This window comes from Rhizophagus irregularis, chromosome 9 (genome assembly GCF_026210795.1).
Source record: "Rhizophagus irregularis chromosome 9, complete sequence".
NCBI classification, from domain to species: domain Eukaryota; kingdom Fungi; phylum Glomeromycota; class Glomeromycetes; order Glomerales; family Glomeraceae; genus Rhizophagus; species Rhizophagus irregularis.
The window spans coordinates 5,088,602-5,232,780 of record NC_089437.1 but is presented as its reverse complement, the minus strand read 5'-3'; the positions used below and the strand labels follow the sequence as shown (position 1 = coordinate 5,232,780).

General features: G+C 30.3%; 20 protein-coding genes across 20 annotated transcripts; 14 read left to right on the top strand and 6 right to left on the bottom strand.

Annotated features, from left to right (window-relative positions):
* Positions 1–5,680: 5,680 nt before the first annotated feature.
* On the top strand, positions 5,681–6,988 carry OCT59_030183 (uncharacterized protein; the record flags this gene model as incomplete). The annotated part of the gene is made up of 2 exons (XM_025312012.1): positions 5,681–5,728; positions 5,942–6,988. 2 exons carry the CDS (start codon positions 5,681–5,683, stop codon positions 6,986–6,988), a joined length of 1,095 nt encoding a protein of 364 aa, XP_025166137.1.
* A 1,299-nt stretch (positions 6,989–8,287) lies between these two features.
* Positions 8,288–9,087, top strand: OCT59_030182 (uncharacterized protein; the record flags this gene model as incomplete). Its single annotated transcript, XM_025312011.2, has 3 exons — positions 8,288–8,488; positions 8,563–8,703; positions 8,767–9,087. The coding sequence occupies 3 exons, from the start codon at positions 8,288–8,290 to the stop codon at positions 9,085–9,087; spliced, it is 663 nt and encodes a 220-aa protein (XP_025166136.2).
* A 4,828-nt stretch (positions 9,088–13,915) lies between these two features.
* On the top strand, positions 13,916–14,263 carry OCT59_030181 (uncharacterized protein; the record flags this gene model as incomplete). The annotated part of the gene is made up of 1 exon (XM_066146497.1): positions 13,916–14,263. One exon carries the CDS (start codon positions 13,916–13,918, stop codon positions 14,261–14,263), a length of 348 nt encoding a protein of 115 aa, XP_065995135.1.
* A 10,296-nt stretch (positions 14,264–24,559) lies between these two features.
* Positions 24,560–25,246, bottom strand: OCT59_030180 (uncharacterized protein; the record flags this gene model as incomplete). The annotated part of the gene is made up of 1 exon (XM_066146496.1): positions 24,560–25,246. One exon carries the CDS (start codon positions 25,244–25,246, stop codon positions 24,560–24,562), a length of 687 nt encoding a protein of 228 aa, XP_065995134.1.
* Positions 25,247–25,798: 552 nt separating this feature from the next.
* Positions 25,799–26,398, bottom strand: OCT59_030179 (uncharacterized protein; the record flags this gene model as incomplete). Its single annotated transcript, XM_066146495.1, has 3 exons — positions 25,799–25,894; positions 26,024–26,259; positions 26,338–26,398. The coding sequence occupies 3 exons, from the start codon at positions 26,396–26,398 to the stop codon at positions 25,799–25,801; spliced, it is 393 nt and encodes a 130-aa protein (XP_065995133.1).
* Positions 26,399–50,940: 24,542 nt separating this feature from the next.
* OCT59_030178 (uncharacterized protein) lies at positions 50,941–52,722 on the top strand (the record flags this gene model as incomplete). The annotated part of the gene is made up of 3 exons (XM_066146493.1): positions 50,941–51,250; positions 51,326–51,528; positions 51,628–52,722. 3 exons carry the CDS (start codon positions 50,941–50,943, stop codon positions 52,720–52,722), a joined length of 1,608 nt encoding a protein of 535 aa, XP_065995132.1.
* A 5,699-nt stretch (positions 52,723–58,421) lies between these two features.
* OCT59_030177 (uncharacterized protein) lies at positions 58,422–58,814 on the bottom strand (the record flags this gene model as incomplete). Its single annotated transcript, XM_066146492.1, has 2 exons — positions 58,422–58,428; positions 58,510–58,814. 2 exons carry the CDS (start codon positions 58,812–58,814, stop codon positions 58,422–58,424), a joined length of 312 nt encoding a protein of 103 aa, XP_065995131.1.
* A 6,129-nt stretch (positions 58,815–64,943) lies between these two features.
* Positions 64,944–69,725, bottom strand: OCT59_030176 (uncharacterized protein; the record flags this gene model as incomplete). Its single annotated transcript, XM_025322748.2, has 14 exons — positions 64,944–65,386; positions 65,458–66,346; positions 66,415–66,605; positions 66,681–67,620; positions 67,692–67,778; positions 67,849–67,990; positions 68,049–68,272; positions 68,356–68,517; positions 68,594–68,661; positions 68,730–68,806; positions 68,872–68,949; positions 69,035–69,164; positions 69,248–69,371; positions 69,548–69,725. The coding sequence occupies 14 exons, from the start codon at positions 69,723–69,725 to the stop codon at positions 65,005–65,007; spliced, it is 3,672 nt and encodes a 1,223-aa protein (XP_025165541.2). The 3' UTR covers positions 64,944–65,004.
* A 406-nt stretch (positions 69,726–70,131) lies between these two features.
* Positions 70,132–73,933, top strand: OCT59_030175 (uncharacterized protein). The gene is made up of 5 exons (XM_025328675.2): positions 70,132–70,306; positions 70,466–70,798; positions 70,880–72,801; positions 72,878–73,411; positions 73,495–73,933. The coding sequence occupies exons 1-5, from the start codon at positions 70,138–70,140 to the stop codon at positions 73,813–73,815; spliced, it is 3,279 nt and encodes a 1,092-aa protein (XP_025165542.1). The 5' UTR covers positions 70,132–70,137; the 3' UTR covers positions 73,816–73,933.
* OCT59_030174 (uncharacterized protein) lies at positions 73,835–74,804 on the bottom strand. The gene has a single exon (XM_025332905.2). The coding sequence runs from the start codon at positions 74,740–74,742 to the stop codon at positions 73,981–73,983; it is 762 nt and encodes a 253-aa protein (XP_025165543.1). The 5' UTR covers positions 74,743–74,804; the 3' UTR covers positions 73,835–73,980.
* A 2,561-nt stretch (positions 74,805–77,365) lies between these two features.
* OCT59_030173 (uncharacterized protein) lies at positions 77,366–78,493 on the top strand (the record flags this gene model as incomplete). Its single annotated transcript, XM_025322749.2, has 1 exon — positions 77,366–78,493. One exon carries the CDS (start codon positions 77,366–77,368, stop codon positions 78,491–78,493), a length of 1,128 nt encoding a protein of 375 aa, XP_025165544.1.
* Positions 78,494–78,991: 498 nt separating this feature from the next.
* On the top strand, positions 78,992–81,179 carry OCT59_030172 (Cyclin-dependent kinase 11B). Its single transcript, XM_025322750.2, has 7 exons — positions 78,992–79,702; positions 79,772–80,050; positions 80,119–80,254; positions 80,332–80,423; positions 80,492–80,620; positions 80,692–80,757; positions 80,828–81,179. The coding sequence occupies exons 1-7, from the start codon at positions 79,032–79,034 to the stop codon at positions 80,964–80,966; spliced, it is 1,512 nt and encodes a 503-aa protein (XP_025165545.1). The 5' UTR covers positions 78,992–79,031; the 3' UTR covers positions 80,967–81,179.
* An 11-nt stretch (positions 81,180–81,190) lies between these two features.
* OCT59_030171 (uncharacterized protein) lies at positions 81,191–82,045 on the top strand. The gene is made up of 2 exons (XM_025322751.2): positions 81,191–81,549; positions 81,616–82,045. Exons 1-2 carry the CDS (start codon positions 81,265–81,267, stop codon positions 81,898–81,900), a joined length of 570 nt encoding a protein of 189 aa, XP_025165546.1. The 5' UTR covers positions 81,191–81,264; the 3' UTR covers positions 81,901–82,045.
* Positions 82,046–82,653: 608 nt separating this feature from the next.
* OCT59_030170 (uncharacterized protein) lies at positions 82,654–88,162 on the top strand. The gene is made up of 16 exons (XM_025322752.2): positions 82,654–82,828; positions 82,908–83,309; positions 83,383–83,447; positions 83,516–83,606; positions 83,673–83,868; positions 83,943–84,007; positions 84,076–85,145; positions 85,274–85,464; positions 85,537–85,584; positions 85,672–86,006; positions 86,081–86,398; positions 86,472–86,620; positions 86,688–86,831; positions 86,899–87,002; positions 87,073–87,477; positions 87,545–88,162. The coding sequence occupies exons 1-16, from the start codon at positions 82,667–82,669 to the stop codon at positions 88,003–88,005; spliced, it is 4,206 nt and encodes a 1,401-aa protein (XP_025165547.1). The 5' UTR covers positions 82,654–82,666; the 3' UTR covers positions 88,006–88,162.
* Positions 88,163–101,700: 13,538 nt separating this feature from the next.
* On the top strand, positions 101,701–104,362 carry OCT59_030169 (uncharacterized protein; the record flags this gene model as incomplete). Its single annotated transcript, XM_066146491.1, has 4 exons — positions 101,701–102,057; positions 102,928–103,284; positions 103,388–103,562; positions 103,689–104,362. The coding sequence occupies 4 exons, from the start codon at positions 101,701–101,703 to the stop codon at positions 104,360–104,362; spliced, it is 1,563 nt and encodes a 520-aa protein (XP_065995130.1).
* Positions 104,363–110,642: 6,280 nt separating this feature from the next.
* Positions 110,643–111,204, bottom strand: OCT59_030168 (uncharacterized protein; the record flags this gene model as incomplete). The annotated part of the gene is made up of 2 exons (XM_066146489.1): positions 110,643–110,648; positions 110,722–111,204. 2 exons carry the CDS (start codon positions 111,202–111,204, stop codon positions 110,643–110,645), a joined length of 489 nt encoding a protein of 162 aa, XP_065995129.1.
* Positions 111,205–118,603: 7,399 nt separating this feature from the next.
* OCT59_030167 (uncharacterized protein) lies at positions 118,604–119,986 on the top strand (the record flags this gene model as incomplete). Its single annotated transcript, XM_066146488.1, has 6 exons — positions 118,604–118,811; positions 118,883–119,013; positions 119,089–119,259; positions 119,334–119,696; positions 119,771–119,893; positions 119,978–119,986. The coding sequence occupies 6 exons, from the start codon at positions 118,604–118,606 to the stop codon at positions 119,984–119,986; spliced, it is 1,005 nt and encodes a 334-aa protein (XP_065995128.1).
* A 1,527-nt stretch (positions 119,987–121,513) lies between these two features.
* On the top strand, positions 121,514–122,786 carry OCT59_030166 (uncharacterized protein; the record flags this gene model as incomplete). Its single annotated transcript, XM_066146487.1, has 5 exons — positions 121,514–121,721; positions 121,789–121,919; positions 121,995–122,165; positions 122,239–122,601; positions 122,676–122,786. The coding sequence occupies 5 exons, from the start codon at positions 121,514–121,516 to the stop codon at positions 122,784–122,786; spliced, it is 984 nt and encodes a 327-aa protein (XP_065995127.1).
* Positions 122,787–124,543: 1,757 nt separating this feature from the next.
* OCT59_030165 (uncharacterized protein) lies at positions 124,544–125,453 on the top strand (the record flags this gene model as incomplete). The annotated part of the gene is made up of 4 exons (XM_066146486.1): positions 124,544–124,834; positions 124,908–125,178; positions 125,277–125,283; positions 125,360–125,453. The coding sequence occupies 4 exons, from the start codon at positions 124,544–124,546 to the stop codon at positions 125,451–125,453; spliced, it is 663 nt and encodes a 220-aa protein (XP_065995126.1).
* Positions 125,454–137,791: 12,338 nt separating this feature from the next.
* Positions 137,792–138,247, top strand: OCT59_030164 (uncharacterized protein; the record flags this gene model as incomplete). The annotated part of the gene is made up of 1 exon (XM_025318541.2): positions 137,792–138,247. One exon carries the CDS (start codon positions 137,792–137,794, stop codon positions 138,245–138,247), a length of 456 nt encoding a protein of 151 aa, XP_025175910.1.
* Between the last annotated feature and the right edge of the window lie 5,932 nt (positions 138,248–144,179).

The following is a 144,179-nucleotide window of genomic DNA, read 5'->3' as shown; positions in this document are numbered from 1 at the left end:
TTTGAATTATTATTAATTATTATTTTAAATTAATTTTATTTAGGCAATTCATTCAATTCATTAATATTTTTATTGGATTTTAGATCTATTTAGACGAGAGTATTGATGCAGCATGCTGTGTATGATCGACATCGATATGAATATAGATTGCAAAGGGAAAGAAGAAAGTCGTGATCTAGGTTTCGATCAAGAAGTAGAGATAGAAGTAGAGATAGAAAACAAGACAGAAGTAGAGATAGAATAAAAGATAGAAGATGGGATAGAAGTAGAGATAGAAGAAGAGGTAGAAGCAAGTCCCCATATAGAAGATAAAGATATTAAATTTTAATTTTTATTATATTTTTAATCGTATATTTTATTAGTTTAATATTAAATATTATAAAATAAATATTTACATACAAAAAATCATATTGTCTTTATTCTTATAAATTGTTTAAATGCCGAAACTCTAATTAAATCATATAGAAAGTATTACTGAAACGCCAAAACAGTTTTGGCAAGTTACAGCAATTTTGCGATTTTGATAGGTTTTGCAGTTTCAGCATTTTTGATGATTTCGCAAAACTAGTTTTGGCAGTTTCACATACACCATTCTGCTAAAACCCTCTAGTTTTGGCAAGTAACCTTACAATCAGGTAGCTGATTAGTGACTGATTGGCATTTTCGCCAAATATCATCACCAATCAGGCAGTTTACTAACTTTTGATCCAGTGATCAGAAATGGATGAAATATAGCTCATTGGAATTGTCTCAACAAGATGAATCTAATGGTAATAAAATCGCATTTCTAGGATTAATATTTGATGAGAAATTAAGTAAAATATAAAAATAAAAATGTATCATTTATATTTTATTTAATTTTTTATTAACTATTAATCCTTAAAATGCAATTTTACTACCATTAGATTCATCTTATTAAGACAATTCCAATAAGCTATATTTCATCCTTTTCTGATCACTTGATTAAAAGTTAGCAAACTGCCTGATTGGTAACAGTATTTAGTGAAAATGCCAATCAGTCACCAATCAGTCACCAATCAGTCACCAATCAGCTACCTGATTGGTAACCGATTGGTGACTGATTGATGCCTGATTTTTCACTTTTTGACTTGTGCTATACAGTATACGCGTTTTTAATATCAATATATGCGTTTTTATACATTATATATATGTTATTAAACTAGTATTGTTTTACTGTATATTGTTTTACACATAAAACACTGTTGTACTACACATTTTTTAATGTTTTTAAGTGGCGTTGATTGATAATAAAGAGTTCGTATCTCTACACTTTTTGGTATTGAGCAACACATGGCATTTTTCAACACTTTATACACTTGTTTAAAACTTCCTGATGTTTAGTAACTTCTCTCTAAATTCAAAAATCTTAGTATTCTTTTTCCTAAGTTTTGCAATCTCAGCTAAGAGCTTGAAATAGGACCCCGCTTACTACTAAAATATGTTACCGGTAGAAATTTCACTTTCATATAAAACCTTACCTTAGAATTTGCTTAAATTCTATTGGTTAATTGACTAAAAAGAAAAAAAATCATAACAATGTAACATAAAATTTCCTTTTATAGTAGTATCTTCAAAGAGTTTTATATGTAAACCTTACCTTAGGCCACAGGGTAATCTATCTTAATAGTAGACAGGGTCCTTTTGGAATTTAATTCTCTTAATGAATCAATCATAGATTGCATGTTTGATAATAATTTTTTATATGAAATGGAATAATTTAAAAGTTCATTAGCATTAATAAAAAAACTGTGACAAAATGTTATGATTAGAATTACTGATTTATTCAGTTGATGTAAAAAAAATACATATTATTTTATAAAATGAAATAGAATCTCTATACTAATACCTGCCAGTATTTCATTCGTCTTAGCTAAGCTATATATATACTAATAAATATTCTGAAATTTGCAAATGCACAGCTACAACAGAAATATATTCATCAATTATCATCTATCTTATATCTTCTATATATTTAAAAATACTGCAATCACATGGCGTTATATTTAGACTAGTACTGTTACCAAAATTTTTGCTTAAGATAGAATCAATCAAAGATTATTATTAAGGTTGCCCATGAAAATAGTTGAAGATTGAACAAGTCACATAATGTAGTATGCAGAAATCCTATGATTATGGCTGAGTTATTACAATATGAAACATTTCTTATAATATATTCAGTTTTAGTTTTATTAGTTATTTACATTAATTAACCACTTTTAGTATTGTTATTACTTTTGACTCATAAGTATTCAATTATAAGTATCAGTTTAATTATTTTGGCCGTAGAAAATTGCTTTATTAGTTTAGCTAGAGAAGTTTCTTGAACTTTACATAGTTGATAAATCATATAGATACATAAAACTTATACGAAATGGTAATGGAAAGGTTTTTGCAGATAATTGCAATGGAAAAAAGACAATTGATTGATTAATCATATTAGTATAATAGGATAATATTGATAAGTTCAAACTGTCATGTGTGAAAATGTAAACATATATAGAGCAATATTTTCAAGGTTGTTAACACCTGAGTAATCTAACAGTGAGTTTAGATTGTGTTATCTGAAGTATTGTGTTTTTGTATGATTTGTTTGTTAGTTTTTCTTTGTAGTAAACTTTTTGTGTGTTTTATTTGTTTTACCTTTATGTTTGTTATTATTTGTTTGATAGATTTCTATCTTTAAGAAACTCTTACATTGTTTACCATCATTATTAATTTTCTACTGAGAATTATTAGTGATACTCTTATATTTCATTATAATATTATTAAAACACTTATCATTTTATTACTTGGCCTTTTTGTCACGACTGTTCAATTTAATATCTCTAACGTTAGTTATCACTCCAAACCAAATTGGTGATAACACTACCCACATAAATAACTATTTACAAATTGTATAACTGCAATACATAACATATATGATGCAATAGCATCGATCTGATAGTAGAGATGTTAACAGTTTATGATTGGATGGTTCAAACTGCAGTTTGATCATAGGACTAGTTTCAGTTCAGTTTAAACGTCAAACTAAACTGAGATTGAACTGATAGAAACTGGTTTAGTGAACTGATTTTAGATCAGTTCAATTAATGGTTATATATATCTGCACATAACTTTTTACAATAAAAGAATAACAAATTTTACATTCTTACATTTTTTTTATATCACCTTGCATTATTATAACTATGTCAGAAAATGATGATAATAATTTATCAGATGATTACTTAACATCTGATGATGAAAGAATTATAAATAAAAAATTGTCAGCAGATGTTTGGGAGTTTTTTCAAAAAATTCAAAATGAGGAAAGTTGGTTAATTACAAACTATAAATGTATTTTGTGTGCAAAACTTTATTCATCTGGTAATTCAACATCTACACTTCAACGTCATTTAACTAAAAAATATCTATCATATTATAAAAAATCTAAAACCTGCTAAACTACTTTACGTTTTAAACCTTATTCTCCATCAAAATCTAAACCTATTACAGATTTTTTGGTTGATTTTGTTGCAATTGATTTGCAACCTTTTACTATTATTGAAATCCTGAATTCAAATTATTAATTAATAAATTGAATTCCCACTATATTTTACCTTGCAGACAAACCTTAAAGGAAAAATTCATAGAAAATTATAAAATGAGAAAAAATGTGTTAATTATTGAAGTCTCACAAATTAACTTAAAAATATCTCTTACTACTGATATTTGGACTTCAGAAGTCTCAAAAAATTGTTATCTTGAAGTAATAATGCATTATATTAATAACAATTGGAAATTAAAAAATCTTTTACTTGATTTAATTCCTATAAATGGTTCTCATATAGCTGGGTTAATTACTAGCAAGCTTTTACAAATTCTTGAAAAGTTTAGTATCAGTAATAATATTCTTGCATTAACTACAGATAATGGAAGCAATATGATAGCATGTGATAATCAACCAGCAACTGAATTAGATCAGGAGTTTAATAATATGACTTTTACTCATTACACAGGAATGAATCATGTTGGAAATAAAATCAAAAAACTTTGTCAATTTGTTATTAAAATCAAGAATTCATCATTATTTTTAGATAAATTATCAGAAATTTGTACCCTTAAAAAGGTTAAATTTCTTAAACCAATTTTAGATATAGACATTCACTGGAATTCCACATATTTTATGATTAATAGACAAATTTTAATGCAGGGTGTTTCAGAATTACTTGCAACAACAAATGTTGAAGAACTTGGAGATTTATTTCCAACAATATCTGAATGGCAACATATTAAAGTATTTTTTATTTTATAAATTATTATTTATTTTATTTTATAATTATATATTTATTAATTATTATTTTTTATTTTTACAGGAATTAGTAAAGGTATTAAAACCTATGTATGAAGCAACCAATTTACTATCATCATCAAAAAATCCTACACAAGGTAATAATATAAGATTGGTTTTTAATGGAATGTTTAAAAAATTGGATCATTATCAAAGAGGAAATCATTATACACAAAGGGCAATAGCATCAGCAATTTATAATAAATTGAAAGCTTATTGGAACAAATATTTGAATCAATCTTCCATTACTTCTTCAATATTAGATCCATACTACAAAACCACATTATTTAGTCATAATGATATAACTGAAATTATTAGTAAATTACAAGAATTATATTTGTCATATTTACCCTTAAATAATCAAACCATACCATCAGCACCGGTACAATCATCTCGTGATTATTTTCTTAATTTACTTAATCTAAATAATATTCGTCAAAGATCGATACTTAAATTTTCCAGTAGATAGTAATACAAGTTCTTTAATTTGGTAGAAAACTTATAAAAAGGATTACCAGTACTATCTCAAATAACTAAGGATTATTTAACAATTCAAGCAAATTTAGTTCGATCAGAAAGGCATTTTCAATTTCAGGATTAACTATTTCAAAAACTAGAAATAGGTTAGATCCTAAAACGTATGGCAAGGGCAATTATATGCATGAAAAATTGGATATTAGAAAAAGAAAGAATGGAAATTGAATCAATACTTGCAATATGTCTTTTTTTTTCCTTTTTTTTTACATTATGTGAAATATTTTTTTTTTATAATAAAAAATTTTTTGACAATATACGATATGTTTAAATTTATGATCTGCATTACACATAATTTTGTATAAAATACTATAAATATCTGGTCTAAACTTCAGTCCAAATTTTGGTTCAAACTCTGGTTTTAAACCTATAGAAGTTCAGTTTTGTACTCAAACTGACCGAAAACTGGATAAACTGAACCGTTAACATTCCTAAGCACATCTGAAATCTGTGCCAAATTACGCTGAGTTCAGTGATAAATAACAGGTGACAAATAAGTTTTGAACCACAAAAAAACTGCCTCTCAGATAAATAGTGTTTTTGGAACTCAGACTTGCACATGATCATGTGAAGCTAAATGACGCTAAACATCACTCCTTACTCTAAAGCTAATATATTTGGCATAACCTGGCACAGATTTCAGACCAACAAATATACGGAATTGTAATAATGACTAAAAATTGTATAACTGTTTATTACTAATTTGGAAAAGTACTGGATCGAATGATGTAATAGCTACTATATATTCCTTATTGTACACATTGCATTGCACAAATATTTCATTCCTTTTTAAAAAAAATGCAACAGCCACACATACAATTGGAAACATTTAATTCATCAGATGAGGTAAAGTTTTTTTTCAGTTGAAATACTATTGAAATCCTGTTACAAAGCTAAATTGATTATTTTCTAGCTATGGAATTACATAAAAATCTTGTTGAAGAGGAGCAATGTATCAAGGTTTTTGTACAAAAATTTTCTAAAGCCATACCAGTATTTACAGTATACTGTATTTTTTTTTTCTACAAATGTTAGCTAAAATTTTGCATAATATTCCAGAAAGGAAAAACAGCTATATCTAAAACATCTGAACAAGGAACCGCAATGGATAATTATGAGAGTAAATGGTGTGGAGATTTCAGTCAACACGGTGTCAGACGCCCTAGTTATTTTTTATTCAATAAACTTTGGTCCAGTTCTGAGAACCTTAATGACTCTCGAACGACAAATAAATTATCTATTCAAACATTTAAGCCAACTGGCAAATTGGATAGTACTCCAAGAGGGAGAAGATCGTCATTTTCAGGATCTTTTTACAGCTTTAACAATTTCTTTCAAATCGGTACATCAGAAACACTGCCAAAGAGTGAAGAAAGTCTCATTTGGGGCATCATTGATTGGTACCCCAGAAATCAAAGCAGAGTTATTGCAGATACAACAGGAGTTCGACAAAAAGAACCTGCACATTTTGCCATGAGACGCGAATGGAAATTTATTGGAGAAGATGGCACCATGGGGTTATGGCAACTGCACCAAAGTGAACGCGTGGCTGAGAACTCGAACAATATCAACAAAAAAACAAGAAGTAAAGGAACCATGCCTGAATTGTCAGGAGACAATGAAACACAATACAACAAGAATCTGCTCTCGCTTCGTAACTTATTGAAAAATAAGTATCCATTTCATAAAGAAACAAACAAAGAAAATTTATACGATGATGAAATTAATATGTTTGTTAAAATTTATAATGTTATTGATGCTCGCCCTATACTTGCATATGATGAAGCAATCTTCTGGTTAAAAGATCTCAACGATGTTATTTATGTATGGTTTCGTAATGATGAAATTATGATATGTGCAGGATGTAATTTGAAAGAAGCTATGAACAATTTTATCTTTCGTCAGGAAAAACTTTACTATGTCGAAGAAGATACTCATCATTTGATTTCAGTGAAAGAAGTTGAAGATAAAGCTATTAATTGTTACAAGGAGGGTAAAAAAACTGCAATTGTTGTTTCTGAAGAGTCACTAGAACCATTAAAAAAAGTAAAGGAAGCATTAAAAAAAGGTGGTGAAAAAAGAAAAAAAAAGAAAAAGAATAAATAAACATTAATGCGGATGTATTTTATATAGTCATTTATAATGTTTGCTTTAATTATCTTATTTCTCTTATCCCTTAAACGGTTTTGCCGGCAAATTTGCCTGCAATTTTTCAAAATAAATTTATATCCAAATATAAAGTTTGTCAATATGATTTGGATTATCCTATAATTCCGCAGCTATATTGATCTACATTTTTAGCATCAATTGTATGGTTTTGATATGTGGTTAATGACTGCTAATCACCAAAATTAGTCACAAATTAACCTCAAAAAAATAACATCGGAATTTTTATATAATAAATTAATTTTCTTTACCATAATATTCTGCTTCATTACAAAGCATTTTAATATATTTTTTTATTTTTATTATGAAACTTCACACTCTAATGAACAAAATAGAGATGATAAAATTTAACTTTATGCATTTTTTACAAGTTCACAAAAATAATTCTTTTTTTAGGGTTCTATGTAAAGTCAAAATGCCACTTCTAAACATTAAAAATCATCATAACAAAAGTTGTTCATCATAGAAATTTCTACATATTCAATTAAGCTTTAATATAGCTGCAATCAAATCCCAATGAGATCGTCAAAGTTAAATGCAAAATTTTTCGAAATTTTTTGTCATTTAAAAAATATAACTTTTGACCAATGGTCAATCTTCAATCTTATAATATGTAATTAATAAATAATGATTATTGTCACATAAATTATGATTTAAGCTCTTTGCGAAAAAAAATTTTATTAGAATAACTTCATTTTTCATAAAATTAGATGAGAACTGAATTTTCGGTAAAATTGCAGGCAAATTTGCCTGCAATGTTTTACCGTTTAAGGGATAATTAATGTAATAAAAAGATATATGCAAATTTAATTTTACATTACGCACCAAAGTAAAAATTCTATGTAATATAACATATTAGCAGTGATTTTTTTGCAATTATCGCCATTTTCAGAAAAATGTGATCAGCATCACGGGACTTGTATTACCAAAAAAGCTGATTTTTGTGATATTTTATTTTCATGTCAAAAACAACTATTGTAATTTACTATTCAACACTGCGATTTTATTTTCTATTTCAAATAAATATACTTGAAATTTACTTGCATAGAAGTTTCAAAGGTATTGTAAGCATATTTGTCAGAAAACTTAGCGATTTTACAATCTAAAAAAAGTGTTTTTTCGTGATCTTTACTTTTTTCTTAGATTTTTACATAATAAAGGTTTCAAAATAGTCTTTTATAAAATTTATTATTATAAAATTTATATCTAATTATATATTTTACAATATATTACAGTAAAATGTTGAGTGAAGATTTAAAATGGCGTATTATCTATTATTATGAAGAAAGTTATAAATCAAAAGAAATTGCTAAGAGGTTATATGTCAGTAAAATAACGATTACTAATATTTGTAAAATTTTTGATAAATGGGAATGTGTTAATGATTCATTCACCAGAAAGTTAGGAAAAAGGAAAATATTTACATCAGAGGATATGCAGGTAAATCAACTACTATTAACAAATACAAATACTGTACTTCGTATTAAAAATTTTAATTTAAAATTATTTTATAGATACTGCAAGATATTGTTCAGAAAAAAGTTGATTATTATTTAGATGAATTAATTTATGAAATGGAAATAAAAACTGGAAAGTTGGTTTCAATACCAATATTATGCCGCTCTTTTCAACATTGTGGTATTATTAGAAAGAAAGTATGTATTACGAAATTAAGTTTTATATTATTATTTATTAATTTATAATTTATTTATATTAAGTTGCAAAAAGTAGCACATGAACAGAATGAAACATTACGTGGTTTTTTTATGTATCAAATAGGGATAGAATATAATGCAGAACAACTTATTTTTATTGATGAGACGTCTAAGGATGAAAGAAGCATTTCACGTTTATATGGTTATTCTTATAAAAATTGTAGAGCAAAAAAAAAGGTAATATTTATAAGGGGCAAGCACTACACAATATTACCTGCATTGACAGTTGATGGATTTATTGCGGCTGATATAATGGAAGGTAGTTGTGATAAAGATAGATTTCGAACCTTCATAATAACACAAGTGGTAATTATTTATTTATAAAAATATTTATTGTATCTTTGTTAACATAAAAAAAAAATTATTTATTTATTTATTTTTGAGTTACCACAGATGAATCCATATTCCAGTAAAAATAGTGTACTTATTATAGATAATGCTCGTATTCATTATGATGAAGATTTGGTAAAATCAGTTGAAGAATTTGGGTGTAGGATACTTTATTTACCACCATATTCACCCAATTTAAATCCAATAGAAACTTCATTTTCAGCATTAAAAAGTTGGCTAAAAAGACAAATATAGAGATATTGTTAATAATTGTGATGACCCTATTTATATACTTTTCGTGGTATTATCTCAAACTACTCCCAATATGGCGAAACAATATTTTCAACAATCAATTTATATGTAATAGTTTTTTTATACAATGCATGATAAACGTACAAAGAAATTGATAATCACATGCAGAAAATTTATTTTATCAAAATTTCAAATGATTATTTATTAAATTTATAACAATTACAAAGTAATATAGTGTAAATCTATTCAAATTTCTTTGACTCATCACGTAATGTTTGTCTAATACCAATTTTTGATATACCTATTAAATTATACTCTGCATCAGATAATCTAAATAATTGGTTAACCCGAATTTCCTCCTCCTCAAATTTTTGCAAATAACATGTAAATTTATTTGCACCATATTTTCTATCCAACTCTTTCAAAAATTTCTTCATAAAAGGAACTTCTATTATAAAGTTTTGAATTACATTAGGGATTATTAAAGAATTTTTGTTATTAGAGTTAAAGGTGCGCTCCAGATGAATCTGGTCAATCCGTCATCCAGATGATCACGTGACAGATCAATCCGGATTAAAAAAATCGGATTATCGGATTATCCGCGGATTGACCAGATTGATTATAATTCCAGCCGGAATTAAGTAATCGGCATGGAATTATCCTTTTTATGGTATGAGTAACGTTACACAAATCCAAAAAAGGAAATTTTATTTCCCAGCAAAAATGAAATTTTGGATTTCACAAGAATCCTAAAAAGGAAATTTTTAGCCGATCATTTAATTTCAGCTGGAATTTATGATTAGGTATTTAATTGTTATCACGTAACGCACGGGTATATCGATCATTTCCATTTATGGTGATACCCGTTTTACAAAAAACCAGTTTTTCTAAATTTAGTTTCCGGTCGTATAACATAAAATTTCCTAAAAAGGAGGTCGTCTAAAGCGGGCAAATCACGTGACATGATCGCGATTAACTGGAAGTGTCACGTGATTTTTCGTTAGAATACCAAACGATAATTGGCTAAAAAAAAGTGTTCCAGCGAAGCAAAATTTCTTAAAAATATCAATATATCAATAAATCATTAATAAAAAAATTAAAAATTTTTAAAAGAATTAATTAAAATAAAAAAGTTCCACCCTATTTATTGATTTTATTGTTTTATTTGAATTTAAAATGTAATTTTTCTTATAAAAAATTTGTAAAAATTTCTAATAAAAATTCGTAAAAAAAAATTCATAGTTTTATCTACATAAAAAAAAATTCGTAAAATTTTTCTACATAAAAAAAAAATTCGTAATAATTTAAGAAATCAAGCCCGCACAATAATCGGAACCCAATACAACTTTGTACATTTATTAGTATCAAAATACTAATAAATAATTCTAAGTTTTTCTGCTTGAATTATTATCAAATTGCAAAATAATCAGATTCACAGAGACTTCTAACATAGAAATAAAAGATTGCGTCTTCTTAACATCACCCATCTCTTCAACACGCTAATACCTATCGCGCATTCTTTCGGTTAATTCTCCCACAGCAATTCTTCAATTCTCGGCGTTTTTCTGTTACTCTGTCTAAACATATTCTATAAATGATTCTCGACTTTCATATACTTTAAACCCACTTTCTTCAAAAATTTTGCAAAACATTTGCCATACGTTGGTAGTCAACAATTTATTGCCGTACATGTGTTCATGAAAAATATGCTTGTAGGGCAATAAATATCGATGGCAAAACAAGCAGAAACAATCGAGAGAAGTAAGACCTGGCGTACTTTTTTCTTTTTCAAGTCTATTCATCACAGCACAGGCTTCTCTAATGATTAATTGTTGAAATGGAAATGGGAACTTTTGGATTTCTTCAAGAATATCAACATCAACACCATACGCGGATATTTTCTTGATACGAAAATCAAAAGATGCACTTTCAACATTGACAACTTTGTGAGCGGCACCTAAAATATAAAAGTTTTGAGTTGGACATGCGGGCAAAATAGCCAAATAAAAATCAGCATGTACCGATCAATCCATGTGATGAAGATGTTGTTTTCTTTAATTCACTATGAAAAAATTCTAGCGAATTCGTTGAAGTGACTTGTAAAAGTAGAGGAAAATGTTGCCGAGCCCATAAGCCTCATTTTTCAGTATTTTTTGTATAGTTTCTTTTAATATAACTTTGTATAGAAGGAACGGGACAAGAATTAATAGTATCTTGAACAAGACTTTCGCATCCAATCTTTGTTCTTTTATGCATCGCCACGATCATGATATCTCGGGTTTTTTTTTCATGAATTTTTTGCATCCACGTTCTCATAACATGAACAACGCAAAGGAGGACTTAGCACTCTTGTTCACCAGCGGCCATGCCAGGAAATGTCTTTTTAATGCTCTTGGCTTCGATATTACTATGATCTGAAAGTATGTAACGGGGGGGGGACCAATGACAATACTTATTGCGGATTATTATTAAAGCTTCTGCAACTGTATCTGCATCCTCACTGCTTACGAAAAAATGGGCGTCTACGTTCCAACATCCATAAGTAATACGGACGTAAAGAATAAATAGACGCCAATCGTACCGGTTTGTTTTATGTGTTGAATCTATAAGCGTCAACCATCCATGACGCTCAAGCTTCTTTAATTACTCTGGATGCGCAAACACAATACCTCTGATAGACCGTTGAGAGATGCAGTACTTTTCGATATGATATCCCTGCTCCGTTAAATAAGAAATAGAATCCGAAATATCCAATTTTAAGTTTGGATTTCCAATAAGATAAGTTTCTGCAGGCCCGCGAACTTTATATTTGATGTTCGCTACTTCTTTGCGCTTCAGCTCGCGCGCAGGTTCACTAAGACCTAACTCCAACGTTGCGTATTCCTTAACGGCAGATGTGATTGTTGGAGCTGAATAATTTTTAACCGCTTCTATTTCAACTAAGCTTCTAATAGCTTTTGGCCGTTTTAATCTATCGATTTCTGATAAAGAATGAGTGTGGTTGGGGGAATTTTTATGTCTTTCTACTTGAACTACATTTGAAGAAGCTATCCAAAAAACTTTAATCATCGCAGAACATATGTTAGATGGCCGTATTCTAGTTATTCAGCGTTTTTCATTTGGGACATTTTCTTTTTGTCGGGTACTTGACTCGTGGTGCTTTATAAAATGACAGGCGAAGGTTTTCCGAATATTACTATTTACATATTTATACGAGTCTCATTTCGTCCAAATATTCAAAACTAACGGCCACCACTCTTCGTTAAAACCTCCATTGGAATTTCTAAAGCACGGTCTACATCAAAAAGAAGATTCTGCTTTTCGTCTGATGTAAGGTTTGATGCTGACGTTATTATTAGAGGAGAAGAAGCTGGAAGGACAGTTGATTGTGAAGAAGGGACGGACATGGCTAGTGAAAAAATTTGAAAAAATGTTTTTTTAAAAAAAAAATAAATAAATACATGATGTTGTAATGGTAACACAAATTAAACCGACATTCCTGACTAATCCCAAAATCGTATCACGTGATTTGCCCCCGCTTTAGACGACCTCTTAAAAAGGAAATTTTTTTGTCAATCCCATATAGGATTGATCGGATATCCGGTCATTCATCTGGTCTATTTGACGGATTCATCTGATCAATCCGAATCCACTTATTAGACGGATTGATCCTAGGATTAAGGTTGCTTGTCGAAACCTAAGAGTTTAGGCAAGATGGCATTTCGCCGAAAAGCGAAATTCTGCTGAAATTATATTAAAGTTATATTAAAAAACTGGCGAAATTTTGGAAAAAGGCGAAACTGCCAAAACTTATTATAAATGCTGAAACTGCCGAAACTCTGCCGAAACTATAATAAATCTATAGTAAAATTTTGACGAAACTAATCGTAGGATTTTGAAGAGGTTTAGACAAGCAACCTTACCTAGGATGACCGGATTGACCAGATTCGGAGCCTACCTCTAATTAGAGTTATAAGAAGTAGGTTTAACAGAATGTAACATGCTAAAAATTGCATGATTAGGAGGTGTTTTGAAATCTGTATTATTTTTGAACTATAAAAAAATTCTATTAGTTATAATAAATAATATAATATGGTAATTATTTGATAAATACTTACAATATCTTGAGCCCACATCGAAAATGATACATTAGTAGTATGAAAACCCCAATTCTGGCTCACCTACTTATCTCATAATCTAAACCGTTTATTAATATTTTCACCTACTTATATGCTACATATTTTATAACCTAAATTACCTTTTTTATATTTTTACCTACTTATTTCATAATCTAAACCGTTTATTAATATTTTCACCTACTTATATCCTACTTATTTCATAATCTAAATCATTTATTAATATTTTCACCTACTTACCCCCAACCGAACAAGAAATAGGATTTCAAAGCCAACGGAGCCAAAAAAGGTAAGGAATATTAACCCATCCAGGAAACCAGCCATGGAGTCAATAGAGCAGAATAGCAAGGCAAGCAATTTCCCTTATACCGAGAAAAAATGTAATTGAATAAAAGGTAGGTACCAAGTAACTATACAGATAAATAGTACATAACATGGTATATACTGCAGTATCAGCAATCCCCGAACTTGTAGGCCATATCCTGGAATACATTTCAAGTAGCAATTTCGGACCACATCTTCTAGAAGTCAACCCAATCTGGAGAGCCGAAGCTGAACGAGTACTCTGGAAGCGGCATAAAAAAGCCGAGGAGGCATACGACAAAGCAGTAGAAAAGAAGGAAAAAGCAAATAATGCTCTTGGCCAATCATTGGAGGAGGAGGGTATCCTCCGTGAACTTGAATGGGAGGCATATCAAAAGGCTTGTAAAGAGAGAACAAATGCCGCAGTAGAGCATTTTATAGTAAAAGAAGCTATTCGCCGTTGTAGCTTACAACTATAAGTTACTTAAGGATAGAGAGTACATTGGGACGAGGATGTGCTCAGTGACTCGGATGACAATCCCGATGACTTAGATGACGAGGAATAGATTATATCCAGATAAATTTTAGAAGGCGATATTAACCCGCCTTCATCTTTTTATCTTTTTTTTACCTTCATAGGGTAGGCGAACAATTAATTTTATTTTCAGAAAAAATGTAATTGAATAAAAGAGGAGTATAAAAAGTTTACAAGATGTCAACACATCAAGCAAGAAGTGCCCAACACAGACAAGTCACCCGATCAGTTATAGCTGAACTCAAGCAGGTACCTGTCAAGTCCATCCCATATCCCCGCTCAAATGCAAAATTGCAGGAATATGAGGATGAGATCTGCCAAATCCGTGAAGCACAAGCGGCGGTAACCAATGAAGAGATAACCCGCATGATGCAAATTGACCTAGACCCACATTATGAGGTAGTCTTTGAACGTCGTGATCAGGTACGTATAGGAAAGGAGTTAACAGACTCAAACTTTACGGCTGATATTGCTATAGGAACACCTGCACTGGTAAAAAAATGGTCTATCCTACACATATCCTACACATATCTTACATATATCGGGTACTCAAAATGTAGAAAATCATACACAAATAATACACATATCATACACATATCGGGTACTTATATATATAGTATACCTATCAGGTACCAGATATATGTATGATATATATATTAGTACCCGATATGTGTATGATATGTGTATTATTTGTGTATGATTTTCTACATTTTAAGTACCCAATATGTGTAAGATATGTGTAGGATAAATCATTTTTTTACCAGTGCTGGAGAGCATGACTATGCTTCATTTCTTACAGCACACAGTCAAACAATCCAGAATATTCTTCGGGATGAAAGAAATCGATTGGGATCAATAAAAGTAAGAATTGGAATATTTGCCACAATAAGACGTTTAGATTCTTACCTTGAGGGATTATTCGGAGATGGTAACTTTAGTGAAGATGATGGAGTAGAGTATATCTACAGATATAACATACCATTTAAAACTCGCAATATGCCAATCCTACCATCAACAGATATTAATGGTACATTTAACTTTGCATTAGCAAGAATCATGCAGAAAGTAGAAGACTATGTAAATTACGGATCAGGTTGGGAATTCTATCGTGTAGAAAAAATATTTATAGAAATCTCGCAATTCCAACCACCCACAGGAGCAGGACATATACCACTCCCAAAAGATCTTGCCACGAAAAAGGGAGTAGTAAATCCAGCTAATGATGATGACAAATGCTTCCAGTGGGCAATCCTAGCAGCATTACATCCAGTAGAAAAGAATGCAGAAAGAATTTCCAAGTATAAGGAGTATGTAAATGAGTTAAACTTTGAAGGTATCGAATTTCCAGTACAAGCTAATGAGGTAATTCTAAGAAGATTTGAGCGACAGAACCCAACTATTGCCCTCTGCATCTGTGAATGGCGTGACCACCGCCTATGTCCAATATATGTTACCGATAGGGATGATGCAGAGGGCCGTAAAATAATAGATTTAGTACTTATCAGTAACGGGGAAAAGCAGCACTATTGCTGGATTAAGAATATGAGCCGTTTAGTAAATAAACGTACAAAAGATGGACATGCAACATTTGTCTGCCGATGGTGTATCTCCCACTTCACACATCAACAAGAAATCCATGACAAACATGTAGCAATATGTCGAGGATTAAAGAAAACCCCACAAGCAGACCGAATGCCATCAGTAAAGAAAGGAAATGATATATATGAATTCAAAAACTGGAAACGCCGCATGCAAGTCCCATATTACTTTGTTGCAGACTTTGAAGCCCTAGTAATGGACATACCACCCACAGATGAAGACAAAGATAAGAAAACCAAGAAAGTACAAGAGCAAATCCCCTGCTCATACTCATATATTAAGGTAAGATATGATGGTGTAAGTGAATCACAGAAGATATTTACAGGAGAAAATGCAGCACAAAAATTTGTAATCGAAATGCTAAATGAGGCTGAAGCAATCCGTAATGAATTCAGAAACCCAATGGAAATGATGCCGTTAACAACCCAAGAGCAAGCAAGTTATGATAATGCAATAAACTGCTGGATATGTCGTAACCCCTTAGATGGAAATAAAGTAAGAGACCACTGCCATATTACAGGAAGGTATCGAGGTGCAGCACATAGAGGATGTAATCTTGACTTATCCATAAAACCTCGTGAAATGCATATCCCAGTAATCTTTCACAATTTATCAGGATATGATGGACATATAATTATGCAAGGAATTGGTGCAATGGAATGTGAGGATGATATTGATCCTATCCCTTATAACATGGAAAAGTATATGGCATTCAAGTTAGGTTCCCTCCGATTTATAGACAGCTTACAATTCATGAAATCAAGTCTCGACAAATTAGCATCCAACCTAGGCGCAGAAAAATGTAGAGCACAAGAATGTAGTAATCCACAACACTTATGGCGAATTGATGCAGGTAGATGCTTTGCACATCCCGAAAACTTTAAGATAACACGAAGTCAAATACCACCTGAATTACTCGAGATTTATCTTAAGAAAGGTGTCTACCCGTATGAATATATGGATGACTGGAAAAAGTTCGAGAAAACTAGTTTACCACCTAAAGGAGCATTCTATAGCAAACTTAATGAAACCCACATTAGTGATAAAGAATACGAATATGCACAGTATGTATGGGAAAAAGCAGGATGTAAAACAATGCAAGATTATCATGACATTTATCTCAAAACTGACGTCCTCCTACTAGCCGATATATTTCAGAATTTCCGAGAAATGGCCTTGAAAAAATATGGGTTAGATCCTCTCTGGTACTATTCAACACCAGGCTTCGCATGGGATGCACTATTCTTAATGACAGGGCAAAGATTGGATCTTATAACTGACCAGGACATGTACATGATGGTAGAACAAGGATTATGTGGTGGAATCTCTATGGTAAGTAAACGATATGCTCGTGCAAATAATCCAGGTATGGGAGAAGGTAAATGGACCACAGATAAGCCCAAGTCATCTATTCTATACTTAGACGCAAATAACCTATATGGATGGGCCATGTTGCAATACTTACCTACAGGTAACTTCCACTGGATAAAGGAGGAAAACGAGTTATCTAACATTCAAAGGCAAATAGAAAGTAATGAAATACCAGATGATTCTTCTGAGGGATATATCCTTAAAGTCAAACTGGAGTACCCTCAAGCCTTCCATTCACAACACACAGATTACCCCCTTGCACCAGAACGAATGAAGGTTAAGAAGGAATGGCTTAGTAAAAAGCAGCAGGAAATAATAGCACGTTCAGGACAACGATATACACCCACGGATAAACTCATCCCTAACTTATTTGATAAGGATGAATATGTAGTTCATTATAGAAATCTCCAGTATTATGTTAGCCAGGGCTTAGTAATCAAGAAGGTCTATGAAGCTATAAAATTCGAGCAGGCTTCATGGATGAAACCATACATAGAATTTAACACCGCCGAACGTGCTAAGGCTAAAAATGATTTTGAGAAGGACTTCTATAAACTCATGAATAATAGTGTATTTGGTAAAACTATGGAAAATCTCAGGAAACGTGTACGTGTCTCAGTAGTACAACCCCAAACCCATCCCAAGAAATATAAAAAGCTTACCTCAGATCCTGCATTCAAAGGTCGTAAAATATTCTCAGAAAATTTTGTTGCAATCCACCGACGAAAAGTGGAGGTAATGCTTAACCGTCCAACATATGTGGGTATGAGTGTACTCGACCTCTCAAAGCTCTGCATATATCAATTCTACTATGATACTCTTAAGGTACGTTATGGTGAAAAAATCCAGTTATGTTATACAGACACAGACTCACTCCTCGTACAAATCCAAACTGAGGATATCAATGCAGACCTCATAGATATGGCAGACCAATTTGACTTCAGTGATTATCCTAAAGATCATCCTGTACGAAAAGCATTAGGTGATAAGACTGACATAAATATGAAAATCCCAGGGAAATTTAAGGATGAATGTAATGGAGCAGTTATAGCAGAATTTATTGGCCTCCGTCCCAAAATGTACTCCATTCTCAAGGTAGGGGATGAGACCACCAATCCAAAACATGGTATCCGTAAAGCTAAAGGTGTCCCCTCAAAGGTAGTTAAAAAAGAGTTCCACCATGAGCGGTATAATAAGGCACTCTTTGATCCTAAACATAATGATACAGTCACCTTTAGAGCAATCCGATCTGATAGACATGCTATAAATGTTATAGAAATGTCGAAGGTGGGGTTATCCTCTATGGATGATAAAAAATGGATTGCACAAGATAATATCACAATGTATGCATATGGAGATTATAGGATACCACAACTTGAAAATTAATATAATATATGAGTAGGAGGCAGCATAGTATCAGATGGCACAACTAATAATTCTTCTCGAGTAAATATTTTTTTAGGTCCATCAGATAACCTATATATAACCGGCTGCCCATCAACAACTGTGGAAGATTCAATTGTATAAACTTTAGTAGACCATATTGGATCAGTTGCACGTCTCCTACCTTGGTAATCTGAGTTATCAAGTAAGTATCTCACAAGAGAACCAGCTGGTAAACGTATTTCTTCTGCACCTACAGGTCTATCCTTCCGAATTTTTGAAGGTAGTGCATACACTTGATCTTTCTGGATTGCCTCAACTGGAGACATACCTAGCAGACGAGTATTAGAATTATTTAGCTCATTCACAATATCAGAAAGGTTCTTAACCCAGGCAGTATTCATACCTTCTGTAAGGAGTTCCTTTGCATCCTGTATTTTGAAAAGTCTCTTTGCTAAAGTTCGATTATACCGTTCAACAATAGCCTGACTCTTATGAGTAGTATCCACCCGAATACGCACACCTTTTTCATCCATTAATCGGATAACTTCATCCTTAAATTCTGATCCCCCATCCACTTGTAAAACTCTTGGCCAAATAAGCGGGCAGTCTGCTTTACTATAAATCTTTTTAAATGCCTTAGCAACACGTGCAGAGCTGCGATCTTCTAGAGGTACTGAAGCTTTATATCGGCTAGCAATATCTACAATATTTAGACAGTATTTATACAGCTTTCTATCTACAGTATCATAGGGCATATATAAGATATCTGCTTGATGATACATATTTGGTCGAGTAATCTTATTAAAAGAAACCTGTGGAACATACTTGGGTATAGGTGAGTGTATTTGCCATATAGCCTGTTTATGCAACCACTCTGTAATATCAGATATGTTAAAATCATGGCCCTCAGCTTGCACTTTAGCCCAAAGTTTTTCAGGAGTACGATAATATCCACATGGATGGTAATAGATTTGTTGAAGGATATAATTTTGTTCGATTTGTTTATTAAAATTGGGGTCTATAAAAATCTGTGGAACTGGCAATGGAAGATACATCGTTAAAGACACAGATTACAAAGCTTGCACATACATTGCAATCACAAGAGCAATATATAAAATACCTGCGGTGTAATCGAGGGTCATTAATCTGAGATAAAGAACTTAGGCAAAAAAATGCTGAGTTGCGTGCAAAGCTTAAGAAAGCATTAGAAACGGCATCACTAAAGGAGGAAGGGCTTCAAGCATTAGAACGTCAGCTGATTGAAGTTGATACTCTAAATATTCAACTTAAAGATCGAATAAAAGAACTTGCTAATAGACAACGGAAAAACATGGCAGCAATTCCTCCTGACCCTATTACAGAAATCTTAAATAATCGGACAACTATAGCAAATAGTGTAGCTGGTATTCGTATTCACCTTGATCGTACAACTATTGCAGCAAACCCTCATATAAATCATTTATTTAACACTGCAAATGATAGTCTTGATGCCATTATCCGATATGCTAATGAGTTGCGAAATATTATAGAAGATCAAGATAATATGGAGGATAGACTTGAAGGTTTGTTAGATGATGCACGTAACCGTGAAGAATATCTTAGACAAGAACTTAATAATACACGTGCTACTATACTGAGAACAAGACGTACTTATGAGGATGCATATGCAAATGAAGTGCGTCATCGCCAACATTGGGAAGCCCTTACACAAAATACTCAGATCCAATTGGCTAACATCCAGGCTCAATTTGCTAACAGTCAAATCCAACTAGCTAATGTCCAGAGAGAACGCATGAGAGTAGAAGAAATGCTCATAGATTATTACAGCGCTATAATACTGAAACAGAGCGAAGTAGAAGGCGGGCTAATGGTATCATTCAGCAAGCTCGAGCATGGAGAGGGCAATTTTTAAACTGTCGCAATCATGGCCAAAATTTGCAAAATCAGGTCAATAATTTGAATCAACAGATTCTAGCATTACAAAATAACCCTCCGGTAATACAACAACCTATAATGGCAGGATATGCACCTAAAAAATTTAGAGGAGCATCTGGTGAAGATCCAGAACTTTGGCTTCAAGAATTCAGGCAATGGTGTGAGTCTGCTGGACTTGATCCTGCTGCTAATGCTAGGGCTCGTGTTAGGATTCGTGGGATCTTTGAAACTTTATTTGAAGATGATGCTAGAGATTGGTATGAAACGCATATCGAAAGGAAAAAATTGGGAATGTGTAAATCTTCTGGATAATACTGGTGTGGCCAATCTTGCTGCTTTTAATGCTTTGAATAATGGCGCTATACAGGCTGTAGCGGCAAATCAATTTCGTGGAGGGGCTAATGTATTACATGGACAAGCAGCTGCAGTTAATACTATTACTGGTGCTAATTTTATACCTGATCATACTGTATGGGATGAAGATTGGTCAATAGTCGAGGGTCGTCCTACTGATATAGCTGTTAATAATCCTAATGCTAATAATGGAGGTACAAAAGTTGCTCCTTTTAATACGTATTGGACAATTAATATATCGTTTTAAGCATTACTTCCCTACTATAACATCTGAAAAGTCTAAGCTTGCATTTAATGCTATTGTTCAGGGTAGTGATACTGTAAGCCGATTCTATTCTAAATTACGAAGAATGGTTAGACTTGCATATCCAACTCTTCCAGAGGTAAATCAGAATGAATTAGTACGGCAACAGTTCTTAAATGGTCTTTCCAGTGAAAATAAGTTGGATGCGCGACGTATTGGTTTAGAAAATTCAGTTGCATCTATTCTGAATAAATTGGAAGAAGTTGAGAAATACAGGACAGATATGCCACCTACTCCTATAGTTACATACCAGGGTCCAACTTTAGCGGATATTGAGAATCTTATAAATTCTAAAATTCCTATGACTACGGCTAGATCATCTGCAGTACCAGTACCATCTTCTAGTCCATTTTCAAGTCCTCAAAATGATACATCATTTCAGAGATTACTTGCTTTAGCATATAAATTAGGTCTTCCAAGAGATATCGATATAAGTAAAGTAACCCTTAGTGATCTTGAAATATTTATTGATACAGAACTTAATAAAAATTTACCATCTGACCATATTTACCGTGGTAATCAGGTATTTGGTATAAGTTCAGGTACACGCAAACCAAAGAAATCAAAGAAATGCTCAAGTTGTGGAAAATCTGGTCATACTAAGAGTTCCTGTCCAAAATCTAAGAAGGGAAAGAGGAAAACAAATTATGCACATGACTCCTCTGATTCCTCTAACTCTTCTGACGCCTCTGACTCCTCTGACTCCTCTGATAGTGATTCAGACTCTGGACATGCCTGCTATGGATTAAAAAAAAAGCCTACAGAAAGGAAACGTGTAGATAAAAAGCCTACTGATAAGAAAAAATCACAACTTGAAAGGCAGCGTATTATCTTTGAGGTTTTTATACAACTCTTAAAGCTTCTGGTTCAATCCTTCGTTAATGCTGTACCAAAAGAGACTGTTATATCTGCTTACAATGCTCTGAATGCTGAATTCATTAATTATAAAGAACCAGTACTCAGTCAGCTTAAAGGAGAACCCTCGATAAAAACACGTGAAAAAGTTTGGGATAATGTTAAGGACCTTTTCACATCTATCCTTCATCCTATGATTTCGGTTGTAACTAATAGTATGGCTGCAAATTTAATCCGTAAAAATGATGATGTTATATGTAATAATGACTTATGGTCTTCTATAGCAGGTATTGGAATTGTTAACCGCAAGTCTGCTAGTGATGTAGTCACTATTAAGACCAAAGTAGTCGCACCTGAGAGTGAAAAATCTTTAGTTATTCCTACGACAATTTTTGATACTGGTTCTGATAGTTCTCTGATATCTAACAATATTGTAAAGCGCCTAAATCTTGATGTTGATAGAAGTAATGCTCCTGACCTTAGTGGTGTTGCAACAAAATCTGATACTATTGGGACAGTATATGGTCTTGGTATTCTTGTATATGATGGGGAGAACTCTAAAAAAATCGAAGATGACTTTATGGTTGTTAAGAGTGATAAGGACTTTTTATTGCTAGGTGTACCTTGGATTGATCGTGCTAATGTCATTCTAGATTTCCAAAATCGGCAACTGACCATCCCTCTATCATCACGTAAAAAAATTACCATTCCAATTTCTCTACATAAACGGAAAACTAACGTGACTTCCTTGCAGATGGATACTATCGACTTAAAAAAAATTCACACTCTCGAGGAAGATTAACCTGTCATCTATGTGGAGCAAGTTTTGACTTTCCCTCTAAGTTAAAGCGTCATCTTGCTAGGAAAAATCCATGTGTTTCCCAAACTTCTGCGGCAATGATGGGTAGTGGCGGGCAGTGACAGGGCAGTGCCCAAATTTTTTCGGCAGTGACGGGCAGTAACAGGGCAGTGCCCAAATGTTTTGGCAGTGATTAGCCTTTACAAATATTACATTTGCCATGTTACTCTGATTTCTAGGTCTTTACGGGTTTCTATGAGTTTTTCAATGGCATTTCTATTTTTAAAATATCGACTATATCTGATATCTAGCTTTTGAAGGTTTGGTAATATATGCAGGATTTCACTTAGCAAATCTCTAACGTCACCTTTTCCACCATAGTATTGATAATCTATTATGCTAAGTTCCTGGATATTGGGGCAAGCTTGTAGCATTTTTACAATACAGATAGGCCATAATAATACTCCATCCATATTAAGCTTTCTGATATATTTTCCACATACTGTCCCTGGTTTTGTGAGATGTTTGTACATTTGGAACTCCTTAATATTATAGAGGTTATAAAGGTCTGTTTCACCCCATAGGAGAGAGTTTGCTACTACAGCCCATTTTCGACACACTAATGCATAATTGCAAAGATAATGCCAACGGGAGTAAGTACCTTCATATGAAGTTTTGAATATCTTTTCTAAAAGTTCGAAAGGTAAGCTATTGTTTGTCATGGTATCTCATATGAGATATTGATGAAGAAGTTTTATTTAATTAGATTTTTTCTTAGGATAAAATAATTTGAACATTTCTTTTCTATCAATAGAAAAAACCAGACATGCTTACTTTTAGTGAACTTACTCCATCTCTTACTGTTACTGAATTTAAGATCAATGTTGAAGGGCTTGATTACACCGTGCTTGGTCATAAGCTTGAACCTACTAAGGATGTTATTGCCATTAATAGCAACTTTATTCATAAAGCTTTTGAGGGTTATGAACAGTACTTGTCTAAACCAAAAGGTGAGAGGCGATGCAGACGAAGTACACCTGACAATCCATTAAATAGACGGCGACGTACAGGGGATGGTAGCACTTTTAATGCATGCATTGAGTTTGTTATCATCTTAGCTGATACTGTACATACTATTCGTTATTTTCCTAAATCTGGTAGTATACAAGTTTTCAGGTCTTTTGATCCTGTTGCTATCTTCTTACGTTACCTTTCTGAATGTTCCCTACCTGAGTTTTCTTCTGTAGAACTTGTGGGTGAAAATAAGGCTCTCCTGCGCAATTATAAATTTGTGATTAATATTAGGGGTAATAAGTTTATTAATCTTTCTACCTTAGCATATGCTTTAGAGTCTATAGATGGTATTCGTGAGATTCTCCCCTTTCCAATAAAGTATATTAAGAATGATGTGGGTGATATTTATTCTAAAATTGCTATAGTCTTCACTTCAAAGATTCGGGTACATATTTGGCCTAAATCTGATAAGGTTAATATATTTGGCACTAAGACTGAATTGGATGCTGATATGATTTATAAGTTCTTACAGAAGTTGTTCTCTAATCCATATGATTTTGGGGATTTTATTTGTGATGCACCTATTCCAGATTGTGAGAGGTAAAAAATAGTTTTACTGAAAACTAGAAACCCTCTATTTGTAAAATCCAGCAATCACATTCCTGACTTCTTGTTGGCATAAGACATTTGTCACATAGAGTTATAGCCAACTCATTTTTTAGTCTATCCAGCTGACTCTCGGTGGTCGGTGCAAGATTCTGATAGTATTCATTGAATTCATTCTGCTCTACTTCATCTATGTCTTCATCTGTGTCTTCATCTGTGTCTTCATCCATATCTTCATCTCCTTTAATATGGTAGATGCTGAATTCATTTCTATATTCATCATTAGGATTCGTGAATATTCTTTGTATATTGTAATCTATAATGTTGAATGTTGTAGGTTTCTTTTTTGATAATATTTCTACTAAGTCTAATAATGCATATGCTAATTCTTTATCCTCTGAGAAGTTCTTAATGATATCTGAAAATCTTTCATATATTGCCATCTCATCTGGTAGAATAGAATATCTTATTCGTGATAAAAGTGATGGATGTATCCATATATCATCACCTTCTAACATCTCATCAAATATTTCTACTAGCTCTTCTAATCCAGATACTAACATACTTTCTTTGCTAAATTCGGAATCTAAAGCTTTTAAATATGCTATATCTAAATACCACATTATTTCCTTTACCCATTCTTCTATGTTGAGTTCAAACTGACCTAGTATACGTCTTATTAGTGATGGTCTGTATTGTGACATCTTGTAAACCTTTTATATATGAATCTTTTATTCAATTACATTTTTTCTCGGTATAAGGGAAATTGCTTGCCTTGCTATTCCGCTCTATTGACTCCATGGCTGTTTCCTGGATGGGTTAATATTCCTTACCTTTTTTGACTCCGTTGGCTTTGAAATCCTATTTCTTGTTCGGTTGGGGGTAAGTAGGTGAAAATATTAATAAATGATTTAGATTATGAAATAAGTAGGATATAAGTAGGTGAAAATATTAATAAACGGTTTAGATTATGAGATAAGTAGGTAAAAATATAAAAAAGGTGATTTAGGTTATAAAATATGTAGCATATAAGTAGGTGAAAATATTAATAAACGGTTTAGATTATGAGATAAGTAGGTGAGCCAGAATTGGGGTTTTCATACTACTTACATTTGATAAAAATAAATGATGACCATCTTTTACAAAACAATGTTTGTGATTATAATGGTTACAAATATATTTATCTTTTAATTGCATCATAATTTCACTGATCATTTTCTCCTTTTCATCAAGTTTATTTTCTTTCGGGACTCTATTCATTGCTGTACCTTTTTTTTAGTTTTAACTGATTTAGATTTTGGTACTTCTTCTTCTGTTTCTTTGCTTGTCACTTCTAATTCCAAATTATCATTCTATTTATTATAATATAATAAGTATTATAAATTAATACAACACATAATTAATTAAGAATTCAGATTGAACCCAAAATTTACTTTATATTCTCATTTTTTCTTATCTTTTTTCTTATCCTTTATAGTTACAATTATCATCACTTTTTTATTATTAGAGATGTAACGTTTATAATCTTTTAGAAATTCTTCAAAAGTAATTTCATTATCTAAAAGTATTCCTGCCCCAACTTCTGAACTACTCTTATATGCCAAAAAATATTCATTACTAAAGGTTAATCCTATATGTTCAGAAACAAGTTGTTCAATTTTTGTTAAAAGACCATTTTTAATTGATATACGAAGCTGTAATTCTGTTACTTGATTCACTTCAGATTTTATGATATCTTTTTCTTTTTTTATTTCCTTTCCAAATTTGTTATTTTCTCAGCTTATTTTACTATTACAAGTTGTACAAAGAGTTGCCAGGTTGACTTCATAATCAAACTTAAGATTACTTTTCTTCATAATAAATTCTTTTAAAAATGGTTGAGCGTTACTTGCGTCATAGCACAAACTTCTATAACCACGTATTTTGGCTATTCAGTTATTTTTAGTTGGTTTTTCATACTTATTACAATGACAATTTTCAAATGTAAGGTCTTTTTCACAGTATAAACACTTTTGACAGGTAAAACACATCCCTATTTGATATTTTCTTGTATATACTTGTATTTCATATACTTCATTTTCATTAAGTGACATTTTAACGCGTCAGCAATATAAAAAATGTGTAGTATTAGACACAATAATGAGCGTAAATTTCTATATACAGTATAAACTACAAAATCAGAGAAAAATTGAAAAAACATGATTGTTTAAAAAATAATATTACACAAAGATCGAAATTTTTTTTGGTGAAACTATATTGATTAGCTAATTACATTTTATTAAAAACGGCAATAAATGAAATATGTATATAACATGCTTTCAAGGGAAGGGAGTACGCGTATCCTAAATCATTTTAATGCAAGTTTCTGCGTCATACTAATTCATTGTTTTCTTACATTTTGGAAAAATTTCTTTTTTATTGTTAATATTGCTAATTACGATAATCTTATACATCAAATTTCTGACCTCATCTATTACCCAATTTTTACTTGTATCTAATATTTGTAGTATAAATTCCGGAGTTATTAAGATAAAAAATAAAATAGTTTTATAGAGATCACTCTTGATATTATACTAGAGGTAGGCTCTGAATCCGGTCAATCCAGATATCTAGTGATCCATCCAAAATTTGACCAGATTCGGATTGATCTGGATGATTCATCAGATTAACCGGATGGATCATCAGATATCTGGTGATTTTTTTTTATATATTTTTTTTAACAGTTTAACGGCTTTTTTTTATATATATTTTAGGTTCAGAGAATGGAGGACAGGCCACAGAAAAGGGTAAGTTTTTTTTTAACCTTTGAGCTTTTTTTATCTTTATTTGATTAGTTTCTTTTATTATAGGATACAACGGCACTACTACGAACTACAGATCTTAACAATGAAAGTTAGGGTAAGTTTTTTTATTACTGTTCTTTTGTCTTTAGAACGTTACTAATGTTTCTTTTTCTTTCTTTTCTTTAGGGAATGTCGATCTAGAGCTAGATTTACAAAGGTATGTTGGAATGAGTATCATTTTGGCCATTAGAAACGTCATTAATGCTTCTTTTTTTTAGGGGCATCTTTCTGGACTTAAGTTTCAGCTTGGGCTATAAATGTGAGTATAAACTTCTTTGTTTTTCATCTTGGAAATGTCACTAACGTTTCTTTTACTTCATTTCTTTAGGGGACGCTTGTTTGAACTTGGATTTCAATAAATGTGAGTATAAATTTCATTGTTTTTCATTTTAGAAATGTTACTAACGTTCCTTTTACTCCATTTCTTTAAGAGACGCGTATTTGGACTTAGATTTTGACTTGGCTATAAAGGTTTCCCACATGTTCTTATATGATAATTGTTGTTATTTGTATCATTATTAGATGTGGACGTTTGTTAAACTGATTGAGGTTGATGTGTGTTTGGAACTTTGGATCAATAACTACAACAATATCGCACAACAATACCCAAATTAAAGACAGAAACAATCTAGGTCTCAGAGAATAAGATCAAACAAATGGAGGCAATGTATAATGCATTAACTACGAGTGTAAATGTCTTTGTTTTCTGTCTTGGAAATGTCACTAACGTTCCTTTTACTCCATTTTGCTTATTAGGCTATGAAAGTAAGTTATGGGTGGAGGTTTTTTTTTTTGTTTTTGTTTTTGGAACGTCACTAATGTTCCTTTTACTCCATTTCTTTAGGAGATGCCTACCTGGACCTGGATTTTGGCTTGGGCTATGAAGGTAAGTTATGGGTAAAGGGTTTTTTTATTTTTTTTTGTCTTTGGAACGTCACTAATATTCCTTTTACTCCATTTCTTTAGGGATACCTAAGGTTGCTTGTCTAAACCTCTTCAAAATCCTACGATTAGTTTCGTTAAAATTTTACTATAGATTTATTATAGTTTCGGCAGAGTTTCGGCAGTTTCGGCATTTATAATAAGTTTCGGCAGTTTCACCTTTCTCCAAAGTTTCGCCAGTTTTTTAATATAACTTTAATATAGTTTCAGCAGAATTTCACTTTTCGGCAAAACGCCATCTTGTCTAAACCCCTAGGTTTCGGCAAGCAACCTTAGGGATACCTGTCTGATTTTCAGCTTGGGCTATAAAGGTAAGTTATGAGTGGGTTTTTTTGTTTTTTTTTGTCTTTGGAATGTCATTAACGTTCCTTTTGTTTTTTTTTCTTTAGGGAACACTTTCCTGAACCCAAATTTCAGCTTGGATTATGAAAGGTATGTTTGGAATAAGTAAATGTCACTTTTTTTTGTTTTGGAAATTAATAATATTCATTTTACTTTTTTTTTAGGGATGTCTCTTTGAACTTTGTTTTTTGCTTTGACTTTGAATTATAAGTTGAAAAAGAGGAACTTTATTTTTTGTTTGAGAATATTATTAAAGTTCTTTTTAAATGGTAAGTTGGGATGGAGTGAATTTCATTTTTATTTAGAAACATTACTATAAATATTTCTTCTGATTTTTTTTTTATAGCCACCTTAAATTTTACAAGGTTAATTAGAAAAAGGAAAAGATCAGTTTTGTAAAACAATCTTAAATAAAGATAATCTATTTAAGTTTTTATTTTATCTAACTTTATTTGTTATTGATAATCAAAAAGTATTTGTAATTCAAATTACATGTAAAATTTTTTTATTTTTTTCTCACACTTTCTTCTTTTTCTTGTAAAAGAATTTTAATTTTTTACAATAATTTTTTAATAAAAATTTATATATTTTCTTATAAATATGAGTTCAAGTTCTGTTGAAAATGATCAGAATAATCAAAATGATCAAGATTCCACTAAAAAAAAAAGAGGTAAATCTCAAAAAAGAAGTTGAGTATGGGAGTGGTTTGTATCTAATGATGGAATTACTGCTATATGTCAAGTAAAAGTTATCTCAGGTGAAATATATGGTAAAAAATATCAGCATAAAGGTTCAACAGGCATTTTGATAGATCATTTAAATGGTAAACATCAAATAACAAAAGAAACAACAAAGCAAAATTATGTGGTAAAAAATAATTGTAATTTAATTTATTTAAATTTAATAATTTACTAATTAATAATTTAATAATCTTAGCCTCCAGAATTTCATGGGTTAGAAATTACACCACATGAGAAGTCTTGTCAAATTGAACTTCGTAATCTATTAATTAGTTGGATAATTTTTGATACCCAACCTTTAAATATTACACATTCAAAATCTTTTCAAAGATTTATAAAAGAACTTGACCCAGCATTTAACATTCCAAATGTTAAATTAATTAAACAAACTATCCAAAGTGCCTATAATTATACACTTCCTTTAATTCAAAAATTTGTTGAAAATAATGCAGTTTCAATTAATTTGACAACTTATATGTGGACTGGTAGAAACAGACAGGGATTTTTGGGTGTAACTTGTTCTTTTTTAGATAAAAATTTTACTATCCATAAAGTTATCCTTACAATTGAATATATTAGATATCCTCATACCGCACAAAATATATCTGATGCATTATTTGTTATTCTAGATGAATGGGGTTTAAGAGATAAAACAAATGTAATAGTAACTGACAATGGTGCGAATATGAAAAAAGCCATAAAAGAAATGAATAATATTACATCTAATATAAAATGGCAGCCATGTACTGCACATACTTTACAATTAGTAATGGGAAAAAGGTTAAATTCAGTTAAATTATTAGTATTAAGGGCAAAAAAACTAATTGATTTTTTTTTAAGACCAAAACAAAGTCAAAGATTAGAGGAAATTCAAAAAAAAATCACAAAATCAAATTGATGTGGTAAGGATTTTAATTTTATAATTTATGTTTATTAATTATTTAAATTATTTTTATTTATATAATAATTTTTATAATAATTAGAATGCTGGTAAAACTAGTGAATATTTCCTTTAAGTAGTTGCAGATATTTCCACTAGGTGGAATTCAACAGGACCCCGGACATCACATATATAACTCACATTTGAGTTTTAGCAAATTCAATCAAAATTAGGTTAAACTCATAATTTTAGAAATAGCAAATTGATTGAAAATTAATTAATAGTCATAATTATGAGTTTTAGCAAATTGTATTGATTTTACAAAGTCATATTTTATATTTGAGCAAATTGGTATTTTTTTTTAAATTTAACTTATCCTTTGTTTTTAACTTTATAAATAATATTTTTAAAAATATTAGTTTCGGGGTCAGGTCATATTTTGGCCAAAATTAAGTATAATTCCGGCCAAAATTAAGCATAATGCGGGCCAAAAACCGTCCGTTTAGTTTCGCAACATTTTATTTTTTAATAATTATTTATTTAATTTATTATTTTTATTAATTATTATTTTATCTATAATCTATATATTTTAATTATAAAAATTGGCAGTTTAATTTATATTAATCATTTATTTTTTTATTGATAATAAAAAAAAAGATTATTAACTCATATTTTAAGTTTTAGCAAATTAGTATAGATTTAAAATGTGATAATTTGATTTTTAGCAAATTAGGTCTATTTTAGCAGGAGCAAAAAGTACTTAAATTCATGCAGATCAGTTATGAGTTATATATGTGATGTCCGGGGTCCTAATTCAATATACTATGCTTGGGATAGGTTAATTAAAATCAAAGGTTATATTCAAATGCTAATTGTAGAATTAGTAAATAATGAAAGTGATATTGATGCAAAAAAAAATGGAAAACAACTTGAAAAAATTATGTTAAGTTCTGATGAATGGGAACTTTTACAACAATTAGTTATAACTCTTAGACCATTTGAAGAGGTAACTAATTATCTTGGTGAAGAAAAATATGTTACACATAGCATTATGAATCTAGTAATTGAACAAATTAAAACTTTATTCCTTTTACCATTATCTAATTCACCTAGTTCATTTACACCTACGTCACCTACATTATCTACATTACCTGTAACAGCCTTTAATACATTAGAAATATATCAGGAAATTGAAAATGCAGCTGACATTTTTGTTTTAATAGAAGAAGTGGAAATTTTAGAAAATAATGTTGAAAATAATAATAATCAAGTAAAAGAAGACAAAATTAATTTGGATAAACCATTAGAAACTAAAGATTTTCTAGATCAAGTAAAAAAAGATCTTTATAATGCAATGTGTTTTTATTGGAATATTCTATCTGAAAATTATATAGTATCAACAATACTTGATCCCAGAATTAAGTCTATAAATAATAAAGTAGAAGGAGAGGAAATTTTACGTAAAAAATATGAAGAATATAAAGAAAATTATTTACCAACTCCTAATGAATCTCGTGCTTCATCTCCAACTCCATCTGAATCATCAGTGATTTTAAATCCAATTTATAAACCTAGACTTTTTTCAATATTTGAAAAAAATCAACCAAGAGCATCTAATGAAGTTGAAGAATATCTAAAAGAAGATAAGATTTCTTTTAATCAATGTCCATTTAAGGTTAAATAAAAAAAATAAGTATCCAATTTTTGCTAAAATGGCAAGAATTCATTTAGCTATTCTTGCAACATCCACTCCTTCAAAAAGGTTATTTTCTGATGCAGGAAATCTACTTACAGTAAAGCAATCCAGGATGAATTCAGAACTTTTTAAGCGTGTAATGTTTTTAAAAAGAAATGCAATTAAAGTTAATAATAATATTTATAATATTTATGGATAATTATTTATAGTTTAAATTAATCAGTTATATAATTTATTATAATAAATATACTATTATTTTATTAAAATTATAAAACTTATTGTAGAATCCTAAAACTAATAATTTTAAAGATTCCCATTCCTTAAAAAAGAAGCAAGAGTTCCTAAATAAAGAAAAATAAAATAAAATTCTTCTTTTTCATTTTACAATTTAAAATCAAAACTAAAATCCAGGTCCAGGAAAGCATCTAAAGAAAAAAGAAAAAGAATGTTAATAACACTTCCAATGACAAAAATAAACAAAAACATCTTTCTCCTAACTTACCTTCATAGCTCAAGCCAAAATCCAAGTCTCTTCTAAGATAAAAAAAAAGGAATGTTTATGACATTCCCAATGACAAAAAACAACAAAAGTCCCTCTTAAGTTAAAATCTAAGTCTGAGAAGATGTCTTCTAAAGAAAAGAAGAAGAAGGAATATTAATAACATTCCCAAGATGAAAAACAGAGAAAATTACACTTCCCTTTCAAAATCCAAGTCGTCCAAGTTTAATTCTGAAGTCCAAGTTACAAGTTCAAGTCCGTTCTTAAAGAAAAAAGATTTTTTTTTTTTTTAAAAAAAAAAGTATAATATTAAAAAAATAGACTGGATTGGACCAGATTATCTGATTAATCTGGTCAATCCAGTCATCTGTGTAACATTTGATCAATCCGATGTTATCCAATGGATCCATCTGGATTATCTGCAATCCGTTCATTCCTAATCTGAATGATCCATTTTTTTATCAGATCGGATGACAGATTAAACGGATTTCACCAGAGCATACCTTTACTATGGATAATAAATCTACTTCACAAAGGCCTCCAGAAACTTTTTAGTGTCATGCAGCCCAGCTGATGAGAAACTTTTTAGTGTCGTGCAATTCCCAAAGGGACACCTACCTCATTGCGAACGATCCTTCAACCTAAGATCTACCTAAATAAGTCAATGCAATGATAGTCCAATATGTGACTACTATAATAAACATACTACAAAAACTGCAGTATCCAATCTGTCACCCTTCTTATTACTCGAGTGATCATTGATTTTAAAAATTAGTAACACCAAGCCACTATGACGATCAAATTTTCCAGTATCCCTCACCCCCAAAGAAAATAAGATTACAGTGAAAAAAGTGACCAAGAAAAACAAAAAGCAAAAAATAAAAACATAAACCTCAGGAAAACTCAAAATGCAATGAGAAAAATCTGAGTAAATAACATTAAACATACATCTCAACTCTGTCTCCTTATTTTAGAAAACTAACTCCCCTGTTAACAACTTCAACTAGCAAGAAATATGTTGGTCAAGAGCTTCTTTTAAGTAATACTGGTCTGTTCAGCAAACTATTTGGCCAGTTAGACCAACCTTTCAGAAAGTCCAGGGAACTGTTCGTATGGAACTGCCATCTTACAGTATTATTGGTAACTCCAAGACTCATGATAACAGTCCTAACTCAATATAAGCCGTAAAAAGTTTGGGTAAAATTAGAAACTTTTGTAATAACTTTATATAATGTCGAAAAGTCCTTTTACTATCATTCAAGGCAAAAAATCCTCATATTTTATCCATGTTTTCTTGAAAAAAAATGGGTAGAGCCTAACGGAAGAGAAAGTATGATGATCCTACTACTGGTCAAAAACTAGGCAAACTAAGTATGATAGCCACAAACTTTATTTAAAAGTGAATTTCAATATTAATTAACAAACATTAAAACAGCACGATACAAAAGTAAGAGCAACATAACAGTATCATTACAGACTATTCAGAGAATAAACTAAAGTAAAACTAAAGACTATAAACTAAACAACCTAAGGCATCATTTCCAAAGCTATATTTTAAACCAAGTAAACGCTACTATACGTAAGATTTACTTCCCACCTAACCTTCATAAAGAATGCTAAACAGGATTAGACAACTGGTAAACCTAAACGTGCCATTAATCCTTACATAAATTTTTGTAAGGGGAGTAAAATAAAGTTAAACTATAAAGAATAACTATGTAAAAAAAGGAAAAAACACTCATAAAATAAACCTAATTGAGTAAGAATGAAATTCAGAGGAAATAAAAAGAAACATATACACAAAAAAAAGAAACCATAAACCAGATTACAAAAAGAAACAAAAAGGAGAGAATAGCACAATAAAACTCTACTATAAATAATGGAAATTAAAATAAAAATAAAAACAAAAACAGTAAGCTGCTACGAGCTTGTGACCTTATTCCTTTCAATCACGGTTAAAATTCAGCAAGAAAGACGTTGCACTTAGAGGAGGGCCAGAAATAACGTAATTTAGGGTTTTGGGAAATTGACCTTCTCCCCTCCTTGTCATTATTTCCAAATTTAGAAATCATATAACACATGATTAGTTTTAAGAATTTATTAAATTTTTTTGTCATCGATTACAAAATTCATTAAACTATATTTAATACTAAGAAAAAAATTTAATGTTTTATTATATTGTATTAATACTAAGAAAAAAAGATGTTTAAATGTTATATCTTAAACGTAAAATGATCTTGTTCCCATGGCTTTGCTGTCAAATTTTGCTGACGCAGCCTACTTTTACCCTTCTTCACTGGTTTTTCTCCTTAAAACACTTGAACATTCCTTATTTCATGATTTGAAATTTCGTTATCTTTAGTATTTTCAAAGTTACATCCATAATAATCCCACTGTAAAGACTCAGTTTCCTCATTTATTACTCCACTTTTTAGTGCTTTTTCATTTGAGTGAGTCATTTTAATATGCAACTTTAGAAACATTTTGTTGGATAATATCTAAAACATTTTTGACATACGAAACTAGGATATTGATCTTGGAAAATACTAGGACAATGTTCATTGTATACTTTTCGTCAAAATGACAAAATACTAATTAAATTTATTTTGACAGACATAATGTATTTTGACAGACGTAATTAATTCATAGTAATTTTATAATAAATAGTGAATTGGTCCGTTCACTGAAATACGACGTAATTAATTAGCGGAGAAGTATAGTTTATCGTATCCTGGTAACTTTTCTTCAAAATATTTTAAGGTATGAATAAGATTTAGAAAATGTCTGTCACAACCTTTTGTAATTGGTGGCAAAAACCCATTATTTGCAGATAAAATATTATAAATTTCAGGTGCGCGTGGTTGACTACAATAATTTTGATCCTTGCACTTCCTTATATCAAGTGAATACTTGCAAATTTGTGCATGCCGATCGATCCAATTCTATGACTCCTTTTCAATTAAGGATGGGTTCACAAATGATTTTCAAAATCTGCAATATTGCAGATTTTGAAGTTGAATTGCGGTTAGTAGCCCGCAATTTTACAATTTTAATTGGCTGCCCATAACTGTCAGTTATAAAAACGTCAGAACTATGAATTCTGGCGTTTTCTTTTAATTTTTTTATATAAAAACACCAGAACTTATAGTTCTGGCATTTTCTTTTAATTTTTTTATATAAAAATGCTGGAACTATAGGTTCTGGCATTTTCTTTCAATTTTTTTTTACATAAAAAATGCCAGAACTATGGTTCCAGCGCTTTCTTTTGATTTTTTCTTATATAAAAATGCCAGAACTATAGTTCTGGCGTTTTCTTTAATTTTTTTTATATAAAAAACACCAGAACTATAGTTCCAGCATTTTCTTTTGATTTTTTTTGTATAAAAACGTTGGAACTATAGTTCTGGCATTTTCTTTTGATTTTTTTTGTATAAAAATGCCAGAATTATGGTTCTGGTATTTTCTTTTGATTTTTTTATATAAAAATGCCAGAACTATAGTTCTGGTATTTTCTTTAATTTTTTCTATATAAAAATGTCAGAGCTATAGTTCTGGCATTTTCTTTAATTTTTTTTTATATAAAAATGTCAGAACTATGATTCTGGTGTTTTCTTTTAATTTTTTTTTATATAAAAACGCTGGATCGATGTTTTTTTAAATTTTTATATAAAAATACCAGAACTATAGGTTCTGGCATTTTTTTTTGACTTTTTTTTATTAAAATTTCAGAATTATTGGTTCTGGCATTTCAATTTTTATTTTTTTTTATATAAAAATGCCAGAACTATTGATTTTGGTGTTTTTTTTTTAATTTTTTATAAAAATGCCAGAACTATTATTTCTGGCATTTTTTTTATTTTTTTTTATTAAAATTGCTGGAACTATTAATTTTGGCATTTTTTTTGCAGTTATAATAAGAGAAAACGCTGTTTTTGGCAGTTTTTTCCAATTACACTGGTCAAAATTGGTGCTATTGGGTACATATCGGATACCTGATATGTGTATAATATATGTAATATATGTGTATGATATTTAACAATACTACACATATCGGGTACCTGATATGTGTAGTATAAATGTAGAAAATTGGTGACACATCATGTAAACATCATATACACATCTTACACATATCGGGTAGTCAAATATCAGTGACATATCTTATAGATATCATACATTTAACACACACATATCGGGTAGTAAAATATCAGTGACATATCTTATAGATATCATACATTTAACACACACATATCGGGTAGTAAAATATCAGTGATATATATTATAGATATCATACATTTAACACACATATATCGGGTAGTAAAATATGTAAAATATTGGTAATATATATTTTTATTGTATACGTTTGACAATTTCATATTAAAACTAATAGATTTATATCTCTTTTTTTTATTTTAATTTGGGCTAAATGAAATTCAATTTTATTAAAATTTATAAATTTATTTACATAAAAGCAATAATACAAATCTTACACTATCTGCTACGTAAAATCAAATAAAGTTGAACATAATTATACTATGTAATATGTTAAGTTCTACTGAAAGTAGCAATGATAATAAAATTACCTCTTTACTTGTTTTGTTATATCTGTTTATTATTTAAAAGAAATATCAGTGAAAATATTAGTAAGTATATTAATTAATAGGAGAAAATAAAATAGAAATGTTAATAAAAACGTTAGTGGTAAATATAGAAAATATTAGTAAAAATGTTAGTAGGAAGAAAGAAAAGTTAGTAAAATAGAAAATGTTAATAGGAGAATGTTAATAAAAACATGTTAGTAGTATTTAATATTAATAGAAAATGTTAAGTGGTAGAAAACATTAGTGAAAGAAAAGAAAAAAAGTATTAGAACGTCAATAGAAAATGTATATATAAAAAGAAAAAAACAAGCATAATGAAATGTTTATTTCTAAATATAAAAATAAAAATAAAAATATATTTATAATAACTAAGTAAAGAGTTTGTTTTAAATAAAAAGTTTAAGAGAAAGGGCTTTTACGAAAGAAAAAAAAAATAAACAAAGTGCGAAATATAAATACTGAAATCATGTGATCAATCGCCTGATTACAATAACAAATTCTGATTGGGCCATAGATTTTAACCGGATTATTATAATTAATAAAAAAAATGCATTTATACTATTTATACTAGAATTACAACTCTTTATCGCTTTAAATAATACAAAACCCTACTTAAATATACCAATTAGTCACAAATCGGATACCTATCAGTAGCCTATTTGTCACCTATTATGCATACCAGTCAACATGGTAAATCACTGATTTTTCGTAATATCAAATAATAAATATTTATTTAGAAACTCCAAGAACCTACAAAAGAAAAAAAAAGTAATGTTACTAAGGAAAAAAAATAAACATGAAACTCCCTTTTCCCTATTTACCTTTTACTAAAGTCCAGTTCGTTTAATTCGTCTAGCGTTCCTACAATAAAAGAAAAAAATGTAACGTTAGTAACGTTACTAAGAGAAGTAAATTTCTCTCCCATTAATACCTTCACTCAAAAGTCCGGTTCGTAATTTCGTCTGGCTTTCCTACAAAAAGAAGAAAGAAACGTTAGAAACGTTTCTTATTTAACACACATTACACACTACACCCACCCAACTTACATCAAGTGTAAGTTCGCCTTCTAAGAGTCCGGCATCCTAGTCCTACAAAAAAACAAAAAAAGAAACGTTAGTACGTTTCTTTAATATTCAAAAAACCAATTCCCCTCCCCTATTCCTAACATTATCCAAGTCCAGATTCGTTTTCAAGAGTCCGGCGTCCTAGTCTTACAAAAAATAAAGAAAGAAATGTAAGTACGTTTCTTTACATAATATTAAAAAAACATTTCCCCCTCTTCCCATTCCTTACATTATCCAAGTCCGGGTTCGCTTCCAAGAGTCCGACGTCCTAGTTCTATAAAAAAAATTAAGAAAGAAACGTTAAAAACGTTTCTTTAATATTAACCCTTCCTCTTTCCTTACACACATTCCAAGTCCGGGTTTATTTCCAAGAGTCTGGTGTCCTAGTTCTACAAAAAAAAAGAAAGAAACGTTAAAAACGTTTCTTAATTACAGTAAAACACATAACCCCGGTCTCCTTCTCCCACATTACCTTTATTGGTTTGATGGTTCGTACTGGTCTCCAAGGTCCGGCGTTCTACAAAAAATAGGAGTCTGACTTACAAAAAAAAAATAAAAAATGAAATATTTTTTTTTAAGTATTGATTTTTATTAGATTATCAACGATCAATAAATGATTGGATCCTAACCGAAACTTCAGGTGATTTTGCGAAACCCTAGTTTCGGTAAGCAATCCTAGATTGGATATTACACAGATGACTGGATTGACCGGATTGATCAGATAATCTGGTTAAATCCTATTTTTTTTTATTTTTTTTTTAAAAAAAAAAATATATTTTATTCTCCTTCGGTCTTCCCCTTTGGAATTCGGCTTAAACGGCTTAGGACGTTCGTTTTTCTAAGGGAACACCTTCCTGGAACTGGATTTCGGCTTGAAGGTAAGTTAGGAGGAGGGGATTTCGTTTCTTTTTTGTTTTTATTTATTTATTTATTTTTCTAACGTTTCTCTTTATTCTTTTTTGTAGACTTCGGCTTCTTAGATTATTTGGAATATTGGGTAAGTGTGTGGGGGTGGGTTCTTTTGGAATTTACTTTAAAGAAACGTACTAACGTTTCTTTTTTTATTCTTTTTTGTAGATTTTGTCTTCCCAGGTTCTTTGTAAGTGTGTGGGAATGGGTTTTTTCAGAATTTACTTTGAAGAAACGTACTAACATTTCCTTTTTTATTCTTTATTGTAGATTTCAGCTTCCTGGATTATTTGAAATATTGGGTAAATGTGTGGGAGTTCTTTCGGAATTTACTTTGAAGAAACATACTAATGTTTCTTTTTATTCTTTTTTTGTAGATTTCGTCTTTTCGGGTTCTTTGTAAGTGTGTGGGGTAGGCTTTTTCGAAATTTACTTTGAAGAAACGTACTAACGTTTCTTTTTTTATTCTTTTTTGTAGATTTTGTCTTCTCGGGTTCTTTGTAAGTGTGTGGGGGTGGGTTTTTTCGGAATTTACTTTGAAGAAACGTACTAACGTTTCTTTTTTTATTCTTTACAATTGTAGATTTCGGATTCTTGGATTATTTGGAATATTGGGTAAGTGTGTGAGGGTGGGTTCTTTTGGAATTTACTTTGAAGAAACGTACTAACGTTTCTTTTTTTATTCTTTTTTTGTAGATTTCGGCTTCCTGGATTATTTGGGATATTGGGTAAATGTGTAGGGAGTTTCAGAATTTACTTTGAAGAAACATACTAATGTTTCTTTTTTATTGGGATATAGGTAGTGTGTGGGGTGGGTTTACTTTAAACAAACATAATAATTTTATTTTAGTTCAAATTAATAAATAATTTCATATTATTATATAATAAACTATAAACTAATGAATATATTATGGCTTGAATTAAAATCCGAAAAAAAAAAATTCGGTATAATAATAAAAAAATTATCAGATTGAATGAATTCAATCCCAATTTTCTGATGGATTTCAGGGCATACCTATACCGTACTGTAGGTTATATATATGACATACTATGCCGAAACATTTCACTTTTCACCGATATATAGATGCCCGATATATAACCGATAGCATAGATTTCGACTAGTGTGTATCGGTGATATATTGGGTACCTGATGTGTACCCAATATATGTAACTGCCTGATATATATCCGATTTATTACCGATATATAGGTGCCCGATATATACCCGATAGTATAGTTTTTGACCAGTGTTACTGATCCATCTTTTTCTAAAAAATAAAATCATTTTTTTTTTAAATTTTGTTAATAAAAATGATTTTTTTTTTATAATTAATAATAAGAGGAAATGTATTTTTTATTCATTAAATTAAAAAATTATATTTCATTAAAAAAACATTAATTTTTTTTGCGGGCATTCTGCAAATCTGCAAATATTCTGCAATCCCGCAAATATTCTGCAATTGAATTGCAGTACTTTAGATATTTGCGGATTTGTGGAATATTTGCGGGATTGCAGATAATTGCGAATTTGCAGATAATTGCGGATTTGCAGATCTGCAGATTTTTAGATTTAAAAATCTGCAATGTTCTGCAATACTGTAAATCGCAATTATTCCGCAATTACATATTTGCGACACCATTCTTGATCCTTATCCTCAATATCTAAAAAATCAGACTGATCATGCTTTTCAACATATGTAATAATAACAGGATGACCGTTAATCTTATCATGTTCCCAAAGCTCACATAAACGTTCGCCTGCATGCCTAAATTATGATGTCCAAGATCCTCATTCACAATAGTAACTTTTTCATTGATACTTTCAAGATGTTTACCATATGCAAATGCATCCAACTCAATGCCTGCTAATTTACCAGAAAGTGACGCAATACTTTATTCTACTGGATTGTAAGCTGATTGTCCTAATGCATGTGTCTGAACGGTAAGATAATCGAGATCAAGTTTTTTAAAAAGTAATAAGTATTTCGATATATTAGCAAGAAACTGATGGTTTTCATTTGTTCTACCATCTGTTAACAAACACCAAAATGGCTTTACAGAATCTTCATTATGCGTAAATTCATGGAATGGTCCTTCTTTGTAATTGACATAAAATCTACCATATGTGTTTCACAAGATGTACCTAAAAAATATTCCAGACGAATAAAAATTCGTACTTTACCAGAACATATATAATGAATCATTACTATCAGAAGGATTTATCAACAAATAGACGGAAGGTATTAATTTGTGCTTTATAGCTTTTGAAAAATCGTAATCAGGAATAGATACTGGCTCATTTGTTGCTTGTATAGTCTTGAATGTTCGTCCAACAGCAGCTATTCTAAGAAGAACCTGTAAAACTCGAAAGTACAACTTAAGCTCAAATTACAATAGAAGGAAAAAAAGGTAAACAAGAGTACCTTTGCTTTATCATCTTGCGAAATCAAAACAACGTCTTGAGGAAAAGCTAATGCAAACGTTTTCACTCCTTTAACTGATGTCAGGCAATAATGTTCATCAACATGACTGTTCATTTCATTTCTCCTGACGGCTGTAAAACGGATCTGTGAAGAGTGATGATGACGTTATGCCTCTTTTGTTGCTGGATGTCTGGGCTGCATGTAATTTTGCAACGTAGTTCTTGCAAGGTATATATTATAGTTTTCTTCCATTTTTTCACGAAGATGCTTAACTGTTTGTACTTTGATTATTTCTTTTCATCGTTTATAATCAGCCGCTCCAAATTTAACACAATCATGCATCTTTTCTGAAAGATTAGGATCTTTAATGAAAAATAATGGGTGACCAGAAGTATCATATATTTCTACAACGTTTTCTTTCAATACCGCCTTCTGCTTTTTTTTCGTGTTTGTTGCTAAGCTGCTGCATTATCCCTTAATTGCTTGAGTTTCTTTTTTTCTACCATTACGGTCTCTTCCAATTTTTTAATTTTTAAAGTAAAACTTGAACGAAGCTCTGGTGTAGATGCTGCTCGTAGCAGATTATTGTATTCGTATAGATCGTTTTTGACTTTTTGAAGATTTTCAAGTAGATGATTTTGTGCTGTTGTATTTGATTTAAATTGTATATTATTAGAAGGTTCAGGAAGATTATTTATAGGCGTCAAAGGTGGTCTTGGAAGTTCTACAGTTTTTTTTGCGAAATAAAAGGGTAGGGTAAAGGTTGAATAGGAGTATATAATAATTCAAAAATGATGTTTTAAATGGTATCATTATCTTTATTTTAATTTTACGCCAGTTAGGGGCGTGCCAGAAATCACGTGATTATGCTCAATTAGAGACCTGACCCCCCTACCCACCATGTGATTGAATTCTGATTGGCTAAAAAAATACATATAGTATAATATATAATATACTACATTAATATATATATTATAATACAATTAGTTTGCTATCTAATAATCCAATTTGCATAAACTTTTTTTTGTTTTGTAGCCCCATTTATGCTTTATAAAATAAAAAAAATTCATTGAAATTGGACTGCTAGATGGTGAAATAATTGCAAAAAAGCTTGTTAATAAATAAATTATTACCATATATTATATATATTATAATACAATTATTTTACTATCCAATAGTCCAATTTGCATAAACTTTTTTTTTTGTTTTGTAGACCTCTTTATGCTTTATAAAACAAAAAAAAATTCATTAAAATTGAACTGCTATATAGTAAGTTAATTGCAAAAAAGCTTCTTAATAAATAAATTACTAATTACATATATATTATAATACAATTATTTTACTATCCAATAATCCAATTTGCATAAACTTTTTTTTATTTTGTAGCTCTCTTTATACTTTATAAAACAAAAAAAATTCATTAAAATTGGACTTTTAGATGGTGAGATAATTGCAAAAAAAGCTTCTTAATAAACAAATTATATATTCACTGGTAAAAAAATGGTCTATCCTACACATATCCTACACATATCTTACATATATCGGGTACTCAAAATGTAGAAAATCATATACAAATAATACACATATCATATACATATTGGGTACTTATATATATAGTATACCTATCAGGTACCTGATATATGTATGATATATATATTAGTATCCGATATGTGTATGATATGTGTATTATTTGTGTATGATTTTCTACATTTTGAGTACCCAATATGTGTAAGATATGTGTAGGATAAATCATTTTTTTACCAGTGATTTTTACTATAAAAAATATACTTTTACCATAAAAGGTATATTGTGACACCTGATTGCAGGACCTGCGTAATTTCTGGCACGCCCCTTATCTTGAGCTTGTAGTTGCAGCTCTCTTTTGTTTGGTATTTTATTATGACTTTTACCATTTCTGAGAATGCAAAAGCATTTACGTATTGTTCATAAAGATTTTCAGATTTTTGAATAAGATAGTTTTTAGAATATGTTAATTCTTTAAAATACGTTTACTTCATACTGCCTACGAAAAATTACATTTTTGATTTTTTTGGATGTAAATTTTTTAAGATAAAACCTTTTAATACAGTATATACGCTGCAGATGAAATTGTAAAACCAATCTATCATATTGTCATCTTTCCTAAAATGGAAATAAAGATCTTGTGTAATATCATCTTTCCTCTCCCCCTCTTATTAAATTACGTCAGTTCTGGCCTTCCCCTTAATCAAAGGTGGGCAGTCAATACACATAACCAAAAACAGAGCGTGACATTAGAGTAACCCTTCTTTAGCATCGACTACAAAAAGTTAGTAAAGAACAAAACCTATCCAATATCAGCAGCAGAGATAATAAGGCCAAAAGGAGAAATCCATATACAATCCAAATCCAAGTCCAAAAGTTTGCCCAATAATATTAGAAAAGTGGATCAAATATATTTTAAAATGATCAATGTATACAGTCAACTCTCTTTATAGTCACACATTTGGGACAGTCCATATTTGGTGATTATAAAGAGATGTGACTATATAAAAAATTTCTTATATTAGTATATCATAATTCCGGCCAAAAATTAACATAATTTTAGTTAAAATTATACTCAAAACTTTATTGTATCGTAACTCCGCCAATATTAATCGTAGAGTGATGATCTTACCGCCATTTGATTCGTCTTGATGAGACGGTTCTAATGGTATAAAATACATCGAAATCCAATCACTAGATTAATTTCCGAAATTAAAAAATATTAATGGTTTTTGTGTAATAACTCTTCCAATATTGATCCTAGAGAGACAATCTTACTACCATTCGATTCGTCTTAATGCGACGAATCTAATGGTATAAAATACATCGAAATCCAATCACTAGATTAATTTCCGAAATTAAAAAAATATTAATGGTTTTTGTGTAATAACTCTGCCAATATTGATCCTAGAGAGACGATCTTACCGCCATTCGATTCGTCTCGATGAGACGGTTCTAATGGTATAAAATACATCGAAATCCAATCACTAGATTAATTTCCGAAATTAAAAAATATTAATGGTTTTTGTGTAATAACTCTGCCAATATTGATCCTAGAGAGACAATCTTACTACCATTCGATTCGTCTTAATGCGACGAATCTAATGGTATAAAATACATCGAAATCCAATCACTAGATCATTTTCCGAAATTAAAAAATATTAAATGGTTTTTAAGTAGTAACTCCGTCAATATTGATCACAGAGAGATGAGCTTACCACCATTCGATTCGTCTTGATGAGGCGATTCCAACGAGCTATTAATCGTCTTTTTACAATCACTAGGTACTGAGAAATTTAGCAAAATGTTAAATGGCGCAGTAAACATAAATCAAGAAATATAATAATGCCGATGCTTAACATTTTGTTGAATAACTCATCAGCCAGTGATCGCAAAAGGATAAAACTACCACCATTCGATTCATCTCAATGAGACGATTCTAACAAGCTATGATACATCTTTGTACGATTATTAGATGCCAAGTTATTTAATATATTCTTTATATAACTGTGATTATAAACGGTTCTTTTTAATATAAGATTTTTGAGGATAGGTGTGATAGTGACTATAGATAGATTGTGACTATATAGGATAGTTTTTAATAATAAAGTGTTTTGAACATTCAACTGGTGTGACTATATAGTAGAATGTGACTATAACGGGAGTGACTATAGAGGGAGTTGACTGTATATAGAAAAAAAAGATCAATCACATGACTAGGATGATTATTTGGAGGAGGTAAATCAATTTTGGTTTATTTTTCAAATTTCCAAAATGCGTAGGAAGGTGGCGTAGGAAAAAAAAAATAATGAAAATAAAATAAAGGTAACAACAGAAAAAATAAACCAAAATATATACAAGGTAAAGAGAGTACCAAAAATAATGACAGAAACAAATAAAGGTAGGGAGCTCAAAGAAAACCAAAACTCAGCACACACACTTCATCAACTGGTAGTAACTTTATTGGTAAGAATCTCTTTCAAAGACAAAGGTCCAGCTTGCGAACTGCTTGGCCAGTTAGCTTTAAAGGCGTAGGAACCAAACACACTACTTTTCAACCTTTCAGAAAGCCAGGAAAATGTTCATATAAAACTGCCATCTTACAACGTTATTTGGTAGCGACCAGAACCTTAAAAATAACATTTCTAAATTTTATATAGTCTTTTGTGGACGCCGGGTAAAGCTCATACACTGTGGAAGAACTCAGAGCATCTCAAAAAGACTTTTTGTTAATCAAAAAGCAAAAAGTCCTTATTAAAGCTTCGAACAGTTCAGTTCGGTTTCATTTTTTGGTTCTTTTTTTATTGGTCAGAATCCATTTTACGCAATAACTCGCCATTCAGTAATCGTAAAAACCTGATCTATAGCTCGTTAGAATCGTTTTGTCAAGACGGTTTGAATAATACCAAAATCATCTTTCTAGCATCGATAGATGGCGAGTTAATTTTGCCAATTTTTTAAAAAATAACTCGCCATCTATCGATGCTAGAAAGATGATTTTAGTACTATTCGAACTATCTCAACAAGACGATTCCAACAAGCTATAGATCAGGTTTTTACGATCACTGGATGGTGAGTTATTGCGCAAAACAGATTCTGACCAATCAGAAAAGAACCAAAAAATGGAACCATTCAGAGCTTTAGTCTTCATACTTTTCATCCATTTTCTTCATAAGAATTTTTGGCCGAGTGAGTAACGGAAAAGAAGGTACTGGTCAAAAACTAGGCAAACGTGGCATAGCAGCCTTTACCTTTATTAAATTTATTTGAACTTTACAATTTACAAAAATAAAAAGAAAAATAAAAAATAAAACTAACTAAAAATAAAGCTATATAGTCTCCTAAGAAAAAATAAAGTAAAAAATTAATCTAAAAAGAAAAATTGCTTTACACTAAATTTTTCCAGATCTTCCTCCTTGATATATTCCAACTAAAGTAGAAGCAATAAAGAAGCAACTATGCTGACTGGTCAAAAACTAGGCAAATGTGGTATAGTAACCTTTATCTTTATTAAATTTATTTGAATTTTACAATTTATTAACTAAAAACAAAGCTATATAGTCTTCTAAGAAAAAATCAAGTAAAAAATTAATCTAAAAAGAAAAATCGCATTACACTAAATTTTCCCAGATCTTCCCCCTTAATATATTCCAACCAAAGTAGAAGCAACTATGCTAACAAAATAACAAATAGCACACCACTATAAAAATTGACATTCTATCTTGCAAAAGCTGTTATTAAGTAGTACTGTTAGATGACCTATAAAACCCAAAAAGTGATTAAACTAAGGCAAATCATATTTCATTAAGTTTTTCAACCAATCAGTTCTGAAGTCACATAAATCGTGTAGGGTCAGAGGTGGTAAAGATGAGAAAGGTAAGTATATTGATGGTAAATTTAACAGTCAAAGAGTAGTTTTCAACTTGTAGGTAATATTTATTACGTTTTCCCATCTACTTTTATCATAAGAATGCAGATTTCAAATTCGTCTTTTGAATTTTTGAACAAAATTGTTGTGAATAGCAGCGATAACCTTCATCGCAAAATTTCTTAGAATGGATAATTCAACAAGTAAGTCGACAAAAAGCTTGTGTAGATAGCTATAGACAAGGGTATAAGAGGACCAATTTGTAGAAGAAAAGGACCAACATGAAAGAGAAATAAGTTTAGTAATAAATGGAGTTGGATCAATATCAGCCAATTTTCTGGCTTCTTGAATTTTAGAAAACAAATGATTTTGATAAGATTAAAGAATTTGCTGCATAGGCAAGCGAACTGGTCAAAAACTAATATATTGGGTAGCAGATATGTATCAGATATGTACCTTATATGTGTAATATTAATGCAAAAAATCGGGTACCTGATATGTGTAAGATATGTGTAAAAGATTTTTGAGAATAGGTGTGATAGTAACTAATCTTTTGTAATGAATGTGGAATAAGGTTAGATAGATTGTGACTATATAGGATAGATTTTAATAATAAAACATTCAACTGGTATGACTATATAGTAAAATGTGATTATAACAGAAGTGACTATAGAGAAAGTTAAAGTTGCTTGTCTAAACCTCTTCAAAATCTTACGATTAGTTTCATCAAAATTTTACTATAGATTTATTATAGTTTTGGCAGAGTTTTAGCAGTTTCAGCATTTATAATAAGTTTCAGCAGTTTCACCTTTCTCCAAAGTTTCACCAGTTTTTTGATATAACTTTAATATAGTTTTAGCAGAATTTCGCTTTTTGGCGAAACACCATCTTGCCTAAACCCCTAGGTTTCAGCAAGCAACCTTAGAGAAAGTTGATTATATATGCATATGGAGAAAAAACTTATATTTGTTAGAATTCTGCAACCTTTGTCTTGTCACAGAATTATTGGCACTGCAATGTACACCTTTGTCTTATGACAGTAATACTGTTTTGATGACCAACTGAAGAAAAAAATACCTAATGAATATATATATATAACTTTTACCAGAATGAACATGGCTATAATTATGCTAAAGCAATTTATTCAACACACTTAGGCGTATCTTATGAGGTCACTATAAAGAAATATAATGAATTCTGAAAGGAAAAACAATCCTTATCTCAAAAAAGTATGAAACTAACCATTATGTATAATAAGAAAGGTGTTCAAAGTGAAAGAATCTTTGATTTGATATTATCCATTCTCATCAACAGATTAACGAATGGAACCATTTAATGAAAAGTACACTCAAATATGAATTATAGGACAGATTTACCAAACTCTATATACTCAATCCTCAATCCAAATCTAGTCCACAACCAGCTGTCTTTAAACAATTGAGTCATTTTGTCAACAGAAACTCATCTTACCATACCAAGGCACAAGAATGGAGAAATCAACTTAATAATGAAAAATGCTTTATGCATCGCACCAAAAACTGGTTATGAAGAACCAAGAAATGAAATAAACGCAAAAAACAACTACTACCTCTACCTCCTGGTACTTTGGGCGATCTTTGCCTATATTATTATAATACTTATAATATTAACCTTTTTGATTATAAAGTTAGGTGCCATTTTGACATCTCCATATAGAACTACGGCTATAGAAAGGCTAAAGAATTATAGTACAACAAATACGTCCAAAGAAATTCACGTCCTTTAGTTATAGAAAATCTTCTGTCAGATAATGACATTTCTCGTTTTTATGGCACGTCTGAAATGTGTGCCAGGTTGACGGCGCAGGACCCCAGATAATTATAATTGAGGTCATATCTTACTATGTTTTAAACTTTATTTTTATTTTAACATGTAATTTTATTAAGTTAATATTATTTTTTACCATAGAAAAAAATGTTTCTTTTGAAGAAAAGAATCTTGTAAATCTACTGATTAGAATTTGAGATAAGTATCATTACACAGGCAAAATTTGGCAAAAAAATATACGCTTTTTCACTATCGGTATACATAGAAATATACAAAAAAATAAAAATTACTATTATTAAATATTACTTTTTAAGTAACAAAATTATAGATAATAGGAGGGCAATTATTATTACAAAGTTTTATATCTATAGCTTTAAAAGTAAGTTAAGGATGACAAGGGTAAATTTTTAGCATAGAAGATATAACCTTAATTATAATTGTCCGGGATCCTGACAGCGCAATATGACACAGTAATTTCAAAAAGATTTAAGTTAAAGAATTTCTTTTTAATGTAAAGCTTTCAAATTTACACATTAGATGTATTTTCATCTGTTTTACAAAATTCACTTATAAATGAAAGGAGGTTTTGGAAGTAGATTTTGACTTTAGTATATAACAACTGATTTTATCGTCTTTGCCGATCATTTCCAAAATTGGATTTGTCGAAAGAACAGTTTTTGTTAAATAACTCGAAAATGGCCTTTTAAACCACCTGTATATGCTCTAAGTAAATTTGCAGAGCGGACGAAAATACACCTAGTGCAAGAATTTAAAGGCTTTATTTTAAATAAAAAAAATTGCAATTTAATTTTTTTGGAAAAATCGCTGCGCCACACTGCGCCACACTGCGCCATCAACCTGGCACACATTTCAGACATGCGTTTTTATGTTATTTCACCAAACACCATGAAATCATTAACAACCCTACCGTCTTTTTTAATCGTCTTACACCACTTCATGAAACCAGCGGTACGCCCATTGATATTACCAACCAGGCTGAATGCTCTACTTCGGTCAGGAAGACCATGTGCCCACCTACCCCAGGGTACGATCATTAATTTACTTAAAAATAGAATACCCTTAAAAACAATTACGGACCTCCCGAAACGTAGCATTCTGTATATGACAGTAATACGGATAATTTGATTAGAATTCTTTTTTTGTTTCATTTTGTTCGTCTTTTATTATCACTTTTTACTATCCCTTATTGGTCGCAAGAATGGTATAGGATAGGTCCTGGGATTCTTTTAATTAGAAGTAAAGGTCTGGCTTTATAGTTAGATGACAGGTTCTACGATTTGCTGATGTTCTTTCTTTGTATCGTTAATCTTGCCAACTTCACATAAAATAAATAAATAAATAAATCAAATTCAGACTATTATTGACTATTTCTCTAAGAATCCCAGCATTGAATTACCCAATGATCAGGATGACTCTATTATCGATTTCGAAGAGGAGATCAGACTAATGCATTGGAGGTGCAAGTGAATACTTTGATTTCAGCTGAGTTCTGTTTTACTAGTACAGCGGTCAGTAGTCATATCAAAAGCACGTTATAGAAAGTTGTAGAAAGTTGTAGAAGTATTACGCGTACAGCGGTCAGCAGTAAGTTGTAGAAAGTGGTAGAAGTATTACGCGTACAGCGGTCAGCAAGTAAGTTGTAGAAAGTTGTAGAAGTATTACGAGTATTACGCGTACAGCGGTCAGCAGTAAGTTGTAGAAAGTGGTAGAAGTATTACGCGTACAGCAGTCAGCAGTAAGTTGTAGAAAGTGGTAGAAGTATTAGAAGTATTACGCGTACAGCGGTCAGCAGTAAGTTGTAGAAAGTGGTAGAAGAAGTATTACGAGTATTACGCGTACAGCGGTCAGCAGTAAGTTGTAGAAAGTGGTAGAAGAAGTATTACGAGTATTACGCGTACAGCGGTCAGCAATAAGAAGTTGTAGAAAGTTGTAGAAATATTACGTAAAGGCACGTGATCGTGGATATAAGTTGGACAGTTTATCCGGATATTTCTTTCTCTTTTTTTCTTTTTTTACTCTTGTCCTCACCCACCGCTTTGAGCCAATTTTTCTCTCTTTTTTTCTTTTTTTGCTCTTGTCCTCACCCACCGCACTTTGAGCCAATTTTTCTCTCTCTTTTTTCTTTTTTTGCTCTTGTACTCACCCACCGCACTTTGAGCCTCTTTTTTTTTCTTTTTTTACTCTTGTCCTCGCCCACCGCACTTTGAACCAATAACATTTCGCAAAAATTACTATAAAAGCCGTTATGTCTATTAGGTTATTCTGCCTCGTCAAAGGAGACACATTCGAGAACGCTTTCCTTGTGGACGTTGAGAAGGACCAGCCTGTTGTCCACCTCAAGGACGCTATAAAAGCGAAAAAGCCAAATGACTTTGCTGGTGTAGACGCAGATAAGCTCAAGCTGTGGAAGGTGGAAATTGGTGGCGATCAGGATGATCAGTTGGAGAATCTCGAACTCAATGACAGTGACAAGCTGTCAGCATTAGATGATATAAAAGACTACTGGCCCACTTCACCTCCTAAAAAACATATCCATATCATCATAAAATTGCCACGTAAGTGTCTGGAGTGGTGCAGTCTGTAATTTTTCGTCATTTGCCCTCGTAATATTAACACGTATTCGTTTCCAGTTCTCAGTTTGGAAGAAGTGTTGTCGTGTATTCCGCCATCTGCCTATTATCCTTCAGATACTTGTTTATCGCTTTCCTCAACGAATGTAGGTGGCGTTTGGCCTACAAAAATAACACGTTGGGAAGAATTTTTAAACAACGTAATTCATCACAAATTCGACGATAAGATCCAAAGATTTAATAGACCAAAATTTCTTGAAAATGTAAGAATAGTTGTTGAAACTAACGTATATACTGCTCTTGAAGCCAACATGTTTTGTATATTGAATGAAGCCTTGGGAAAATATTGTTTTTCGAAACAGAAGGACTCCGATTTCCCAAGAAATGATCCTACTATTGGTCTCTTCGTTCCAGACTACACTTGTCGTCTTATTAACAATGAGACTTATGGGATTCCAATATTGGCACTCGAAATCAAGAGAGACATCCTTTTACAACGTTTTTTGTATTTCACTGATTCTGATTTAGAGGAATTTGGAAAGAGAAAGCTTTCAGCGGGCTATGTATATGATATAATTGGGCAAATTTACAATTATATGTCATCATTACAGCTTCAATATGGAATTCTTTCAAGCTATGATAATCACTGGTTCCTGTATCGACCAAAAAATAACAATACGGAGCTTCGCATTTCTCATCCTCTTGCACGTGATTCAACCAAGCCGCCTGTACTTAAATCATACGCATATTTGGCTTGGATAGCACAGCAAGATCCCATATCCCCCTCTCATAATAGTAATAGGAGACAAACTTTTGCTTTACAGCAAGGTCAACAAAATTCTGGAAGTGGCCAGCTTTCCAGAAGTTTGAGTAATCCTCATCATAACTTGAGAAGTACGTCTAGTGACCGGGAAAATCAGGATCCAACGGAAAAGGGTTTTGATTGTTCGGAATTTAAATTTGAGTGTTCATTAGGCAATGGGCAGACCGGAGGAACTTACCGATGTAAGTTCTATGGACAAACAATAGCTTTGAAGACTTTAGATCTTTATAAGAATGGCCGATTTTTCGATCAAATGAAAAAAGAAATCGGAATATACAAACGTCTTTCTAAAATTCAAGGAAAGTATATCCCAGAATTGGTATGTTACGGTTATTATGGGGGTGGAATGGGCTACGTTATGGGTATGACAATTGTTGGTACTATGTTGAATTTCCATAAGATAGCGAAATGGCAAAAGAATCAGGCTCTTAATGCATTAAGGATAATTCATAGTCATAACATCCTTCACAACGATATCCGAGAAGAAAATATCTTAGTTAATGACGAAGGTAATATATTTTTTATTGACTTTGGTAAGTCAATTATAACTGATAAAAAGAAGTTGTTTCGAAAAGAGGAGTCTGAATTATCAAGTTTATTGAATTGTTATATGAATATGCAAAATAATCTGTAAATTTATAATCGGTAATGTGTAATTCTAATATCATTAGTATTATAGTATTATATATGTAAAATAATCTGTAAATGTATAATCGGTAATATGTAATTTTAATATCATTATATATGCAAAGTTTTTAATAAATAATAAAGTAATAACTATTTGCTATATTATGCAAAAGCAAACAAACGTAATTTTAAATGTCATTTAATGCGCAGTTAAGTTCATAACAAGTCATCTTATCATGTGGATAAATTCTAGACCATAATCATGAGAAAAAAAGCAGGATCTTGGGCTATGTCCCGAGGCCATCCTTAACCTGATCCACCGGTCCAGATGCTTTATTCTGGACCAGTCAACTTTTGATTGGCTAATCAGCACTTTTATTACATAACTCCGGCATAATTTATTTTATCTCTCACTCTTCCTATCTTTCACTCTTTCACTATTCTTTTTTGTGGTATGTTAGTACTTAATCATTTCAGTTTGTATATTTTAATTTTAATTGTATTTATTGTAGTTTTATGATAATACTAAATGTTTTTTATTTTCTTTTTGAAGAGTTTTATGATATATTGATATTATTCTGGAAATCAAGTGTTTTTTTTTAAGTTTTGGGATTAATCAAAGTTGTTCAAAAAAGGTTGTAAATTACACATTTATAACATTACTTTTAAAGCTAATATAATATTACTTTGTACTTTTGTTTTGATATTAACGTTAAAATAATTTAATAATAAAATTACAGTAGAAAATAATGTAAAGATCTTTTTTATAAAGTTATATATGCAATTTTACTTATTAATTAATAAAGTTTAATAAAATGCATACCAAAATACAAATTTTAAAATATTACTTTAAAACGGTAGTATTAAATGCTTTTAAAAAAAGGCATTTCGTAACTTTTTTTTTAAAAAAACGCGAATTGTTTTTTTAAAGACAAATGTTACACAAAACAATCTCATCCAATTAGATTTGCTGGTCCAGGATAAGCATCTTGCTCATGTCCCGAACCTTTGTATTTACTTTTGAAAGTGATCGGTGTGACAAATCATCACGTGCACGTGATTTTTTTATTTGGAAAAATGACATTTTAACTAGAAATATACGTTCATTATTAAGGACTTCATCTTCATAAAGTACAGTACATTATTTTATTATTGATTTTTACTTCAAATCACCAGGGTAAACATCACCGTTGGCCAGAATTATCAATTTTTACCAGCACTATATTTTTTAATGCTAGTCGATCATCGTTATTTCAGTCACTGGTGATCATCACCCCGGTGATAGTTAGAAAAATTCTTTATTATTATTAGAAAAAAAAAGCCAAAAAAAAATTCTGAGAGATTTTGTTATATCTATAGCGATCTATTTGCATTATTAAAAAAAAAAAAATCAGAAAATTTTGTATATCTGCCTTATGTATACAGTCAACTCCCTCTACAGTCACTCCCGTTATAGTCACATTCTACTATATAGTCACACCAGTTGAATGTTCAAAAAAGACCGGGAAAACTACTAATAAAGGTCACCGGTTTTCTTGGTTCGAACCCATATTTAATTTTCAAAAAGGTCACCGTAAAAATAATTAATAAAAGTCACGTGTTGGTTCGCAAGAATAAGAAAATTTGAGTGAAGATCTTTCCTTTTTCTGTTTTTGGAGCGAAAACATGTGAATAAATAGCCAATTGACCAATCATAAGATAGTTCGCATTTATATGATTTTCTGATTTTTTTCCGGTGACCTTTATATATAGTTTTCCCGGTCCTGTTCAAAACACTTTATTATTAAAATCTATCCTATATAGTCACAATCTATCTATAGTCACTATCACACCTATTCTCAAAAATCTTATATTAAAAAGAACCGTTTATAATCACAGTTATATAAAGAATATATTAAATAACTTGGCATCTAATAATCGTACAAAGATGTATTATAGCTTGTTAGAATCGTCTCACTGAGATGAATCGAATGGTGGTAGTTTTATCCTTTTCCAATCACTGGATGACGAGTTATTCAACAAAATGTTAAACATCGGCATTATAATATTTCTTGATTTACGTTTACTGCGCCATTTAACATTTTGCTAGATTTCTCAGTACCTAGTGATTGTGAAAAGACGATTTATAGCTCGTTGGAATCGCCTCATCGGGACGAATTGAATGGTGGTAAGCTCATCTCTCTGTGATCAATATTGACGGAGTTATTACTTAAAAACTATTTAATATTTTTTAATTTCGGAAATTGATTTAGTGATTGGGTTTCGATGTATCTTATACCATTAGAGTCGTCTCATCAAGACGAATCGAATGGTAGTAAGATCGTCTTTCTAGGATCAATATTGGCAGAGTTATTACACAAAAACCATTAATATTTTTTAATTTCGGAAATTAATCTAGTGATTGGATTTCGACGTATTTTATACCATTAGAACCATCTCATCAAGACGAATCGAATGGCGGTAAGATCATCTCTCTACGATTAATATTAGCGAAGTTACGATACAATAAAGTTTTAAGTATAATTCTGGCTAAAATTATGTTAATTTTTGGCCGGAATTATGATATACAAATATAAGAAATTTTTTATATAGTCACATCTCTTTATAATCACCAAATATGGACTGTCCCAAATGTGTGACTATAAAGAGAGTTGACTGTATTGATCTATTGTTACAATTAGAAAAAAAAATTCTGAAAATCAGAAAATTTTATTTATACAATATTTGCCTTATGTATTATATGATCTATTGTTATTATTAGAAAAGATTTTGAAAAAAAATTTTGAAAATTTTGTTATATCTATAATGATCTATAGCATCTTATATATTATACCTATTATTAGAAAAAAAAGAATTTAACAAAAAATTTTGAAAAATTTATAGCGATTTATTGGTATTATTAAAAAAATAAATCAGAAAATTATTATTAGAAAAAAAATTTCTAAAAGATTTTATTATATCTATAATGATTTATTGTTATAAAATTAAAAATTATTAAATACTAGTAACATTAATAATAAATGTTCTTACTTCTATATTTTGGATGAAGAAAAAATGTTAATATATAAATATTAATATTAAATTCTTTCCATTTTTTATTAAAAATAGCAATGCATTTTTGTTTAAAATTAAGATTTGGAAAAAAAATTGCTAATATTACTTGTGCCATTTTAAGTAATTCTATAAAGCAATCAGCTAATGTAGTTGCATTGGATTCAAGAGTCTTTATGGAATTATGGCATTCTTTGCAGGATTTAAAACTATTTTCAATTGTTCAACATCATACCAAAACTGTCGATCTTGAATAATAGCTTTAACTTTAACAGCATTAACAAAAATATCAGGTTGTTCACTAAGAATCTTTATTTTTATTTTTATTTTTTTTAAATGTTGAATCATATACCATTTTATTAGAATATATTTGGATTACATAACAATCACAAATATTCTATGAATGATACTTCCAGCTCCAGGCCAGTCCGATCAAACATTAGATATTATATTATCAATAGAATTAAAAATAAAAATAATCAAAAAGCAAACCAAAATAACATACTATAAACTATAAATATAAAAAATTAAAATAAAAACAAAACAAACACCACTACAAAAATAAAACCAAAAATAAAAATAAAAATAAAAATATTAATAAAATAAATTAATAATAAAATATATGTCTAAAATTATAAATATAATTGAGAACAGAATAAAAATATTATTTTGAAACTATTAATCCAGTAATTTCTTGCTCATGTATAATGTAACCTTATCAACTTTCTTTTTTATTGGAATCCAATCCTCACATATGTATTTCCTTACAAAGGTATCCATTGATTTCTTTACTAAAGAGACTGACCTCTGTAATCAATCTATTTTTCCTGTTTGTAGATCTTTAACTTTATTTGAAAGTTTATTTGTATTGTTCTTTACTTTGGATTCTGAAGGTTGATTTGAATTGTCCTTTCTCTTGGGTTCTGAAGTAATTTTATCTGCTCTAGAAATGCCTCTTCTTTTTTCCTATAAAATAACTTGTTCACATTTTGATTTCCATATTAATTCTTTAAATGCTAAAATAAATCTAATTAAAATATTAGCCATAAGTGTCTGTGCCTCAGTAAGAGATATCTTAAAGTCTTTTTGTAATTTTGTTGTTAAAAAATTTTCGACTTTCACTTCCAATGCCAGCTGTTGAAACTTTTGGAATTTTTCTGATTTTGCTGTAACTTCTAATATGTTTTGTAATACTCTTCTAATAAAATCTTCACCTTGACTTCTGATTTGTTTTTATTTCAAACATATAATTATAGATTCTTTTGTTGTAATCTCCAATATTTTTTTCCAAGCACCTCATATGCCTGACATTCAAATAAATGATTCCAATTTTCCTTCTTATTACATTTCATAATACATTTCATTTCCTTGTAGAGTCTTGGTTTTCTTATTGCTAAAATAGATCCTAAAGGAAGGATTTTGTGAAATAATTTTGCTATAAAGGTCTATAAATAGTTAAGTCGCATGCTAATACAGTGAAATCCCTTGCAATAATGGAAGATAAGCCAAGTAACTTTCCAGTCTATCTGATTATCATTTCCATAACATAATTCCTGATTATTTTTTAATAATGACCATTCAGTAGCTTCACCTGTAGCTAATATTTTCAAAATAAATCTTCTAATATTAACTTTAATAGGATTATCTATAAAAACAGGAAAGTAAGATAATATATTATTAATAAAATCTACATTATTCCTAAATAAATTGTTTCCACATTGGCCTTTCTTTGCTAATTTGTCAGCTATATCATTGCCTATTATGCCATTATGACTAAGAATCTTTATTAAATAATAAAAATATATTAATATCATATAAATCAAATACAAAATGAATTTCTTAAAAATACTAACCAATTTAATATTATTTTCTAAATATAAAATTAATTCACAAACATCCTATGCTATACTCCAATATATTTTAACTAAAAATTTTAAACTTCCTTTGGAAAATGAACTTTTTATTTTCTTATATAATGCATCTTCAGCTCTATATTCATCATGAAAAAATGTGACAATTTTTTGACATTTTTGAAGTATTGTTTTTGCCTATTCAATTGAGATTAGGTCTTTAGTTACTAAATTAATATGATATGCTATACATCTAACTGCCATTATATGTGGATATTTGCTCATTACTTTTCTTTTTACTGATTGCATAGCTGCTTCAACATCTGAAACAACTGCTATAAATTTATCTTTACCTATTTTTTCAATAATTTTTAGCATTTGTTCTTTATTAAACTCAGCTTAGTGTTTGGAATCGAATATATTCGAATATACTCGAGTATTCATTTAAATTTATAAAGTGTATTCGAATAATATTCGAATAAGTTAAATTTCCTTTTATAGTAATGATTTACATAATTTTTAGCCTGAATTATGATTTTAACTCAGTCAAATTTAAGGATTTAATGCCCAATTAGAATTTTAACTATACTATATCTGGCTAAATGAATACTCGAATAACCACTATGCTTATTCGAATACTCGAATATACTCGAGTTATTCGAATAACTGTTACATGATTCCAAACACTAACTCAGCTATATGACGCTGAGATAAAAAATCATCAATTGAATATATATATTGGGATTGAGTAGGAGTTATAATTATGAATGCATAAATACTTTGTCCAAGTGGACTGGTCCATAAATCAACTCCTAATAATAAAAATTATAAAATTATTTTAATTTTTTAATAAAATATTTAGTATAATAATAAAATTAATGATAATTTCTTACCCAAAGTTAAATTCTTTGCTTGATGCAATTCTTCTTTTTATATTAGCTGTTTCTGCATTCAAATAAGTAGTTAAAAGAATTGTTTGCTTTGGTAATTCATATTCAAAGTATAAGTTCTTCACAAAATCATGAAAAAAAGGAGAATCTACAACAGAAAAGGAAATTCTACAACATACAAAAAAATGTGTTAAAGCTTTATAAGCTTTTGTAAAATCAGATATAGTATTATCATTTTTTTTATAATTAGTATTAAGTTGTGTAGAACTGCTATCTTCATTTGATGATATTGCATTTAAATATTCCATTTTAATATTATATATAACTTTAGAATATTTTAAAGTTAAGTATGATTTTATTTCATTTGGCTTACTACATTTCTAAGATGCTGAACAAAATTTACATACTGCTTCCTTATAAACATCATTTGAAATATCTATAACACTGGTCAAAATCAAAACTTTCAACTGTTAAGAACTTTCGGCATAATTTTTGCTGATTGGTCATGTGATTCATCACATTTTTTGACCAATGGCAAAAATCGGTAAAATCAATCACAAATCGACTGATATTGATTGTTAAATGAATACTTGTTCAGTCTTTTGGTGAAAAATCAACTTATACCGATTGTTATACGAAAAATTGTCCCTTTAAGATCATTCAGTAAAATTATATCGATTGGTCATATAAATCAACACAATTTTGCCAAATTTGCCAAACGGTAAAAATCAATAACTAATTGGCAATAATTCGGCAAATCAGTTGGTAAATAACTGAAATCATCAGATGATCCAGATCGACATTTTACAGGTCTTTTTAAACAAACTTTTTTAAACTTTTTAAACTTTTCGCTTCCTTCCTTTCTTCTCTTTGTCCTTTTCCCTTTCCTTTTTTACACCTTAGTTCTTCACATTGAATTCAGTAACTTTTTATTAAATCAAAAAAGTTTCAAAATTTTCTTTAAAAAAAATGTTTTTTAACGTTAAAAAACATTTCTTTTTTATACTTTGTGAAGAAAATCAGTTCCGGCGTGGATACCGTTTTCCTAAGTGAAGTTTCGAAAGATTTTCGAAACTTTCTTATAAAAAAATGTATAAAAAACGTTTTTTTAATATTTTTTTGCAGGAAATTGGTTCCGGTATGAATACCGTTTCCCAGGTAAAGTTTCAAAGGATTTTCAAAACTTTCTTTAAAAAATACGTTTTTATACTAAAAAACGTCTTTTTTATTGTATTTTTTTGTTTAGGGAATTGGTTCTGGCGTGGATACCATTTTCCAGGTAAGTTTCGAAAGATTTTCAAAATTTTCTTATAAAAAACGTTATTTAACAGTAAAAAATGTTTTTTTATTTATTTTTGTAGAAAATCGGTTCCGGTGTGAATACCGTTTCCTTAGGCGAAGTTTCAAAGAATTTTCAAAACTTTCTTAAAAAAAAAACGTTTTATAACTAAAAAACATTTTTTTAAATATTTTTTTGTTTAGGGAATTAGTTCTGACGTGGATACCGTTTCCCTAAGTAAAGTTTTGAAAAATTTTGAAACTTTCTTAAAAAAAAAACATTTTTTTTTATTTTTTTTTGCAAAGAAAATCAGTTCCGGTGTGGATACTGATATTCTAGGTAAGTTTTGAAACTCTTTTGAAACTTTCTTTTAAAAAAATGTTTTTAACGTAAAAAACGTTTTTTTTTGTTTTTTTTTTGCAGAAAATCGGTTCCAGCATGAATACCGATATTCCAGATAAGTTTTAAAATAAAAATTTGAAACTTTATAAAAAAAACGTTTTTTAATATTAAAAATGTTTTTTTTTTCATTTTTGTATAGGAAATCAGTTCCAACGTGGACGCTGATATTCCAGGTAAGTTTTGAAACTAAAGTTTTGAAACTTTTTTAATAAAACGTTTTTAATGAAATGTTTTTTTTATATTTAATTATAGGGATATCAGTTCTGGCATGGATACCGAATTCCAAAGATAAGTTTCAAAAAAAGAATTTCAAAACTTTCTTTAATAAAAACGTTTTTATACTAAAATGTTTTTTTTATTATTTTTTATATAAGGATATTGGTTCTGGCATGGATACCGAATCCCAAAGTTAAGTTTCAAAAATTTTCAAAACTTTAATATAAAAATATTAATTTTTAACATTTTTTTTTATTTTTTTATAGAAATATCAGTTCCAGTGTAGATACTGAATCCCAAAGTTAAGTTTTGAAAAAAGAATTTCAAAACTTTAATATATAAAAAACGTTTTTATACTAAAAATGTTTTTTTTTATTATTTTTTATATAGGGATATCAGTTTCAGCGTGAATACCGAATCCCAAAGTTAAGTTTTGAAAAAAAAATTTGAAACTTTATAAAAAAAATGTTTATAACATTTTTTTTTGTTTTTTTATATAAGAATTCAGCTCTAACGTGGATGCCGATATTCTAGGTAAGTTTCAAAATAAATATTTCAAAATTTTTTTAAAAACGTTTTTTAATAAAAAAAAACGTTTTTTTTTATTTTTTATAATAGGAAATCGGTTCCAATGTGGATACTGATATTCCAGATAAGTTTTGAAACAAATGTTTTAAAACTTTTTTAAAAACGTTTTTTAATAAAAAAAAACATTTTTTTTTATAATTTAATATAGGAAATCAGCTTCAACATGGATGCCGATATTCCAGGTAAGTTTCAAAACTAAAAGTTTTGAAACTTTTTTAAAAAAAACATTTCTAACGTTTTTTTTTATACTTTAATATAGGAAATTAGCTCCAACGTAGACACCGATATTCCAGGTAAGTTTTGAAACTAAAGTTTCGAAACTTCTTTAAAAAAAACGTTTCTAACATTTTTTTTTATACTTTAATATAAGAAATCGGCTCCAATGTGAATGCTGATATTTCAAGTAAGTTTCGAAACTAAAGTTTTGAAACTTCTTTAAAAAAAAACATTTTTTTAACGTTTTTTTTATATTTAATTATAGGGATATCAGTTCTGGCGTGAATACTGAATCCCAAAGATAAGTTTCGAAAAAAAATTTGAAACTTTCTTTAATAAAACGTTTTTATATTAAAAATATTTTTTTTTATTATTTTTATATAGGAATTTGGTTCCGGCGTGGATACCGAATCCCAAAAGCAAGTTTCGAATAATTTCGAAACTTTAATAAAAAAATGTTAATTTTAACGTTTTTTTTTATTTTTTTGTAGGAATATCAGTTTCGGCTTGATACTGAATCCCATTGGTTAGTTTCGAAAAAGAATTCAAAACTATTTAAAAAAAAACGTTTATTAATATTTTTTTTATTATTTTATTGTAGGGAAACGGTTCTGACTTGAATACCGAATCCCATTGGTTAGTTTTGAAAAAAAATTTGAAACTATTAAAAAAAATGTTATATTAACGTTTTTTTTTATTCTCTTTTGTAGGAAATCAGTTCTACCATATCCCCAGGTAATGTTTCGATAGATTTTCGAAACTTACTTAAAAAAACGTTTTTAGCTAAAAAACAATTTTTTTATATTTTTTTTTATAGAAAATCAGTTCTGATGTGAATACCGATATTCCAGGTAAAGTTTCAAAAAATTTTTGAAACTTCATTTTTTTTTATTAAAAGAAATGGTTGACCAACCATTTCTTTACTTTTTTTGTAGGTTTCCCCTTCGGATTTTATCAGATCGGGTAAATTTCTTTCAAACCCAATTTTTTTATTTAAAAAATGAGTTATTGGCTGTTTCCTCCTTTTTTTGGTAGTTTTCTTTAGACTTTTATCAGGTTAGGTGAGGATTATGGGTGGATGATAGATGGTGGATAGTAAATGGTGTATATAAATGATAGATAGATAATAATTTAATATGCAATTTTTAATAAAACAAATTAATAAAATTTAATCAATAAATTGTTATTATAAAAATTAAAATCAGCTAAATGTACAAAAATCGGTAATAATTATTAGGTTTATTAACAATCATCAATTTGATTTTACCGATTTGTTGCCAATTTTACTGATTGATTTGTTGACAAGTGGCAGGCGTTACAGTGCAAATTGTTTATAAAATTAGTTGCCGATTTTTCTGGTACTGATCGGCTAAGGTCAGACTAAATTTCGTCTAACATTCGGCAATTTAAAATTTTGCCAAAATGGACTATTTCAACTAGTGATACCATTATTAAAATAAAAGAATTTTTTTAAAAAAATAATAGAATAATTTGTTAAAAAAAAAATTAAGGACAATTTATTAAAAAAGAAAATTTATTTTTTCTTTAAAAAAAAATGAGATAGTAATTCAGTTTATTAGCTGTATTTATAATTAATTTTATTAATAAAAAAATATAATACAAAAGGTTTAAAAACTAACATTAAAATTATACTAGACTTAGTACTTATAAAAGCCACTAATCAATAAAAAAAGCCATAATTTAAGTATTTATCTAATAACAAAAAACCACTACTAGTTTAAAAAACCATTAATTTTACATTAAAAAAAGCCATTAATTAAATATTTTAACAATAATTTCATAATAAAATATTTAACAAAAAATTTATTAATTAAATATTAAATAAAAGCCATTAGTTAAATCAGCCTAAAATCAGCTAAAATCAAAATTAATTTATTGGCTAACAAAAAATAGCTTGGTATATAATGAAAATTACTGATGAAAAAGGCTTAACCAGTATTTTTAACAAAAAGCCATTAGTCAAATCAGCCTAAAATCATCTTTAAATATCAATACAATTAAATTCTGATTTTAGTTGATTTTCAGTTAACAAAAATGGCCTAGTATTTGATAAAAATGTCTTGTATTTGACAAATAAACTTATTAACATTTAACAAAAAAAAGAGCTTAACAAAAGACTTTATATTGTATATATATATAAATAATAAAATAAATAACAATTGAAATTTAAAGTTATAACATTTAACAAATAAATAATTTAATAAATAATATTTATTTATTATTAATTAAATATGCAAAAAAATAATGCAAAAGGTTTAAATACTAATATTAAACTTATATTTATTTTTTAATAGACTTAGCACTTAAAAAAAACTACCAATTAAAATATTTAATAAAAAAGCCATAATTTAAATATTTAACTAATAACAAAAAGCCACTATTAGTTATGTACTTAACAAAAAAGCTATTAGTCAAATCAGCCTTAAATTAGTATTTTAATTGTATTGATATTTACAGTTTATAATAAAATGGCTTATATTTAACAGAAATGGCTTGGCATTTAACAAAAAAACCCTTTAAATTTCATATAAAATATAAATAGTAATATTTTTAATTAACAATTTAATAGATATGCAAAAAAAAATTGTAAAGAAGTGACAAAAGATTACTAAAAATATTAACAGTTATATATAAAAAAGTTTTATAGTAAAAAATTTATAAAAATCATTAATATTTTTTATAAAATTAAATGGGATTTGGGATTGGGATTTGGAATTTAGGATGGGTTGGAATTGGGATTTAGGACTAATATGAGATTGGAATGGGTATAGGATTTGGGATTTGGGATGGAATGGAATGTAATGGAATGGGATGTATGGGATGGGATTTTGAATAGGTGGCAAGTATAGACTGATTGGCATTTTCTTCAAATACAGTCACCAATCAGGCAGTTTGCTAACTTTTAACCTAGTAATCAGAAAAGAATGAAATATAACTCGTTAGAATTGTTTCAACAAGGCAAATCTAATGGTAGTAAAATCGCATTTCTAGAATTAATAGCCAATAAAAAATTAAATAAAATATAAATAATATATTTTTATTTTTATATTTTACTTAATTTCTCATTAAGTATTAATTCTAGAAATGCGATTTACTACCATTAAATTTGTCTTGTTGAGATGATTCCAATGAGCTATATTTTATCTTTTTCTAATCACTAGATCAAAAGTTAGCAAACTGCTTGATTGGTGATGGTATTTGGCGAAAATGCCAATTAGTTACCAATCGGTCACCTATCAGCTACCTGATTGGTGACTGATTGGTGATTAATTGATGCCTGATTTTTCACTTTTCGACCTGTGTGTAAATTGAGATAAATAAGCGGACAAAATTGTCTAAAAAAATATATTACACAAATTAGGATAAATAAGTGAACAAAATTGTTTAAAAAAATATATTATGAGTTGGGATAAATAAGTGGACAAAATTGTTAGTACATAGGCAAAATTATTCAAAAAATAAATCAACTTTATAATATTTAGTAGGAGTTTGCTATTTAGTGATTATCACTGGTGTTATGTGATTTTTTAATTTTGGCCGAAATTAAATGATCAATATAAAAATATTATGTAACTCATTTTCCCATTTTTTATTGGGATTTGAAAGCCCCATCCCATTTAAATGGATGGAAAGTATACCTGTAGCAATTTTATTCATTAAATAATAATTTATTATAAATCAAAAACTTTGATTTTAATTAAGTTAAAAATTAATATTTATATTTTTTTTTAATACATACATACATACTTCAGTTATTAGTTATAATTATTAATATTTTATACAAAGAATTTCTTGTTAATTAGAAAAATTAATAAATTAACATTAACTTTAGCAATTCCATCAAATAAAGTCATTACTTGAATATTGTTGAATTGACACTGCAATAAATCTTCTAATCTTAATTCCATATTAGCGCCAGGTACACTAATACCAGCATAACTTGCTTCTATTTTAAAAATACCTATTTCATCAGATGATATTGTGAAACTAATTTTATCAAATGTTGAATAACCTGTTATTGATATTAGGACCCCTTTTTCGTGTAATCGTTGTGCTGTATATTTAAACGAACCAAATTGTGGTACACGACCTGATTTTTGAAGTTCTCTTATGTGGAAATATTGTCGTGTAAATGGAAGGACAAGTCGCGATTTTTTGCTAAATTTTAGAAGTTTAATATTAATTTCTTAAAAAAAAAACGTTTTTTACATATAAAGTTTTATACTCACCCTTTCTTTGTTGATAATTGTTGCATACAAACATCGATATGATCATTATATGTTTTAATTTGCTCATCTAAATGAGCTCTCTTCTCATCCAAATTCAAAAGTGTTTGTCTTAACTGTTTCAATTCTTTTTGCCTTTGAACTCTTCTTCTATGTTTATTCCTAATATCAACCGCAATACTATTAAGAATATCCTGATAGTTATTTTGTCTTGTTACTTTTTTTTCAGACTCCAATTTTAAAATATTTTGTAAAGTTACTTTCTTCAGATCCAAAAATGTCATTTTAGATATGTCATTTAAATAATTATCTCCATTACTTTCATTTCCACCACTTGTATTACTATAATTACTAAACGTGGTTGAATTTGAATTAGATCTTGAAACTGAATTAAATCCTCCAGCAACATTTACTCTATTATTAAAATTTTGATTATGTTTGATTCGTTTTTCTTGATCTGCTTTACAAATTTCTTTGTAAATTTGTTCATCTTGCAGTGTAACTGATTTAACTAATATATCTAATAAGTTTTTTCCATTTTGTACTTTCATTATACTTAACACATAACGTTTTGTTTTAACAAAAACATGCTTAATTTCTGAATCTGGTTCTTTCATCTTGTCCAACGATAGTCTACTTGTTAATGTAAGTGCTATAGTATTTGCATCTGAATTATCATGTTCATCTGTAGGTGGCGCATCACCTAAATCATGAAGGATTTGTCGAATTAAATCATTTGAATCTAGAGATATTGAATCAAGACGTTGTAAGAGAAGGTCGTGCATTGAAAATACTTCATGTGGTGAAATGTAAATTATAGGTTTATTTGTACGCGTGAGATCATCAAATTCATCAATACCAAAATGTATTTCCGCATCTTCAATTTCAGTTACTAAACGAATAGAGAAGCGTTAGTTCGATCTTTCCAAAATTATGAATGAATGTTATATTGTTACATACCGGATTTAAAGAAAATTGAGAATTTATTCGCAGCATATTGTACATATTCATTGAGTGGTTGTAAATACATATTATCTTCAGTAAATAATTTACCCACAGAAATCTGATTTAACATTTTGGATATCTCCGCTAGATTTTTACGTTGCATTGGACTAACAACCGTTTCAATCACATCAAACCCTTCAGGTGCACTAGATTATATAAATAAAGGTATTCAAATTACTTTGTGTATTATAGAAAATGGAATTCAGAACAAAAGTACTTACACAATAGCAGGATTTAAATAACGATAATAAATTAGATGACCAACAACCTTGATAACATTATCTTCAGGTTCGTTACAAAATTTACTCATTAAAGCTTTTTTCAATTCTCTTGCGATATATCTTATACCATAAGGCATTTTCTCAATATTATTAGCAATAGAAGTTAAGAAAGTATCGGTTTCTTTTCTTAATCGTTGTAAATGATGAATAAATACGGTTCTAGTTTCAGGATCATTTAAAGCTTCTTGTTGGGTAATTTCAATAGGACGTTTAGAAGGTTGTCCCGTTCTTAATTCTTCCGCATTAATTAAGGTTTTATAAATGATCAAAGGATCAGATTCTAAATCCATATATTCATCTCCCATAACTTGTTTAACTAAAGGTCCAAGTAAATCTCTCAAAAATTTTCTCTCTTTCGCTCCACGATTGTAATGTACTACCAATTTCATAAACATAAAATTTCCACGTAAAAATTCTTGTAATGAATCGATATTTTCTAATTCTTCCATCATCGATTTTTGAAATAATTTAAGTAATAAATACTCTTCTCGAGCATTTTGTGCGTAACCAAATAATGTGAGCACAACTCCTTCAACTAATTTCTTAGTTTTCTCTGGAAATCCTAATTTATTTAATATAAAAAATAATTTTGCTAAATAAATTGGTTGTGTTTGCAAAAGATAAAACAGCTGTTGATATAGTTCAAGTCGTCTTCTTGATTCTTTATCTAAAGATTTAAGTGAAAATGGCCCCGATATTGAATTTAATTGTGAAATTCTTCGGTTACGTTTCTTCGAATTTGCTACCGCTATTACTTCATCTAATGTGATACGATTCTTAACAAGTAATGCTATCTTTATGTCAAGTTGATTCAATAAATCTTCTGATTGGTTATTTTCTCGTATCCTTTGAATTACCGCTTGTCTTAACCTTTCAAGTTCTAAAAAAAAAAGAAAAACAATTGTCTCAAGATTCGTGAGAGAAAAAATTTAAATAATATACTTTAATTACCAATTTCTTCTTCAAAATCGAAATCGCTATCATTCAATAAATGAATAAAGTTCTTTATGGTTCCAACCGGAGGATTACTTCCCATAGCTATAAAATTTTTAAAGTGAATTAAGTTCCTTTCGCCGATAATTACAGCACGTATGAAATAAAGACTTACTTAAACTACGATAAGCGTCTCCGGCATGTTTAGCTCGATATAAACTTTGAATTTTAACAATTTTATCTATATTTTTTTGAAAATAGTCTCTCTTATCTTTGAATCTCTTTCTAGCTAAAACTCCCCTACATAAACTTTGTAACTAAAAAAAAGTCAGTTATTAATTTCTCAACATAAAACTTTGATTAAATGTATTTTACCTTTATTATCCATCTTTCTAATTTTTCAAGTTCTTTCAATCGTTGATTCCATTCTCTACGCACCAGCCAACCTCTACATTGAGATTGTAGGGCAATTATAATTGGTAAAGAATATTCATGTAACGCCCTACGGTTTAATAACTCTTTACGTGCTAAATGTGTTCTTGCATATGATTGACATTTTACAAGTGCATTCTTGTTTTCTTCCCAATATCTTGCCTGTCCTGCATATAAAAATTTGTTACGAATGGCTACTATTAAAATTGCGATACTAAATATGAACATAATAATAATGATAAGTACATACTTTCTTCTTCAGTCTCTTGAGGTTCTTGAGGTTCTTGCGGCTCACCAGTCTCGAGAATTGGTTCATTAAGCTCCGCTGCTAATGCAATACCAACATTAGCAAAGCTTGGCATTACAATTCCTGATGCATCCAGTCCTCTTTGTGTTGTATGTAATTGCTCATCTATGTCAAAGTAAGGGTTACAAATTAATTAACAAATATTTCAGTAAAAATTTATATTAGTTTTATGAATAATTACCAGTAAATTCTAATTTTCCCACCAAATTACGAATACGCGGAGTTAATCCACGTCGAGATAACAAATGACTTAAAAAAGTATTAATTATATTAATATGAGTAATTTGAATTTAAAATAATCAATATATTTATAATACCTTAAAGCGTGTATACAATAAATTACTTTTGGAATGTTTTTCTTTTCATACAAATCCGTTAATTCAAACCAAAATATCTATATAAATGTTAATAAATTTATAATTATATTATGCTTAAAATATGATTTACATGAACACGTACTTTAGGCAATCCAACTTTTTGAATTGCTGCAAAAAAGAAATTAATATTATCTGAATGTCGAAATTGTAATTTAGGTGACTGTTAAAAATAAATAAAAAACCAATTAAAAGAAAAATTTTTTTTTAAAAAAAAGGAAAGGAAAAAAAAATACTTGAAATTTTACCATAAATATTTTCTTAACAACTGAAGGCTCAAAGGATTTAGATAATTTAGCTAACGCTATCCCATTTCTTAAACTTTCTTCCAACGTTACAATTGGATCAATTTCTTCAGCTATACAAGCTTCGATCCATCTAATAAAGTAATATCATGACAAATGTATTAGCCTCTTTTAAAAATTATGGTAACATCTATTTAATACACGAGTAATGATTACTCTTTCGCTTCTCCAATGTGGCATAAATATTCATATGCCTGTAAGTTTTTACGCTGTTGATCCATCCAATTACGTGAATTCTTTCTTTCATCCATTTTTTGTAACCGAATTCTTCCTTTTAAACCTACATTAATTTGTTAATATCGAATGCAAGTATATAAGTAAATCTATGTTTTTTTTTAAATAAGCTATTACTGATTCAAAGTATAAGTAAATTCATAATTCCACTTCAGCTTATTACTCGCGTTTATTTTTTAATACTAACTCGCCCTACTTCCTGCTGATAACATTGTAACTTACCAGTAACGTCTTCAGCATTTTCTGTTATAGTTGGAATTTGTAAGTCTGATAAGTCTTTCTTTCCAGACATACTAGACAGCCTCCTTATTTCTGCCACCGCAGATTTTGAAGCATCACGCGTTATTGGTTCTCGAGAAACTTTATTAGCATATTGAGGAGTTCCATTGGAGTTAGACATAATTATATGTGGTCTGATGGGTTAATTTGTACTTGCCACAATTATTTATATTTTTAAATTAAATATAAGATGATTCTTTTAAAGTTTTAAGAAACTGTGAAATCACGTGAAAATATTCAAGGGGCCAAAGGGGTTGACAAAAAAAAAATAAGGAGATGGAAGTAAGCTATGACATAGAGCTAGTGTTACCGGTAAAATTAGTCTAAAAAATAAGAGATCAGCGGATCAGCGATAATCTTAACAAATTGTTTTGATCAAATTAGCGTGGTAGTGTTGATCAATTAGATGCTTATTATCAATGACTTATTTGACAAATGCATATACTAATAAAGAATAACTAAATAATGCATATTTGATATAAATACAATATCTTACTTTTTTCGATTGATTTTTTTTTTTTTTAAAAAAAAGTATGGCATCACCAAGTAAATTTAAAGTTTTGGTTCTGCCTGGTGATAATTGTGGACCAGAAGTTACTAAGGAGGGTGTAAAAATTTTAAAAACTATTTCGAATATTAGAAATGGTATAGAAATTGAAATAAAAGAAGAAAAAATTGGTGGTTGTGCCATTGATGCTACAGGTATTCATTAAAAGGTCTATTTTGTACTTTTTGCAACTCGGTAAACGGCAAATAAATTGTTCTTTATATGCCGGATTTAATATGACAAATTCTGATGAATCCATTATTATATCGAGATCACTATGTATTAAAATATTAATTGTTCAAATGACTTATTAGGTAACCCGCTTCCAGATGTTACTTTAAAAGCGGCAAAAGAGGCCGATGCAATTCTTTTAGGAGCTGTTGGTGGACCACAATGGCCAAAACCAATTGATCCAAATGATGCATCAAAAGGCGTAGGACCAAGGCCTGAACAAGGTTTACTCGATATTCGTAAATCTTTAGATTTATTTGCAAATTTAAGGCCTTGTTCATTTGCAAGTGACGCTTTAATTGCTCATTCTCCTTTAAAAGAAAGTGTTGTTAAAGGGACTGAATTTATTATTGTTCGCGAATTGGTTGGTGGTATTTACTTCGGGGAAAGAAAAGAACAGGATGAAAGTGGCCAAGGTTTGTTCATATTATATGTGCTATTCTACTATTTTACTTTTTTGGGAATATTTTATCAACATCACACCGTTTTTATTGTAGCTATGGATACTCTTCCTTATTCAGTTGAAGAGGTAAAAAGAGTAACGCGCTTAGCAGCTCATCTTGCATTAGAGAAAAGTCCTCCCGCAACAATACATTCTTTAGATAAAGCCAATGTTTTAGCTACATCGAGACTTTGGCGTCGTGTAGTAACTGAAACGCTGGAAAAAGAATTTCCGAAAGTTCCATTTAAACATCACTATATTGATGCTGCAGCAATGTTTTTAGTGAAAAATCCAACTACTTTAAACGGGATTGTACTTACAGAAAATTTGTTTGGTGATATTCTAAGTGATGAAGCGAGTGTTATTCCTGGTAGTCTTGGTTTATTACCTTCAGCAAGTTTAAATGGACTTCCTGACGGCAAAAGTAAATGTCTTGGACTTTATGAACCAATTCATGGATCTGCACCTGATATAGCAGGAAAAGGAATCGTCAATCCTATTGCGACAATTCTTAGCATTGCAATGATGTTAAAGTATTCTTTAAACCTTCCTAAGGAAGCTAAAGCAATTGAAGATGCTGTGCGTAAAGTTTTAGATGATGAAGAATTTGGTGGCTTTGGTTATCGTACAAAAGACTTATCCGGTAATAAAACCACTTCTGAAGTTGGTGATAAAGTATGTGAAGTTCTTGAAGGTTTCTTGGAGGGTCTTAATGCTGAAGATCGCATTTCGCCTCGTGGTTTTCTTTCACAGAGACCACCTGGTAGACGTGGCATGACCATTTGTGAGAAAACAATTACTCATGCGGCAATTGGTCTTCCATCGCCTGGTCATGTGAAACCCGGAGATATGGTTTGCGTTTCAGTTGATTGGACTTTAGCTTCGGAACTTACTTGGAAGGGAATGGAAAAAACCTTTAATATTATGGGAAGACCAAATATTTTTCGAAATGATAGGTTTTGGCTTGCTATTGATCACACGGTGGATCCTCGCATTAATCATCTTCCAAAACCTGCTGGGCTAATCAAAGCAAGTGAAAATTTTGCTAAAGAAGCCAAACTTGTAGACTTTTATAAACCTAACCATACTATTTTGCATACGGAATTTTATCGTGAAAGAGCCCAACCAGGTCAAATGATTATTGGAGCTGATTCTCATAGTTGTTCTGCGGGTGCGGTTAGTGCTTTCGCTGTTGGATTAGGGGCTGCGGATGTAGTTATGCCTTTAGTCACGGGAGAAACTTGGTTTAAAGTTCCTGAAACAGTTGAAATTAAATTTATTAATAAACCGCCTTTTGGTATTGGCGGTAAAGATACTATTCTTTATGTTCTTGGAGAACTTAAACGTAATACGGTGGCCTTCGAGAGAGCTGTTGAATATACAGGACCTGGATTAAAATATCTTTCGTGTGATGCAAGATTTGCTATTTCTAATATGGCAACAGAATTTGGCGGTATAGCTGGTGTATGTGAGGGAGATGAAATTACTGCTGCATTTATAGCAAAACGTAAAAATCCAGCTCATAAAAATTCGGCTTTATATTTCCGCGCAGATCCTGATGCACAATATGCTGAGACTCATATTATTGATTTATCAAAAGTTGATTCACTTATTGCTTTATATCCATCACCTGATGATGTTGTGCCTGTTAAAAAAAAGAAAGGAATGAAATTAGATGGTGTTTTTATTGGTGCTTGTACAACTGCTGAAGAAGATTTAATTTTAGCTGGTTTAGTACTTGAGCAAGGTCTAAAGAAAGGTTTAAGACCTTCTATTAATGGTATAAGAAAATGTACTCCTGGTAGTTTACCCATTATTGCTAAATTGAGGAGGTTGGGGTTGTTAAAATTTTACGAACAAGCCGGATTCGAAATCGGTGCCCCGGGCTGTTCTTACTGTATTGCTGTTGCTGCAGATCATGCTGGTGAAGGAGAAGTTTGGTTAAGCAGTCAAAATCGTAATTTTAGAAATCGTATGGTATATAAATTTAAAATTCAAACTTTTGATTTTCTAGCGTTAAAGTTTACTAAACAAAATTTTTTTCCTTAATAAGGGTAAAGGAGCTATTGGTAATTTGGCTTCAGCTGCTACTGTAGCAGCTTCTTCATTTGAAATGGAAGTTCGTGATCCACGAGACTTAATTGATGCCATCGATAAAGAGAAATATCAAGAATGTTTAGGACAATGGCTTGATCCCGAAATATCTATTAAAATTTCTGAACCAAATCCTATTCTTTCCGATCCATCAAACATAACAGATTCATCATCGGATTTACCATCACAACCAACATCATTTTCGGCAAGTATAAAAGGGAAAGTTCAAAGATTTGAAGATAATGTTGATACTGATGCTATTATACCAGCACAATTTATGCCTGGTACAAGTGATGAAGATTTAGGTAGTCATGCATTTCAATATGTTAAACCTGATTTCGTACAAAAAGTTAAAGAAGGTTACAGTGTTGTCGTTGGAGGTTCTGGATTTGGTAGTGGCAGTAGTAGAGAAGAAGCTCCTAGAGCTTTAAAAGGTGCAGGAGTTAAAGTTGTTATTGCTAAAAGTTATGCCTATATTTATAGTAGAAATCAGGTAATTTATGAAAACTCATTTCTATTTTGGGTTTTAAAAATATCTTTTTGCCAATTATATACTCAATTCTTTATTTTATGTAGCCAAATATGGCACTTTTAGGTATTACGATAAATAACGATGAATTTTATACACTTGCACAAGAAGGGGTTGAAGTCGAAGTTGAAGTAAAAGATCGTAAAGTAATTTGTTGTGGTAAAGAATTTAAATTTGAGTTGTCTTTAATGGAAGAAAAGTTAATCGCTGCTGGAGGTGTAACAGAAATGTATCAAAAATATGGTGCAAGATTGTTTAGAGCCGCTGTTGCACCCGAAGGTAGTTTAGGCGGAGGTTGTGGCAGTGAAGCTTCAAAAGAAGGTGGTGGTGATGGTTGTGGTACTGATTCTAGAGAATTGACTTGGTAAAATATGTAGTGACTCTTTTATATAATGAATTATGTATATACTGTATACTATACATTATAAAAAAATTTATTTAAATTTTTGAACAACTTCTAATACATTACTAGCTAGCTAGCATCATAAAAAAATTTATTGTTTCCATTAATACCAATAATACAAAGTGTAAAATCATAAATCTTTATTAATTTTCCTTGCTTTTATATTTTCTCGTTCATTTCCACCTTCCGAAAGCCTTTTAGCTATTGTTTTTTGTGAATCATTGCCTTGTTTTATAATCTGAAGGAAAGGATTGAGACTTTTTGGACGTATCTTCTGAGGATCATGATTAAATGATGACGCTCCATTTTTACCCTTTACCAATTTATTGACGCGATCATGATGGTGGTTAATAAGTAAATCAACACTTTCACGTTTTTCGCCGTGGAACCCATAACGTGTAATGACACCATTGGGTGCAGCATTTTTTGAATTTTCACGTTTTGATTCTTTAATAACCGATCCCTTACGTAGCGACCCCAGAACTTTTCTATAGAAATAAACAGCAGCAATTTTTGGGAATTCAATTAAATCTTTTTCTTGAGGTTCTTTGTTATATTTTGATAAAAAACTTTTCTTTAATGATTTCCATATATGAGAGTAAAGTTTTTCAATATATAGTGATCTTGCTTGACGAATCCACTTGTCTTTTGATATATCTTCTTTGTTTTTGAGTTTGTTAAATTCTTTATCCCAATCCTTATTTTTAAGTTTTTCACTAACTTCATCTTCGAATTCTTTAACATACTTATTAACTTTATTGGAGAAGGTCTTTTTGTAATCTTCAAGTTCTGAAGTAGATGCACGTCGTTCATTCTTTTGTGCATAATATTTTCCCGCGTCTACAAGGTATTCTTCAATCATAAAATCAATTTTACTCTTGAAATGAGACATTAGCTTAACAAATTTTTTTAAAAAAGGGATATTAGATCTATAAAAGCCGACGAGCCATTCCTAAAGTTGCGCGTTCGGATTTTTAATCGGGATTTATATTATTGGCTGATAAAATCGTGTAACCCGAACTTGAGTACGCGTTTCAGCTCTTGTAGACAATAACCTATTTGTAATTGACCCTCAATTGTATGGTTAAGCGTTTAGCCCATTTTGTCGAAATGAGAAAGAAATGAATTATGAAAATACATCATTAATAAGTTTGTAATTTTATTTATAATATTTGTTTTAGAATTAAATATTATGATAAAAATTCTCGATCTAAAGGCAATGTTGATCAGGATCAGTTAAACTGACTCTAAGCAACTCAGTATGAACCAATTTGAACTGACTTGAACCGTTTGAACTGACTTTAACTTTTTATTAATCTTAATTCCATTTGAAACTTGAAAGTTTGTTTTTATAAGTATTGGCGTTTTTTTGTATAAACAGCACAAACTTGTAGAAAATTTATTTATTTAATTAATTAAACTTTGTAATATATTGATTAATATTTTTTATTTTATATATTTTTTTTTTATTAAAATATTTCTAATTTTTACCAGAAATTTTTTAAAAATTCTGGTTTTCACCGGGATTTTATTGCTAATCTCACGAATTTATACTTAGGTTCGAAATTTCTTAAACTTGAGAAAGTTCTTTTGTGGTGATATACAATAGACAGGCGAAATTTTGTGTGGGATAATTTATTTCGGAAATCTAGTGTAGTATAAAATTTTACAATAGAGCAAAAAAACAATTTGATGCTAGGACCTCTCTTTGATAGCATCATAATTTCGCTCATTTCATTATATACTATCACTTAGTTGGCTTTTCGTTTTTAATAATAAATAATGTTGGACTTCGAAATTTTAACTGTGTATTTATGATATTGAACGGTCTAATGAGTGGCTGACCATCAAGAAATAACTTGAATATCTACTGACTCATAACTTCACCGCCAATTGCCTGGATCAGACATGAAGTAAGACGTCTCCTTAATATATTATTAAGGGAAGTCCTCGCCGCGCGAGGAACTTTTCAGCATGGTTGCAACTTCATTATTTTTTTTGCAACAATGAAATTGTCTTTTTTCCAATAAAATTGGTGTGAAAATACGTTACGCGCTACCTTGCCATGCACAACAAGATCTTCATAACATATACTGAGAGTGTGCCGCAGAATGAAATTTGGAGCAACCAACTGATACTAACTTTTCTAGGGCAAAATCAAAGTTCATGAGAAAATTTCCTCTAATTCTCAATGCAAGAGTAGCTTCACCTTTCGTAAAACAATTAGCGCAAAGCAATTTAATATCATTATTACAGTATTTATAAGCGGTATATCTGCAGATCTTGTTCAAAGAATAGAAGATGCTAAATAAAATTAAATTTCGCGGTCTTAGCCAAATTTGTAATTCCGGCCGGCGGTATGAATTCTGGCCAGAATTATTGCTTATCAGTTGTAAATCCTACGGTGCAGAACCTCTATAATAGGAACTTAAAAAAATTTAAATAAAATTTGATTTTATGATTGGATTTTAATTTTATAAAAAAAATTAAACTCTATTTATTAAAAGGAATTGATTTATAAAATAAAAAAAAGTCTCAATTTTTCAGATTATGTAAGCGTCACGTGATACATATATTAACCAATCAGAAATTAGGATTTTATAAGTTATATAATATAAAATTTATATAGTAATATATTTATTTATTATATTTCATTATAAACTGATGAATCAGATATATCATATACGATGATGAGATTTGTATTTTATTATATGTATTTTTTGACCAAATTAAAGTAAAATTACTAAGTTTTTGAATTCTTTCATTTATAAATTCATCTGAATTGTCTTTTAAATATTCACTTAATGGTATATAATTATCATCTATAACATTAAATTAACCTATATTTAAACAACCTTATTCATTAAATCTTTTTTGCAGTTTTAAAATTTTTTTTCTTCTTGGCATATTAAAAAAAAATCTGTACATTATTAAATGTGGCTAAAAAAACCTGTAATATAAAAATTTAAACTAGTCTTAATTTTGACTAAATTTAATCAATATACGATATCCGGATTATTTGACCCGGATAAGAATCCGGATCTATTTTTTGTGTAACCCGGATGACGGTCTTCATCCGGATCGAAGCACTATAAAAGGCTTCATTTTTATATTCTATAACCCATATAGAGATTCAATAATCAGATTCTTTATAATTTACGAAATTGGTCATAAAATCGTAAAATAATTCAATTAATGTACGAAATTTCTGAAATTTCCAATGTTTCTGCATTACATATCGAATAAATTATTGAAACAAACCAAAAAAGCTCATATTTAGTATTTTATATTGTAGATAAAGATCTAATTGCTTAATCGATTATAAATCTTTGTTTCATAAAATAGTTTTTTGCATTAACTATATTAATAAATTATTATAAAATCATTTCACTATCAACGAAATTGGCATAACTAATATAAAAATTCCAATCTGAAGAACCTTTGTGATAAATTTAAATTCACAAGAAAAAAAAATTCCTCTAATAATAATAACAACTAATTTACAATCAGACAAAATGAGCGATACACCGCAAATAATAAACCATGAAACACCGCAAAAAACAAACGATGTAGAAAGAATGGAGCGGGTATTGAGACTGAAAGATTTAAAAGAAGTTACAGAAAAAAATCTGAATCTTGTAAGGAAAGCGAAACGTGATCAGAGATTGGCAATATTTTTTTCGGTCACTGTTATTATAATTGGAATTGTTTTTATTACTTATGAAAGTGTGAATAAGGATTCAACAGCTTTTAAGATTGTAGCAAATTCTCTATCTGGTATTTTAAGTGGGAGTATCATTTTTTCGAGTATTAAAGGCATTTTTGAAATTAATGAAAAGTCAAAAATAATTGACAAAATTAATATTGGTCCTTCTGTGGTTGATATAGAAAAGGGTGATATTTGGGCGCATGATAAAAAAGAAACTTTGGATGATGTGAAAAATATAATAAAGATTGTTCGGGAAAGGAATGAAAATTTAAATCGCATGAGAATAGCGTGTTTTATTTTAAATACTATTTGTTCCCTTATTTTGATAGCTCTTATTCTTTTAAATGTTTTTTTTAGTTTCATTTTATCAAAAAGAACAAATAGAACAGATGATTATATTTATACAATAAGTGTCCTTCTTATTACTGGTGGGATGTATAATATATTCCGCTCTATGCTTTTACTTTTGCTTTTAATAGAACCAAGTGTTTTACAGAATTATTCATTGATTAACTATCTCTTTGTTATTCACCTGTTTTTAACCTTTCTTATTCGTATGAAAAATAATGGGAGAAACAATAAAAATGGGATAAATAACAATAATGAGAGAAATAATAATAATGAGAGAAATGATAATGATGAAAACGTTAAGGAAAATGATAAAACCGACGGAGAGAAGTGCACTAAGAAGTGCAAGTTTGAAGATGATATATCGTTTGATTTTTTTTGTGTGAAATTTTTTATTTTACGCGTTAATTTGGTATTTCATGAAAGAGGGATGATAGTAAGACTTTTACATGGATTAAGCCTTTATGATGATCATAATGATCATACAAAGCAAATTTTTTTTAAAGAGTGGGTTAAATCCTTTTTTATTTATACGGGTGAGTACAATTTGAATCAAATTACAGATTCAAATGACTCACAGATTTAAATTGACGTACAATTAGCATTTGTATTTTAAAATGATATTTATATTATATATTATAATATGTCAATGTATTTAATTATATAATTTTGCCCAAATTTAAACAAAAAATAATTTATAAATTTTTGGGGTCGGCCAAAAATAATCGGCAAAATTGTCACGTGATCGAAGAATTGTTATATTAAACTGTTAATAAATAAATAGCGAAATCATTCTAATCATTAAAATCAGAAGTCAGATGAAAGCAAAAATCTTTATTAGTCTTTTCAATAAAATAAACAAATGGATACTTCTACCAATTTTTTCGTTATCTATGCGAATTCTTTTATAATTTCGATATAAATTTTAAAAAAACACAAATTATCTGTTATTCTGTTTTAAAGATATTATATAAAGCCCACATCTGAGTTGCACGTGTATGAATATGACATAATCGTTTATTTTAGGTTAAAATCTCGCCGATCAGGAGTATTTTTCGGGTTCTCTAGTGCAGGTAAAATATTACTTTTTGAGAAATTGAATAATACTACTTGCGAAGAAATAGATGGAAAATCAGGGTTATTCTCCTGTTGAATGTATAGACGATAATAATTTAGAAAAAAATAATACACCAGAAGTTCAATTAACGGAAACTCCAAAAACAAAAACCAAAAAATCAAAGTGGGAATCTGAAAGTGATAATGATTCAGAAAGCGAACAAAGATTTAGTAAAAAAAGACGTAAAAAAATTCAAGATTCAGAAGTAGACGAACATTCTCAGCCTGAAACTACTGAAAGTATTAGAAGGTTAAAAGTATCGAATGAAGATCCGTTTAATCAGTCTCCTTCAACTAGATCAATATCTCCTATAGCAGAACCTATAAATGATATGAGTATTAGTTCCACTCCTTCTCCCACGCCTGAATCAACAACACAATCATTTGAAGAGAGAATTATTAAATCCACCCCAACCCCACTACCCCCAATGCTTACTGGATGTCGTAGCGTTGATAATTATGAAAAATTAAATAGAATTGAAGAAGGTGCTTATGGAGTAGTTTTTCGTGCCAGAGATAAAGCCACAGGGGAGGTTGTGGCTTTAAAAAAACTCAAATTAGACAAAGAAAAAAATGGTTTTCCTATTACATCCCTGCGAGAAGTTCATACTTTACTTTTGGCTAAACATCCGAATATTGTAAATGTGAGAGAAATCGTAGTTGGTGAAACACTGACACAGTATGTTAAATTTGGTATTCTCCTTGAATTCAACCTAAACTATTTTTACAATTTCTTTTTTCTTTTAAGAATTTTTATAGTTATGGATTTTATAGAACACGATCTTAAAAGTCTCATGGAAGATATGCAAGTACCTTTTCTGCAATCGGAGGTTAAAACAATAATGCTTCAGCTTTTATCGGCTGTTGCAATGTTGCACGATAATTGGATTATTCATCGTGATTTAAAGACTTCTAACCTTTTGCTTAATAATCGTGGCCAAATTAAAGTCGCAGATTTTGGTTTAGCTAGAAAATATGGTAGTCCATTAGGCCCAATGACTGAACTCGTCGTTACTCTTTGGTATCGGTGAGTGTATTGTTTATTTTTATTTTACTCATTTGATTTTTTTTTTGATTTTTTTTTCTTTCTTACAGAGCTCCCGAGTTACTATTGGGGACGAAGAAATATTCTACAGCCGTAGATATGTGGTCCGTTGGTTGTATATTTGGAGAATTGGTAAATAAAGAACCTTTATTGCCAGGGCGAACAGAAATTGATCAATTGACTAAAGTAATTAGATAATACATTGTTGATGTTTTATTTATAATCTCATTTTTTAAAAATTGTTTTTTTTTTAAAAAAAAAAGATTTTCAAGTTATTGGGAATGCCTAATGAAAAAATATGGCCTGGATTTTCAAAATTACCCCATGCTAAAAATATTCCTTTTATAAAACAATCGTAAGTTTAGCGAATATAGTAAATCATAATTCCTTGTAATTCCTTTAAGCTCAAATTTTTTTCTTTAGACATAATACGTTACGTAGTCGATTCCCGTATTTGACAGAGAATGGTTTTGATCTAATAGCAAAGCTGTTGACTTATGATCCATCAAAAAGAATAACCGCAGAAGAGGCTTTAAAACATCCTTATTTCACGTACGTTGATGATTAAATGTAATATGAAAATAATTGATGATTAATATGTTGTTATGGCTATAATTGCTTAGGGAAAGTCCTTTACCAAAAGATCCAGAAATGTTTCCAACTTGGCCATCAAAAGGTGGTGGTGAAAGGTAAATCCTTAATAAGATTTTTTTTTTTGAAAAATAATGATAAATAATTTAAATAATTTTAATTTGCTAGGCGTAAATCTTATACGAGTCCATCAGCTCCTAACGTTGCACATGGCGTTGAAAAATTAGACGAAGAGGATCAAACACTCTTGGGATCTATTTTTGAGAATCAAGGAGGAAACGATTATGGCTTTAGACTCAAGATTTAAGCAACTTCTGATAGTACAATCCAGAAATGATCGGCAAAGTTTCAAGCACGTGATACTGTTTCTAAAAATTATGACATTCTTTTTTTGGAATGACATCACTACTATTTTTAAAAGTTATTTAATGATAATCGACATGTACACATCGTTCGTGTTAAATAGGGGGTTTAAAAAATAAAAGATATTTCTCTTATAAATATGGATGTTACATTTGAATTGAACCTCCACTGTTTCGCTGTTAGTGTTATAATTCGCAACAGTTATTTACGAATTTAATGATAGTGATTTTAAAATATAAATAATGACCTCAAAACTTTCAATTTCTCTTCATGGAAATAATAGCGTTTTCATTTTAATTTCCATAATTCTGTGTCTACTTATTCCATCGAATGTAGGCTCAGAAAATCATCCTTACTTTGATCCAAACATTCCATCATGTGTAGCTTGTGAAAAAGAATACCCTTCTATCGATTCATGCACAAAGTCTAGTGAAATTTTTCAGAATTTTTCTTTAGTTATATTTAACCCTCAACAATTTATTGATGCAATACGTTGTGCTTGTACAGACACATTTTTATCCGTATACGTAAGTTGATTTTAGGGATTACTTTTCTTTGTTTGAATAATTAATCTTAATGTTCGAAATTTTCAGCCGCTTTGTTTAGAATGTTTTCGAAGAACGGGACAGCCGGATACGTTATTAAATACAGAAGTTCCGCCAGCAATAGACACAATTAGATCAACATGTCAAACTATGAGTGCGATCTCAGGAAATGCTAGTAGTTATGACGCCACAGCTACAGTAAATCCCTCAGGGCCGACCGATCATCCTGGGATAAATTCTGCAAGTTCCAGTGATTTGATGGGGATGTTATGGTTTTATATTATTATATTGGTTTCGACTAATATGTTGTTATTATTACATCATTTGGATTAATCATGTCCACACATAATTTATTTAATTTCTATCTGTTATTCCGAATCAGGGAAATATATAATATTTATTTAATTTAATATCCACTTTAACGTATGTGACTTATATATCAAATAAAGGTACACTGGAGACTTATTTTAAAATGTTATCCTGCTTTGCTCATTATCTAGTGATTGTAAAAGGATAAAACATAACTTATTTGGACCTCCATGGTGGTAATTTCATTTCTTCTAGGATTGACAAATAATAAGGAATTATTAAACGTAAATTGCTAATACTTTATATTATCACCGCTATATAATTTTTTAAAGGCATTGAATTTTGAACACCATAGTCATATGTATTATGATACGTTAATATAGTCTAGCTAATTTAATCCTACTAATATAACAGATAATGATTATTTATCACATTAAGATATCTATTTTGCAATTATCGCCGTTTAAATTTGATGTATGCAAAAAAAAATTTTTAATTTTGCAAAAACCTGATGTTTCCCGTCTTTATATATAAAAAGATGTAAAATAAGCTGAAAACAATTTTTAGACCATCCGTAAATCCGTTATATCAAGAATTCCGGTATATCGAGGGTAAATTATATATATCAAAGATGTTACTTATGATCCGTTATATCAAATCTTTTCCTATATGGGTTTTTTCACAAATGATATACCTCTTGTAGACGTCATTTTGATAACATATGCGCAGTAATTGTGCTGGTGATATTTAATTGTCACTTCTTGTTAATCAAAAACTAAGTTTTTAAAATATGGCAGCATATTTTGATTTTACGGAAAATAAAGAAAAAGAATTGGAGAATAGTTGTAAAGTTAGAGTATATGCAAGGACAGCAGTAAATAGTTGTGTTATTACTGGAATGGTGATTTGTGCATTAAGGAGCAAAGAAAGAAAGGATGTAGTGTTTGCTAAGGTAAGTAATTGAGAAGCAAAATGAAGTGAAGGTAGACAAAATTTTTGGTTAAATTCAAAAGAACTCCTTTATACTATAGGAAACAGTATTGGAATTATTAGAGATAACACCAGAAGGTGCTTTAGTATCAATTTTCGAACAACCAGTATTTGGTACAATAAAAGATATTAAAGTATTACATTCCCGATTTCCACAATCAATGATATATGATCCAATTGATGATTGTGTTCAATTGAAAAATGAGGATTATTTTGATAATCAAAATGTAAAAAGAGTCATACCAGGCCAAGATGTTTTAGTGTGTTTAAGTGATTCAGGAATGCTAAGTTTTTTGGCATATACTGAGTATTATAATGATATAGATAATTCAGGAGGGGAAAATGTTAGAAGGAATAAAGGAAAAGGAAAAGTTATCCCGGAAATTATCGGATCGAATGTTGAGAGTTCTAGGAAATCAGGAAGATTTCAAGTTATCAAGGAGGTGAGACTTGAAATACTTTGAAGTGATTTCTATTGTGTAAATTAAAATCAAATATTATATCTAATAAATTTAGATTGTTTTATCTATGCCCGGACTTGATTATCAAAAATCTAGAAGTAAACTGTGTATCGATCCTACGTGAGTATAATGATAAATTAAGTATAGATCATTTAATTTACCTAATTTAAAATAAAAAATGTATTTAGCGGAAGATTAATTGCGGTGGCAGCATGGCAAAATACCTTTCAATTATTTTCAGTATATCGAGGAGCAAAATTAACATTCGATCCAATTAATGTAAGTCAATGATAATTTGATAAAATATTAAATTCTGATTTATTAAATTCGCTAATTTATTTTTAGACTAAAGAGTACCAACAAGATGGAGTGATATGGCACATGACTTTTTTATATCCTATGGATGACATGCGTATACTTCTAGCCATGATCATATATAACGAGAAAGAAAAACAACCTATGATAGTAATATATCAATTTTGGGCGGCGGATTCACCTGAAAGAGATGTTATTAATTATTATTCACTACAATTAGATAAAGGTATTATCAGATGTTGTTTATTTATTTTAATTACGCATCTTTCGTATTGATTTTCTTTTCTAATTTAATTACAGATAGTTCATTGCCGTTGCATATTATACCATTACCTAATTATCCAGAAAGTTTATTATATGTTACTGTAAGTTGGAATAATTCCAATAATTTATTTTTTTAGACATTTAATTAATGTTTTTTAAATTTTTCTAGGAAACAGAAATGTGTTTTATACAGACACAAAATGTTATAGCGGGACATAATGAATTTTACAAAGTACCGTTACCGGTGAAAGGGAAAGCACTAATGACATCATACGCATATCCAATGGACGCATCGATATTGAAAAGATCAAGTTTAATTGAATCACACCCAAAACAATATGTATACGCGGGGATTGAAGATGGAACATTGTATCGAATAGAAATTATTGATGAAAAAAATATAATATTTTCTTTAATACAAAAAGAGAATGGATTAAACTGTATTGGAGAATGTATGAGTGTTTTATGTGTTGAAGAAGAAAGCGGAGAAGAATTTATTATAGTTGGAGGAGACATGAGCGATGGGGCAGTAGTTAAAGTATCACAGATGAAAGAAGCCGAGATCACAAGTGTGATACCTAATTGGGCACCAATTTTGGACTTTCAAATGTTGGACTTCCATCAAGAAAGACATGATGTTATATTCGCATGTAGCGGACGTGGTAAATATGGAAGTATAAGAGAGTTAAGAAGAGCAATAGGAGTTAATGTCATGACAAGAACAGATGCAGAATTTGGTGGAGTTACGTCATTGTGGGGATTAAAATATTCGAGTGAAGATTTAATAGATTCATTTTTAGCATTATCATTTGCTAATTCCACAAGGTTGATGTTCATTAGAGGAGGTGAATTAGATGATATTAGTGAGAATAGTGGATTTGATTTAGAAGTTTGTTCACTATGTATTTCAAATATTTGCGATACAACAGGTGTGAAAGGAGTGCTCACACAAGTACATAGGAATGCTGTTATCGTAAGTGAGCCGAGGATCGATAAAATTTCATTATTAGAAGAAGGAGTTTTTAAAACAATTCGTTGGATACCACCGGAGAATAGCATTATCGAGGTTGCATCTGCATATGAAAATATTATAGTTATAAGTTTATTAAATATAAATGGAAGTATTATAACAGTATTAAGAGTTGATATTGACTATGAAAAAAAACAAATAGAAATAATTAAAATAGCGGAAAGTTTATTGGATAGTCAGCCTTGTTTCATTAAATGTATTTCTCCAAGGTAAGTATCAATAAACTCAACTCTCTATAAATGCGCATCCTCTTTAAACACATGGTTTCCAAGGGGGGTGTATTTATAGAGATTGACTGTTAAGTAATATTTATTAATACTTATCTTCATAATATTAGTTCATTGGTTCCAATTCCCATGTGTATGATTGGAACATTCAAACCATGTATAAAGTTTATATCATTGAATATGAATAATTTATTACAAACTTTACATGAGGAAGTACTAGTAGATTATTCAATTACTAAAGTCAATATACCAGAATCAGCTTGTATTATTGGAAACAATGAAAAAGCTTATTTCTTGGCTGGTAATTTTTACTAATAACGTTCTTTTTATTATTTTTATCAATTAAAATAATTTAAATATTATTTCTTTTCAGGTTTAAGAGAGGGAACTATTGTGTATTTTCAATGGTCTTGGTCATCAGGTGATTAATACTAATTAATTAATTACATAGTAATTGTAATATAATATTAACATTCTGTTGTTATTAAAACTAATCTAACTTTTTTAGACGATAAGCCAATGCTTAGTAGACCAATAGTAAGACGTATTGGGACATTTCCAGTGAAATTTATTACGCCACAACCATATTCTAACATTGAAAGTAATATTACTGTCGTATTAGCATTATCTGATAGACCTTGGCAAATTGAGCACAATCAACATACTGGATTAAATTTTGCTTGTGTTGCTTTTGAACATTATGAACATGTGCAAGAAGCAGCCGTATTTAACTATGACGAAACTATTAAGCAATCCTATATGTTTATTAGTAAGAATTGTTTGAATTTTGTACAATTAAATAATTTTATTAAAAATAACATCAAAACCATTGATGTTTATGATGTAAGTATTAGCATAATGAAATTTATTTTAATTTACTCTTGATCAACTTCTAAAAAAAATTATTTGTTTAATAGACTCCACGAAGGTTATACTACGATGGTCATAATAAACTATTTATTGTTGCTTGCACAAGTAGTCAATTACCATTTCCTACTTCTATACTCAAATTGATTGATCCTTCAAGCGGAGAAATTAAGCACGAGTATAATTTATCTGTACATAACGAATTTTCTGATAATCGAGAAGCTGTTTATTCTATCACTGGTTGGAAATATTCTACAATAAGACAGGAATTTCGATTTATTTGTATTGGGACAGGAATACATTGTCCTCCTGACAATGATATTAATCAAGGAAGGTTTATGATATTTAACATAAAGAAATCAAATCATGTGAGTAATTAATAAAAAATATAAAAAAATATATCCATAAAAAAATTGTTAAAATTTACACTATCATTTGTAGGAATACGGAATTGCATACGAATTAAATAAGATCAAAGAAAAGAGTCTTAACGGAATTGTTCATGCTATTTGCCCTTTAATTGATAAATATATTTTGGTTGGTGAAGGTAGAACTTTAAATGTATTAAAATTCAATCTAGAAGAAAACAAGTGAGTGAACTCATCATTTTTATATTATATCATTCAAAGTAATAATATTTCATGTATTCTCTACTAGATTAACTAAAATGATAAGTAGAGAATTGAGATGGCCAATATTATCAATAAATTCTTCTGGAAATAAAATTTGTGTTGGTACACAAAAAGGATTATCTTTCTTTGAATTTGAAGTTGAGAAGGAAAGAATCAATTTCTTAAAAATGTAAGTTTCATCAGTTGTAAATCAATCTTGATGTTTAATTCTTAAGTTAATTTATTTGCATAAACAGGGAGAAACATGCTCGATTAATTGGAGATTCTATTATGTTAAACGAAAATTTAGTTATTGGAGCTGATAAATGTGGAAACGTATTTGGTTTATTATATGATAAAGGTAATAACATATGTATTAAGTATTCGTAATTTTATCATTCTAATACAAATAAACAATTTACGTATTATAGAGGATCAAACTATAGTACCATGTTTAAGGCCGTTATTTTCGTTTTATGAAGGTGAAATAGTCTCGAAATTACGTATAGGGAATCTTGGTTATCGTACCGAAAATTCTAACAATAATAACAACTGTGATGATGATGATACAAGTGCTTCTTCAATAACCGTAGAATCAAATTTAAATAAAGAAAACAGAGAACATAGAGAAGAGAATAATGATAACAATGCTAATAATGAAAAAGAATTAGGTTGGGATATTAATAAAGATCTAAAAAATTCGGCTGCTGTTATTGTGGGATGCAGTTTATTAGGAAGTGTTTTTTTATTCATGAGAATTGAATTGAAAGCATTTAGATTATTAAGTGTTTTACAAAATGTTTTGGAAAAATGGCCAACTACTAAGCCTTGTTTAGGTAAGAAGAAGAGGCGAAAAGTTCACATAGAGAGTGTCTTTTTTAATAATGTTCTTTCTTCTTACAGGAAATGACAATACGAAATTTCGATTATCAAATCATGTAGCATTTAATTCATCCTCTAATTCATTATATCGACCTACTAACTTAATAATTGACGGAGAAATGGTTTCTCAATTTTTACGTTTAACCAAATTTGAACAATTGAAAATTGTAGAAAGTAATTTTGAAATAATGAAAATCGGTAAAGAGTATCTGCTAGGCGAAGATATAGATGAAGGAAAATTTTTAGATGATAGTATAGAAATTCTTGAAGATGACGATGTTATCATGATACATCATCATGATGACGAAGACTATGAAATGTCTATCGAAGATGACGATGTGCATAGTGTAAAAAGAGAAAGTTTCGGTGATAGTGATGTTAAGGGGAAAATTGCAGGTAAAGGAGGTAAACAGGTTTCACCTAAAGAAATTGTTGATGTATTAAATTTTATTTTGTCAGAATTAAATATGCAAGTATCATAAAAGAAGGGATTTTTTCTTCATATATTAAATTTTTTAAAATTAATTAAATAGTTAATTATTAAATTTTTTGTAATGAGTGATCATCACTTTTCTGAATTTTTGATCGAAAGAAATGGGTATAAATAAAATTCTTTCCGCTCAATATTCTGTTTAGTATAATCTTCCCTTCCTCCTCCTCTTTTTTTTCATTTTTAAAAGGTTTTTGAATGCATAATTAAGGCCAAAATTATCCAGGTTGTAACTCTTATAATTCTGTAGTTTTCAGCTAGAATTAAGTGATAACTAACAGTAATGCCAGTAGTTCCTTTATATAACAGAATTTAATGTAAAATAAAATGCAAAAAATTTAAAAAAATTTGCAGATAGGATGTATATTTACAATTTTAGTATTATAATTTTACATACTACTAAATTGATGAATTGATTATTTTACAATAATTTAAATAACTTCAATTTAATATAAATATATAATTAACCATTAAATTGATATAAAAAGGTATACTTTCATTTTAGTATTAATTATCCTTTTAATTTGAAACTAAAAATATATAACTTTATTAATATTTTTAAATTTTTTTATTTTAATGATTTATATATGCTTTATTGATATTAAGTTTATATATCATACAAATAAATTATTATGAACTATATCCATCCAGTAGGATGCAATTATCAAAAAATATTTTTAAATTATTGAAAGATAAAATATATATTAATATTTAAAGTTATCTAAGATTTATTTATTTTTTTTTGTTAATTACTATGCATTTATTAAATAAAAGCAAAGAAAATTACAAATATATAAAGTACAAATGCTTTTAACTAGGTTACAGAAAGTTTAATAAACAGATATAGTGAATATGAAATAAGCCTTTTCTTAGCCCTTTAAATCCTGCAGAACTACAAAACTACCTTGCTATAAACCATATTATTATTATAATAACATTAAAATAAGACTCTATTTACTTCTAATTAAAGTTGCCTGCCAAAACTCTACAGACTATTGTCAAAATGTCAAAACTAAAACCTGTCAAAATGCTGAAATGCCAAAATAGTTTTAACATGTCAAAATTGTCAAACCCTAAAAATATTATGTTTCACTTAATATCTTAACATACAATGATCATAGAATATCGGTAAATTTATTAGGGTACAGAACTGCGGCAATCTGCAAATTTTGCAGATTGCCACATTTTTTTTTTACAATTTTTAGTAACAATCTGTGTAATACTACAAATTTAGGTTTTCACATTTTTTTAACATCTTTTTATATAAAAATCTGCGATAATCTCCAAAATTGCAGATTTTATCAAATACAGTCAACTCCCTCTATAGTCACTCCCGTTATAGTCACATTCTACTATATAGTCACACCAGTCAACGTTCAAAACACTTTATTATTAAAATCTATCCTATATAGTCACAATCTATCTATAGTCACTATCACACCTATCCTCAAAAATCTTATATTAAAAAGAACCGTTTATAATCACAGTTATATAAAGAATATATTAAATAACTTGGCATCTAATAATCGTACAAAAATGTATCATAGCTTGTTAAAATCGTCTCACTAAGACGAATTGAATGGTGGTAGTTTTATCCTTTCCTTTGCTAGTGTTTACGGCCAGACCACCAGTCTTTCTTATGGAGATTAATCTCGAGTCTGTGTTCCCTATCATCTTCGTAAGTAATAAGTATCCAAGTTTCCTCATTTTATTGCTGTTGTTTCGGCGTAGACCCCATTCCGTTCTCTTATGAGGGGCTAACTCGGGTACGTGCCCCATCTTATCTCTTGATAAGCAACCATTAAACCGAAAGTACTTAATTCCTCGTAACAGCACCATGTAGAAGACATCATCGAGCCATTTTAGGCTGATGGTGCTAGATGCCACCGCCAAGCCTCTTCATCCTTGTCATTGCATGATACTCGGCATCAATTTATTTTATGGAACCTTTGAGAGTTCTACTTTCATGGGGGACTTCGACTTTAATTACATCAACCATCTGGGAGTACCTTCCATACCACCATTTTAAGTGCGGCGTCTCACTCAAGGCACTACAGCTGCGATTACTAAGACGAATAGTACAGTTCGTTTCACAGTGGTATCTTATGTAGTGACACTCGGACAGAAAGTAGCAGGCGTGAGGGGATTCCCATATGGTGGATATCAACCACAGGGAATCACCAACCAGGGAACCAAGAGTGGGGCATCGAGCTCCATAACCATGCTATCTGTTCCGCCGCAGAACTCCTTGCAGCCTTCTAAGCATGGACCGAAGGTCCTTAACTACTACTAAGACGTTGCACCCTCAGCTTTACCATCCCTGCACACACGTCAGTTACTGACTCCAAGTGGTATCGTGAGTGACCACCCGACAGGAAGTCCCAAGGTATAGTAGTGACCAACGAGAGGGGCTAGCAGCACATGCCGTGGCCTCATAGGGAACGTTAGAAGGACTGACCGAACTTAGTTGAAATGTGCGGCCACAACCGTACACACTAATTCACCATGATGCAGTCAACTACACTAATCCCCTGTACCTTTACGCTATTGGTTGTAGCGTCGAGTAAAATTCTTTTTATTTCCGTGGTCATAGAATCGAACCTGCGACCTCACCATACTCAGGCTTAATGAGGGTCTCAGTGACTAACCACCGAGATAGGGTGACCAACCCTAGTTTTATCCTTTTCCTGTGCAAACAGTCTTATGACTTTATTTTTATTTATATTTTAACAACGAAAATTCAAACGAACAATATTACAAAAATAAGAAAATAAACTAATAAAAATAAAAAGAGTAGCTTCACGACTCATACAAGTAAAGAAATCTAAACTAAAATAAATTTAAAGCAAAGAAAAACTAGACTATTACAGAATCGCATATCCCAACTTTACCCAGGCGGCCAGTGTGAGTCAACTATCCAACATCCAAAAATCCAGTCCGTTACCGAAAGAAAAGTCCTAAGAGGTTGAACTGTTAAGCGGCGCAGAAAATCCAAGTGCGAGATCCAGCTGATCCACCCCGAATTATAGAAGAGGATATCCAAGAAATCCAGGAATCATAAGAAAGTCGCCAAAGAAGAGCTATTTGTATGGTAAGAAACAATATGGTAATGAATTTATGACGCCACATAATTTAAGCAGCTGAGATACCCTGCGATCTAGTTTTATCCTTTTCCTTTGCTATTGTTTACGGCCAGACCACCCATCCATTTCATGGCATTCTAATCTCGTCCTGCGTCCTATCATCTTCAATAGGCAACCATTAAACCGAGTACTTAATTTTTCAGGTAACAGCACCATGTGTAAGACATCCCCCATCGAGCCCATTTTAGGCCGATCGAGCTGTGCATACACGCCGCCTACTCATCCTTAATCCATTGCATGATACTGGTACTCAATTTATTTTACGACCTTTAGAGAGCACCTACTTTCATGGAGGACTTTCGACAGGTAACATCAACCATCTAAGCACCCTTCCATACCACCATTTTAGAGTTTTATCCTTTTCCTCGCAATGCCTTTACGGCCATGACCACCCATTGCCTCTTATGAGACTAATTTCGGGTCTGCGTCCTATCATCTTCAATGGGCAACCATTAAACCGAAAGACTTAATTCCTCAGGTAACAGCACCACTATAGAAGACATCCCCCATCGGGCCATTTAGCTGATCTGAAGCGTACACGCCGCCTACTCATCCTATACCCATTGCACGATACTGATACTCAATTTATTTAACGACCTTTAGAGAGCATCTACTTTCACGGAGGACTTTCGACAGGTAACATCAACCATCTAAGTATCCTTCCATACCACCATTTTAGGTACTAAGCCTCACCAAAGCGCCACTACAGCCCGCGATTACCTAGCACCAATAGTACAGTTGTTTACCCCAAGTGGTATACTTTGTAGTGACCACTTGGACAGGAAGTAGCAGGCATCTGTCCAGGATCACCCCTTATGGTGGGTATCAACCACCAGGATCATCCAGGACCCAAGGAGTAGGGAATCGAACCCCATGCCTACGCTACCGTTCATCGCGCACGAACACCTTGGCTTGGCGAAGACCTAACCGAAGGATGCTAACTACCACTAAGACATTGCACCCTCAGCTTTACCATCTAGGACGACCATCTAGCCATTACTGACCCCAAGCGGTATCGTAGAGTGACCACCCGGACAGGAAGTCCCCCCAAGGTATAGTAGTGACCTTAAGGACAGGACTGCGCACATGCCAATGGCCTCATAGGGAACGTTAGAAGGACACCATGACCCTTAGTTGAAATGTGCGGCCTAACTGTACACACTAATTCACCATGATGCAGTCCAACTACACTAATCCCTGTACCTTCACGCTATTGGTTGTAGCGTCCGCAGTAAAATTCTTTTTATTTCCGTGGTCATGGGAAGGAGTTTTATCCTTTTCCGTTGCAAACAGTCTTATGACGTTATCTTTTATTTATATTTTGAACTTCGAAAAATAATCGAACAATATTACAAAAATAAGAAAATAAACTAATAAAAAATAAAAAGAGTAGCTTCACGACTCATACAAGTAAAGAAATCTAAACTAAAATAAAATTAAAGCAAAGAAAAACTGAACTATTACAGAATCGCATACCCCAACTTTACCCGAAGGCCAGTGTGAGTCAACTATCCAACATCCAAAAATCCAGTCCGTTACCAGAAAGAGATCCTAAGAGGTTGAACTGTTAAGCGGCGCAGAAAATCCAAGTGCGAGATCCAAGATCCACCCCGAATTATAGAAGAGGATATCCAAGAAATCCAGGAATCCTGAGAAACTGACGCCAAAGAAGAGTTGTGTTGTTGTGGAGAAGTAGTATTAGGGAAAGAATTTGTAGATGGGCCACGTAATTTGGAAGCAGCCGAGATACCCTGCGACTCCTCCCAAGCATGGAAAAGAACATTCCGACACAGCCAAATTTCACCATATAATTCGACTTGGAAGTCATTAAGAAGGGGAGAAATAGTCTTGTATATAACGAGAGAGAGGAAAGTATTGATTAAAAAATGCCGTTAAATGCGCAGGCAACAATCCTCGAGTAAGCCAAAGACAAGATGAAGAAGGAACTTCATAGTTCCAGCAATCCAAAGCAAAAAATTTGGTAGGAAAGGAATTATCCAAAGATTTCAAGGAAAGGAAAGAAGATAAACAAGAATCTCTAAATTTAATGACTTCAGACCGGTGCGTTAAACAAGGATTTAATTCTGGTAAAATATAAGGACAAGTCCAAAGATGATTCAAATCTTCAGGAGCAGAATTACACTGCGGACAGAGCCAGTCAGGAGAATATAAGTAAGGTTTACGTTGTTGAAGAGTAGTTAAGGTAGGCAACATATCCAAAAGAAGTTTAATGCGGAAGATCCAAAATTCAGGACGACCATTCCTATGTGAAGCAAAACCTTTAATTTGTGAAAGGCAAAAATATATACCAGCCCAATCAAAAAGTGAAGGAGCACCAAGAGCAGTAAAACGCGCAAGCGTGAACAGAAAGATAAAAGAGCACGAGCATCAGCAATAGAGCGGAGAAAATGTCGAATATTCACGTCAATTGGCAAGGAGTTAAAAGTCAACACGCATGGAGCATAACAAAATGTTGAAAGTAGAGTAGTGGGTTTTAAAGACGAATGAGCATCTTTTGCCAAAGAATCCGCTTGTATATTGTAGATATCATCGCCATGAGCAGGGACTTTAATCAATTCGACATTAAGATTACGATCCATGATAAGTTGTCGAATAGAAAGCCAAAGAAGATGATTAGGTTCTCGGAGCAACTTCGGTGAGAAAGGAGCATCAACAAACCGTGTCCATAGTGAAATTAACTGACTACAATCAGTATAAATAGAGATTGACGAATCACGGAAAAGAGCATTCAATCCTAATAGAACAGCAGAAATTTCAGAGCGCAAAGCGGAAGGAAAGTAAGAAGGGAGATGCATGGAAGAAGATTCCAAAACAAGTCCATCATCATCAAGAGCAATCCAAGCAGAAGTCATGGAAGAAGGCGAAGAATCATTGGCAGGATGGAACGAACCATCTGTGTACAAAGATTGCACCGAAAGTGGTAAAATAGTATCTTCAATTCTATCGATTCTATCCTTAAAGAGAGGAGAAAGAGCCGGAGAAGCGTTTGAAAAATGAACAAGAGCCAAGGAAGTCGCATAACTCCATGAAGTAGATAGAGTAATGGGAAGATAAGCCGCGAAAACTTTGGCATTTCTGGTAGGGTAGCCCACAGTTTCTGATAGGGTAACATTGAAAAAACACTTTTCGCTGTTACAGCGCTGTTTAATGGCAGATTTCTTGGATAAGGCAGGAATGTTAACCGCACAACCAGGACAAGGGTTATAGGATCGTTCATCAGCCACAGTAGAAACAGGAAGCCAATGAGACATAATAGCCGAGTTTTGTTTCTTATAAGTGATACGCACGCGACCAAACAGATAAAGTTTGAGTAGAGAGTCAAAATTAATAGCCCATTGAGGATAAAAAGAATAATCTTTAACAGTATGATCTAATAAACAAGGAGAAGCTAAAGTAAAAGAAGAATTAATAAAATATGAAGATAAAAGTAAAGTAGAAGAGGAAGAAGAAAGAAAATTATTATTAATAAAAGTAAACCAATTAGGAATCCGTCCTTTACGACCAACGATGCCGAGATAACGAAGGTCAGGCCAATTCATAAGATAACGTCCACAAGGAGAAACCAATTGAGCAAGCACAAATATATTCAAGTTTTTCCAAAGTTTCCAACTTGTTTGAAAAATGGAATGTGGTAAAATAGATCGGAGTGGTAAAGCAGGTTGTAGATCACGCCTGGTGGGGCCTAAGGAGAAAGACCACGTGATGTTCAAACGCGAAGAAAACAAAAGCGAATTAAACAAGGTATGCGTTCGTAAAGAAACAATATGCGACCATGGTTCTAGGTTAATAGTAGTCGGGCAACTTTCAGCACCCAAGTATCCTTGAAGATAAGAAATAGCATAAAGGGCAAAATCTGTAAAATCAGGATGAGTGAAAATTTTTTGCCAAGATGCGATATGGGAAGAAAGGAATCGATAAAAAGCATTCTGAAGCGAAAATGGAAGTTTGAGAAATAATAAGGCCAACGGGGTAGTCGCAGCAAGACCAGCTTTTCTTCGAAGTACTGAAAACATAGGCTTGACTATTGATTGAATAGTACTTTCAGAGAAAAGGGTAGTTTGAAGACGAAATTCCAATCGCGGAAGAAGGACAGCATTATAGAGATAGGCCACATGTTGTGCTAATAATTTCTTCGGTCCCAAGAGAGCAGCCATATCTTTAACCATGGAGCGCGCTTGTTTCAGAACAAAATCAGAAGAGGCGGACAAAGAAAACCAAACTCCTAAAAAACGAAATGAAATTTTAAGAGGTAAAGAAAAAAGGGAAAGAGATATATCGGAAATTAAAAGGGAAGGTGAAAGTTCAAAAGTAATCTCCGAAGAAGGCGAAGAGGATGAAAGAAGAACATATTTTGCTGAATTGGCTTGAACATTATTCAAAGTATAAAATTCAGCAGTAATAGAAAGACGGTCTTCTATTCCAGATTTTGAGGAAGCAATAAGTGTAGAATCATCCATAAACGTTAAATGTGAAATTGGTAAAGAATGTTGTTCAAATTCAAGTGGGGAGTAATTTAAAAGAGCTGAAGATTTTAAAATAAAAGGATCTCGTGCTTCTTGATTCAAAACAGTAAGTAAAGGATCCAAATAAATAACCCAAAGAAGAGGGGAAATGATTTCTCCTTGATCGATACCAACACGTACTCTATAAGCAGCTGTATCGCCATGACAAGTAATTATCTTATTATTTCGTCGTGTAAAAAGATTTAAAATAAATCGCACTAAAAGTGCAGGGATATGTAACCTATTTAAGGCTAATTTAAGCATATTTAAATCCATAGAATCAAAAGCTTTAGAGATATCTTGAGAAACGATCCATAGTTCCCTGATCATCAGTAGAGTCATGTTTATGTTGATGAATAATCGCATCCAGCATTTTGATAGGGACATCAGTAGAGCCACCAGGTAAACCAGCAAAATTTCCACCTTGAAGAATTTTATTATCAGCAAGGATGTTGGAAAGACGATTCGTGACGACCTTAACTACACATTTTCGAACTGTTTCCAGAAGAGTAATAGGTCGAGTGTTCTTGAGTTGAGCATCAAATTCGTGAGGTTTAGGAATAGGATAAACCACAGCTTCACGCCAGTCAGCAGGAATATCACCGCGAGAAAGGCAGGTATTGGCCAGTAAAAGAGAGAAATCCAAGGCTTCACCGGACAGATGTTTAATCATCTCATAAGAAATTTTTGAAGGGCCGGAAGCTTTGTTATTTGGCATGGAGGAAATCACAGCAGACCATTCTTGTAGGGAAATAGGCGCCAAAACAGGATCATATAATGAAGCAGACACATTTGTAAAAGGAGTGTAAGCTTGTTGCCATCGGGCGGGAAATGAAGTGATGGAAGAATAGTGGACCAACGGAGGAGAAACAATTGATTGAAAATGAGAAACAGCCGCATGTTTAATATCCGAAGGATCCGTTAATAAAGTAGGAGTTGAGTCCAAAACGACCAGAACACGGTCAAGAACAATTGAACGTTTTTCTACTGATAAGGCAGAATCGATAAAGGTGCCGAGCGAGTTCGAAAAGTGTTCGTCACGTAGTGCAGTATAATATTCCACTGAGTCCGTAAGATGTTGGGCGAATTTAGTAGATAAAAAGGCAGAAACTAAAGTCTTCTGTGATCGTAAAAACGATTTAAATACAGATGCAGGGGTTGTAGAATAAGTAGGAACTGAGTAATCAGGAAGTAAGGATGCAAGATTTTCAAGATGGGAGGGCAAAGCGGCAGTCATTTGCGCAATCTGAGTAGGCCGATTAGAACGACGAGTAGTAAGGCGATATAAAAATCGATCTAAAAACTTGTTAATAGCAATAAGTTTAGTTAATTCAGGAGAGTACGAATGTCGGTGTGTGTTGGAGACTTTTTGAAAGGGTAAAGTTTCAATAGCAGCACTAAGTATGGCAGCTTTCAATGCATGCCACATACGATCGAAGAAAGAGAGGAGAAATCAAAATTAGGGCGATATTGTCTATCTAAATAAACTCCAAGAGAATCATCTACTTCAGAGGTAAAATTATTCCATTGTTCAACTGAAGTGGAAGCGTAAGAGAAAATAGTACGCAATTCTTGTTTTTGTTTAAGACGAGATTTAGCCAAAATAGCCAGGCAAGAACTGAAATCAAAAACAGTTGAAAGAACTTTGTGATCTGTAAAAGGACGATCAAGAAGATCCGGGCAAGTAACCACTTGCGAAAAAAGACCAGGGGCAGGAAAACCAGGTGAAGACCAAATATAATCCAGTCTAGAAGATCCATTATCACGGAAAGAAAGTGGGATCAGGGACCATTTGTAGAGGAATGAGCTTGATGATCGGTAAAAAACCGAGAAGAAAGCAAGCGAAGAAGCTTAAAATGATTAGGTGAATAATTAGAATGAGCGATTGCATCAACATTGAAGTCGCCAAGAATAACTACAAAATAATTATTAGCTCGGGCATAATCGAGCCAAGAAAGAAGTTTGGCAATAAGATCATTGCAAATAGATTGATGAACAGAACCAGAAGGGGGATAATATATAGAAATAATAGAAATTTTAGTTTGATGAAAGAACAAGTCTAATTTAAGAAGTCGACCGTTCCAAGGATCAATTGTTTGAACATGTTTATGAAGGGGATTACGTAACAAAATGCCAACACCATCATGAGGGCGAGAAGAAGAAGATGAACAAGCCCAATAGGACTTAAAGTGATGTTGGGAGTGTTCATTTTTGAAAATAAATTTAGCATTTGAAGGGGAAAGACGCGTATCATTAATAGATAAAGCACCAAAAGAGGAGTGGAGAAAAAAATTAAGCAAATGTTGTTGTCGAACTGGGGAACATAAACCATTAACATTTAATTGACCAAATTTAATAAGGGGAGAGGGGTGAGGGGAAAAATCATGTTTATTGTTGTCCATCATTATTACACACTGATAAATCGGTAATAAAGAAGGGGGAAAAAGAGAACAATTATTGATTAGCTTGGCTTTGTTGCCGAGCTAAGATGAGGTTGTTTTGTTGGATTCCTTCTTTAATCGAGCCAGCCAAAGAGGCAACAGTATCGGAAAGAGAGGAGAGACGCTGTTCCATATCAATAGGGGAGGAAGGAGCGACGTTGGAAGGTGGAATGGGAGCAAAATGAGGAATCGGGGAAAAACCACTTGTTGATTGCAAAGGGGGAGAATTAACATCAACGAGGATATTATTATCATTTCGATTCACTGTATCATCCCATCCTTGCATAGAGGAAGGGATGTAGGAAGGAGGTTTAGTAACAAAAGGGCCAGGAATAGGAGCACGAGCAGCCATAGCAGATTCCAAATTAGTGATGCGGCTGTTCATGGTAGCAAATTGTGTGGTAAGAAGGGCTAATTCTTCAACTACTTTTTCAAGAGCAGCACCGATAGATTTCCAATCAGTAAGTATAGTAGGAGGAGCAGGGTACGTAACATCCATGCCATCAATATAGTAATCAAGTTCCTTTTCATCAGGAATGCGACGACGTTGATCATTATTATTATTATTGAGATTATCGCGATTCCATGGTCGGCGTTGAGAACGAGAACGAGATTGTTGTCGGTTATTAGTTCTGGATTTAGAACGATGGCGAGAAGCATTGGTACGGCTTTGTCCATCATTATTGTTATCAGGGCGGGCAAAACGGTTATGTCGTTTAGCAGGATGAGAAGGAGGTAGATGCTTGTTATATAAAGCACGTAATTTATCATTAGATTGCCAAGGGCGAGGAGGGCGATTAGGTCTAGATGAAGAACCACATCGATCGGGGTTACAATTAGGGCGACCACATCGATGACAAAGAGAAGTGACTTCATCCGGAGAATGCCAGGTAAGGCCAACTTTCTTGAGGGGGCGCATGAAATAGATTTAGCATTTTCCATAGCCGTTTCGGAGGCAAAATGGCAATAGGCGTAAGGTTTGGGATTGTAGGAATTCATAGAGAAGGGAACATTGATAGATTTAGCGGAAATTTCATCGGCAATTTCAGCAAGATCGGCCGCTATAGTACCACGTGGAAGACCGGCAAGTAAAGCAACATAAGCGCGTCTTTCAGCACGTTGGGTCATGGCAGATGAAGCGGGGCAAATTCGCAAACAATGTCCTCCACAAAGGACGCCCCAGGTAGAGTCGAGGTTCTGTAAAGCACCAGTAGATTCAAAGGTAATGTATGCAGTACGATAAAGTTTAGATAAACGGGTATGGCAGCGAACAATATTGCCGTAACGGGAAAAGGTACCACGCAAAAGAGCGTCAGTTATAAAAAGGGGGATGTCGGTAACCACCAGGGTACGCGCGTGTTCATCTGCTTTAATAGCCTGGGGGTCATATGCATTGAAATGCAAGTCAAACAAAGAATCCATAGGGGAAGCTGTGGCTGTGTCAAGATCATCCTTTTTTCGGAAGTGGACGATGATCCTCTTCAAATCGTTGGATCCACTACACGTGGCACGACTACCATAAGAGGAGAACAAGGAAAGTTGTCGATCAACCGCGTCGCACGCGTCGCGGTTCGAAGCGAAGTGATTCCAAAAGCCATCGACGTCATTAGGAGCGGCTGAGGCGTAGAAAAGTGTAGGTTGAGATTGTACTGCAGCTTGGGACGCGTCCGGAGAGGCAGCACGTTCAGGGAAGGAGACTGCGGGAGTAATTTCAGGGCTTTTGCCTTTATCGTTGTTGTTAGCAGGGGCGTGTTGCGAAGCGTCGAGAGAGGAGGTATCGGGTTGAGAAGGTATCTCAGTGGAAGTTGTCTCAACAGGGCCAGGAGGCGTGAGAGGTTTATCAACATCCATGACAGATCGTTCGACATTTCTGGTACGTTTATTAGTAGAGGTGGTCGAAGGTGGAGTGTTCGAAGGGCCAGACATAGAGGAACCCTGACCAGAAACGTTGCCAGTTGGAGAGCTAGAGGCAGGACGTTTAGATGTAGTATCTTTGTTAGACTGGTTATTTTTCTTTTTGTTATCTTTACCCATTTGTAAAGTGTCGTAGTAGTTATCTAAAATAAAGAAATTATAAAGAAAAAGTAATAAAAAACTCCGAAAAAATTTTTTATTTTTTCGTAAATATTGTCAAGTGAGCAGAACGGGAGAGAGTTTTTTTTGCTTTTTTTTTTTAGTTTTATCCTTTTCCGATCACTGGCTGACGAGTTATTCAACAAAATGTTAAACATTGGCATTATAATATTTCTTGATTTATGTTTACTGCGCCATTTTACATTTTGCTAGATTTCTCAGTACCTAGTGATTGTAAAAAGATGATTTATAGCTCGTTGGAATCGCCTCATCGAGACGAATCGAATGGTGGTAAGCTTATCTCTCTGTAATCAATATTGACGGAGTTATTACTTAAAAACCATTTAATATTTTTTAATTTTGGAAATTGATCTAGTGATTGGATTTCGATGTTTCTTATACCATTAGATTCGTCTCATCAAGACGAATCGAATGGTAGTAAGATCGTCTTTCTAGGATCAATATTGGCAGAGTTATTACACAAAAACCATTAATATTTTTTTAATTTTGAAAATTAATTTAGTAATTGGATTTCGACGTATTTTATACCATTAGAACTATCTCATCAAGACGAATCGAATGGCAGTAAGATCATCTCTCTACGATTAATATTGGCGAAGTTACGATACAATAAAGTTTTAAGTATAATTCTAGCTAAAATTATATTAATTTTTGGCCGGAATTATGATATACAAATATAAGAAATTTTTTATATAGTCACATCTCTTTATAATCACCAAATATGGACTGTCCCAAATGTGTGACTATAAAGAGAGTTGACTGTAATACTTATAGAGAAAAGTGCATTTTTCATAACGGTACTAACTTCCGAATTTTTCATTTCTCCGTTTACAACTTCAGAGCGTAATTACACCACTTTGGCCAAATGAAATCGACTTTCTAAATTAATTGAAAATTGTTCAGCAAGGTCAAAACTACCTACATATTAATTACTATGGGTGTAAATATAATACTTATGGAGAAATTTACATTTTTTGTAATAGTATTAATTTTGAATTTTTCTTTTACTGTTTATTAACTTTATTAATTGAATATTGTTAATCTACTTGTATATTATGTTTAGTTTAACTTCACAATGTATTGATCATATTTAAAATTGGATTTAATAAAGGTAATTACTTCAAATAACGGGTGGTTAAAATCACCGCAGTCACGTGATATTATCATTATATGTTTATTATTATTAAATTTCGTGTTTATTGTTTAAAAATAGTAAAATTAATTTAAAGATGCTTAGTGCATTATCTAAATTTAGTAATGATACGCACTAATGAGATTTGATCTATTGTTTCATTTATTGTTTATTGTTTAATTGGCTAATTGTGGCTTATGTCTTTTCTTACTCTCCGTTACTCTCCCATTACTCTCCCCCATTAAACATGTTTAAATTATTATTTTGCTGAACACATTACTTTTCTCTATAATCTTTATCCTTTACACTTCAACTGTTTTATTCTTTCATTTGATTTTGCTATTATATACAAGTATGGATAAAGATAAACATAACGAAACATATGTATCTAATATCCTAAATGATCAACTAGAAGGTATAATGTCAGATGAATCTAATATTGACATTAAAGTTGGTACTTCATTTTCTACATGGGAGGATGCGGAAATAAAGCTTAATCAATATGCTAAATTTGCTGGATTTTCCTTGAGAAGAAAACGCGTTGAATCTGATAATAATAGAATTGTGCGACGTCGAACATTTGAATGTTCTTTTTTGGGTAAATCTATTTCTAATCAAATAATTGATATAACTCATCAACGACAACGTTCATCTCGAAAAATTATGTGTCCATGGCATATAAATCTTACAATGCCTAAATCATCAACAGAAGTAAGCATCACGAGCATTACTGGTGAACATAATCATAGTATGATCACTGATATACATTTACACGCACCTTATCGCAAATTATCAAATGAAATACTTGAAAGAATCGAATTCTATGTTAATAAAGGAAATATGGGATCTAAACAAATATATCCATTATTGGTTGCAAGTTTTCCAGATCAGTATATTTATAAAAGAGATCTTTACAATGCAATTCAAAAGTTTAAATCACCACTTACCAATCGACATGGAGATGCTCAGAATATGATTAACAAATTATTTGAGCTAAAAGATCAAGAACCTGGGTGGATTATTTACACAAGACTTGATCCTTTTGATAATCGTCTTGTGGGCTTATTCTGGATGTCTCCTAATCAGCATCAGTGTCTTTTGCGATATAATGATATTGTACAAACTGATAATACATGCTGAACCAATTGGTTTGATATGTATTTAACTCTTTTAGTCATAGTTGATAATAATACTAAAAGCCGTCTTGTTGCTCAATGTTTATCAGAAGATGAGACAATTGAAAGTTATGAATGGTTTCTTGATTGTCTTCTTCAAACAACTAATAATAATCCGCCTACTTGCTTATTTTCTGATGCAGATCCTGCTTTAATAAATGCAGTAACATCAAAATTCTCTGAATCACATCATTTTCTTTGCATTTTTCACATTCAAGAAAACCTACGAAAAAATTTAGCAGGTAAATTAGGCAAAGAATACCAATCATTTTATAAGGAATTTCTACATACCCAAAATAGTCTATTTGTGAATGATTTTCACCGGCGTTGGACACGATTACTTGAAAAATATCCACAAACCCAAGAGTATCTTAATCGAACTTTGAATAATTGTCATCAAGCATAGGCAAGATGCTATCAAACTAAGTGTTGTACAGCGGGTATTCAAAGTACACAAAGGGTTGAAGTCATGAACCATTTAATTAAAGAAGGCACCGGTAGTACTACTTCACTGTGTAATTTACATATTCAAATTCAAAAATTATTAGACAATGAAGCACAATGGGCTCGACATAATGCATATCTTCAAAGTCTTTCAACTAACCAGGCACCCTCAATTATTGAACCCATATTTCCTAAGGTTGTTGAATTAATGAAGAAATATTTAACTCCTCATATTTTGTCAGTTCAACAACAACAAATTCTTGGTTCTTTGTTATATCGTGCTAAGATTATTTCTAAAGAGTCAATTGATACAATAAAGGTATGAAACTTTAAAAATTTAGTGTTTTGAGATTTGTAACGAAGTGAAAAAAAAGCCACTGATGTCATATAACTATATGCGAAATGTTACATTTCTTAATTAGGACGATGATCAATGTAACTATAATGAAGGATTTCTTGAAGATCATTTGGATAGACCGCAAACTTCTCTATTTTTTTTATTGGAAGAAATAGAACTGTCTGACATTATAGAAATTTGGGAACTTTATGGCCTTACCAAATCCTACAAGCATTATATTATATTATTAATAGATGGTGGTCATTTATGTACTTGTTTGGCTATAATTAATCGTGGACTTGTATGTTCACATTATTTTCAAGTTATGATGAATTCAAAGGTGGCGAAATTTAACATTGGTCTTATTGCCAGACGATGGTATATAGAGGATATTCAAGATCAATACATTCAAGCAAATTTACAAGATGAAACTGTTGGAATAGTAACACAGTTTCAACAAAATGATAACAATACTGCTTTAGTAACTGATTTGCATATATTTAAGCAACTTAGAATACCAGACGTATTTACAAATAATATTAAACAATGTTTACAAAGGAAAGTTAAGTATGCATATGGGTTTGGAAAGATGAAGAAAGCTCTTAATTTAGCTCTTGATTTGGGATGTGAAAATGAAATTATTGATATGATTAATAAGTTTATTAATTGCAAGAAAAATATTATTAAAGATGCAAACAACGATGAAAACAATGAAGAAAATCTACAGATTTTAGATCCTATAGTTCAGAAACGACGTGGACGTCCACCAAATAAACGGATTAAGTCAGCCTCAGAGACAAATTCACGTCATGTTAGTACAAAAAATAGTGCAATAAATCCATCTGATCCTAACTTGTATGTACGTGAAGTGCAACAACATCCTCAGCAAGCGTCTTCATCAAGAACGCCTTTTAATGTACTTGATACCAATACTAGTAGTGATTTTAATACACAAAGACAAGAAAGGAGCGAAAATACATCAAATCGGAAAACCTATATATGTAAAGTTTGTGGAGAACCAGGTCACAATGCTAGGACATGTAATAAACAAAATCAATGATATATAGCCAATTAAATTTAGTTATAATATTGATTTTTGTACTTTGTCTTTTATTAAAAAAAAAAAAATTTTTTTGATCGTAAAAAATGTCGAAGTCACATGATTTTTATAATGTCACGTGATACCGGTGATGTTAACCACCGGTTATAGTTATAAAAATTCTTTAATAAAATATATTAAATTAATAAATATATTTTATAAATTATATGTTATAATAAAAATTTAATTAGGTTAGAAGATTGATTTGCTTATTTTTATATAATTTTTAAGGTTAGATATCAATAATGCTTAGCGATCATAATAAAAACCTATGCTTAAAGCTACTAATAAAAAATATTTTTGGGACCTTACCAGAACCCCGAACAATATATATAAAGGTAGGTTTTGAGTTTGCTTAACCAACATATAAAAATTTTAGATTTATTATTGCTTATTTGATAACATAATTTAAATAGTCAGATATAATTATGCGTAGCAGAGTACTAAATTATTAATAGTCAGATATATATTTGCGTAGCAGGATAGAATTTTTTAATATATATATATAATTATCTGGAGCGAAGCGATGGACTATATATGTTTATGAACCTTAATGACATATTGGATCATGTGGCGATATCCGTTTGTCCGCACGCGTCATTTCTGATTGGTCTGCACAGATTGTGTCATTGAAATTTCGTGCTACTTCACAAATAAACAAGTGTAATAATCATAATAAGTTTATAATAAACATGATTACCTGATAATCTCTTTTTTTATTTATTTTTGGTTAGTGAGTATATTTTTTTTTAATTGACTTCAAAGGAATGTTTTTGATTTATTTCTTATTCTTTTTCTAGGATTTCTGGATTTCTTGTACATACTGGACTTTAAAGGTAAATTAGGAAGTGGAGGGTTTTTTATTTGTTTAACTTTAAAGAAACGTTTCTAATGTTTCATTTCTTACTTTTTTCCTAGGGTTTCTGGATTTCTTGACTGGTAAGTTGTTTTTTATTTGTTTTGCTTTAAAGAAACGTTTTTAACGTTTCATTTTTATTTTTTTTATCTAGGAACGCAGGTTTTTTGTATATGCCGGACTTTTAAAGGTAATTTGTGAAGAGGGGCTTTTCTTATTTGTTTAACTTTAAAGAAACGTTTCTAATGTTTCATTTTTTATTTTTTTTAGGGACGCCAGATTTTTTGTACAAATTGAGTTTTTAAAGATATTTGGATTTTTGTACAAAATCTTTCGCTCTGGACTTACAACGGTTTCCGTTTCCTAGTATAATATATATTTATATTTTCACATTAAAAAAATCTAATAAAATATGTAAACAAAGTTATAAACATGTTTGTATAAAAAAAATTTACTATTTTTAATACAAAGAATAAGTTAATTGTATACGTAATACAGGAAACATTTTAGACGTGATCGTGTAATGTGTTTTTGACAAAACAAATACGCGTCTGCGTAATATTAAAATCATAAATCATATACGTGTCCGTGTAATATTTAAAAAATATATATTGAAAATGAGAGCAACGGGTGGGTGGGAAGGAAAAATAAGTGTTTTTCTGTTTTTTTATAATTTTACACTATAATTTTTGTAATAATCAATAAAAGTTATTTCATTTTTACTTAGAAAATTTTTTAAAAATATTTTTTTTGACAAATTTTACAGTAAAATAAAAATTCCGCGTATTGGTGGCGTTACAAAAAACATGAATAAATCCATAAATATCTATTCAATCATAATAAAAATTGTAAATTCGAACCTGCTGAACAACTTTACTTAAGAAGGTTTTGGATGTTTCCTTTGACTAAAGTGCCTAAATTATGCTCTGAAGTCACAGAACAGATATACGAAATATTAATAAGAAACATTTATAAGTTGTAATATTACAAAAAAATAATAATAGCTTTATCTATACATTATTTCAAAAATTTTTGTTTTTTTAGTTTTTTTTATATACATATTTTATAAAAAAAATTATATATAAATATATATATGTCATAAAATAAGTTGCTTAGCAGTGTAAAAAATTTATGGGTTAGATAAAAGTTTCCAGACATGAAAAATATTTGCTTATTGACCTTAGTAAATTTTAAATTTTTTATCTGACCTATATATATATTGTTCGGGGTCCTACCTTACCTATATAAGTATTTTCTGGGATCCTGTAAAATTCCTTTGAAATTCTTTCATATTTTTTTTTTATTTAGCAAAACATTTTCTAACATTTCATTTTTTTTGTAAGTTATCATCATTCCCAAAAAGAATTTTGAAGGTAAAACTTCAAAATTCTTTATTTTTTTTTTGTTGTTTTTAATTTGCAAAATGCTTACTAATGTTTCAGTAGGACCCCGGATATCTAATATAAAGGTCATAATGGACTTTTGGCCAAAAACACCCCTTTTTGCTGAAACTCAAAAAATCGTTTTTTGTAAATATCTCAGCATCCAGTAATTCAATTTTAATGAACTTTTTTTTATTTTGTAGCCCTCATTTAGCTCTACAATTTAAAAAAAAGTTCATCAAAATTGGACTACTGGATGCCGAGATATTTACAAAAAACGATTTTTTGAGCCCCTGAAAAATGGGCCAATCTGCCGAAAGTGTGACTTATGACCTGTTTTGGAGATATCCGGGGTCCTGTTTCAGTTAGTTTTTTTTTGTAGAATTTTTGTTCTCTGGCTCCTGGACGAAAGAATTTTGAAGGTGAATTTTGAAAAAAAGTAATTTTATTTTTATTTAACGAATGTTAATTAACGTTCATTTCTTTTTTATTGTAGATCTAGGACATCGCCAAACTTCCATTTCGAAGGTAAAAAAACTTTGAAGTTTTTTTAATAAGTTATTTGACAAACATTAACTAATGTTCATATTTCCTTTTTTCAGGTAAAGGAAGTTAAAAACAAGTTCCAGACTTTCATATTAAAGGTAAACCTTTGAAAAAATTTTTTTTGCAATTAATTTATTGACAAATGTTAACTAACGTTCATACTTCTTTTTTTAGGTAAAGGAAGCCGAAAGATACGGGTTCCTGTTTAAAGAACTTCAAAGGTAAACACTTTGAAGTTTCTTTTTTTTTTTACTTTCTTTAACAATCGTTATTAGGGTTGGTAAAAGTAAGGTTGCTTGCCGAAACCTAGGGGTTTAGGCAAAATGGTGTTTTGCCAAAAGTGAAATTCTGCCAAAACTATATTAAAGTTATATTAAAAAACTGGCGAAACTTTGGAGAAAGGCGAAACTGCCAAAATTTATTATAAATGCCGAAACTGCCGAAACTCTGCCAAAACTATAATAAATCTATAGTAAAATTTTAACGAAACTAATCGTAGGATTTTGAAGAGGTTTAGACAAGCAACCTTAGGTAAAAATCCTTATTTTGGACCTAAAAACTCAGTCCTAAGACTGAGTCTGCAGATCTTTAAGTCCAATTTTTTGGACTAATAAGGAGTTAGTCTTAAATGAGTCCTAACTAATAAAAAGAGTTTTTACATTTGGTATATATTACATGGTATTATAATTTTTGTTGTACAAACTTACACAATGAGTTTAGATGACGCGTTCAATTTTATTGACTTGGAGAGTGATGACATTTTGGATAACATATTACATATTGAAGAAAGTTCTCGAAAAACTTCACCTCTATGGAATTATGTAGATTGTAAAAGTCCAGCTCACCCGGGAGTACCTGTATGCAAAAGGTGCAATTACGTATTTTCTATTAAGTCAAGTAATACTACTATTGAACAGCATCTTTTAAATAAGCACAACATAATAATCCCAAAGGTCAGAAAGCAAATAACATTAAATTTCAAATGTACAGACCCTTGGTCTGCAAAAGAGAAATTGGAGCGAGACAAAGCAGTTGTTATTTGGATTATTGATAACTAACAACCTTTTAGTATTGTAGAAAATGAAAAATTTATTGAAATGATGCATATTTTCGATCCTTGTTACAAAATTCCTGATCGACATCAAATAAAAGAAATGATTATTGATGAATTTAATGAACATCATTCTAATATTGGCTATGATTTACAAAAAATATCCAGTAAAGTTTTCTTCACTGCCAATATGTGGACATCAACTATAAGTAGCAAAGCATACCTTGGCCTAACAATTCACTATATTGACCAAAATTGGGTTCTTTGGCATTTTTTACTTGATATTATTCCTTTTAAAGTTTGTCATACAGGAATCAATATGGCAGCAGCAATCACTAATGTTCTTAATGAATTCAACTTATTAGCAGGTAAAGCGTTAGCACTTACTACAGATAATGAATCTGTGATGTTAGTATGTAGTAGAGATGTGATCAAAAATCTGAAAATTCGGATCATCCACCAATCCATCCGATCCAAATGGATAATGGATGCATTCAGATGGATTAAGGATATCTATTTTAATCCGAAACAGCATCCAATGATCGTACAGAGATGCACAATAGCTCATTCGAATAGTCGTAATGAGACGATTTGAATGAGCTATTGTGCATCTCTGTACGATCACTGGATGCCGAGATATTCAGCAAAACATCAAACATTGGCATTTCATTTTACGATTATGCAAAATTTTACGTTTTGCCAAATATCTCGGCATCCAGTGATCGTACAGAGATGCACAATAGCTCATTCGAATCGTCTCAATGCAACGATTCGAATGAGCTACAGTGCATCCCTGTAAAATCATTGGATACCGAGATATTCGGCAAAACGTGAAATATTGGCATTTTTTATTTATGATACTACCAATTTTTGACGGTTTGCCAAATATCTCGGCATCCAACGATCGTACAGAGATGTACAATAGCTCATTCGAATTGTTGCATTAAGACGATTCGAATGGGCTATTGTGCATCTCTGTATGATCACTAGATGCCGAGATATTCGGCAAAACGTAAAATTTTGCATGATCGTAAAATAAAAATGCCAATGTTTCACGTTTTGCCAATTATCTCAGCATCCAGTGATCGTACAGAAATGTACTATAGCTAAGGATGGAAAATTAACGGTTAATTATAATTTGGTTATTTAACCAGTTAAATAACCGTTAATTAACGGTTAATTAACGGTTAATTAAAATTTTATAATTTTGGCCAAAGTTACTGAATTATTGTTAATTCGGGCCAAACTTAATATTAACGGCCTAAACTATTTATTTTATTGTATAAGATTTTCATTTATAAATTATATTGTAATGTTTAAATTTTATTTTATTATCAAAAACTAAATATTTCACTCGTCAGCTATTAAATCTGTAATATTTAATTCCAATCCAATTAATCTATCATCATCTGAATTATTGTCATTATTATTACCACTATCGCTATCATTATCATTACATTATCGTTATCATCGTTATCATCAAGTGTTTGATGATCATGTATAAATTTATTTTTTTTACGTTTCAAACCCCTTTGTGTATCCAAAGATTCCCATAAATAAAAACTAATTTTTTTACACGATCATTTTGTAAACGATTACGAATTTTATTATGAATAAATCCAAAAGTTGAAAATTTTCTTTCTGCAGCTGCAGATGACATCAGAATTGAAAGAATTTTAATGGCTAACTGCTGAAGCTCACTTTTTGGCCAAGTTTGCCACCATATGGATGAATTAAGAACGGATGATGATAACCAAATTGTTTCATTATCATAAGGTGAATTTTTTTGACGAAATGTTACTAATTCTGCAAACAATTTTATGGATTCTTCCCGACCAAATCTTTTATTTGCGAATTCTGTAAACTCAGTATACCCAATTGCTTCTATATCCGCATCTTTACTTTCTTCTAAAAAACGTGGATCTAACATATAAGCAACCATCATAACAGGATGGTATGAATACTCCCATCGTTTTTGAATAAGCTGTTGAATATTATCAGAAAAATTACATGAAATTTCGCTAACTTTATTCATTAATTTTTTGAAATTTGAATAGACAGTTGAAAGAGTAGATGAATCAGACTCAAACAACTTTAATGCCACAACCATTGGCTCTAAAAATTTTGTTATTAAATTCGCCATTTCCCAAAATTCCTCTGACAATACATTATTTCTTACTTCCCTATTTATTTTTTGGCGAATTTCGGAATCCATTAACACTTGTTCAAGAGCAATTTTTGATTTTAGAAGTGACTGAAAGCAGCTAAGATGCGTACCCCATCGTGTAAGTGTTGGCAAAACTAATGCAATCTCCTTATTATAATTTTCGATCTAAATACGTTTTAGTTTTGCCGCTGCTTGTATATGAGATTTAAAATAATTCACTATCATCTTAGCATTATTAACTATATCTTTAATTTCATCAATTTTTAAAATATCTCCAATTAATAGGTTAATAATGTGAGAGTTACATCCAAGACAAACGATATGAGAATATTTTTCTTCAATCCGTTTCCATGCTGCTTTCATTACACTAGCTGTATCTGTAATGACTGAGGAAAATTTTTGAGCGCCAATAATTTCCATTTGTTGAGTTATTTGGTTTGCAATCCACTCTCCTGTATGAGATTCTTCACCTGAAAATGTGGCATCAAAAAAAATCGGTTTAGGAGTACAAACAATAAAATTTTGTACCGATACTCGATTAATGTTAGACCAACCATCAGAAACCATACAAAGTGATTTTGCTTTGGAAATTTGTTCATCCGTATGCATTTTCACTTCATCATAAACATCATCCAACAACTCGTCAGCTAGTCCTTTTCTATTTGGCAACTTGAAAGATGGCCGAAGGCACTGAAAAAATTGAATAACAAGTGGATTATCAACAAAGGAAAATGGAACTCCAGCTGAATATAATGCTTGTGCTAGTTGGAATTCAAGATTTTCCTGTTCTTCTTCGCTCATACGATCAATAAAATTTTCAATTTTTTGTGTTTTAATTCGTTTTACAGGTCTATTTGTAAGTGTATCTGTGGGAATGGAATTTAGTACAATATTTGGGAGGGATTGTGTAGTTTTGAGTATAGAATCTTGTGAACCTACATTTTGTTTAGTAGATTTTGCATTATCAGATGCTCAGGAACATTCATTATCAAGGTGTACTTGCATTCGTGAAGGAACAGCTCGGTCAAAAATTTTGGTACAGTAATTACATTGCACAGAAGGATGTGAATTACTTTTGCTATTTTCCACTTGGTTTTGTGTAATAACTGTCCAGTGTTTCCAAACAGGACCTTTTTTTTTGGTCATTGTTAAATTAAAAAAAAGATGGAAAAAAAAGATGATAATCAAATAAATCGGAATTTTGATCACATGATTAAAATCTGCTTCTTTAATTGGTCAATTTATAATTAACAAAATTAACCGTTAATTAACCAACTTTAGCTAATTATAATTAACTAAATTAACCGTTAATTAACTGTGGTTAATTAATCATGGTTAATTAACTTCCATCCCTAGTCTACATGCTCGACTGTTTCAGTGTTTTTTTTTTTATTATTATTATTTTTGTCCATGATTGAAAAAATGAAAAAAAAAGAGAAATTTAACGGATAGAAGAGAAGAAAGGAGTTTAACGGATGAATTGAGAGAGAAAAGAAAGGGGTTGGTTAATGGATAAAGGAGAGTTTGAAAGATGCTTGTGAAACAATAGCATGAGTTTTTTTTCTGTTAGTGGACTTGCATTGCGTTGCAAAATTTTTTTTTTTTTTTTGAAAGGATTTGTTAAGGGGTGTGAAAAAGAAATAGAAAAGACATGAACTTGCATATATTTCTAAAAAAAAAAAATCTGGGAACATTTGCAAATCCAGTAAAAGAAAAAAGGCATGAAATGAAAAATGAGCAAGACGCTCGAGAGACTAAATCTGCAGACAAAAAAGATGAGGACCAAGCCTAAACGGATAGATTGAAAGGGGTTGGTTAATGGATAAAGGAGAGTTTGAAGGATGCCTGTGAAACAATAGCATGAGTTTTTTTCTGTTAGTGGACTCGCATTGCGTTGCAAATTTTTTTTTTGAAAAGGATTTTGTTAAGGGGTGTGAAAAAGAAAATAGAAAAGACATGAACTTGCATATATTTCTAAAAAAAAAAAAAAAATCTGGGAACATTTGCAAATCCAGTAGAAGAAAAAAGGCATGAAATGAAAAATGAGCAAGACGCTCGAGAGACTAAATCTGCAGACAAAAAAGATGAGGACCAAGCCTACAGAAGATGAACAGAAACAATGCATATTTATATATTTTATTGTTTGTAAATCTTTCTATATACTGTTGTTTGTTAAAAAAAATTATTTGATCATTATGCGTAATGATCGACTACACAACAAGTTTAATTTCATGCAAAGCCTATATATTTCTAGATCGCAATAAATATAAGGTTTTCGTTACATTTACAACAAAGTTAATAGATAAATGACAATCTTTCATGCAAAGCCCTACAATATTTCTAGATCCGAATAAACATTCAAATTTTATAAGGTTTTCGTTTACATTAAAGTTAATAGATAAATGACAATCTTTCATGCAAAGCCTACAATATTTCTAGATCCGAAATATTTCGCAATAAATATTCAAATTTTATAAGGTTTTCGTTTACATTTACAACAAAGTAATAGATAAATGATAATCTTTCATGCAAAGCCCTACTATATTTCTAGATCCGAAATATCTCGCAATAAATATTCAGATTTTATAAAATAATAAGCTGTGCATGATTATAACGAAATTTTTCTAAGCTTATTAATTGATAAATATATAGAAAAATGCTTGTGGTCTTTTGATGCACAACTATTAACCGAAAAAATGTATAACCAACCAGATCACAGTTACAATTGAACACAATTTTTGATTGATCGGGTTGGTTATATATCCATAATAGCTTATGTTTATTATAAAATTAAAATCGATCAGGGGAAAACCAATTTTTGTAGATCTGATTAACCGGCTTATGTTTCCATTAACATGATCTGATCTATAGAGTTTCAAAAATAGGATTTTAAAGATTTTGGCTTATATTAGGCGAGGCTTGTTTCAAATTTGAAATATAGCTTCGCCCGAAACTCACTTTATGATTATCAAAATACGCCACTTTTCGTAGAAAAATTTAAAAAGAGGTAAACTTTTCACAATGATCTACGCCTGAGCCGGATCATGTTGTGGCTAATTATTTTTCGGCTAACTACACCATTATGCAAACGTTTATAAATTGACATAAATGAGCAAATAATTTTTTAATTAATTTGTAAAGTTTAAATTCAAGTAAATAAAATACTCTTAAAAATGTCATATAAATGCCCTTTTTGTCCAAGGTACTTCAGCACAAGGTCTGCATACACTCAACATAAGAATTTTTGTACTCCGCCTAATAACGATAGTAGCGATAGTGAAGAATTAGAAGAATTTGAACATAAAACTAATAATCATGATATCGAGGTAAAGAAAATAGGAAATTATAAAATTTTTTGAATTTCTTTTTTAACATAATTAATTTTATAGATGGTCTGTGAAGATTCATGCAAAGATCTTTCTGATAATAAAAGTACAGACTCGGAAATAAATAATCAGAGTTTTCAAAGTATGATGTCAATTTCAGAGGTTGGTGAAATTGATCAAAATATAGAAGAAATAGACCACGATGAAAATGAAAATGTCTTTGAAAATATCTTGGAAGATTCTGATTCAGAATTGAATGAAGAAGAATCCAAACCAGAAATTAATGTTAATTACCCAAGTGAAGCATATGGTGATTTAATGGCATTAGTTACGAAACATAAACTTAACAATGCGATAGGAAATGCTATAATTAAATTCTTTAATAAACATGCAAATTTAGATAAATCACCTCTTCCAAGATCTATCGAACAAGGCCGCAAATATATGGATAATATGAAACTACCAAATTTAAATTATACTAAAACTAGTATAATGAATTATAATAATAATGAGTATTTTCTTTATCATCAGTCTTTAATAAACTGTATAAAAAATATTTTGTCAATTTCGGACATATCACAAAATTTTGCATTAACTTTTGAGAAAGTTGAGGTAATTATTTTATACTTTCGTATGAAATATACAACTTAATATTATAGGATATTTACTAATCTTCATATAAACTTAAAGCATAACGGTGAAAGGGAGTTTAGCGAACAAAATACTGGGATATGGTGGAAAAATGCGGAAAAATCCCTGCCACCTGGTGCCAGGCTTTTATCTTTAATATTATATTCTGACGCTACAAATGTTGACACACTAGGAAAAAGTCAACTCCATCCCATTTACTTGTCTATTGGTAATATTAAAAATTGGAGGCGTAATAAGAAAGATGCAAAGCAATTATTAGCGTATCTGCCGATCTTAAAATCTAATAATATTACTGAAAGGAAGTCTGAAACATTTAAGATTGCTGTTCGCGAATGCTTCCATAAATCTTTGGAATTGTTACTAGACCCTTTATTAAAATTAAATAAAAATGGCATTGATCTATTTTTAAATAACGAAATGATTTGGTTTTATCCTAGAGTTTCAGCTATAATATCTGACTGGCCGGAAGCTGCAACGTACTGTCTTACATACAAATCACCAATGTCGAAACATCCTTGTCATTTTTGTCTAGTCACAAGAGACAATCTTGCTGATCTTAATTTACAAATTGATGATATAACACCACGAACTTATGTTAATATGCAGCAGTATTTTAATCAAAACTCGGGAAATTCCGTTTGCATTGAAAATATATCTAATTTTTTTTGGAATCTGCCGTAAGTTTACATAATATTTGTTAGGCATCCAGCCATTTCGCCAAATCACGTAAGCATTACAAGCATTACACTAACATGAGTTTATTTTTATTAATTTATATTAAGTAATATAAATATCTATCAAGCCACAGTGCCTGATAGAATGCATCATCTCGATTTAGGCCTCTTTCATTATCAAATCGATTATACGAAAAAACTTTTAGGGGCGCAATGTGGCAAAACTTTAGTTGATGAAGTAGATCATCAATTAGCCGCAATACCAAGATTTCCCGGTTTGAAGATCTTTACAAATGGCATACAATCAATAGCCAGATTAACAGCTAATGAGTATCGCAATCTGATGAAAGTAATGGTTTTTGTAGTGGACAATTTGTTTGTAAATAATGAGGATGATGAAAATTTTGTAAAGAATGAAGATCTGGCAAAACTTTACGAAGCTTGGAATGAAATGTATGCAATTAGTCGATATGAAAATTTCAAAGAAAGTGATTTGGCCAAATTTAGGGTATGTACTACATAATTATTATAAAACAACGCTGTCCACTAATACTTAAAATTATAATTTCAGGAATCTATAAACAATTGGTCTCAAATGTTCATAAAAATTCTCCAATGTATGTCCCCCTCAGAGTTAAAATTACCAAAACTGCATTCGTGGGCATATCATATAATTGATTCGATTCGATCATTTGGTGCAGTTAATGGATACACTACGGAGACTTATGAAAGCCTTCACAAAGAATACGTTAAGAATCCCTACCGATTAAGTAATAAAAAAAATATTGAAGTTCAAATAATGAAAATAGCAAGTATTATTTATATAAAATACACAATACTATGTTAAATTTCTAAAAAAAATTAATTTTTATAGATTCGGTGACAATCAATAACAAATATAACCCATCGATTACCAAATTCGGCTACTATCCCTCGTATATTTAAATTTACAGCAATACTTTTCGAATTTCTATTAAAAGATGCCCATGATTTTTTTGTAGAACAGGCTAATATAGACCACAAAATGAGATCTGGATTTGACAATTTTTTGGAATGTTTAAATCTGTATATGGATCACGAAAGTATTGCAAATGAAAGCCAAGTGACAATATACAGATCAGTTATAATAGAAAATGGTGCAATAATGCGTGCTACTAACAGTTATTATGGCAGACCTTGGTATAGTAATGTGTCTGTTCGTATGAATTCTGATGAATTATTTGATTACGCTTCTGATCAAGGCATTTGTTACGGGCAGGTAATTTTTTAATTGATTTGATACTACATATTTATATAATATTGCTAATTTAAAAATGATTTTTTAAATTAAGGTTTTATTAATAGCGAAAATAGAACTTAAGAATCAAAATATTCCATTAAATCTCGCATTAATTCAGTGGTATGACTTCAAATTTTAAAATCAACCACATCTTTATGGGTGTCCCTTACTAGAAATTACGGAAATCTATAACTTTATTGATATAGAAGCAATACAAGATATTGTACATATAGTACCCCGGTTTAATAAAACAAATGAATATTTTGTAAATAAATACATATTTTAATAAAGTTTATTATATTTAACGACAGCGATACTAATATCTTGTATAACGTTACTGATCTAAAATATGACTATTACTTTTCCTTTTTTAATAAGGTAAGTTTTATGGATTTCCGTAAAGTTACGGTTGAATGCGTAAATTGTTCCATTTTTATTGGTTAGACTGTTCATGTCTGATCGGTTATACCAACTAATAAATTCGTGATCAAAAAATGCTGATCAAACAACCCTGACTAATATATAATGAGTTTGAATTTTATTTCACTCAGGAGTGGTATCATTAGATTTTTTATAATGTGTATGCATGCTTATGTTTTCGAAATTATATAAATTTTTTATCGTACAAAGAAAAACTTTAATGTTTATTGTTTCCATGTAAGATACGACTGACATAATTATTACTACTAAGTATGCGAAGGTTTCTGCAGTTCCTGCGAATTCTACTTTAATGACTTGTACAAAAAATTGCTTGGTTTAGTATAATGAGTAAGTATCGAAATCATGCGAATTTCTATCTATAATAATAAAACTCATGTTCACGTGTTTATGTTTTATTTCCATATATGATATAACAATGATATAATTATTAAATATTCGAAGGTTCAAGGTTCCTGCGGATTCTACTTTAATGACTTGTCGAAAAATTGCTTGGTTTAGTATAATGAGTAAGTATCGAAATCATGCGGTTCTATCCATAATAATAACAAGGAAAAAACTCATGTTCCATATAAAGTGATATAATTATCAAATATTCGAAGGTTTTTGCGGTTACTGCTTTAATGACTGGTACGCCTGGTTTTAGAATAATGAGTAAGTAATCGAAATTATCCTTATGTTCACGTGCGTGTTTTTATTTCCTCAACTGACATAATTATTACTAAGAAAGTTTCTGCGGTTCTACTTTAATGACTGGTACGAAAAAATTACCTGGTTTAGAATAATGAGTAAGTAATCGAAATTATGTGAATTTATCCTTATGTTCACATGCATTTGGTTTTATTTCCTCAACTGACATAATTATTACTAAGAAAGTTTATTTGCCTGGTTTAGAATAATGAGTAATTATGCCTATGTTCACGTGCATGTGTTTTTATTTCCTCGACTGACATAATTATTACTAAGAAAGTTTCTTTTCCTGGTTTAGAATAGGACCCCGAGCAATATATATATAGGTAACAAGAAAGGTCAAAATTTTTATAATAGCTCTACGCAAGGTTTTTATTAAGATAAATAAGCAAACTCAACATGTGACTTCACAAATTGCCCAAAAATAAGCAATCTAACCATATGACTTTATAATATTATATTTTACAAAAATTATTTGATCAAATTTTCTCGCATTTATGATTTACAATTTCACTTTTTTCAATAGTAATATCATTTTAGCTAAAATATCCGTCTTAAAATTTTTTTCATCTCCTATTAACTTTTGCATATTAGTATAATACCATCGCTTATATAGTTAAATGTTATATAATACATTATTAAATAATACCAAATTTACTCAAAAAATAAGCAATTGTAATATATGACTTTTCAAAAATTCTGTGAAAATAAGCAAATGAAAAATATGACATTGGCAAAAAATATCATTAATTTTACGCAAATCTAACCTCTAACTGTGGCTAAAATAGCATGTGACTAAGCAAATGATATTGTTACCTATACATATATTGCTCGGGGTCCTTTTAAAATAATGAGTAATTATGCGAATTTATCCTTATGTTCATGTGTATATGTTTTTATTTCCTCAACTGACATAATTATTACTAAGAGAGTTTCTGCGGTTCTGCTTAATGACTGGTATGAAAATTTGCATGATGTAATTATTGAGTATTCGAAAGTTTCTGTTAATGACTGGTACGAAAAATTGCTTAATTTGGGGTCAAAGAGTTTTTTTTTTCATAAATAAGGACCAATTTTTTTTCTTCAGAAATATTTCTTTTTTTCTTAAATTGTAAGAAATCCCATTTTTCAAAAGTATCATTATGGAATCAGGAAATAAATTGAGAGAATCCTCTCGTAAGAAAATTGAGGAATTGCTAATCGAAGGGAATCATAAGCGCAATGATAGAGGCCGAAGCAGAAGCAGAAGCAACAGCAGTAAAACCAACATCAACACCAACGAAACCATCAATGATGAAATTTATGTTACTCAGACTAAGAGATGGCTTCCTGTAAATTCAAAAATTGAAGGTATTCGCAAATATTTAAGAAATTAATAAAATTATCTTGTAATTAATTAATATTTATTGTAATTATGGTAGATCGATTAACAAAGATTGAAAATAAAATCGATACTTTAAGTAAAGAAATACAAGAGTTTAAATCCGAGTTAAAAACTTTACTTTCTGATAAAATAAATTTGACATCAAGCGTTAAAGAATCATTCATAGCGGTAAGAATATCTTTTAAATATTTAGTTTTATTATTTATTTACATTCTAATTATTTTGAATTTCGACTAATTTTAGGATGTTGTGAAAAATGTTTCGAAATTATTAATAAAAGTATCGATTTACCCAACAAAAGATAAATGTTGTGGAGCGGTTGAAGGATATTTATCACTGAACCATGTGAGTTTTTTCTCTAATTTTACTGAAGACGATTGGATCTCGTTTTACAACGAGAATATACATAAACAAGTAAGTCCTTATTCGATAGTAACAAAATGTTTAATAAAATAAAATAAAATATTAAGTATTAACTTTCTTCGTAGTTAACAAAACAAATACGGTCCGTAAGAGGAACATTGTCCTCGAAATCAAGGGAGGCTATTTTTTCTATATTCGGATCCCGTTTACCACCTATAAACACAAATGCTGGGCCGTCTGAAATTGCAAAATGGAAAAGAAAACCCGAGGTTAAAAGTTGTTATGAAAGCCTGTTTACAAAGATGAATCCCAAGGACAAAAATTCTTCGATTGTTTTAGTGAGCGTTATTGACAGAGTCCTCCAAAATGACCATTCTAATGCAGAAATCGCATATGTTCTTGCGATCTGCTCAACAATTTTGAACCCAAATCATGACGAAATAATGTTGAAAAAGAATATCATGAAACAAAAAGTTAAAAAATTTTTAGTAAGTTTGTAATTTTGTAGTAGTATTTAATAAAATATCATTTCATGGCTAATCAATCATATTATTCTTTAAAGAAAAAAATCAATAATCAAACGGGCATAAATTATTCTGATTTTGAAGATAATAGCTATGAGGAAGAAGAAAGTGGAAATGAAACTGAAGATGATGAAGATGATGATGTGATGATGTATAATAAGGTGAATTTTATTATATGCATAAGATAATTATATATATGTTTATTTGTTTTAATAAATTTATTATTTTTTTTATTGGTTTGGCAGGACTGGTGAATATATTAATAATATATATAATATTACGAATTAGTAATTGATATGTACAATTTCAAAAAAAAAAATACCCCCACTCCTCTAAATTTTATAAATTAAATTTATTTGATAATCATTTAAAAGAGCATCTCTCTTCAAAAAACAAAAACAAATCAATAAATTTTACGTTTTTGCGATTAATTTATATATATAATTTTATTAATATGAGTTTTTCTCATTTGGCTGATAACTGTTAAACAATAAAAGAATTTTTATACATGAAACACAAAAAATTATTTTGAATTTGATCGCAATTTTGTTAAAATTCATAGTTACAATTGAATGTGTAAAATTGTTCTATTTTTTATTGGTTAGACTGGAGTTCATTGTCTGATCAGTCACACCAACTAATAAATTCGTGATCAAAAAATGCTGATCAAACAACCCTGACTAATATATAATGAGTTGGAATTTTATTTCACTCAGGAGTGTATCATTAGATTTTTTATAATGTGTATGCATGCTTATGTTTTCGAAATTATATAAATTTTTTATCGTACAAAGAAAAACTTTAATTTTTATTGTTTCCATGTAAGATACGACTGACATAATTATTACTACTAAGTATGCGAAAGTTTCTGCAGTTCCTGCGAATTCTACTTTAATGACTTGTACGAAAAATTGCTTGGTTTAGTATAATGAGTAAGTATCGAAATCATGCGGTTCTATCCATAATAATAACAAGGAAAAAACTCATGTTCACGCGTAATTATTTATTTCCATATAAAGTGATATAATTATTGAATATTCGAAGGTTTCTGCGGTTACTGCTTTAACGACTGGTACGCCTGGTTTAGAATAATGAGTAAGTAATCGAAATTATCCTTATGTTCACGTGCGTGTTTTTATTTCCTCAACTGACATAATTATTACTAAGAAAGTTTCTGCGGTTCTACTTTAATGACTGGTACGAAAAAATTACCTGGTTTAGAATAATGAGTAAGTAATCGAAATTATGTGAATTTATCCTTATGTTCACGTGCATTTGTTTTTATTTCCTCAACTGACATAATTATTACTAAGAAAGTTTCTTTGCTTGGTTTAGAATAATGAGTAATTATGCAAATTGTACGAAAAAATTTCCTGGTTTAGAATAATGAGTAATTATGCGATTTATCCTTATGTTCACATGCATTTGTTTTTATTTCCTCGTCTGACATAATTATTACTAAGAAAGTTTCTTTTCCTGGTTTAGAATAATGAGTAATTATGCGAATTTATCCTTATGTTCATGTGTATATGTTTTTATTTCCTCAACTGACATAATTATTACTAAGAGAGTTTCTGCGGTTCTGCTTAATGACTGGTACGAAAATTTGCATGATGTAATTATTGAATATTCGAAAGTTTCTGTTAATGACTGGTACGAAAAATTGCTTGATTTGGGTTTAAAGAGTTTTTTTTTTTCATAAATAATGGTCAATTTTTTTCCTTCAGAAATATTTTTTTTTCTTAAATTGTAAGAAATCCCACTTTTTCAAAAGTATCATTATGGAATCAGGAAATAAATTGAGAGAGTCCTCTCGTAAGAAAATTGAGGAATTGCTAATCGAAGGGAATCATAAGCGCAGTGATAGAAGTCAAAGCCGAAGCAGAAACAACAGCAGTAAAACCAACATCAACACCAACGAAACCATTAATGACGAAGTTAGCGTTCTTCAAACTAAGAGATGGCTTCCTGCAAATTCAAAAATTGAAGGTATTTGCAAATATTTAAGAAATTAATAAAATTATCTTGTAATTAATATTTATTGTAATTATGGTAGATCGATTAACAAAGATTGAAAATAAAATCGATACTTTAAGTAAAGAAATACACGAGTTTAAATCCGAGTTAAAAACTTTACTTTCTGATAAAATAAATTTGTCATCAAGTGTTAAAAAATCATTTATAGCGGTAGGAATATCTTTGAAATATTTAGTTTTATTATTTATTTACATTCTAATTATTTTGAATTTTGACTAATTTTAGGATGTTGTGAAAAATGTTTCGAAATTATTAATAAAAGTATCAATTTACCCAACAAAAGATGAATGTTATGGAGCGGTTGAAGGATATTTAATACTAAACCATGCGAGTTTTTTCTCTAATTTTACTGAAGATGATTGGAACGCGTATTATAACGAGAATATACATAAACAAGTAAGTCCTTATTCGATAACAAAATGTTTAATAAAATAAAATAAAATATTAAGTATTAACTTTCTTCGTAAAGTTAACAAAACAAGTACGGTCCATAAGAAGAACATTGTCCTCGAAATCAATGGAGGCTATTTTTTCTATATTCGGATCCCGTTTACCATCTATAAACACAAATGCCGGGCCGTCTGAAATAGCAAAATGGAAGAGAAAATCCGAAGTTAAAGATTGTTTTGAAGGCCTGTTCAAAAAAATGAATCCCAAAGACAAAAATTCGTCGATTGTTTTAGCAAGCGTTATTGACAGAGTCCTCCAAGGTGGCAATTCTAATGCAGAACTTGCATATGTTCTTGCGACCTGCTCAACAATTTTGAACCCACATCATGACGAAATAATGTTGAAAAAGAATATCATGAAACAAAAAGTTAAAAAATTTTTAGTAAGTTTGTAATTTTGTAGTAGTATTTAATAAAATATCGTTTCATGGCTAATCAATCATATTATTTTTTAAAGAAAAAAATCAATAATCAAACGGCCATAAAATATTCCGATTTTGAAGATAATAACTATGAGGAAGAAGAAGGTGGAAATGAAACTGAAGATGATGAAGAAGATGATGTATAATAAGGTGAATTTTATATGCATAAGATAATTATATATATGTTTATTTGTTTTAATAAATTTATTATTTTTTTTTATTGGTTTGGTAGGACTGGTGAATATATTAATAATATAACAAATATTACGAATTAGTAATTGATATGTACAATTTCAAAAAAAAAATGCCCCCACTCTTCTAAATTTTATAAATTACATTTATTTGATAATCATTTAAAAGAGCATCTCCTTCAAAAAACAAATCAATAAATTTTACGTTTTTGCGATTAATTTGTATATAAAATTTTATTAATTTGAGTTTTCTCATTTGGCTGATAACTGTTAAACAAATAAAAGAATTTTTATACATGAAACACAAAAAATTATTTTGAATTTGATCGTAATTTTGTTAAAATTCATAGTTACAATTGATTCGTAAATTGTTCTATTTTTTATTGGTTAGACTGGAGTTCATTGTCTGATCGGTCACACCAACTAATATCAAAAATGCTGATCAAACAACCCTGACTAATATATAATGAGTTTGAATTTTATTTCACTCAGGAGTGGTATCATTAGATTTTTTATTCTGTGTATGCATGCTTATGTTCGAAATTATACAAATTTTTTATCGTGCAAAGAAAAACTTTAATGTTTATTTGTTTCCATGTAAGATACGACTGATATAATTATTACTACTAAGTATGCGAAGGTTTCTGCAGTTCCTGCGAATTCTACTTTAATGACTTGTACGAAAAATTGCTTGGTTTAGTATAATGAGTAAGTATCGAAATCATGCGAATTTCTATCCATAATAATAAAACTCATGTTCACGTGTTTATATTTTATTTCCATATATGATATAACAATGATATAATTATTAAATATTCGAAGGTTCAAGGTTCCTGCGGATTCTACTTTAATGACTTGTACGAAAAATTGCTTGGTTTAGTATAATGAGTAAGTATCGAAATCATGCGGTTCTATCCATAATAATAACAAGGAAAAAACTCATGTTCACGCGTAATTATTTATTTCCATATAAAGTGATATAATTATTGAATATTCAAAGGTTTCTGCGGTTACTGCTTTAATAACTGGTACGCCTAGTTTAGAATAATGAGTAAGTAATCGAAATTATCCTTATGTTCACGTGCGTGTTTTTATTTCCTCAACTGACATAATTATTACTAAGAAAGTTTTTTTGCTTGGTTAATTTAGAATAATGAGTAATTATGCGATTTATCCTTATGTTCACGCGCATTTGTTTTTATTTCCTCGACTGATATAATTATTACTAAGAAAGTTTCTGCGGTTCTGCTTAATGACTGGTACGAAAATTTGCATGATGTAATTATTGAGTATTCGAAAGTTTCTGTTAATGACTGGTACGAAAAATTGCTTGATTTGGTTTAAAGAGTTTTTTTTTTTTTCATAAATAATGGTCAATTTTTTTCTTCAGAAATATTTTTTTTTTCTTAAATTGTAAGAAATCCCATTTTTCAAAAGTATCATTATGGAATCAGGAAATAAATTGAGAGAATCCTCTCGTAAGAAAATTGAGGAATTGCTAATCGAAGGGAATCACAAGCGCAGTGATAGAAGCCGAAGCTGAAGCAGAAACAACAACAGTAAAACCAACATCAACACCAGCGAAACCATCAATGACGAAGTTAACGTTCTTCAGACTAAGAGATGGCTTCCTGTAAATTCAAAAATTAAAGGTATTCGCAAATATTTAAGAAATTAATAAAATTATCTTGTAATTAATATTTATTGTAATTATGGTAGATCGATTAACAAAGATTGAAAATAAAATTGATACTTTAAGTAAAGAAATACACGAGTTTAAATCCGAATTAAAAAATTTACTTTCTGATAAAATAAATTTGTCATCAAGCGTTAAAGAATCATTCATAGTGGTAGGAATATCTTTGAAATATTTAATTTTATTATTTATTTACGTTCTAATTATTTTGATTGAAGGATATTTAGTACTGAACCATGCGAGTTTTTTCTCTAATTTTACTGAAGACGATTGGATCACGTATTACAACGAGAATATACATAAACAAGTAAGTCCTTATTCGATAACAAAATGTTTAATAAAATAAAATAAAATATTAAGTATTAACTTTCTTTGTAAAGTTAACAAAACAAGTACGGTCCGTAAGAGGAACATTGTCCTCGAAATCAAGGGAGGCTATTTTTTCTATATTCGGATCCCATTTACCACCTATAAACACAAATGCCGGGCCGTCTGAAGTAGCAAAGTGGGAGAGAAAACCTGAAGTTAAAGATTGTTTTGAAGGCCTGTTCAAAAAAATGAATCCCAAGGACAAAAATTCTTCGATTGTTTTAGCAAGCGTTATTGACAGAGCCCTCCAAAATGACCATTCTAATGCAGAACTTGCATACAGTATGTTTTTGCGATCTGCTCAACAATTTTAAACCCAAATCATGACGAAATAAGGTGTAAAAAGAATATCATGAAACAAAAAGTTAAAAAATTTTTAGTAAGTTTGTAATTTTGTAGTAGCATTTAATAAAATATCATTTCATGGCTAATCATATTATTCTTTAAATAAAAAAATCAACAGTCAAACGGGCATAAGATATTCCGATTTTGAAGATAATAGCTATGAGGAAGAAGAAAGTGGAAATGAAACTGAAGATGAAGATGATGATGTATAATAAGGTGAATTTTATTGTATGCGTAAGATATTTTTTTTATTGGTGTGGCAGGACTGGTGAATTTTATGTTTTTGCGATTAATTTGTATATAAAATTTATTAATTTGAGTTTTTCTCATTTGGCTGATAACTGTTAAACAAATAAAAGAATTTTTATCCATGAAACACAAAATTATTTTGAATTTGATCGCACAAAATTTATCAATTTTGTTAAAATTCATTTTTTTGTTCCTCTTTCGCAATATTTGGAAAGTTAAATTTATTTCTATCAAGTCTGATGCTGAGTGCCGACCATAAGAAATTATAAATTTGTGAAAAGTGTTACAAATTAACCTCTAGTTATTTGTTATATTATTTATATAGTATATATTATCAACACGTCATGCATATTTCTCTTAATTTTATATTTATCATGCAAGAATTTTTTTTTAATAGTCGAGGTCAGAATTCTTTAGGACTCTACCAAAATCATATAATTTGACTCACAGATTATGAATTAATTTTATAAATCTAGTAAATTTGATAAATTAACCTATTATGGCATATACATGTGTTCATGTGATCATCTAAAAATAGCTAAACACGAATTAAATAAACAAACTTAATATTCTCTATACGCTCTATTTTGCAAGGACCGCTCATTGTACATTTGCGTAGCAGAAGACTAGCAGAAGTATCATGGAAAGTATTTATATATATTCATAGGCTTTATGAATATTTATAATATTAATAAATTATACATGAAAAAGCTTTGCAACAGCTGCTGGAAAAATGAACGCGTACTTTCAATATAGTAGAAGTATGGAAGTCATTTATATTTCATAATTTCATTAATATTCGTAGGTTTACGACTATTTCATAATATTAATAATTGTTCATGGAAAGTTTTGCGTACAATATAATGGTAAAGGTATGGATAAGGTTGCTTGCCGAAACCTAGGGGTTTAGGCAAGATGGCGTTTCGCCGAAAAGCGAAATTCTGCCGAAACTATATTAAAGTTATATTAAAAAACTGGCGAAACTTTGGAGAAAGGCGAAACTGCCGAAACTTATTATAAATGCCGAAACTGCCAAAACTCTGCCGAAACTATAATAAATCTATAGTAAAATTTTGACGAAACTAATCGTAGGATTTTGAAGAGGTTTAGACAAGCAACCTTAGGTATGGAAAGTATTTATACTCCATAATTTAACTATTTTATACAATATTAATAATTATAACTGTTGGTCTAACTTTTGAACTTATAAAGTAAAAATAAAATTAACGCGTGCTCTCAATGTAGTAGTGTAGAAGGAATGGAAGGTATTTGTACTTTGTAATTTTGTTAATGTGTTTACGTCTTTTTTATAAAAAATATTAATAATCACGCATAATGAACTGTTGGTTTAACTTTTGAACTTGTAGAAATAAAGTTAACGCGTGCTTTCAATGTAGTAGTGTAGAAGGAATGGAAGGTATTTGTACTTTATAATTTCGTTAATGTTCGTATGTTTACGTCTTTTTTATAAAATATTAATAATCACATAAAATGACAACTGTTGGCCCAACTTATTGAACTTGAATATTCGTTGATGCAGAAATGAATTTAACGCTCTCAACGTAGTAGTGTAGAAGGAATGGAAGGTATGTACTTCACGATTTCGTTAATGTTCGTATGTTTACGTCTTTTTTTATAAAAAATATTAATAATCACGCATATTGAAACTGTTGGTTTAACTTTTTGAACTTGTAGAAATAAAGTTAACGCGTGCTCTCAACGTAATAGTGTAGAAGAGATGGAAGGTATGATCGCAACTGTTGGTCCAACTTTTTGAACTTGTAATTGTTTGTTTGACGTAGTAGTGTAGAAGGAATGGAAGGTATGTACTTCACGATTTCGTTAATGTTTGTATGTTTACGTCTTTTTTATAAAAAATATTAATAATCACGCATATTGAAACTGTTAGTTTAACTTTTTGAACTTATAGAAATAAAGTTAACGCGTGTTCTTAACGTAATAGTGTAGAAGGGATAGAAGGTATGTATTCCTTAATTTCGTTAATGTTCGTATGTTTACGACTTTTTAATAATAATCACAACTGTTTGGTCCAACTTTTTGAACTTGTAATGTTTGTTTGATGTAGAGATGAATTTAACGCTCTCAACGTAGTAGTGTAGAAGGAATGGAAGGTATGTACTTCACGATTTCATTAATGTTCGTATGTTTACGTCTTTTTTATAAAAAATATTAATAATCACGCATATTGAAACTGTTGGTTTAACCTTTTGAACTTGTAGAAATAAAGTTAACGCGTGCTCCCAACATAATAGTGTAGAAGGGATGGAAGGTATGTATTCCTTAATTTCGTTAATGTTCGTATGTTTACGACTTTTTAATAATAATCACAACTGTTTGGTCCAACTTTTTGAACTTGTAATGTTTGTTTGATGTAGAGATGAATTTAACACATGTTCTCAACGTAATAGTGTAGAAGGAGTGGAAGGTATGTACCTCACAATTTCATTAATGTTCGTAAGTTTACTTTTTTTTTTATAAAAAATATTAATAATCACGCATAATGATAACTGTTGGTCTAACTTTTGATCTTGTAATATTCATTGATGCAGAAATGAATTTAACGCATGCTATCAACGTAGCAGTGTAAAAGGACTGAAGGTATGTACTTCATAATTTCGTTAATGTTCGTATGACTTTATTACAATTATGTTTATAGGTTAAGTTTTAATAACAATTTGTCTTTACAACACATCCTTTTGATATTAACAAATAATGTTATCCAAATGACTTTTATTTTATAATATCAGATATAGCAAAATATTAATCACAGATGAAATAGAAGTGAAGTTGAAAAATAAAAAGTCAAAGAACGAAAGTCAAATAAATGAAGATGAGCGACAAATAAGATTAAAAAAATTCTATTGACGAGATTGAACGCAATATTATGATAGTTTTAAATACAAATTATTTATTGTAGCTATATTTCGAATAAAAATACAAAAATTACATAAATTTCTAAAATATTACGTGTAAGTTACAGTGAAAAATGTTATTTTGTAATTACATATATTAATCACTTGAATTTGTGAAAAAAGTTCGCGAAATAATAATATTTTGGAAAAGTTTTGAAATATTGTACCGTAAACCTGCGAAATTCTGCGATGTAAAATTACGAAATGTTATACTTTCGGAAAAGTTTCGAAATATTATACCGTAAACCTACGAAATTCTGCGATGTAAAATTACGAAATATTATACCTTCAGAAAAGTTTCGAAATATTATACCGTAAACCTACGAAATCCTACGACGTAAAATTACGAAATATTACATTTTCAAAAAGTTTTGAAATATTGCACCCGTAAACCTACGAAAATCCTACGACGTAAAATTACGAAATATTACACTTTCGAAAAGTTTCGAAATATTGCACCCGTAAACCTACGAAAATCCCACGACGTAAAATTACGAAATATTACACTTTCGAAAAGTTTCGAAATATTGCACCGTAAATCTAAGAAATTCTACGATGTAAAATTTACATACATGGCAATATTACACTGTAATTCTACGAAATATTACGCGTAAACTTACGAAATATTGCATTGAAATTACGAAATATTACTGTTGCGTAATTTTTCGAAGGTTATGTAAATTTACGGAGTATTTCGCAGGCGTAAATTTTCGTAATATTACGCCGTATTCAATTTGCAGATGTTGAGAATTGGCTGGACGTGCAAAATGATTATGGCGTTTAGCAGAATGGGAAGGAAGTAAATGTTTATTATATAATTCACACAGTTTATCATTACTAGACCAAAGACGAGAAGGTCATTAAAAAGCATGTGACAAAGGCCGAATGTCATAATTAAATTTGGAATTTTACTTATAATTATGACAGCTCAAAATAATTTGGGTGGCATGTATACTATTTATATTTTTAAATAATACTAACAAATATAAATGTGATATATTCATTATACAGATTTTCATTTCTTTTAATTTTAATATTTATTGTATAATCAAAAATTTTCAAATTTTTTTTTTTTTTTAACAATAATATTTTTTAATATATTCATTGAAAATTTGAGGGGTCTATTTGGCTGGAACGAATAGATCTAATAGAATGGACAACATTAATATAAAATTTCATACAATGCTACAATTATGTCGAACATTAGAGTACAGAATAACAATAACAATAACAAAGTTAGTTTAGAAAATATTGATAGTTTTTTACTTAGTCAACGTATTAGATATGAGGAACAACAACAAATAGACTTAGACGCGTTGTACCTTACGCTTCATATTGGAACCCACAACATTAATGGATTGGCAGGGGACAATACAAAACTATATAGAATATTAAATTGGATGCAGGAAAACTAAGTGGACATTATGGCTTTAAACGAAACCAATTTAGACCAGAGGAACGGTTTTTTCAAAATGCCTGATAGTTTTGAAGAACAGTTTCATATTTATTGGTCAAGTAAACAACACGACAAAAATAAGGGATCAGGAGTCACGTTAATATGTTCAAGGAAATGGAACAAACATTATCAAGGACATAAAATCCATTCACCATATCTACTCTCGGTATACCTTTTATTTAGAAATGTTATGTTCTGTATCTGGATTGTTTACGCGGCACCACAAAAAAAGCCAACAATCCTTCACGATACCCTTGAACAACTTAAAAAAGAAATGTGTAATGAAATTATAAGAAAAAAATCAAATAATATAGTACACATATTAATGGGAGACTTTAATTTGATTACAAACAGTCATATAGATCGAACTCCACCACAACATATCTCAAGACCCAAATTTTTTAACGATCTTGAGACACTAGGTCTTATAGATTCATATAGGAAAATTAATAAAGAGGAACTAGGGAACACTTGTCACAAAGAAGGTGTTAGCACGAGAATAGACCAAATTTGGGTATCAGAAACCCACAGTAATAAACTGTTAAATTTTTCAATTACTCCTTCAACGTTCATCACAAGCAGTGACCACAATATTATTACATTAACCATGGACACCTCAGCCCTCATACGGAATAACAGGAAAAATACGGTATATGATAAATTACCCACTGATATTGCCCACACCAGAGTCATATATAATTGTGATAACATCGAAACGGAAACGTGGGATAACTTCCGGCTTAATATAAAAAACCAACTAAATAATCTTGATCAAGATTTTCTCGAAGATAGTGCCAACCTAGCGGAGTATTTCCAGGAAAATATAAATAGGTATTGGGAAAAACTCAACGGCATCATAATAAATGCAGCGGATATAGAACTCCCTAGGAAAGTTCTCAGGCTCCATAATACCTTTAAACGGTTTAACAAAAAGAAATCGAGACCGGAACGACATACAAATAAATTGCTGCAATTATTATATAACTATTATTATGGCAGCCAACGAATGCTCACAAATGAGGACGCCAAATCAAGATGGACAATTAAAATTGCCAAATATAATCAAGACTATGTTACATCAACCGATGACAATAACAAATGTAACATAGACACACATGACATATTTTCAGAAGAATGGTTTGACACTCTTAAAATAAAAGTGAATTATCGCTTAAGAGCAGATTACAAAAAATATAAATCAGCAGAAACGAAGTCCATTAAAGACAAAATAGACAAACGAGTAAAAATTACACGAGAAGATCAAACAACATGGCTGTCAAACTTATTAGATAGAAACACTCACACTAATATAATAATAGATAAGGTACTAGTGAATGAGGAACCAGGAATTTCGACTAAGAGACTGGCTACAGAACCGGGTGAAGTTAAGAAAGCAGTGGACAATGATTTCGCGAGAATGTTTAGAAAAAGAAACACACTACTGGAAACAATGACACCGCTTTGGCAACAAATTTATGAACTCGCAGGTAAATTCAAAGAGGCGATGGAATCTACAATAGAGAAGATCACTAAAGAAGAATGGAACAAGACAGTTAGAGAATTAAATAAAAAGTCAGCTGCAGGGTTGTCTGGTATTAATTATAAAATTATTACACAATTACCTGAGGAATTAGTCCTCCTCTTGGTCAAATTCGGAAACTTGACGCTACAAACTGGACTTGTACCCATGGCATGGAAAACATCGGTCATTCTTCCCATACCTAAGCCCATCAACTTTGAATACGACATTCTGAATACTCGACCTATTGCATTGTTGGATTGTTTTCGAAAAACCTTTACAAAGATGATCACGAACAGGTTGAGCTCTGTATTGAAACGATATAATGTACTTCAGGGCTACAATTGTTGCAGATTACCAGGAGAATGCACAAACGAACCAATACACCTAGTCAACAATTTTATTGAGGACGCTAGGGAAAATAAAAAGGAACTATGGGTCCTCATACAGGACATGAAAAAGGCATTTGATTCAGTTGGGTTAGATGTTTTAAAACGAGCCATGCTTCGTATAGACATTCTGGCATTGTTGGTCGAATGGATTATAGCCCTTTTCAAACACAGATCCCTTAGAGTAGCCACTGCATATGGTTTAAGTGATGGGTTCACTGGAAAAGACGGAATTGATCAGGGCGATGCACTCTCTCCACTACTATGGCGAATTTTCTATGATCCGCTTTTAGTAAGAATATAACAAACTAAAGATAGCGGCTATGAAATAAAAGTTAACTGGCCGAATGATATTAATGATCCTAAAACATGGACGCAATACAGGCTTCAGGTTCCCGTATGTGCATATATAGATGATACAGTATTTCTAGAGTCCTCAAAGTTTAGGATGCAAAAGATAGTAGATATAGCAAACGAATTTTATTCGATTAATGATATCGACATCAACACTAAGAAGTCGAAAATGATAATCATCAACCCGACATTAGAACGACAAGAACAAACTATTGAATTAAGTCGGGATCGTTCCATAGTTCAAGCCACAGATGACGAAATAAGGTATCTCAGGGTCTGGTTCTCCAACAAGCCGAATAGGAGAAGATGGATGCAATGCCTATCCGTGACAATTAAAAATTTTTGCGACACAGTCTGTAGGAAGTTCGTTCCAGCTGGTCAATGTATTTACCTAATCAATAGAGTATTAATACCTAGACTGATGTATATAGCTCAAATCATGACATTGACAGAGCAAGATTGGAATCACGTATTCGCTCCAGTAATGAAGTTATTTAAAAACTGGATGAAATTACCTAAGAACACACCTTCGTCGCTGATATTTCATGAGGAATAATTGACTTGGACCATCCATGGAAAATATTTTGTATCAATACTATAACGGACTTAACGATTAGAATGAATAGCGATTCACATGCAGCGATATCTACACATATCAGACTCAGAGACGCGCAGCTTAAATTACTGATCACAGATCCGATTTTTGACTGTGATCTTCACGTAATGCCTTGGATAAAACTTCGAAACTAGGAAAAACATCTCATTTAATGCATTAGTAATAGCTAAAGTTCTCGATATATCTATGGCAACGGACCCGATTGATAGAACAACCTGGAATGTTTCAGGAGGAAAAGAGCCGTTATTAAAGTTCTTTAAACAGTATCAGCTTACAAAATATATATTCGGATCAATACATCCACATTACCCGATATTCTATATTGATCAATTATTTATTAGAGGTATACATCTTATGACATGGAAGCAATACCGTAGATTAGCATTACTCCCGGTACAAGGAAGGGTAGCTAGATGGTATCGTGATGTGGCTTATTTGTGCACATCCAGAATAGATAATATGACAATAATTGATAATATGGAAATTGCCGAAGTTGATCATTGGGCCTTTTTACTGGATATCATACCGGACGCGCACTGCAAACAAGTTATTTTTATTCAGGAAGATTCAGATGTATGGTCATTAGGCAAAATTAATAAGATACGACGTCATGAACAGGGGATTATAGTGAATTATCGTCCGGGATATAATGATAATGGAACAATTGGTTGGCAGGACATGGGACGATCTATACCAGCTCACTGCTGTAAAGTGGCAATATTAAATAAAGAATCTAATATGTGCGGCTGGAGTTTTTCTAGTGAATGGCTGTCATCAACCCATCAATTTAATGTCTCGATACCTGATGACAGGTTATCAACATTAGCTCCAAATCCCATAATTAGCCTACCGATAGTCCAAGACATATGGATTCACAGATGGATAGATGATGATAACTTGAAAACGCAACTAATGAATATTAGAAATATACTAGCAGAAAGAACAATGGTAGAATATTATACAGATGGTTCTCTCAAGCACCCCTACAGCAATGGGTAAACAAGATCCTAATTTAGTGTACAGACATGGGTGCGGCGTTTTGTGTTAATAATGAACCTGCTTTGTCAGCCCAAGCAAATGTATCACTATGGCCTTCATCTACACGTTCAGAATTAGTGGCTATATTTCTAGCATTACTCACAGGTCCTATGAATGCAAAAATCAAGATTTACACAGATAGTCAAAGCGCCATATACATGATAAACAATCAATATAATAAATCGGGCAAAAAATTATTGAAGCAGTCTAATTCTTTAATATTACTCAAGATAGATATTCTTTTACAAGAAAAAAAGATGGATCTAGTATTAGTGAAAGTTAAGGGACATAGTGGAGATGTTATGAATGAAATGGTAGATGATTTAGCTAAGAACACAAGTAACAGCAGATGTTACTTTAACAACAGGTTTAACTATAGTAATAGAACAGTTAGATTTTTTTCCAATTTTTAAACAGATTCCAATTGAATACAACTTAAGAAAATTTATCAAAACTCTAATGAATACCAGAGTGGCAGCAGAATGGTCAATGCTAAAAACCAATGGACATGAAATACCAATTGCCTGGAACATAACTTGGAACTTAATTCGCAGATATAAAGGGTTTAATTGTATTTCAGTTAAAAAACATTGGCATTTAATATTTATTATTAAACTATTTGCTAAACTTCTCCCTATAGGTGCCACTCTTATACGGCGAAAACCAAATATATACAAAGATTTTGTTTGTCCCAGGTGTAATGATAACAAAGAAGAAGACATATATCATTTTATTGAATGTGATGCCAATAAGGATCTATGGCCTATAATTAAAAACAGGATGCAAGATGATGTGATTCATATAATTCAAAAATGGAGTAATATGGAAAAAAATACACCTAAAGCCATAAGGGAGAAACTAAAACAGATACTAGGATCACAATATGACAACAACAAATTTATTGACTTTTGCTTATTAGCCTTAAGCTAAAATTAACACTAATCTTTCCAAAGTATCAAAACAGTTATTTGGATTTTCAGAGTCAAAGAACATTTTATTTCTGGCCTCACTCCTGGATTCTTTTATTATTCACTTTAAAGAACTAATCTGGCTGCCAAGATGTAATGCTACTATTGCATGGGAAAAGGATAGAAATATTGAAAGAAAAGACAAATTAAATAAATCTGAATATATGGACCGTTATTTAAAATCCTGTCACCAACAAGGGAAACAGTCAAGACAGAATAAACATTCTGCAAAAAAGAATGATTTACCAATTTCACAGAAAGATCAAACTGTAATACTCGGATGATATTATATTTGAGCTATACAGTACAATCTGAAAACTCAATGAATGAAAATTTTATTTTATCAAAGTGTTATAGAATGGGGAAAAAAGCTCATGATCAGATGTGCTTATTGATTAGTAACAACTGGTGGTATAGTTGGGCTTATAAGAAGACAAAAAATATTATTGACAATGTTATAGTAGATCTAATAATAACATGACTAACATTATTACGAATTCAAATTCATCAATTCTGAAAGGAAAAGGAATGGGAAAAAAAAAAAAAAATTTTTTATAGATAAACATAGTATCAATAATTTTTATTTACTTTTATTTTTATTTGTATTGGTATTTTGATGATTGCATCCTACTGGGTGGATATAGCTCATGATAATTTGTTTGTATGGTATATAAACTTAATATCAATAAAGCTTATATAAATCATTAAAAAAAAAAAAAAAAAAAAAAATATATAAATGTGATATATAAGAAACCTATATAGAATATACACAAAGAAAATTTTAATGCCTTCTTGAATATTTTTAACATGATTTTTTTTTGGCATTCCCTTCTTTAACATTGTTTATTTAATTCTACTAGCATTCAGCCTTTTTAATAAGAATATATAATCATATTCCAATCAAATAACCATTAGACTATTTTTGAAAATTATTATGTTCTAAACTTAATGTGTTTTTAAATACTTTCCAAAAATTGCTAGTACTACAATAAATCATATTGGACCAGAAAGATAACTTTTATTTAGATTAAACTCTGAAATGAATAATCAATTTAAAAATTTAATGGCATATTAAATGATTTATCAAGCCTTTTATTTACTTGAACTTGTGAAATAAATTACTTGAAATTTATTTTTAAATAGCATTTGATTGAATTGCTTAGTTTCACTTTTTAACATTCCCTATACAGTATATAGAAGAAGACAAAAGATCAAAACAAAGACTGTTTCTTGTGGATTGACCACAGTTTGAAATTTTATTTTTTTTTTATTTTTCATGTTTTTTTTTATTATTTGTTTTTTATATTTAAATTTTACAGCTGGATTATAATATATAACCTTGTTAAATAAAGGCCTTTAGTGACCCTTAATATAATTGCATATGGTGTCTTAGGGGCTCATTTAATAATGAATAAATCCTGTAGTAGTGCAGGCGTTAAACAATCTGCAATATAGGTATAGTGGTGAAACACCAGAAATGTGGTGTTCTCGTGTTCGTTATCCATTTAAGAAACTTCTTGAATATAATCCAAAATACATTTCGAAGAATGGATTTATCCAAATGACTGAAAGATTACATAAAGATGGGAAATTTAAAGCTGGGAGGCGTTCACTTTATTTTTATTGCACTCCTTAGCATTTATCCGAGAAAATACTATAGAATGTGCAAATAATCACCTGAAGAAATGCATTGCCGGTTAATTAAGTAATTCGAGTTTGTGGCACAGGAAATGGTTTAGTCCGGAGATATACGGTTACGGTACATTTCGCCGAAAGCCATTTCGCCGAAAAATAGGGCCAACATTATGCAGAATTATAAATAACTCAGGCCAGAGATTATTTTTCGGCGAAATGGCTTTCGGCGAAATGTCCCGTTTGAAAAGAACTTTTAATAATTTATTTTGAGTGAATTTATGAGTGAGATTTGATATTCCTCACTCTCTATACCAAAAAATGGCATTATGTCAAAAATAATGTTCGGTTACGGTACATTTCGCATAATGTTCGAACCTTTGAGGTTCTTGTAAAAGTTGCTTATACCTAAGTCATGATTTTAAGGGGGCGAGAACTCACTGGGGTGTCGTGGGGTGAGGAATAAATTTTTTCATTTATTTTTATCATCACTATTTAAATTTTATAAACTTTTTAAAAAAGTATAAGATCGTATGGATAGGAGCGTGAAATGCAGACTTTGCTTAAAAAATTTTTTGATTCTAAAAATAATAATATAACGCATCTTATTCTAATGTGCATATGACTAAAGAGTTGAATAAAATCTAATATTGAAAATCATTCATGCAGACTTTTCTTACAAAATTTTTTAATTCTAAAAAACCAAAAATGGTTACGGTACATTTCGCCGAAAGCCATTTCGCCGAAAAATAGAGCCAACATTATGCAGAATTATAAATAACTCAGGCCAGAGATTATTTTTCGGCGAAATGGCTTTCGGCGAAATGTCCCGTTCGAAAAGAACTTTTAATAATTTATTTTGAGTGAATTTATGAGTGAGATTTGATATTCCTCACTCTCTATACCTAAAAATGGCATTATGTCAAAAATAATGTTCGGTTACGGTACATTTCGCATAATGTTCGAACCTTTGAGGTTCTTGTAAAAGTTGCTTATACCTAAGTCATGATTTTAAGGGGGCGAGAACTCACTGGGGTGTCGTAATAAATTTTTTCATTTATTTTTATCATCATTATTTAAATTTTATTATTAAACTTTTTAAAAAAGTATAAGATCGTATGGACAGGAGCGTGAAATGCAGACTTTGCTAACAAAATTTTTTGATTCTAAAAATAATAATATAACGCATCTTATTCTAATGTGCATATGACTAAAGAGTTGAATGAAATCTAATATTGAAAATCATCTTAATAGATCTTCCATTCCAGTTGATTAACGGGGATATATTTTTTTTTCTTATAAAAAAGTACCGATTTCAATTCACTCTGAAATTACGATAATTACATTTTATAAATTCAAATTCTTCGCCAATTTTATTTTTCATAAAAACATAATAATGATGAGCCGAAGTCTTGTTTTTGCACTCATTTTATTGATTATGGTTTCCATAGTCAATGCTATCCCACATCAACTTCATAAAAGAACTACTTCATTTAGTGGATGCGCTAATCTTCCACCAGATACACCCGTACTCAGTGTAACGCTTTCACCTGATCCTGTTGTTCAAGAATCAACAGATACGTTTACCATTTCCGGAACACTAAAGCAAGATATCACTAATGGCTACAGCCTTTATATTGCATTTGTTGATGATGGTGGAAATATCATAAGTAGTGATATAGTGGATATTTGTAAAGAAGTTACATGTCCAGTTAAAGCTGGAACTCCATATAGTACCACACAGAACGTTTATGTACCAAGGTTTAGGGGAACAACTTATATTGTAGTTGGAATTGCAGATGGTATTGGAACTACTGCTAATGTAATAGCCTGTTCTACTGCTACCGCTTAATAAACTAGTAATTTTACGTCTGAACTTCTTATTTTACAAGTATTTATTTTGAGATAGTTTAATTATGAGTCTTTTTCTTTTCTTTTTTCTTTTTTTAATCTATTGATAAATTTTTATGTTAATATAATATTTCCTATACAAATTGTCGTTATATACGGTAATTGTACATTCAATTTGGAATATTATCAAAATTAATGATAATTATTGACTTTAGGCCTATAAACACGCGATTTTGTATAATTTGATATGCTTAAATAATTTGATATAAATACACTTAAAAATAATTTAATAATTTAGCATAATTTGGTATATATAATTTGACATAATTTATAATTTAATAAATCTATCTAATTTAAACATTTAAAATTTTAAGAGATTATTTTTTTAATTTTTTGAGTTTTTACTAACTACAATGTTAAAAGTACTATGGCCCGCATTATATGGCAGCCGTAAATTACATCTGTTCTGACGGCATTAACAGATGCGCTGATTGATAACCAACTCGCATCACTTTATCTAATTCTGGTCAAAAACTTTTTAAATCTAGCTAGGAAGAATTTGAAATTATAAGGAAAATATATATATATATATTTTTTTTTTTAAACCATTTCTTTAATAAGTTAAAAAGCTCGATCACTTAAAAGGTAATAATGATTATATGTAATCCATTATTAATAAAGAGATATGGGAAAGGGCATTTAGTGGTAGTGTAACATTAAATCAGTGTTAAGTCGAATCTAAACTAATAAAGGCTTGGCTAATTATAGTTATGCATATGAATATGAAATTAGGAAAAGGCATGTAAATCGTTTAAATCAATAGTGCAAAAGTTGTCTAACGGGCTTGGAGAACTTACAAATTGAGGCCCAAGATATGGGCAAAATGAGTTTGGAATATAGTGAGAAATGATGGTACTCCTGACGAGAAGAAGTTTTTAGGTATAAATCTTCATGGTAAAAAAGCTTCTAATGATTATAGAACAACTAGCTAAAGTAAATAAGAAGAAAGATCAGTTATGTGAGTGATTAAATCTTGTATCATATATAGTTGCTTTATAGAATTAGTACATTGCCAAGGCTATAGAATCGTTGAATATTTAGGATGGACTTATATATTAAAGTGGCTATTGAATCCTGAATATTACTATATTAATGAATTTGGCAATAAAAAGTTCAGAATATGCATGATATATATATAAAATATCAGGTAAACTATATCCATGTGATTTGCTAAAAATCCACTATTTCAAAATTAAATATCTTTATATCATGGAAAAAGAAATTAACATAGATTTCTTAGATTTAAACAATAATTGTGAGTATATATAGGATCCCACCTACTACTAAAATATGTTACTGGTAGAAATTTTACTTTCATATAAAACCTTATCTTAGAATTTGCTTAAATTCTATTGGTTAATTAACTAAAAAGGAAAAAATCATAACAATGTAACATAAAATTTCCTTTTATAGTAGGATCTTTAAAGAGTTTTATATGTAATCTTAACTATAAGGTGACTTATCTTAATAGTAAGTGGAATTCTGTATATGTGTCAAATTTTTTGGAGTATAAATTCTTTATTAAAATAGTATAGTATATTTTATATTTATATATAATTATTTAACTAAGCTTTTAAAATACTTTGTAAAATATTTTACAAATAATACAATATAATAAATTGATTTATTTTTTTGCACTATCCTGTAAAATGTATAACTAAAATTCAGTATGTAATCTGCATAAATAACCACCTAATGAAATTGAGTATATCACCTGCAAAATAAATATTGGCCAAAAGCACTATAAATTAGATTTTTTAATTTATAATGAAGTATTTTTTAAGAAATTTAGAAAGATCAATAAAGCAATTTTGAGAATTCTTGATTTTTAAATATTATTATTAATATGACTTTAAAAATTTTTATGTAACAATTGTTTAGCAAGCTTACAGGAATTACAAGAAAAGATTTAAATTTTTGGCAAAATGAGTTTGGGAAGTAATGAGAAATAATAGTACTCCTGATAGGAAGAGATTTTTAATATTATTTTTCATGATGAGAGTTGTTATTATATTAATAAAGAATTAATAAAATTTAATGGAAAAATTAAAATTTTAAATCTACTATATGGTTATACTATATATAATTCTAGAACTTAGGTAAAAGGGAAACAGGGAAACAGAATCAATTAGCATACTGATTAAATTGGATGGCCTTAGAACTAGAGGTTGGAACCGGCTTTATTTTTACAAACTGGTTTTATTGATATCGTGAAATTAAAATTGGTTATAAACCGATTATATATTAAAACCGGTTAAAACTAATAAACCAGTTTAATTAAACTGGTTAAATAGATTTAATCGGGTTTAATATATAATAATTAATAAGTGAAGATGATTAACAAATAATAATTTTTTTTATTCACTTGCATTGTTAATTAAACAAATAAAATACTCTTTTTTAAAGCTATTATTTAATTATTATTCCTATTAATACTTATTACATTACTTAATACTTATTATTAACGCTATTATTTACTATTATTTATTATTACTATTTAGTATTTACTACTATCTACTAAAAATGTTAAATTGTTAATATTATTATTAATTGAAATTATTGAATTATTCGAATTTTGAATATTAAATGTAAGCAAAATTATTAAAAATTTCATAAAAATATTTCCTTTTTTAACTTTCTTGAGAAGGAAATATCTCGAAACGGGTGTTATTACATTTTAAAAATAAAACTTTGTTCACCAAATCAGGTGCTAAACGTGTTCTTTTTGCCAAAATATAGTTACTGGCATCCAAAAACAATCGTTCGCTGGACACTGAAGTCGCTGGAATTGAAAGATATTTTCTTGCAAGTTGCGCCAAGGTAGGAAAACTATCCCTATAATTTAACCACCACATTAAAGGATCATCCTTAACCCTAATATCCTGTAACTTTACATAACATGACACTTCATCTTCCTCTTCTGTGTTTGTTTATATGAAATTTCCTTCTAGATTACTAAACAGATTATTATTATCATCATTGTTCTCCTCAAAACTCCTATATTCAATGTCATCTGGAACACGAAGGTTTATTTTCAGCTCATCATATAACTTTTTTACCAATTAATTCACCCTATCTTGTTCACTATTAGTTGACCACTTAAAATGTTTAAATCAGAGATCAAGAAATGTAGCAATCAAAGCAGTATCTGTTGGAATAGCTCATAATTTATCTAATGACAAGTATATTGCAGCTCAGACTTTTTCAAGTAAATTTGTTGTATTAACCGGTGGTAAATCTTCCATCTTGTTTGTGTCTTTCGCAACACTTTCAGTCCGCGTTCATTTCCCCGCTGATTCCTCCCGTCAGCCACATTTTTCTCGACCACAAGCACTTATCCTTTGATGAAATTGGCAGTGTGTATATTGCCATTATTAACGGGTGCTAGCATCAGGTATATCATCATCAGTTATTTTAACATCATCATTTTCTTTATATCCTTTACCATAGACGAGTTTCAAATAGGTGTCAACTGTTTTATTTTTGTCTGATCTTGAAGCAAATTTTTTTTAAGTGATTCCATGTATAGGTAAACGAGATTAAGTGTTGGATAGTTGGCACCACACAAATGTCTAGTTACGATTTTGATCAGTTCTAACAACTTTACAACTTCTTGCAAAAATCTATAATGTAAATAAATAAAAATGATAATTGATTAATAAATGAATATATATATATGTTTTTTTCTTGTTTAAACTTTAAACCAATAGAACTAATTAAATAATAAAAAAAATATTACTCCTTTTCTCTGACCGATAAGCACAGATGTTCTAATTTTTTGCTTTCTTTTTGAAAGGCATGATCTGATTTGAAAAGTAATGAAGTTGAAATGAATCTTATTGAATTATGTAATTTCAAGAGACGTTTCCAAGTTAAATAGGTGGAATTCCACCTCATTTTTACATCCGTTAAAAGGTCAAGAGGACTTTGGACATCTCCTTCAGCTTGATTGGATTCATTTTATGCTTTTTGCGCTTCGTGTAAATGTTGAGCTTGTTTAGGAAGTCAGAAAAAAGCCTGCAAACTTTTAACACGACGATATATAGCTTTACATTGCTTCAATCCTTTTTGAACTGATAATTGTAACATGTACGTGACACAAGGTTAACATTTTACATTGCTAATATAATTTGTATTTAACAATCGTATTCCCTTGACCATATTAGCTCCATTGTTAGTGACAATAGTAAAAACCATTGTGCCGAATCGAAATACCAATTATTAAATAAAGCAACTGCTCATCATCTTTCACTTGTATTTAGGTATAGAAGATGATCGCAAGAAAAAGAAGGGCTTCTCAAAACTCAAAATTGAAGGTCGGCCAAGTTGCTGTAACGCCAAGTAGCCATGACAAGATTTTGCTGTTCATAGATCAGTAGTAAGATGAATATTCATTACACTACTATGAAGTAAGACGCTAAGCTGATTGTAGTTTTATTTATATGCTTCGTGGATTAGTCTCTTGGCAGTTTTATTACATGAGATATGAAATCCTAGCTCGCATGCGTAAATAAATTCACGAAAAAATCAGTTTTGTAAAATGTAAAGAGGCAAAACAAAATGAATAATAAATTGAATTAATTTTCTTACTAATAATTCTTGTCTTTTGGCTGGACATGGTTTTGAAGAACTATAATAATCGGTAACTTGTGTTTGATGAATGTAATCCCATTTTGGCTAATAAGTAAATTAATTAAGTGAATTAGTTAATAGTTACGTTATAAAATACAAAATAAAATAAAAATTTCAATTATAGTCATCATACTTCTCTATATTCATCTAAATAATTGGTAAAATTATCCTTGGTTATACGATGTTTGTCTCGTAAGTAGGCTATTATACTTGATGTGTTTCCACCTTTACGAGTATATGTATAGGGCTTCCTATAAGATCCAGAAAGGTCATATTCACATATTTTATAATACACAAGGTCAGAATCATTTTCATCTATATGAAAAAAAAAGAGGTGTGACTTTTGTTACTACGATCAGATACAATGTTAGCTTTTCATTTTTTTCGTGTTTTAGATGATTATGTGAAGTGTGTGGTGTGAGAATTTTCGTCAGAGTCTACATCTAAAGGATAAAATATGGAAGCTGACATTGTCACATTGGTTATTTAGTTTTTTTTTTAAGAGAAATGATTAGAGAAGAACTGATGAGAAGATTATCGATATTTAGTTATTTAAATGAGATCTGTATTACATAAAGTTGCTTGCCGAAACTAGGGGTTTCGGCAGAACGGTGTATGCAAAACTGCTGAAACTAGTTTCACAAAATCACCTGAAATGCCGAAATTGCCAAAACTGCCGAAACTGCTAAAACTGTTTTGGTGTTTCGGCATAGTATATCATATGACATATTATAGTTTTGGCGATCTATTGATATAATCTGGCTGATCAATCTATTTTTTTTATCAGCCTTAATATTTTTTTTAAAAAAATATTTTTTTTTTATATTCTTTTCGGTTTTTTAAACCGAAATTTTTTTTAAAAAAATTTTTTTTTATTTTTTTTTTCGGTTTTCTAAATCAAAATTTTTTAAAAAAATTTTTTTTTATATTTCTTTTTGGGTTTTCTAACCCGAAATTTTTTTAAAAAAACTTTTTTTTTATATTTCTTTTCAGTTTTCCAAACCGAAATTTTATTTTTTTTGGTTTTATTCTTTAGGTTACCAGACTCCTTGGACGAACTGGACTTTGGAATAATGTAAGTTGAAAAAGAAGGGTGGGATTTTTTTTTATATTAAAGAAACGTTGCTAACGTTTCTTTCTCTATTTTTTTTTTAGGTTACCGGACTCCTTGAACAAACCTGGACTTTGAAGTGTAAGTTGGAAAAGAGGATGTGATTTTTTTTTATATTAAAGAAACGTTG

Bases quoted from the DNA above. Each gene is read 5' to 3' on its own strand.
- OCT59_030170 (XM_025322752.2), top strand. From the start codon at position 82,667: ATGGCAGCATATTTTGATTTTACGGAAAATAAAGAAAAAGAATTGGAG. The intron at 83,310-83,382 runs GTGAGACTTGAA...TAATAAATTTAG, and splicing joins GATTTCAAGTTATCAAGGAG to ATTGTTTTATCTATGCCCGG. The intron at 87,003-87,072 runs GTAATAACATAT...TACGTATTATAG, and splicing joins TGGTTTATTATATGATAAAG to AGGATCAAACTATAGTACCA.
- OCT59_030172 (XM_025322750.2), top strand. From the start codon at position 79,032: ATGGAAAATCAGGGTTATTCTCCTGTTGAATGTATAGACGATAATAAT. The intron at 80,621-80,691 runs GTACGTTGATGA...ATAATTGCTTAG, and splicing joins TTAAAACATCCTTATTTCAC to GGAAAGTCCTTTACCAAAAG. The intron at 80,758-80,827 runs GTAAATCCTTAA...TTAATTTGCTAG, and splicing joins TCAAAAGGTGGTGGTGAAAG to GCGTAAATCTTATACGAGTC.
- OCT59_030175 (XM_025328675.2), top strand. From the start codon at position 70,138: ATGGCATCACCAAGTAAATTTAAAGTTTTGGTTCTGCCTGGTGATAAT. The intron at 72,802-72,877 runs GTATATAAATTT...TTCCTTAATAAG, and splicing joins GTAATTTTAGAAATCGTATG to GGTAAAGGAGCTATTGGTAA. The intron at 73,412-73,494 runs GTAATTTATGAA...TATTTTATGTAG, and splicing joins ATATTTATAGTAGAAATCAG to CCAAATATGGCACTTTTAGG.
- OCT59_030174 (XM_025332905.2), bottom strand. From the start codon at position 74,742: ATGTCTCATTTCAAGAGTAAAATTGATTTTATGATTGAAGAATACCTT.
- OCT59_030171 (XM_025322751.2), top strand. From the start codon at position 81,265: ATGACCTCAAAACTTTCAATTTCTCTTCATGGAAATAATAGCGTTTTC. The intron at 81,550-81,615 runs GTAAGTTGATTT...CGAAATTTTCAG, and splicing joins ACACATTTTTATCCGTATAC to CCGCTTTGTTTAGAATGTTT.